This window comes from Siphateles boraxobius, unplaced genomic scaffold, assembly GCF_051911475.1.
Source record: "Siphateles boraxobius isolate OS27281-9 unplaced genomic scaffold, OSU_SipBor_1 207, whole genome shotgun sequence".
Lineage (NCBI taxonomy): Eukaryota > Metazoa > Chordata > Actinopteri > Cypriniformes > Leuciscidae > Siphateles > Siphateles boraxobius.
Window position 1 is genome coordinate 2082070 of NW_027508819.1, and position 144179 is coordinate 2226248.

At 43.9% G+C, this 144179-nt stretch overlaps 3 protein-coding genes and 1 long non-coding RNA gene across 5 annotated transcripts; 1 reads left to right on the forward strand and 3 right to left on the reverse strand.

Moving 5' to 3' along the window:
• Positions 1-6992: 6992 nt before the first annotated feature.
• On the reverse strand, positions 6993-16827 carry rtn4rl2b (reticulon 4 receptor-like 2b). 2 transcript variants are annotated; one of them, XM_077237728.1, is made up of 4 exons: positions 16606-16827; positions 10360-15279; positions 9731-9957; positions 6993-9119 (listed from the first exon to the last, which is right to left on the reverse strand). In XM_077237728.1, the coding sequence occupies exons 2-4, from the start codon at positions 10484-10486 to the stop codon at positions 8040-8042; spliced, it is 1434 nt and encodes a 477-aa protein (XP_077093843.1). In that variant the 5' UTR covers positions 10487-15279; positions 16606-16827; the 3' UTR covers positions 6993-8039. The 2 variants fall into 2 exon arrangements, with proteins under 2 accessions (XP_077093843.1, XP_077093844.1); XM_077237729.1 differs by lacking the exon at positions 10360-15279 and having other exon boundaries at positions 16606-16824.
• Positions 16828-34481: 17654 nt separating this feature from the next.
• LOC143745607 (uncharacterized) lies at positions 34482-37804 on the reverse strand. Its single transcript, XR_013206032.1, has 2 exons — positions 37731-37804; positions 34482-36905 (listed from the first exon to the last, which is right to left on the reverse strand). It is a non-coding gene; the product is annotated as an uncharacterized LOC143745607 (long non-coding RNA).
• A 15414-nt stretch (positions 37805-53218) lies between these two features.
• On the reverse strand, positions 53219-86138 carry slc43a3b (solute carrier family 43 member 3b). The gene is made up of 12 exons (XM_077237730.1): positions 85662-86138; positions 85362-85491; positions 73385-73431; positions 73223-73299; positions 70798-70890; positions 70580-70719; positions 69623-69753; positions 66060-66203; positions 65651-65758; positions 59977-60163; positions 56850-56973; positions 53219-54867 (listed from the first exon to the last, which is right to left on the reverse strand). Exons 1-12 carry the CDS (start codon positions 85831-85833, stop codon positions 54763-54765), a joined length of 1458 nt encoding a protein of 485 aa, XP_077093845.1. The 5' UTR covers positions 85834-86138; the 3' UTR covers positions 53219-54762.
• Positions 86139-119443: 33305 nt separating this feature from the next.
• Positions 119444-127065, forward strand: smtnl1 (smoothelin-like 1). The gene is made up of 5 exons (XM_077237731.1): positions 119444-119724; positions 122555-123075; positions 123822-123936; positions 125571-125722; positions 125898-127065. The coding sequence occupies exons 1-5, from the start codon at positions 119668-119670 to the stop codon at positions 126226-126228; spliced, it is 1176 nt and encodes a 391-aa protein (XP_077093846.1). The 5' UTR covers positions 119444-119667; the 3' UTR covers positions 126229-127065.
• The last annotated feature ends 17114 nt before the right edge of the window (positions 127066-144179 follow it).

Here is a 144179-nt window from a genome sequence, read left to right on the forward strand (position 1 = left end):
ACGCCAAACCCTCCTCACAACACGCACTCCACACGCCAAACCCTCCTCACAACACGCACTCCACACTCCACACACCAGACCCTCCTCACACACACACACTCCAAAAGCCAGACCCCCCTCACAACGCACACTCCACACACCATACCCTCCTCACAACACACATTCCACAAACCAGACCCTCCTCACACACACACTCCACACACCAGACCCTCCTCACAACACACACTCCACACACCAGACCCTCCTCACAACACACACTCCACACACCAGACCCTCCTCACAACACACACTCCACACACCAGACCCTGCTCACAACACAGACTCCGCACACCAGTCCCTCCTCACAACACACAATCCACACACTAGACCCTCCTCACAACACACACTCCACACGCCAGACCCTCCACACAACACACACTCCACACACCAGACCCTCCCACAACACACACTCCACACACCAGACCCTCCTCACAACACATACACCACACCTTCCTCAAAACACAGACTCTCCACACACTCCACACCCTCCTCACAACACACACTCCACACACCAGACCTTCCTCACAACACACAATCCACACACCAGACCCTCCTCACAACAAACACTCCACACGCCAGACCCTCCTCACGACACACACTTCACACACCAGACCCTCCTCACAACACACACTCCACACACCAGACCCTCCTCAAAACACACACTCCACACACCAGATCCTCCTCACAACACACACTCCACACGCCAGACCCTCCTCACAACACACACTCCACACACCAGACCCTCCTCACGACACACACTTCACACACCAGACCCTCCTCACAACACACACTCCACACACCAGACCCTCCTCAAAACACACACTCCACACACCAGATCCTCCTCACAACACACACTCCACACGCCAGACCCTCCTCACAACACACACTCCACACGCCAGACCCTCCTCACGACACACACTTCACACGCCAGACCCTCCTCACAACACACACTCCACACGCCAGACCCTCCACACAACACACACTCCACACACCAGACCCTCCTCACAACACACACTCCACACACCAGACCCTCCTCACATCACATACTCCACACCCTCCTCAAAACACAGACTCCCCACACACTCCACACCCTCCTCACAACACACACTCCACACACCAGACCCTCCTCACAAGAAACACTCCACACACCAGACCCTCCTCACAACACACACTCCACACACCACACCCTCCTCACATCACACACTCCACACACCAGACCCTCCTCACAACACACACTCCACACACCACACCCCCCTCACAACACACACTTCACACACCAGACCCTCCTCACATCACACACTCCACACACCAGACCCTCCTCACAACACACACTCCACACACCAGATCCTCCTCACAACACACACTTCACACACCAGACCCTCCCCACACACACACACTCCACACGCCAGACCCTCCTCAAAACACACACTCCACACACCAGACCGTCCTCACAACACACACTCCACACACCAGACCCTCCTCACAACACACACTCCACACGCCAGACCCTCCTCACAAAACACACTCCACACGCCAGACCCTCCTCACAACACACACTCCACACGCCAGACCCTTCTCACAACACACACTCCACACACCAGACCCTCCTCACAACACACACTCCAGATGGCAGACCCTCCTTACAACACACACTCCACACACCAGACCCTACTCACAACACACAGTCCACACGCCACACCCTCCTCACAACACACACTCCACACAACACACACTACATACACCAGACCCTCCTCACATCACACACTCCACACACCAGACACTCCTTACAAAACACACTCCACACGTCAGACCCTCCTCACAACACACACTCCACACGCCAGACCCTCCTCACAACACACACTCCACACGCCAAACCCTCCTCACAACACGCACTCCAAACGCCAAACCCTCCTCACAACACACACTCCACACACCAGACCCTCCTCACAACACACATTCCACACACCAGACCCTCCTCACAACACACACTCCACACGCCAGACCCTCCTCACAACACACACTCCACACACCAGACCCTCCTCACGACACACACTTCACACGCCAGACCCTCCTCAAAACACACACTCCACACACCAGACCGTCCTCACAACACACACTCCACACACCAGACCCTCCTCACAACACACACTCCACACGCCAGACCCTCCTCACAACACACACTGCACACGCCAGACCCTCCTCACAACACACACTCCACACGCCAGACCCTTCTCACAACACACACTCCACACACCAGACCCTCCTCACAACACACACTCCAGATGGCAGACCCTCCTTACAACACACACTCCACACACCAGACCCTCCTCACAACACACAGTCCACACGCCACACCCTCCTCACAACACACACTCCACACAACACACACTACATACACCAGACCCTCCTCACATCACACACTCCACACACCAGACACTCCTTACAAAACACACTCCACACGTCAGACCCTCCTCACAACACACACTCCACACGCCAGACCCTCCTCACAACACACACTCCACACGCCAAACCCTCCTCACAACACGCACTCCACACGCCAAACCCTCCTCACAACACGCACTCCACACTCCACACACCAGACCCTCCTCACACACACACACTCCAAAAGCCAGACCCCCCTCACAACGCACACTCCACACACCATACCCTCCTCACAACACACATTCCACAAACCAGACCCTCCTCACACACACACTCCACACACCAGACCCTCCTCACAACACACACTCCACACACCAGACCCTCCTCACAACACACACTCCACACACCAGACCCTCCTCACAACACACACTCCACACACCAGACCCTGCTCACAACACAGACTCCGCACACCAGTCCCTCCTCACAACACACACTCCACACACTAGACCCTCCTCACAACACACACTCCACACGCCAGACCCTCCTCACATCACACACTCCACACACCAGACCCTCCTCACAACACACACTCCACACACCAGACCCTCCTCACAACACACACTCCACACACCAGACCCTCCTCACAACACACCCTCCACACGCCAGACCCTCCTCACAACACACACTCCACATGGCAGACCCTCCTCACACACACACTCCACACACCAGACCCTCCTCACAACACACACTCCACACGCCAGACCCTCCTCACAACACACACTCCACACACCAGACCCTCCTCACACACACACTCCACAAGCCAGACCCTCCTCACAACGCACACTCTACACACCATACCCTCCTCACAACACACATTCCACAAACCAGACCCTCCTCACACACACACTCCACACACCAGACCCTCCTCACAACACACACTCCACACACCAGACCCTCCTCACAACACACACTCCACACACCAGACCCTCCTCACAACACACACTCCACACACCAGACCCTCCTCACAACAAACACTCCACACACCAGACCCTCCTCACAACACACACTCCACACGGCAGACCCTCCTCACAACACACATAATTAATTGAATTTAAATTAGTTAATTTGAAATTTCTGCAAATTTATTAAAAATAAAAACTGAAAAAGTCACATATACAAAAGTATTCACAACCTTTGCCATGACTCTCAAAATTGAGCTCAGGTTAATCCAGTTTCCACTGACCCTCCTTGAGATGCATCTACAACCGGACTATAGTCCACCTGTGGTAAATTCAGTTGATTGGACATGATTTGTAAAAGCAGACACTTGTCTATATAAGGTCCCACAGTTAACTGTGCATGTCAGAGCACAAACCAAGCCATGAATTGTGTAGAGCTCTGAGACAGGACTGTATCAAGGCACAGATCTTGGCAAGGGTACATGAACATTTCTGCAGCATTGAAGATCCCAATGAGCACAGTGGCCTACTAGTACTAGTGTACACCCCTGATGATATATAATCACTAGTGTACACTCCTGATTATATATGTGTATATATATATATATATATATATATATATACACACACTAGTGTACACTCCTGATGATATATATATTCACTAGTGTACACTCCTGATGATATATATATATATATATATATATATATATATATATACACTCTGAGTATTTCACAATCTGCTCAGTTACTGGGATTTTCACGCACAACCATTTCTAGGGTTTACAAAGAACGGTGTGAAAAGGGAAAAACATCCAGTATGCGGCAGTCCTGTGGGCGAAAATGCCTTGTTGATGCTAGAGGTCAGAGGAGAATGGGCCGACTGATTCAAGCTGATAGAAGAGCAACTTTGACTGAAATAACCACTCGTTACAACCGAGGTATGCAGCAAAGCATTTGTGAAGCCACAACATGCACAACCTTGAGGCGTATGAGCTACAACAGCAGAAGACCCCACCGGGTACCACTCATCTCCACTACAAATAAGAAAAAGAGGCTACAATTTGCAAGAGCTCACCAAAATTGGACAATTGAAGACTGGAAAAATGTTGCCTGGTCTGATGAGTCTCGATTTCTGTTGAGACTTTCAGATGGTAAAGTCAGAATATTAGCGTAAACAGAATGAGAACATGGATCCATCCTGCCTTGTTACCACTGTGCAGGCTGGTGGTGCTGGTGTAATGGTGTTTGGGATGTTTTCTTGGCACACTTTAGGCCCCTTAGTGCCAATTGGGCATCGTTTAAATGCCACGGCCTACCTGAGCATTGTTTCTGACCATGTCCATCCCTTTATGGCCACCATGTACCCATGCTCTGATGGCTACTTCCAGCAGGATAATGCACCATGTCACAAAGCTCGAATCATTTCAAATTGTTTTCTTGAACATGACAATGAGTTCACTGTACTAAAATGGCCCCCACAGTCACCAGATCTCAACCCAATAGAGCATCTTTGGTGGAACGGGAGCTTCGTGCCCTGGATGTGCATCCCACAAATCTCCATCAACTGCAAGATGCTATCCTATCAATATGGGCCAACATTTCTAAAGAATGCTTTCAGCACCTTGTTGAATCAATGCCACACAGAATTAAGGCAGTTCTGAAGGCGAAAGGGGGTCAAACACAGTATTAGTATGGTGTTCCTAATAATACTTTAGGTGAGTGTATATATATATATACACACTAGTGTACAATCCTGACGATATATATATTCACTAGTGTACACTCCTGATGGTATATATACACTAGTGTACACTCCTGACGATATATATATATATATAAATATATATATAAATATATATATAAATATATATATATATATATATATATATATATATATATATATATATATATATATATATATATATACACTAGTGTATACTCCTGGTGATATATATTCACTAGTGTACACTCTGTCTGAAACATTTACTCATGTACACCTAATGTGATACATATCCACTAGTCATATTGGAGTAACAAACCATGCTACCATATTAGTGAATTTATCAGGAGTGTACACTATATCTGATACACAATCATTAGTTTACACTCCTTCTGATACGTTCACTAATATGGTAGCATGGTTTGTTACTTCAATATGGCCTTGTCTCCAGTAACATAATGTTATTTGTGGTTCGAACTTTATCTTTTTTTAGTCTCTCCCCACATTCTGTTTGCTCCCTAAGTTAATAGTGCTAATGATCTTCCAGATGGAACATTTACACTCATGCACACACTTGTACTCTCTCAGGCATGACACACGACTGATGATGCACGTCACAGCTACGCCAACACACGTCCATGCAAACAGAACCATCTGGAAGGAGCGTATGAGGGTATGATGAGGTTTAGGAAACGAGAGATGAATGAATGGCTGGCTCTTGAATGCCTGAATGCAAGTGATTGACACACAAGACAGCAGAACAATGGTGAACAGAAAGCCTAGAACAAACAGCACATGGTGGAGAATGGAGCAAGTGCGTCTTTGGCGAAGAAACTTCCGGTTGATTTTTTTTGAAAGTTTGTATACACACATTTATGGCCATAGGAGAGATCTCATTACAACCTCCATTGTTACACCTGGACAACAATTATATGAGAATACATGGAGAATTTGCCCAAGCTCAAGTGTCTCCAAAGTGTCTCCTTGTGACGGTCAAACATTTCAATATAATTTATAATCTGCTATCTACATGATCATACAATTATTATTTCATTATATTAATTGTTTAATTCAGTTGAAAGCGGTGTCGTGTTAATGGCAATTTAACGGCAATGTTAAATTAATAACTAATGATTTTTACGATGGAAATGAATCAAAGATAAACTGATACTGGACAATGACTTTATTCTAGATCTGCTGTACAGCAGAAACAACCTTTGTTGCATTGAGTTCCTGTTTTCACTGAAAGCTGCTTTGAAACAATCTGTATTGTAAAAGCGTTATATAAATAAAGGTGACTTGACTTCTAAGGATTTGTTGGAGAAACAAAGCTGTTAGCTAAATTAAACATCAAGTCCATGACATTAAATGAGCGGTGAAAGAGCAAACTCTGAGCAATGCACTTTTTTGTTGAGGGGGGTTATCTAATGACATACAGTATCAGGTAAGAATTTCTAGATAATAGAAAAATGAATGTATCAAGTGATATATCAATGTTACTTTGTGTTTATTATTTAACTAAAGAAATTTCTTGCATGCATTCTGGCAGCTAACTGAATAATCTACTAGGGATTTACATTTAGTGTGTGTGTGTGTGTGTGTGTGTGTGTGTGTGTGTGTGTGTGTGTGTGTGTGTGTGTGTGTGTGTGTGTGTGTGTGTGTGTGTGTGTGTGTGTGTGTGTGGCAATTTTAGAATTTTGCGATTTAAGATTTAGAGATTTAAGATTTAAAATAATCAAGATTGACTACTTCATCATCATTTTGCTTAAACACACACACACACACACACACACACACACACACACACACACACACACACACACACACACAAACACACACACACACACACACACACACATTATCACTCAATAATATGGCAAAGATAATGAATATTTATTCATTGATTTTTATTTACAAGTTTTTTAAGACAAAGCATGATTGTGTTTGACATTTTGTTCTGTAAACAGCTGAACGCGTGCTCACAGAAAGAGATATCTTACACACAGAGAAAACACAGATCTCTCACCTCAAGTGGTTCCTGAGTTCTTCAGGTTGAATTAAACATTGACTTCCTGCTCTAACTTCACCTGATATCCAAAGTACCTGGCACAACTCAGATTAACTAACACAACCTAAAGTACTTGACACAGTTTTAACACGTGAAAAACATCAGTGACGGTCTCTGTCAGTCCATTCTTCTATTAGCTCACCTTTTCATCATATCATTTACAATGGCCCCAAAAATATTCACCTAAACCACTCCAAAAATATCAGTGCATTATGTAATACAATATCAAAACTACTGGCATATGAATTTGTCCAATTAGAATATCTCGATTGTTTTATCATTTGATAATTGTTTTATAACTGTGAAATGTTGTTTTCTTGAAATGTAGTCATTCTAAGTGTAGCTTAAGTAGTTTGAATAGTTTTTGGAGCCACTGAATGTGATGATGTATCTGGTGTGGTCCCCAACAATCACTCAAAAGACTAAGAGATCTACTGACTAGCATGTTCAGACTCCTGTAGGAAAAAGTAGGTCTTTGAGTATGTGCATGTTCCTATTTACACGATGATATGATTTTCATTGATAATTTACAAAGTCTCATTTGCTGGTATGAGAGTTTTCTTCTCTGTCTAGAGACTTCCCTCATTGACCTTTACCTCTAGTTTCGTTTTCCACATGACTCCCTATATTCCTCTTTACTCGTCTCCTTGTCCTGTGTTCTCCTATTCTAGAGAAGAACATCATTTGAGGTTTGCTGCATACATGCAGTAGCCCTGTCTCTGTTCTAGTGTATGTTGTGTTTCATGTGTTGTTATATTCAGTCTTGTCACCCTTTTCTGCATGGCTGCTTCTATGCATTAATCAGCATAAGCCGATCGCAGGAGAAAGGTAGTGGAGCATAACAAAAGAGGAAGAGGAGGAGAAGGAAAGCTCAGCCAAAGAGCAGATGGAAAGAGAGAGTCAGTACTGTGAACGAGAGGAAGGACAGAAGTGAAGCCGAAGAGGAAGATGGGAGAATGGGAGAGTCGTAACCGGGTGGGCATTCAAGCTCGAAACAAGGGACTGAGGCTGCGTCCTCGTTGCCGTAGTTTGCCCAGTACTCTTCGGGCTCCAGCTTGGGTAAAGCAGCCTCCTCCACTGTGAGATCATACTTGGAGGAAAAGGAGGGTGATGAAGATGAGGGATGCTTGCCTGGGAAGGCCTTCAGGGTCTCGCTGCTCTTGTGAAGGTGGCTCTTGGTTGATGAGGCCGGCTTGTTCTTTGAGAACCACCAGCGAGTCTTGGTGCTGAAGGTAGTGGTTGTAGTGCCAGCCATGGATCCTGGGTCAGGCAACGGGCAGAGGGCGAAGTCCAGCTCCCGCAGGAACCTCAGGTCCTGGCCTTTCCTCGGGGCGGGTGAAGAGCAGGTTACGTCTGAGCTGGAGATCCGAGCCTTGCGGAACCACTCCCAGAGCGACCTGGCTTCACATCCGCAGGTCCAGGGGTTGGCATTGAGCCTGAGGAACTGCACTGAGGACGTATCCTTCAACACCTGACCCGGCAGCTCCTGCAGAGTGTTATTGAAGAGATAGAGGATGGTCAATCGGCCCAGGTCACGGAAGGCTCGTCGATGGACCTGCCGGATGCGGTTGTCGTGCAGCAGCAGCCGGTCGAGATTCACCAGGCCACGGAAGGCGTTCTCAGAGAGGACGCGGATGCGATTGCCATGCAGGAACAGGTGTGTGAGGTTGACCAGGTCTGAGAAGAGTCCGTCGGGGAGGTGTGTCAGCTGGTTCTCCTGCAGGTAGAGGAACTGCAGGCTGTAGAGCTTGAGGAACAGGTCCGCGGGCAGCTCGGTCAGGTGGCAGCGGTGCATGTGGAGGCTCTGCAAGCGCTCCAGCCCCCTGAACGCCCCCCCGTCCAGCCTGCGCAGGGAGGGGTTATCACTCAGATCCAGTTCCTCTAGGACACGCAGATTGCTGAAGGCTCCTGCTTCGATCCAAGTGATGTTATTGGAGTACAGCCATAGGACCTGCGGATTCAGAAGGTAAAGATTAATCTCTGCTCATATCTGCACACAAAAAAACTCAATGACGTTTACGTAAGCAATAAGGTACTCGAGGCTAGTGCTGTATGGTGAATAAGTCACGGCTGAAAAAACATAGTCCTTGACTGTGACCAGCAACAGAAGTTACATTATTTCTCCATTAGATGAAGTCTTTATGAGTGTGTCAGTCAGTAGAGAAGACTTTTATATTGAAAGGACTGAAACTTGTTGTGAACACGGAGAAGCAAAATGCAACTGATAAATAACTAGCGTGTCACGGGAAAACCCTTAGCCTAGCTGTTAAAAGCACAAGATATCGATCTCTAATATAAATCTGACCTGAAGGAAAATGCTATATCTACTGTAAATGCAAGAACACCCGCTTACTCGATCTCTCACAATACTCTACTCTATAAGCTTCAATGAACAATATCAGTGAGATCAAACATGTGTTTACGTTGCTAAGAGTGGTTGCTAGGGGTGTTGTGTGTTGTGAAGCGGACATAGCCGTGTTTATCGTGAATAAAACACAGATATTGACCAATCAGAATCAAGGATTGAAACTAACCGTTTCATAAACATAAATACGCCCTCACCTGTGTTTCGAAGCCAAAGGAGTCGGCTCTGAGCTCGGCGATATGGTTGTTCTGCAAGAAGACGCGCTGGGAGTCGTAGGGCACGCCGCTGGGAACAGCGGTGTAGTTCTGAGACTGACAGCTCACAGTCATGGGCGTATGGTAGCACACACACAGCCTGGGACACGCCTGACCCGGTGCACAGCGACATGCCAACAGCCATACCACCAACCACAGAGACAAACCACCTGAGGAGATAGAAGAGCATAGACTTAACATGATGTTATGTTCGCTTGTGAGAAGAAGCTGTTCTACAGCTACTGAAAGTTCTGGAGTGATGAGGACATGAAGAAACACTTTGTCATTTGTCCTGCTGGATTAAACATGACGTGACAGATGCTATTTGAGGTATGAGTGCTCGGTTAACTAGCCAAAATTTGATATCCAGACATGTCCTGCTTGACGAAAGCAGTTCTGTCCAGGCAGAGACTCAAACTGTCCACCCGGAACATGACAGGACTGTCATGGTTGTCAAAAACAGGACGGAAGCAATCGCAGGTCAAACTCAGTTCTTTAATGAACAATGAAAAGCTAGACAGGAACACGGGTGTGGACTGGTGACGCAGGGACCTCGATGGTCGAAGACGAACCCGTGAAGTGCAGTGAAAACCCAAACGACAATCCAACGAAGAGACGACGACGAATCCAACAGGAACACCACACGGAGAGACAAACATCCAACGAATCCAACAGGAACACCACACGGAGAGACAACATCCAAGAGACAACATCCAACGATCTGACAAAGGAGATGAGAGAACTGTGAGAATATATGGTGAGATGAGATCGGCTGCAGCTGGTGATGTGATGACGATCAGCTGGAGCGGATCAAGGAATGACACTCATTCACGCCCACTACACACGTGCTTTCATACAACAACATAAACACGAGACGAGAAGGAAGCAATGAACTTGTATACCGTGACAGTACCCCCTCTCCTAGGAACGCCTCCTGGCGTTCCCAGACTCCCTTACCTGTCGATTGAAATCATCGATCAGAGAGTGATCCAGGATGTCTCTAGCCGGAACCCAACTTCTCTCCTCCGGACCGTAACCTTCCCAGTCCACCAAGTACTGAAATCCACGTCCCCTCCGTCTAGAATCCAGAATGCGATTTACCGAATAGGTGGTCTCCCCATCTACGAGACGCGGCGGGGGGGGAACCGGGACTGGCGGATTAATGCGAGCATGAAACACGGGCTTGATTTTTGAAACATGGAAAACGGGGTGAACCCTCCTGTACGCTGGAGGTAAACTAAGGCGGACTGTCACCGGACTAATGATCTTGGTGACAGTGAACGGGCCAATGAATTTGGGGGCAAGCTTATTAGAGACGGATCGGAGAGGAATGTTCTTAGTTGAAAGCCACACTTTTTGACCAACGACGTATACGGGAGGCTTCGACCGGTGGCGATCGGCCTTAGCCTTGGTGCGCGCCCCCACTTGGAGTAGAGCCTCACGGGCTCTAGTCCAAGTGCGGTGACACCTCTGGATTAAGGCGTGAGCGGAGGGGACCGCGACCTCGGATTCCAGACTAGGAAAAATAGGTGGCTGGTAACCTAAACTACACTCAAACGGAGATAGGCCCGTAGCCGACACTGGTAACGTATTGTGGGCGTACTCCACCATGGAAATCTGTTGACTCCAAGAGGAAGGATTCTTAGAAACCAAACATCGCAACACCCTTTCCAGATCTTGGTTGGCTCTCTCGGTCTGACCATTGCTCTGGGGGTGGAACCCTGAGGACAGACTAACTGTCGCCCCCAGTAACTTACAAAATTCTTGCCAAAATTTGGACACAAACTGGGGTCCTCTGTCAGAGACCACGTCCATCGGGAGGCCATGTAAGCGAAAGACGTGGTCAATGACTGTCAACGCTGTCTCCTTAGCTGAGGGTAATTTGGGTAAGGGAATGAAATGAGCCGCCTTCGAGAACCGGTCCACCACAGTCAAAACGACTGTGTTGCCCTGGGAGGGCGGGAGGGCGGTGACAAAATCTAGAGCGATATGGGACCAGGGTCTCGAAGGGACAGGCAGCGGTTGAAGGAGCCCATCAGGCGGACGATTGGAAGTCTTACCAGTGGCACAGACCGAGCAAGCCAAAACAAAACTGTGGATGTCACGAGCCATAAGTGGCCACCAAAATCGTTGCTTGACTAAAAACTTAGTACGATTAACTCCTGGATGACAAGCCACGTTGGAGCAATGACCCCACTGTATAACGTCGGACCGTAATCCCTCCGGCACAAATAAGCGATTCGGTGGGCAACCGGGCGGAGGCATTACCCCTTCTAAGGCCGTCTTGACCTTCGATTCGATCTCCCATACGAGTGTGGAAACAAATAGGGTTTCCGGTAAAATGCACTCGGGAGTAGACGGGCGTTCGGAACGATCAAAAATGCGAGATAAAGAGTCGGGTTTGATGTTCTTAGAACCCGGGCGGTACGAGAGAGAAAAATCAAAGCGACCGAAAAAAAGTGCCCACCGAGCCTGCCTGGAGTTCAATCTTTTGGCGGTTCTGATGTACTCTAGATTCTTGTGATCGGTCCAGACGATAAAAGGAACCCCCGCACCTTCTAACCAATGACGCCATTCCTCCAACGCTAACTTGACTGCCAACAACTCCCTGTTACCAATGTCGTAATTGCGTTCGGCTGGGGATAATCGATGAGAAAAAAACGCGCAAGGATGCATCTTATCGTCTGCGGGCGAACGCTGGGACAGGACTGCTCCTACCCCCACCTCTGATGCGTCGACCTCCACCACGAACTGACGTGAAGAATCAGGGGCAACGAGGATGGGAGCTGAAACAAAGCGGCTCTTGAGTTTGGCAAACACAGCCTCGGCTGTATCTGACCACCTGAACGGAGTTCTGGGGGAGGTCAAGGCAGTCAGAGGTGCGGCTAGTTGGCTGAAGTTGCGAATGAAACGCCGATAGAAGTTGGCGAACCCCAGAAACCTCTGCAGGGCCTTACGGGAATCTGGACTTGGCCACTCTACCACAGCCTTAACCTTCTCAGGGTCCACACGCATTCCCTCAGACGAAATGATGTATCCTAGAAAAGGAACAGACTGTGCATGAAAATCGCATTTCTCCGCCTTGACAAAAAGCCCATTCTCTAGCAACCTCTGAAGCACTCGTCGAACGTGTTGCACATGTTCCTGGAGAGACGAGGAAAATATCAATATGTCATCCAGGTAAACATATATGAACTGATCTATCATGTCTCGCAACACGTCATTGACCAGTGCCTGGAAGACTGCTGGGGAGTTGGACAGCCCGAAAGGCATGACCAAGTATTCAAAGTGCCCCCTGGGGGTGTTAAAGGCAGTCTTCCATTCATCCCCCTCCCTAATGCGAACCAGATGATAAGCGTTACGCAAGTCCAATTTCGTGAAAACAGACGCTCCCTGCAACCTCTCGAAGGCTGAAGACATTAACGGCAAAGGATAAGTATTCTTTACCGTGATGTTATTCAGCCCCCGGTAGTCAATACAAGGTCGCAGAGACCCGTCCTTCTTTCCCACAAAAAAGAACCCCGCCCCCGCCGGAGAAGAGGAAGGACGGATGAAACTGGTTGCCAGAGAATCAGAAATATATTTCTCCATAGCCTCCCTCTCCGGATTGGAAAGCGAATATAACTTGCCCTTAGGCGGAGACTTACCTGGCAGTAAATCTATGGCACAGTCATAGGGACGATGCGGAGGAAGAGAAGCAGCCCGAGACTTACTGAACACTTCCTTCAGATCGTGGTACTCCTCGGGCACGTTAGACAAGTCCCCTGCCTCCTCCTGTAACACAAAAACAGGCACAGACGGACAAGCAGACATCAGACAAGACTTATGACATTCCTTGCTCCACTCCAGAATAGCTCTTTGCTGCCAGTCCACACGAGGGTTGTGATGAATGAGCCAGGGGTGTCCAAGAACTACAGGTGCCAGGGGGGAATCCAGTATATAAAAAAAAATAGTTTCTGAGTGATTGCCTGAGGTGATGAGTGTGATGTTTTCGGTGATGAGCGAGATGATGGGAAGTTCTTGACCATTTAATGCGTGTACTGCAATCCTCTGTGTGAGTGGTTTAAGGGGAATCTGAAGTCTATGTGCAAAAGTACTGTCCATAAAATTACCCTCAGCCCCGGAGTCCAGAAGTGCTTGACAGTCGTGCTGGTGAATTGACCATCTCAGTCTTACCGGAAGGAGGGTAGATGTGGATGAGGTCTTCTCGGCGGAGATCCCACCCGATAGTAGCCTCATACTTACTATCGGGCTTGGCCTTTTACCGGGCAGTTGTAGGCAAAATGTCCCGAACCTCCACAGTATAGGCAGAGGCCCTGGGACCTCCGCCTTTCCCTCTCCTCCCGGGAAAGCCGAGCTCGACCCACCTGCATGGGTTCGTGATCGAAGACTGGGCTGACCACGTCCCTGCCACTGGACCGTTGACCCTCTGCTCCAGCTGGAGACCAAATGGACGGTGCTCTTCCCCCGACTCTGGTGATGCGAGCGTCCACCCTCAGAGCGAGCTCGACGAGTCCATTCAGCGTCGTGGGGAGGTCCAGGGCGTAGATCTCCCTCTGGACGCGGTCAGCCAACCCATGCAGGAACATGTCCCACTGCGCCGCCTCGTTCCACTGGCTTTCGGCCGCCAGGGTGCGGAACTCGATCGAATAGTCCGAGACCGACCTGTCACCCTGACGGAGGCCGGCCAACACCCTGGCAGCCTCTCTCCCCGCGACGGCCCGATCGAACACCCGTCTCATCTCTGAGGAGAGTGCCTGGAACGAGGCACAGCAAGGGTCTTGATTTTCCCACACCGCTGTCCCCCATAACGCCGCCTTTCCGGTCAACAAAGTAATGACAAATGCCACCTTGGCTGGCTCATTATTGAAAGTTCTCGGTTGCAGTGCAAAATGCATGGCACAACGTGTCAGAAATGCTCTGCAGTAAGCAGACTCACCAGCGTATGATTCTGGAACAGGTAGGCGTGGCTCTGATGTCGTAGCGATCGCTGGTGGTGTGGGGGGAACAGCTGGTGTGGGTGGCGCAGCGGGAGCACGAAGTAATTGGATCTGCTGGGTGAGCTCGGACACCTGCGTCACCAAAGCTTGTACCGCACGACCCGTGTCCCCTAAATTCCTCTCCTGAGAATCCATTCTTCTCGCGCTGTGCTGAAGGAATTCCTCCAACGAGGTCGGCGAACCTGCTGCTTCCATAGCAGGGTCAGATCGTTCTGTCATGGTTGTCAAAAACAGGACGGAAGCAATCGCAGGTCAAACTCAGTTCTTTAATGAACAATGAAAAGCTAGACAGGAACACGGGTGTGGACTGGTGACGCAGGGACCTCGATGGTCGAAGACGAACCCGTGAAGTGCAGTGAAAACCCAAACGACAATCCAACGAAGAGACGACGACGAATCCAACAGGAACACCACACGGAGAGACAAACATCCAACGAATCCAACAGGAACACCACACGGAGAGACAACATCCAAGAGACAACATCCAACGATCTGACAAAGGAGATGAGAGAACTGTGAGAATATATGGTGAGATGAGATCGGCTGCAGCTGGTGATGTGATGACGATCAGCTGGAGCGGATCAAGGAATGACACTCATTCACGCCCACTACACACGTGCTTTCATACAACAACATAAACACGAGACGAGAAGGAAGCAATGAACTTGTATACCGTGACAAGGACAGTTTGCATGAAACAAAAAGCTTGGATTCACTTCAGGTTTGTGAAACTGAACCCAATTCAATTACTGCAGCTCATGAATATTTAAGAGGGGAGCTCACGGTGTCCGGTAACTCTACACAATAACATGGAAAAGACACGCACGGCGTGAATTAATTATACAGCGTGTATTCATGTGACCAGCACAAGATTTTCCTATTAGTTGACCCATGACCTGGTCACTCCACGTCTCTTCTAGAACGAGGTGTACTAATTCACCGCACAGCACTAATGTGGAAACTGTAACTGTGTACCCTTTGTGCATAATTGCTTTTTAACAGTGGCTTTCTAATTTTCCCATTGTAAACAAATGATTGATTATTATTCTAAATGTATCATGATTGCATCAAAAGTGTTCATTAAAATGTGTTTTTACACTACAATGTGTGTGTGTATATATATATATATATATATATATATATATATATATATATATGAATATGTGTGAATTCTGTTATTTATTTTATAAAATATAATTTCAAAATATAAAATATACAAAACGATACAAATTGATTTATTTGTCAATTTTTTGTTAGTTATAGGCTAAATGTATTGGTAACACTTTACAATAAGGTTCATTAGTTAACATTAGTTAATGTATTAACCAACATTAACTAAAAATGAACAATAAATTAGTTACAGTATTTATTAATCTTTTGTTAATGTTAGTTAATAAATATACAGCTGTTCATTGTTTGTTCATGTTAGTTCACAGTGCATTAACTAATGTCAACAAACCTTTGATCTTAATAACGTATTAGTTAATGTTGAAAATAATATTAACTAAGATTAATGAATGCTGAAGAAGCATTGTTCATTCTTAGTTCATGTTAACTAAGGTAGTTAACTAATGAACCTTAATGTAAAGTGTAAAAAAAATTATAACGTAAAATACACAATAGTCTGTAAAGTTAGATATGCAATTGAATGTCTTTAAATATGCAGCAATCAAACATAAACAATAATAATAATTAGCTTGTAAGCTTCAAAATGTAACCAAAAAATTCAACATGAAGGCTATACAATAAATGGCCAACAAAATGATGCATAATCATTAAACATTAACTGATAATTACAGTACAAAAGTCGGCACTTACTCTTGAAGGTAAGAGTGTTGGAGGCGCGAGCGCTTCGTGTAGTCGCACGAGTTTCCATCCCAAAATCCAAACCGAGAGCGAGTTAGTGTGCGCGTGCTGCTATCTGCTCTGCCGGTCAGCTCTGGTGCTCTGGTGCTCGTGCTGCTCGTGCTCGACTGCGACTGAGGAGCGACGCTCACCGGACGCGTTTATAGTCCAGCACGGGCTGCCCACGGACGCGGGAAGACACGGAAACTCTCATGCGTAACGCGCGCGCGCGGGGGCGGGCTCGGGGGTGGGGGGAGGAAACCGGAGCGTGTGTCTGAGTGAGTGGGTTCAGAGGGATGACTAAATAACTTTAACGGGTGTTTTACATAAATGACTGTATACTCTAGAGTCGTATTAGTAAACAGGCTGGAATACTGTACAGCCTCATTTGTGAAATCAGTGTGTAGGCTACAGATAAGGTTAACGGAGGAAAACGTGCAGTAGGCTATACTTTTAAAAAGGCATACACAATTATAGATTGTATTATATTGTATTATAGATTTTAATTAAAGATTATAATATGAATTAATACAGGTATGACAAATACAATTATGATAGGAATATATATATATATATATATATAGTATAGCCTACTACAAAAGAAATACACACTCAGACATGTGTTTTCACAATATGGAAAAGATATGAATAAGATTTTCTTATTGATTCCAACGTAAGTTTAGATGCTTTTTCACATCATATGCACTCAAATAGTCTCAGCTTTTCCTTATGCTGTGGAAGGGGAATAAGTAGTAGTCGTAAAAATAATGTGTTCATCATTCATACACTAGATGGCAGAGTTCATAATGTACAGTGTATTTGTGGCCAGCTAGTTAAAGATGAGCAGGTAAAGCTCACTCTCATTAGTGTCTGAGGCTGGTGTGAGTGAGATCAATCACATACAAAAAAATAATTTTAGACCCAATTTACCAATGTTATGCTAAACAATAAATTGCCATTATGAGTAAAAATATCAATTTGCTGCAGATGCTGATATTCATATGGCCAAAATGTGAGATATAATAATAATAATAATAGTAATAATAATAATTTGTTACATTTATATAGTGCTTTTCTGGGTACTCAAAACGCTTTACATGGAAGCCACCACCAATGTGCAGCTCCGCCTGGATGGTGTGACGGCAGCCATATTGCGCCAGAACACACGCGCGCGCACACAAACAAACACACACACACACACACACACACACACACACACACACACACACACACACACACACACACACACACACACACACACACACACACACACTGTGCTGTTCTCTGCTGCAGTTTGCAATTTAGCGCCCCCTAGAGGTAATGTCACACTATTTAAGTAGAGCATGTGCTGTTCAGCCATTTTGTTGTCGGGCATTTGAGAGAGCACACAGATGATTTCCATCTCCATTCACACTTTACTCTTGAAAAGGCATTGTCTGTAAGTGTTTTTTAAAATCAATGTTATGAAAGTTTTTTGGTGTTTGTCATATATTGTGGTGTTGTATTTGAAGATGTTAGATGGGTGTACAAATTGGACTATTGGAATGTTGTCTATGCTATTATGTATGCTACGCCATCTATATTTAAAAATGTATGTTTTAGAAGATGTTTATGCTCATTGAAGTGTCTTGTAAGTTAATGTATTTCTATTGTTGTTTTTTGCAGTTTTACACCGCTTCCATTAAATGCACTTCAAGTCAACTCTGTCTTGGGTACTTTGTGGAGGAGTGTTAAGCTTGCTGCATAGCTATGTATCGGTACACATAGTGAGGACAATAAACTAAAAAGACACCATACTTCAGGAGTCAATGTGAACTGAAGATACATTGTCTTCCCTCAACAAAAATGTCAAATGCCAACTCCATAAATGTCGATCCAGAAGGCCTAGAGGTTAGGTCAGTATGTGCTGCATCATCTTCGTCATCCTCTTCACGAAGATCAAGCAAGTCTACAAGCAGCATAGCGGCTGCACAAGCCCGTGCTAAAGCAGAAGGAGCACGTAAAAGAGCAGCCTTTGCAAAACGAGAGATCGAGATGCAAGTTGAGAAAGCACGCATTGAAGCTACGTTAAATTCTCTAAAGGAAGAGTGTGAGGCTGAGGCTGCCTCAGCAGAAGCTGAGGTGTTTGAGGCATTTGTTAAATCAGAAAAAAGTTAATCTGAAAAGGGAGAAGGTCATGCTTCATCAATCCACCAGTCCATAGAACGTACAGGAGAATATGTAAGAAATCACTTCTCTTATTCTGTAGACCAGAGTCATCCTCAACCTGCAGGTGTGTATAGCCCCAACCATTACTCACAGCACCATGCAGACGTTGTCAGTCAGTCTCCAGTCACAGCAAAAGTTTATCCTACAGATGTTTTGGACTTGGCTGCTTATTTAACGCGTAGAGATCTTATTACTTCAGGACTTAAAGTGTTTGATGATCAACCTGCCAGTTATCTGTCATGGAAATCCAGCTTCAACAATGCAGTAAAAGGGTTGAATCTCAAACCTAGTGAAGAGTTAGATCTCATAATCAAGTGGATTGGTGGGGAGTCACTACAGCATGTCAAACGTATCCGAGCTGTTTATGTTAATAATCCAGCTGCGGGCCTGGATATGGTCTGACAGAGGCTTGACAGAAGTTATGGTTCTCCTGAAGCTATTGAAGCTTTCTTGTTCTCCAGACTTCACGATTTCCCCAAACTTTCAATAAAAGATCACAAGAAGCTGCAAGAGCTCAGTGACTTACTTTTTGAAATATTAGCAGCAAAGAATGAAGGTTATCTCCCAGGGCTCAACTTCCTTGATACAGCGAGAGGGATAAACCCAATTTTAGAGAAGTTACCTCACGGCGTTCAAGAACAGTGGATGAGTAAGGGGTCTCATTACAAAAGAGAGCATTGTGTTCCATACCCTCCTTTTTCATTTTTTGTCGACTTTATTTCTCAACAGGCAGAAATGCGGAACGACCCCAGTTTTTTCCTCTACACTTCCAGCACTGTCCCTTTCAGAGTTGAGAAGCAACATCTAACTAAGGTATGGAAACCGAAGGCCTCCTTCTCGGTGAACAGGACAGAGGTAGAAAACTTTGGAAAACTCTCTTCAGAGCACTTAAATGAAGATCCAGATAAACAATGCCCTCTTCACAAAAGACCTCATTCCCTAAAAAAGTGTAGAGCTTTCAGAAGTAAAACCCTGGTAGAGCGAAAACATTTTTTGTCACAGCATTTTATGTTACAGATGTTGTTCTTCAACAGCGCATCAAGCAAAGGACTGCAGAGCTGTAGTGCATTGTGAGGAATGTAATAGTGATCGTCACATTTCAGCTCTTCATGCAGGACCAGCACCGTGGATTGTGGCAGATTCTTCTTCACCAGTGGGTGAGCATGGTGGGGAGCAAAGAGAAAATGTATCAGCTGCGACTACCTCCATGTGTACTGAAGTGTGTGGAGGAGGACTCAATGGTAAATCCTGCTCTAAAATCTGCCTAGTAAATGTCTATCCAAAGGGTCATCCCGAGAAGAAAGTAAGAATGTATGTGCTATTGGATGACCAGAGTAACGTGTCGCTGGCTAGATCAGCTTTCTTTGATGTTTTTAAAATCCAAGGTGCTGCTTATCCATACACACTTAAGACGTGCTCTGGAACAGCAGAGGCTGCAGGGAGGAGAGCAAGTGGTTTCATTGTGGAGTCAGCAGATGGAGAAGTTCGTTTATCACTTCCAACCCTCACCGAATGTGACTTAATTCCTAACAACAGGGATGAAATCCCAACTCCAGAAGCTGCACTTAGTCATATCCATCTTCAAGCTGTAGCTGACAAGATTTCGCCTCTTGACCATGATGCCGAGATTCTCTTGTTGCTTGGCAGAGATATCATTCGTGTGCATAAGGTACGAGGCCAGTGCGATGGTCATTCCAATGAACCCTTTGCTCAACGTTTGGACTTAGGATGGGTTATAATTGGTAATGTCTGTCTCAATGGTGTTCATAGACCTACTGTTGGTTCCTATAAAACTAACCTCCTCTGGAACGGGCGTCCCAGTTACCTGACACCATGTGAGAACAGCATCTACATGAAAGTACGGTTGTCAGGTGAGCAAAACAAGTCTCCTGTCAGATCAACACGCACCGATGTGGGCAAATTGATTTTCAGTCAGGCGGAGAATGACTATAAGCTTGCTGCTTCATTTGAGGATGAACTTTTCTTAGAGATCATGAATCAGGAATTCTGTAAAGAGGGTGCAAACAGTTGGGTAGCTCCTCTGCCATTTCGCACACCAAGACAACGCTTACCCAACAACAGACAACATGCTTTGAATCGACTCATGTCACTCAGTCGCACTCTGAAAAAGAACACAGAGATGAAGGATCATTTTATAGATTTCATGGAAAAGATTTTTGAAAACAATCATGCTGAAGTAGCACCTCCCATAGACCGAGATAAGGAATGTTGGTACTTACCAAGCTTTGGAATCTACCACCCTCAAAAACCTGGACAAATTAGAATTGTGTTCGATTCAAGTGCACGGTTCAATGGCGTGTCGTTGAATGATGTTCTCCTTCGAGGTCCAGACCTTAATAATAGCTTGCTTGGAGTACTTATGCGTTTCAGAACTGAGCCAGTTGCGGTGATGACAGACATCAAGCAGATGTTTCATAGTTTTCTTGTGAAAGAGGATCATCGCGACTACCTCCGTTTCTTGTGGTTCTATAACCACCAACTTGATGGTGAGATCATGGAGTATCGCATGAGAGTTCATGTGTTTGGTAACTGCCCATCACCTGCTGTGGCCATTTATGGTCTGAAAAGGACAGCTATGGAGGGGGAAAGAGAGTTTGGAACAGAAGTAAGAAAATTTGTAGAAAGACACTTTTATGTAGACAAATGGCCTCAACTCATTCCCCATAGTAGAGGAAGCTGTCAGTGTGCTGAAAGCAGCTCAAGAGATGTTGGCCCAATCCAATCTTAAGTTGCATAAAATTGCATCCAACAAACTAGAGGTTATGAAAGCCTTTCCTGCAGCTGATCTTGCCAAGGGCTTACAGGACCTTGATGTTGGCCAAGACCTTTACGCTGTGCAAAGAAGCCTAGGCCTAAAATGGGACCTTGTTGCAGATACACTCACATTCCAGGTGGTTGATGTTGAAAAGCCATATACTCGACGTGGTGTGTTATCTACTATAAATAGCCTGTTCGACCCGCTTGGGTTTGCTGCTCCTGTGAGTGTTCAAGGTCGAAAAATTCTAAGAGATCTGACCAGTGACAATTGCGATTGGGATGCACCCCTCCCCGATCACAAATTCGAGGAATGGCAGAAATGGTGTACTTCTCTACAACATCTGAAAGAGGTGAAGATCCCAAGAATATACACATCAATTCCTTATTCACAAGCTCATGAAAAAGAAGTTTGTATATTCTGTGATGCATCAACTAAAGCCATTGCCGCTGTTGGCTACGTAAAGGTTACAGACTCTCATGGATGGACTGAGATTGGGTTCATCTTTGGTAAAACAAAACTGGCGCCGAAACCTGACCTAACCATTCCCAGGCTTGAACAATGCGCTGCTGTTCTCGCAGTAGAAATAGCAGAAGTGATCACTGAAGAGCTAGACCTGGAACTGAAGAACATGAAATTCTATACCGACAGCAAGTTGGTTCTTGGTTATATATTCAATGAATCAAAACGCTTCTTTGTGTATGTTAATAACCGAGTACAACGAATTAGACGTTCAACTCAGAAACATCAGTGGTTCTATGTTCAAACTGATCTTAACCCAGCTGACTGTGGGACAAGAGTCGTTTCAGCAAACCAGCTTACTGTCTCTGCATGGCTTACTGGTCCAAAATTCCTGTCACATACCCAAACCTGCCAACCAGTTGTGGAGGCCTTTGAACTCATCCATCCTGAATCTGATGCAGAATTGCGACCTGAGGTAACGACTTGTGTAACAAACCTTTCTCCACGTCTTGGAAGTGCATGTTTTGAAAGGTTTTCAAGCTGGACTTCAGCCTCTAGAGCTGTAGCACGACTCTCACATATAGCTCATTCCTTCTCAAAAGAAGGCAAACAGGATTCCTGCCATGGCTGGCATATGTGTGAGGAACCTTTGAGTGCAGTCCAATTGGATGAGGCAAAGACTAAAATCATTCTTGCTGTTCAAATTGAGACCTATTCAGAGGAAATGCAGAGCATCAAAAAGGGGAAACCTATTAAGAAACGAAGTCCCCTTGTCAAACTTTGTCCATTTGTTGATGCTCAAGGTATACTTTGAGTTGGAGGAAGATTGTCGAAAGCACAATTGCCATCAAATGAGGCTCATCCAATTATAATTCCAGGTAGACACCATGTTACTTCTCTACTCATTAGACACTACCACGAAAGAGTTTGCCACCAAGGCCGCCATTTCACTGAAGGAGCAGTTGGGCAGCTGGATTCTGGATTGTTGCCGGCAAGAGACGTATCAGCAGTCTAATACACAGATGTGTAACATGTCGTAAGTTACGGGGAAGGTCTGAAGAGCAGAAAATGGCAGACCTACCAGTTGATCGCTTGAGCACCGATCCTCCATTCACCTTTGTAGGTCTAGATGTGTTCGGTCCATGGTCTGTCACTGCAAGAAGAACACGTGGAGGACAAAGTAATAGTAAGCGCTGGGCAGTCATCTTCACGTGTATGAGTACACGAGCTATTCACATTGAAATTATTGAATCACTTGACGCATCTAGTTTGATCAATGCCCTTAGACGATTCTTTGCAATCAGAGGACCTGTGAAACAACTGAGGTCTGATTGTGGGACAAACTTCATAGGGGCCAGCAAAGATCTGCAGGTTGGTTCTACGCATGCCAACAAACCTGTAGAAAGCTACCTCTCAGAGCAAGGTTGTACTTGGTTGTTCAATCCGCCACATTCCTCACACATGGGAGGTAGTTGGGAGAGAATGATTGGAGTATCTCGTCGAATTCTTGATGCCATGCTTCTCAAACTCGGATCTGCCAAACTTACACATGAAGTTTTAACAACTTTTATGGCCGAAGTTACTGCCATAGTAAACTCAAGACCATTAACTTCTGTGTCTTCCGATCCAGAACAACCTCTTATTCTTACTCCTGCTATGCTCCTTACACAAAAGATTGGAGCACATTCTGTACCTCCAGGGCAGTTTGATGATAGCAATCTCTATAAACGGCAGTGGAGACAAGTCCAGCATCTGGCCAACGGATTCTGGAAAAGGTGGAGAAGTGAGTATATCTGTGGTCTCCAGAAAAGACAAAAGTGGACAGATGAGAAAACAGATGTGCAAGAAGGAGATATGGTCTTGCTAAGGGATGTTCTAGCCAAAAGACACGACTGGCCTATTGGCTTAATCACTAAAACTTTTCCAAGTGATGACGGGAAAGTAAGGAAGGTCGAAGTGAAAATTGTCAGAGAAGGTGTCTCTAAGCTGTTTTTGCGACCAATATCTGAAATCATTATTCTCTTGAGTAAGGACAGTAAAGGACTCTGTGGTTAGTTCTATAGAATGGACACTAAAGGTTTATTTGCTTGTAGGGTTTGACATCTTAAAGATGCCAGGTGGGGAGTGTGCTGTTCTCTGCTGCAGTTTGCAATTTAGCGCCCCCTAGAGGTAATGTCACACTATTTAAGTAGAGCATGTGCTGTTCAGCCATTTTGTTGTCGGGCATTTGAGAGAGCACACAGATGATTTCCATCTCCATTCACACTTTACTCTTGAAAAGGCATTGTCTGTAAGTGTTTTTTAAAATCAATGTTATGAAAGTTTTTTGGTGTTTGTCATATATTGTGGTGTTGTATTTGAAGATGTTAGATGGGTGTACAAATTGGACTATTGGAATGTTGTCTATGCTATTATGTATGCTACGCCATCTATATTTAAAAATGTATGTTTTAGAAGATGTTTATGCTCATTGAAGTGTCTTGTAAGTTAATGTATTTCTATTGTTGTTTTTTGCAGTTTTACACCGCTTCCATTAAATGCACTTCAAGTCAACTCTGTCTTGGGTACTTTGTGGAGGAGTGTTAAGCTTGCTGCATAGCTATGTATCGGTACACATAGTGAGGACAATAAACACACACACACACGCACACACACACACACACCAGCTTACTGGTGGAGAGGAGACAGTGATGAAGCTGATCAGTATATGGGGATGACTAGGAGGCCATGATGACAGAGGCCAAGGGGCACATTTAGCCAGGATGCCGGGGTTACACCCCTACTCTTTTTCAAAGGACATCCTGGGATTTTTAATGACCACAGAGAGTCAGAAAAATCAGTAAGATTTTTACTTACATAAAATGATATACTGTAAATATAAATATCTGCAAATAATATGTAAGATGTAAGATGATATTTAAATGCTTAATTTTATGATTTAAGCTCTGTAGTTTTAAAACATATAATGCAATTCAATACAGTGATTATTGAGAGATGAACAAATAAACCTTCCTCAAAAGCCTGATGATTATATTTGATCATATTTTTTTAATAAATTATGTTTGGATAATCAGGTAAACCAAAGTAGCTTCAGTCGAGTAAGTGTTCATCTTGAAATATTTCTAACAATATCAAAGTTACTCTAATGTTTACTTGATAAATATCAGTGCAGATTTCACAGCAGAAAGACACGAACTGAAGAAGAACGTTAGTACAATTATACTAAAAGACTTTTACTTGATAAAACAGTCTGTATGATGGTAGACTATAGAACTACTGGAGTAGATTGTGACATGTTTATCAGATCATTTAGAGGCCTTGGAAATGTCTATATCAAATGTGTAGAGTAGGCATTATAGGGTTAACCTGAACTGAATAAAAATATTTTAGGATAGTATTTTACGAAAAACGTATTTTTTACGTATTATCAACTGGCCAGAATTTTGAGATCGCAATATAGACGTGAATGACTATAATGCGTTAAGAGCTTGCTCAAGTAGGCCTACTGGGGATTTAGTACGATTTTAAAATGTATACATGTTTAATAGGGAGCCAATGCAGTGTTGACAGAACCGGGCTAATATGGTCATACTTCCTGGTTCTGGTAAGAACTGCTGCGTTACCTCATGTAGGCTAAACCTCGCTCCAGACCAAGACGCTATCAGTCCGCTTCAGATGTGTGTGTGTCAGATCAGTAACTAGTTGGCATGTCTGTTCTTCCTATGTGGAGTAGCGTATCAAATTAATAAGTATAAACCCTTTAGTTTAAATGTGATCATGTGAATAGCTTTTATATACAGTAGTTCTGTTTTGTTTGTTTTATGTTTGTTCTAAGATTAGACATGAGTTTTTTTTCCTCAATGGAATTCCTAACTTGTAATATTCTAAACATTCGGATGCAATAAATCCATTATTCTATGCGTTTGTCTTGTATACTAAAGTTTGTCAATCATCATTAGAGCGCCACCCTCAGGCTGAATAACGCAACTTTCTGCCAAAAGTGTGTCTGATGTGTTCAGCGATTAGGATATAAAGCTAACAAAATGTTTATCATTGTCACCGTGTGGGTTTTGTCTTGTCTCTCTCGTGATTCCCTGTTTGTCATGTGATCCTGCCATGTGTCTTGTCATTTGTTAATTGTTTGCTCATTATCCACAGGTGTTCCTTGTCTTGTAATTAGTCAGTGTATTTAAGCCCTCATGTTTGCCTTGTGTCTTTGTCGGTGATTGAATGTTTCTTGTCCAGGTTGCCTATCGTTGTTCTTTTTTCCATTTCTGTTTCATGCCTTGCCATGCTTTTGTTTTGTGTTTGATTAGTGTTTTTATTAAAGTTGCGTTTGGGTTCTCACCAGCTCGCCTCCAGTGAATTGATTCATGACAATCATAATCTAGTGCTAAATTTATCTAAACCTAAATTTATGACCAGGAGCCGCTACTGTTTTCAAGGACTTTAAGTTTGTCTTTATTATTTCCTGTTTCTTTTTTTATGGTTACAAAGTATGTTTCCCTTTCGAGGGAACTCAACGCCGGATCAGCTGACACAATGGGGACGTGTCCCGCAGGACCAGGGGTGCTTCTCAATATCTCTCCTCGTCTCCTCGCTGGAGGAGGAGTCGAGGATCGAGGAGTCGAGGATCGAGGAGTCGAGGATCGAGGAGTCGAGGATCGAGGAGTCGAGGATCGAGGAGTCGAGGATCGAGGAGTCGAGGATCGAGGAGTCGAGGATCGAGGAGTGAGGATCGAGGAGTGAGGATCGAGGAGTGAGGATCGAGGAGTGAGGATCGAGGAGTGAGGATCGAGGAGTGAGGATCGAGGAGTGAGGATCGAGGAGTGAGGATCGAGGAGTGAGGATCGAGGAGTGAGGATCGGAGGAGTGAGGAGGCGAGGATCGATGAGTGAGGAGTGAGGAACGAGGAGTGAGGAGTGAGGATCGAGGAGTGAGGATCGATGAGTGAGGATCAATGAGTGAGGATCGAGGAGTGAGGATCGAGGAGTGAGGATCAATAGGTGAGGATCGAGGAGTGAGGATCGAGGAGTGAGGATCGAGGAGTGAGGATCGAGGAGTGAGGATCAAGGAGTGAGGATCAAGGAGTGAGGATCAAGGAGTGAGGATCAAGGAGTGAGGATCAAGGAGTGAGGAGTGAGGAGCGAGGAGCGAGGAGTGAGGATCAAAGAGTGAGTATCGAGGAGTGAGTATCGAGGAGTGAGTATCGATAGGTGAGGATCGAGGAGTGAGGATCGAGGAGTGAGGATCGAGGAGTGAGGAGTGAGGATCGAGGAGTGAGGATCAATGAGTGAGGAGTGAGGATCGAGGATCGAGGAGTGAGGATCGAGGAGTGAGGATCGAGGATCGAGGAGTGAGGATCGAGGAGTGAGGATCAATGAGTGAGGAGTGAGGATCGAGGATCGAGGAGTGAGGATCGAGGAGTGAGGATCGAGGATCGAGGAGTGAGGATCGAGGAGTGAGGAGCGAGGAGCGAGGATCGAGGAGCGAGGATCGAGGATCAAGGAGTGAGGATCGAGGAGCGAGGATCGAGGAGTGAGGGTCGAGGAGTGAGGATCGAGGAGTGAGGATCGAGGAGTGAAGATCGAGGAGTGAGGAGGTGTGGAGTGAGGAGCTTCTAGAGGAGTCATGAGCGAGGATACATGGGTGTATTCTATGCAGAAGTGTTTTATCAACTTGTGTTTATTCAACGTGACGCAAGTTTAAATTCTCCTCCCCCTTCACATCTGTCACAATAATTTTAATTTATACTTTACCTTTGCAGTTTATATAAACCACACATCCCACATATTTCAACAGGGTATCTTGCTTTATTATTATTTATTACGAATTTTTTAAATAACCAAACTTTAACAACACAAGGGCAGATCCTTTGAGCGCTGCTGATGACGCTGTGAAGTGACGCTCCAGTGATCAAGTATCCCAATGTATAAATAAGCTTTTCTTTGATTCCTCCTTCCTACTTTTCTTCCCTTGCATCAGGGGTGCAGCTGAGACACGAGGGAAGGAAACGAGGGAAGGAAACGAGGATGCACAATTAAGAAATGAGAAGCACCCCTGGTGTCTGAGGCACAAGTAACCAACTAGCCAATCATGGAGGAGACAGTGATGACATCACAGGGTGCTCCCCCGCATATAAGAAGGGCACCTGAAAACATGTCATCAGTTTCAATGTCTTCAGGAAGCCGCTTGTCTTTGTGCTGTGTGCTGTGTGTTTCATAACGCTTGGCGATGGTCACGATATGTGTGTTATCTGTTTAGGAGTGGAACATGCACATTCAGGGCAGCGCAGTTTACAGCCACGGGGATCTCAGACGGAGCTGCTTGAGGAGCAAGTTATCTTTCCCCGGAGACATCCTCATCAATCTAAGCCATGTCAGATGATATAGAGGTTGGTGGGCAAAGCGTATTCGGAGGGCTGGTCAGACTGGTGGAGCTTTGCATACTATGTCAGTATTACAAGCCTACAAGCCAAGGCAGACCTGCTTAAGGACCTGGATCAGGGGGAGGGACTATCCGTTGAGGCGGTCTCCGAACTGCGCATGGTCACGGATTTAGCTCTTTGCGCTACCAAGCAGGCGTCTAGTTACCTTGGACGATTTATGGCTGCTCTGGTGACAGCGGAGAGGCATCTGTGGCTTTATTTGTCAGGCATCAAGGAGGATGATAAAGTGATCCTCTTGGCTGCCCTTGTCTTGCCCTCTGGACTGTTCGGCTCTGCCATTGAGACAGTGGTGAACAGGTTAAGAGAGGCGCGGGCACAGTCGGCCACCTTTGGGAAGTTTATTCCTTGCCAAGTGCAGGCTCCTCCTAGACCGTCTGAGCCCTCCGCAGGGACGAGTTCCTTGAGAGAAGAGCGTAGGGCGAGTGTGGCTCCCTGTGCACCGCCTCTGGAGGGGTGGGCGGTGGCGCCGTCATAGGAGTGAGACGCACTCAGATTAAAAGGTTTTTAATATGTCAGAAAGAGAGGAGTATTTTTTTAGTGGGGCTGCTATTCAAGCTTTGCCCCGTTCTGCGTTCTTTTCTTCTTCTCATTCCTTTCTGGCATCCCTTTTTATTCCCCCTATTTCCTTATTAATCTCCTCCTTCCCCCTCCGAGGAGGGCGTTGGGTATAGTATGTTGTTTTTAGTGGAAGGTAAAACAATGGCTTGTTTAAAGGGGAATAATCTCCTCCCTCCCCCTCTGAGGAGAGAGCTGAGGTGCAGAGAATTGTTATTAGAGGAAAATAATAATAATGATAATAAAAGGAATGGCTGGCATCAGGTCAAGCTGCTGCTGTGTCTTTGGCTCCCTGATCAAATATGCAGAAGTAGAGTGGACAGATGCTTAAGATGATCGGCTCTGATAATTATATTTTCGTCTCTGTCACCTTCCCCAGGTATCTAGGTATTAACTGAGGTTACGATCCTTCCCATTGCCACGATGTGCAGGGTGTTTCCACTTGCTGGCTCACTTTTTAAGCTTCAGTGCCTAAGGTTCTAGATTATTTTTAGTCTCCAGGCCGGCACTGGTCAGCATGGTGTAGTTGGTATTGACATCCCTATTGTGTCAGCTGTCGCGGCGTTGAGTTCCCTCGAAAGGGAACGTCTCAGGTTACACATGTAACTATGGTTCCCTGAGAGAGGAACGAGATGCTGCGGCCCATTCCCTTGCTTCGGGCGTGCCTGTGCGTCTTTCTTCAGACATTTGAAGCTGATGAAGTCTTTCAGGTGCACTTTTATACGCTGTGGAGCACCGAGACATCATCACTGCGTCCACCATGATTGGCTAGTTGGTACATGTCCCTCAGACACCGGACGGGACACATCCTCATTGCGTCAGCTGATGCAGCGTCTCGTTCGTCTCTCAGGGAGCCATGGTTAGATGCATAACCTGAGACGTTTAATTGTTTGTCATGGTGATTTGTTGGTACATGTCCCTCAGACATCGGACGGGACACATCCTCATTGCGTCAGCTGATGCAGCGTCTCGTTCGTCTCTCAGGGAGCCATGGTTAGATGCATAACCTGAGACGTTTAATTGTTTGTCATGGTGATTTATTGGTTCATTGATTATCTCACACTTGTTTTGTGTTCAGTTTATTATCTTGTGTATATATTGATCATAGCTCTTTGACTTCTTTGTCTAGTGTAGTTTGTGCCTTGCACACTATTTCGTTTACTTCCTTGAATGTGGATGACTCGCTTTTGTTCATAAAAGTTTATGCTGCAATTGGTTCCACTACGCTTACCTCATCATTTTCTTTATCATTACATGACAATCCTACTGAATAATCTGAAATTCCTTCATATTTTCACTATAGGGGCTCAATAGCAATGCAGAGTTTTTACTTTCCCAGAGATGCATTTTTAATTGTACACTGCAAAAACAAAAAGCTGCTGCATGTGCAAATGATTGTGTAAAAGAAGTGTGAGAGATTCATGTATGCGTTTGTGTGTGAATGTCACGTGTGTGGGCTGTGCTGAGTCAGAGTTCTGTTCCCTGACCGTGACTGAGGTCAGAGCGCTCCAACTTCAGCATGACGCCGCCCATCTGTACACACACACCTGTGTACCCGTGTCATGACACATGCAAACACAAGCACATGTCTTTGTGGGCACTTTCCATCGACTTCTATTATTTTTGTCTCTCAAACACACACACAATCCGCTTTACCCAAATGCCATGTGCATGTACAGATATGCACATTTGATATGCACAGTTCTTGTGTTCCTCCCACTGATTTTCTCAGTGGACCTTATGAAATATCACATGACAAACACTGAATATCATATACACACACAAGAGCACACACTTTCATCCGTACCCACAAGCTCACTCATCGCTGCATATCAAAGGTTAGGGCAAGGGACCATGGAGGGAGGGACATACAGCCTGCAGAAACATACTGTACACACAGTAGTAGGCCACTCCTCGTCATAAGTGCCCTTTGTTGTTAGTGTGCTTTGCAGAGACAACACTGCCGAGCCTGAGGCTACATACATACACAATTCTCTTAGCCCACCAGTTCAGTCATCACTGAACATTTTCAGCGCTACAGGGGGCCGTGGGGGAAGACACACACACACACACACACAAACACATGAGGCAAAATCAGACAGATGACCGCACTCCCCCTCAACACTTGGGGCAGTGACACACACTTTAAAGAGCAACAGACGGGTTTGGGGAGAGTGTGTACATGTTTATATGTCCATGTCAGTTCATATGTGTGCCCTTTGACAGCTGCCAACCTGTACTGAGCAACTCAGAGTGTTTTGTCCTACTTCCATGAACATGTTTTTCAACTTTGTACATGCGATCCTTCTTACAGAGGTTGACAACCAGAAAACCTTTAATATAAATCTCCCAATGTATGGCATGTACCTTTTAAAAAAAACCCACAATTTTAGGTCTCAAAAACTGAAGTGTGTAATTTCTGTACTAATTTAAAAAATGTTTTCTGCAAAAGAGCACTGCAGGGATGATGCACATTAGTTTTGTAGGCAGGAGGTTAAAGGGATAGTTGCCCCAAAAATGAAAATTCTGTTAAAATTATTCATCCTCATAATTACTCATATTTACTCTCCCTCATGTTGTTCCAACCTCGTAAGACTTTCGTTCATCTTCGGAACAAAAATTAAGATATTTTTGATGAAATCTGAGAGCTGGATCACTCCTCCATAGGCTGGTAATTGATATCTGCCAGCCCAGAAAAGTTATTAAAGACATCTTTAAAATAGTCCAAGTGACTACAGTGGCTCAACCTTAAGTTTATTAAGCGACGAGAATACTTTTTGTGCGCAAAGCTCCCACAAAAATAACGACTTTATTTCAACTATTACTTTTCTTCTGTGTCGGCCTCTGAGTGAGTTCACATAGTGTAACAGCGCAGCGCTTCTTGATTGTACGCCAGAACGTAGGCTCACGATTGGCTGACGCTGGTCATGTGTGTGATGCGTGTGATGCTGGAACAACATGAGGGTGAGTTATTACTGACACAGTTTTCATTTTTGGGTGAACTAACATAAAATTGTTAGTATTATTTGTAACAGTAACTCGGTTCCATGGCTGGTGATCAACATGGCAGCATCCATATGTGAATGACCCACTCCATGTAGAACGTTTTCTAGAAAGATGGTCTGGAGTCTTCATGTCATGTGAGTTTACTTTAATTGTATTTAATTCAGGTGCTTTCAATTTTGTGTAAAGTCCAAAACAGTGATGTCATGTCTTTATATCTATATTAAACCAAGCAAAATTTGTAACTCATATCCGCCTCGCATCAAAATGCTCCCCCGCCTGTTTAGTACTGTCCACTCTGTTTACCTCTATAATTAGCTACCTGACCTGTTTTTGTCTCTACATTGTCAAAATCAGTGGCTTTGCATTACTCCTACGATCCTTTCACTTCCTATAATAGAGATGAGCAGAACCTTATCATTCCTCTGTCATCTTTGTCTCACTGACTAATATTTACCTTCATTCCCTTTTTACTGCCTCCCTCATCTGTCTGTCTATCTGCTGCCAATTCATTCATACATCTCTATTTTTATACAGAGACTGTCCCTGTCATATCTCAAGCCATTATGACGTAGAATGGAGGATGCAGAATAGAGAGAGATGAATAGATTGTGTATAAGAGAGAGAATGAGATGCAATTGATGGTAAATGCTGTTGGCAGAGAAATGCTGTTTTTTTATCCCTGGTTTATCTCCTAGATCTTTGTAAATTGTGATTAGGCATCGAACTTTCGAATGCTACAGATTGAAAGCAAAAGACATCAAATTATTCCTAAGAAACAAAGACGAAGCCAAAAAGTGTTGGTTCTGTGGAATGGCTGAGCTAAAGAATGGGTTAAAGAGGAGCGATAGTGACTGGCTACTGAAGAAACACAATGACTGTGATTAAAGGCCTAGATACTGATAAACCCAGGCTTACAACACAACAACAACAGGGATACAGAGAACTGAAGACTCTAAATTAGTTATTTCCTCTCTTTCAAAGATGTGTACTTACATCTGCGATGTGTTAAGAGAACACCTGCAGATCTGTATATTGAGATGACAAGTCCACTGATTTCTCACAAAAGAAAGTTACCTTCAAAATAGCAGATGTCCAACAGCGGATGAATTGAACAGCTTCAGGCCCTGATATGACTCATACCGTACCTACTGGTTATGCACTAAATTGTTGCCTAGTGGTACAGATGATTGCACTCCAGAAGACTGTAAAAAGGAGTGTAGGGAAGTGAAAAACTACCAATAACTTGTCTGTCCACAACATGGAAACTTCATCATAGCCTTCAAAGTGTAAGGCCCGTCCAATCGACCCCAAACGGTTTCCGATAAGCAGGTTAAGGTTTCCTGTGCATTCAGTCTTTTCAGTGTGGTTAAGTAGTTTAACTCCAATTAAACTTTTATCTGACTCCATTTTATTGTGACCTCAAATTTAAATTCGAATGCAAATTGATTGTTTACCATTTATATGATAATTTATCTACACACTTGATTATTCTATTTAACTTTTTACTCTTATTGTACTTGCTCATTTGGATACCAATGTCCTTAGGGTGATGTGTGATGTCATCGTCCAGCTCAGTTTAGTTCTCATGCAATGGTGTCAATTCAGGCAGATAAATAATATTGTTGAATATTAAGTGTCCCCAACTAAACAAGCCATAGGCAACAGTGGCAAAAAACCTTGGGAGAACCCAGGCTCAGTCGGTGTATGATTCGATGATTCGGTGTATGCTCAAACAAACAGTGCATGATTATGATTCAGGCAGCATTACAGCCAAAAGTCAGATCGGACCGGAACATTCAGAATATTTATCCGTTCCATCTGGTTGAAGATCAAAGTCATCACGCCGGTATGGAGACGAGTTTCTTGAGAATCAGTGCCGATGGCTGTCGTGTCGATGAGGCCTTCACAGGGGAGAGTCTAGTTGACACAATCTCTGCTCACACTTCAGGGATACATTGTGGTCGTGTCTAGGCGCAGGTCCACCATCTGATCTGGATACGGGCTGGATCCGGCTGACTAAATCATGCGTTGTGGTCGTGTCTAGGTGCAGGTCCTCCATCTGATCTGGATACGGCCCGGATCCGGCTGACTACATCATGCATTGTGGTCGTGTCTATGCGCAGGTCCTCCATCTGATCTGGATACGGCCCAGATCCGGCTGATTACATCATGTGTTGTGGTCTTGTCTAGGAGCAGGTCCTCCATCTGATCTGGATACGGCTCAGATCTGTCTGACTACATCATGCATTGTGGTCGTGGAGAGCGGTGACATCAGATGCGAGTTTAAAGCACCGACAGCAAAAAGGTATGTATACAGTACATTTTGTCATATCATTATAAAGTGATTCATTTGTTGACTAGATGCTGCATTAGTAGAGAAAGACAGCACAACAGTATGTTTGCACAACTGTTTTTTTTATTTGTTCAACATCAATTACATTTTTTGTTTGTCCTAATTCGGGGAACAGACAAAGTCTCTATATGATGATTGTCACGGATCAGAGGAGTCCAGAAGTGATTGCAGGTAAATCCTTTAATGAAAAATAAGACAACGCCTCACAGGCTGAATAAACAGAAACAGTCTCTTTCCCTGAGGAAACAGTGCAGCGCACAGCTGCTTGTTCAGACGAGGATCGACGACCTCAGCCGGAGAACCTGAAGGTTCGTGAGTACAGTAGACGGGACAGCGGGCTTGAAGAAGGACCCTCTGCTACACTCCTCGGAGATGGCTGGGTACGGCACAGAAGTGGTAAAACACAGCAGTAGATAACTGACGTTTTTACAATCAGGACTTGACAGGACAGGACAGGACAGGACAAGAGATACAGCTTCTGAGATGTTGCATATACAGCGATCTAGCGTGCATGAAGGTCAAACAATAATCCGACAAAAGAGACAAGAAAGAGAGAGCTAGAAGTAGCGTGGAGATAAGGGGAAGATAGAGAACAGGTGTGTAGGTGAGATGATCATGAGACAGCTGATGGTAATGAGGGGAAGAGATGATGGGTGAGTGCGTGAGAAAGGAGAGAGAGGAGATGTAGTATTACCAGCAGAGGGCGACAAAGGAAAGAAAACAGAAGGAAAGAATCAGGATCATGACAATGATATCTAGGTTAAATATAACAGTATGTTTGTTTGCCTTCGAGGCTGAGAGGACGCTAACATTAGTAGTAGCTCAAGCGGTTAAAACGCTGAGAAAAATAAACGTAAGTCCAACCCAAATGTTTAATGTCACAATTGTTACCATCTATTTGCATGAGTTTATATCCAGCTGGTCACTTTTATGCATTCATTATGCAGCGAAGTTGGATATTTAAAGCTAGAGACGTAAGATAGCAAACTGATATGTTCATACAGCCGACATAATAATCAAGTGTTATAAAATAGAAGCAAAAGTGTGAGACTATACATGTAATATTTATGTAATTTCAATGCTCTGGCGTTGTAGATATTTAAAGTTGGCCATCTTTAAGCATGACTGTTTGTATTTATATGAAATGATAACATTAACTAAGGTTAATAACTGCGGTATAAGTATTGTTCATTGTTTGTTTGTTAATTAACATGTACTAATACATTTTTAAATTAAGTTTTTTATTTTCTAACCATGTATATTGCATAATAGACATTGTTCATGTAAGCTAGCTAATAAATCCTTGTTAACAAATTGGACTTGCAAAGTGTTATAGCTAAAGAAACACACATTTGACAGGTTAATTTTTAAATCATTTTCAGTAGGTATCGCCAGGGAAAGCACAGTGTAATATCTGTGACAAAATAATCAGCATGGGGGCATCAACATCTACAGGTAAAAATACTACGAACATGTGCAGTCATCTGAAGCACATACATCCAGAAGTCCATGAAGAGGCTAGAGGAAAAGGCGGCATGAAAGATCCTTCTCAGCCATCAGTGTCTCAACTGTTTGAAAGGAAGACAGGGTTGAAGGATACAGATCCAAAGTTTATTAAAATTGATGCCGCTAACACTGAAATGATTGCCACTGACAACCAACCATTTTCAGTGGTTTCAGACCTTGGATTTAAGAGGCTCATGTCCCTTATGGAACCCAGGTACCAGATTAAAAATGAGAAGTTCTACAGAACATAGATGCTTGATGAAACGTATTCCAGAGTTTTGACAAAAGTGAAAAGTGTAGTGAAGGAAAAGGCCCCATTCATGGCCTTTACAACTGACTGTTGGTCTGGAACTACAGAGTCCCTGATGAGCCTAACTGGGCATTTCATTTCTGAGGACGGGTCTACAAAGCAAGTGGTGCTGAATGTCAAGCCCATGACTGGATCACACATAGCCAGTTATATTCAAGAAACCTTCCTGAACATGTTAGAAGATTGGGATATTGCAACACACCGTGCTGTTCTTGTCCTAAGAGATGGGGGAGAAAACATGGTAAAAGGAATGAAACTGGCTTAACTTCCTGATTTAAGCTGCACTGCTCACAACCTTCAGCTCATTATCAATGATGGCCTATCTTGTCAGAGAGCTGTCCTCGGCATTATTGCCATATTAAAAAGCTGTGCAACTTCCTTCGGCCACTCTGTATTGGCCAAACAGATGCTAAGAACCTCTGAATGTCGCAGGTCGACCATGGGACTAGCAGAGGCAGCAGACGAGGCAGCAGGTGCTGGGTGCAGGAGTGATTGACGTGCAGCTTGAATCAGATCAGCGGGAACAGCAGGTGGATTGTCAGACGTAGAACGGAGAAAGGAAAGACGAACTGCGTGAACCAGATTTGCAAACGGATCGGTGGGATGATCCAATGCAGTGTCCGTGGGGCTCTGCATGTGGTCTGGTCTTCTGTCACAGAACAGAGGGAAGCAGATAGGTAAGTGATATAAACAAGGTATTTGAGCAGAGGCATGGTTTGGGACAGCAATGGAGACTGGTGACTATGTCGCAGAGAATCAGAGTTGAATGATGAACTTAGCTGAATGTTAATCTTGGTATGTTGATTGTAGATGGTCAGAGAGAATGAGGCAGGCTGAAGGCTGAAGGCCTTGAGGCTGAAGGCAGAAGGCGGAAGGCAGATGACGGAAGATGGAGCTCGGGTAAGGAATCCTTGAAGCAGGTAATCATGGGTAGGTATCAGGGTAGAGTCTGTTAGCGTACGTAAGGACGAGACTAGTAAAGGAAGTGGAGGAGAAGTGCCTCTTTATAGTGTGTGCTGATGATGATGTGCAGGTGCAGTAAATCAGAATTCCGGGGAGAGTGAACGAGTGGGCGGAGCATACTGATCTGGTGACTCCGTGACACATACATCATTGTCCCATATTTTTCAATATATGAAAAGCGGCAATTCCTTATGTATTATTTAATATATTATAATATATGAACACAATATATTATTCTGTATATTTTCAAATATACTATTAACCCATTTAATATATTGATCATTCATATATGGGAAATATATTTTCCGTAAGGGTCAGTACAATGACTGTCACAGAGACAACAACATCAACAGCACCGGACCTCTACACTCCACCCACTCGTTCCCTGTCACCAGAGTACTAATCACTGTTATCTCTCACCAATCTTCATTGATCATCACCCTGCACTATATAACTCTTCACACTGCAGTTCACCATTGTCTGGTCTCGTTGTTCCCTCAGAGAACTCTACCTGACTCCTTTCCTTTGAGATACCGGTTACATTCCTCGGCCTCGTTCATTAATCTTCAGCCTTGATCTCCATATCTGAAAAAAAACACATGTTAATTTGCAGTTTGTTGCTTATACAAAGACATTATATTTCAACATATTTCAGTTTATTTTTACTCATCTCAGTAGGCTATAGCAATATAGTTTGGTAAAAGCTAAACTAGCAGATGTGTTAATGTAAAAATAACATGTTTAATAATGTAGGTGCGAGTGTGAATGAACGGCACAGACACGCGCTGAACAGCTGTATTAAGGATATATGGATATATAAGGATGCATGACCTCCGGAAGCATTTATTTCAGTAGTTTAGTCGGTATAGGGTCTAACATACAGGTGCTGGTCATATAATTAGAATATCATCAAAGAGTTGATTTATTTCGGTAATTCCATTCAAAAAGTGAAATTTGGATATTATATTCATTCATTACACACAGACTGATATATTTCAAGAGTTCATTACTTTTAATTTTGATGATTATAACCGACAACTAATGAAAAACCCCAAATCACTATCTCAGAAAATTTAAATATTGTGAAAAGGTTCAATATTGAAGACACCTGGTGCCACACTCTAATCAGCTAATTAACTCAAAACACCTGCAAATGCCTTTAAATGGTCTCTCAGTCTAGTTCTGTAGGCTACACAATCATGGGGAAGACTGCGGACTTGACAGCTGTCCAAAAGACGACCATTGACATCTTGTACAAGGAGGGCAAGACACAAAAGGTCATTGCTAAAGAGGCTGGCTGTTCACAGAGCTCTGTGTCCAAGCACATTAATTGAGAGGCGAAGGGAATGAAAAGATGTGGTAGAAAAAAGTGTACAAGTAATAGGGATAACCGCACCCTGGAGAGGATTGTCAAACAAAACACATTCAAAAATGTGTGGGAGATTCACAAAGAGTGGACTGCAGCTGGAGTCAGTGCTTCAAGAACCACCACGCACAGACATATGCAAGACATGGGTTTCAGCTGTCGCATTCCTTGTGTCAAGCCACTCCTGAACAAGACACAGCGTCAGAAGCGTCTCGCCTGGGCTAAAGACAAAAAGGACTGGACTGCTGCTGAGTGGTCCAAAGTTAAGTTCTCTGATAAAAGTAAATTTTGCATTTCCTTTGGAAATCAAGGTCCCAGAGTCTGGAGGACGAGATGAAAGAGGCACAGAAGCCACTTTGCTTGAAGTCATGTGTAAAGTTTCCACAGTCAGTGATGGTTTGGGGTGCCATGTCATCTGCTGGTGTTGGTCCACTGTGTTTTCTGAGGTCCAAGGTCAACACAGCCGTCTAGCAGGAAGTTTTAGAGCACTTCATGCTTCCTGCTGCTGACCAACTTTATAGAGATGCAGATTGCATTTTCCAACAGGACTTGGCACCTGCACACAGTGCCAAAGCTACCAGTACCTGGTTTAAGGACCTGGTTTATGGTATCCCTGCTCTTAATTGGCCAGCAAACTCGACTGACCTTAACCCTATAGAAAATCTATGGGGTATTGTGAAGAGGAAGATGCGATATGCCAGACCCAACTATGCAGAAGAGCTGAAGGCCACTATCAGAGCAACCTGGGTTCTCATAACACCTGAGCAGTGCCACAGACTGATCGACTCCATCCCACGCCGCATTGCTGCAGTAATTCAGGCAAAAGGAGCACAACTAAGTATTGAGTGCTGTACATGCTCATACTTTTCATGTTCATACTTTTCAGTTGGCCAACATTTCTAAAAATCCCTTTTTTTTTTATTGGTCTTATGTAATATTCTAATTTTCGGAGATACTGAATTTGGGATTTTCATTAGTTGTCAGTTTTAATCATCACAATAAAATGAAATAAACATTTGAAATATATCAGTCTATGTGTAATGAATGAATATAATATCCAAATTTCACTTTTTTTCACAAAAAAAAAGTTCCTTCGTTCGTTGGCCAGAGGAGGACTGGCCCCCCGACGGAGCCTGGTTTCTCCCTATGTTTTTTTCTCTCCATTCTGTCACTGACGGTTGCCAGTTGCTGCTCTCATTAAATTCAAGGCACTGACGTTTGCCTACAAAACAACCACTGGCTCTGCTCCCTCTTACCTAAACTCATTACTTCAGACTTATGTGCCATCCAGAAACTTGCGCTCTGCTTGCGAATGTCGTCTTGTGTTACCATCTCAAAGAGGCACAAAATCTCTTTCTCAGACCTTTACTATGACTGTTCCCTGTTGGTGGAATGATCTGCCTAACTCAACCAAGGCTTCTGAGTCAGTAGCCACTTTCAAGAAACTGCTCTCTTCTCTTCTATTCTACTATTTAAAAAAAAAAGCGGCACTTAATTAAACTGAGAGGGGTCATAGGACTTACGTATTGTTGTCCTACTGTTAATTTAACTGCTTCTATTGTTCTCACTTCTAAGTCGCTTTGGATAAAAGTGTCTGCTAAATGAGTAAATGTAATGTAATGATGGAGTTTTGGTTCCTTGCCACTGTCGCCTTTTTTCGCCATTGGCTTTTGGCTTGCTTAGTTGGGGACATTTAATTTTATATTTAGCAATATTATTATATCTCTGTAAAGCTGCTTTGAAACAATCTGTATTGTAAAAAGCGCTATATAAATAAAGGTCAGGACTTGAATTGACTAATGACTTTAGAAAATTCTTCCTCTCCTATAGCAATGAATGAATAAAACGTTTCCTCAGGGAGACTACAATGCACTGTCTGATGCGATACTGTAATGGACAGTTGCATGGTTATAAATTAAAGAAGTTCAGAAAGTAATTACTCCTATACTCTTTGGAAACTTCAGAAGTAGAAGCTTTATTTCTTGTTAGCCACTGTATCAAATAAATACCTAGGATTGTGTTTGTTTTCTTCTAATAGGGTTGAAAAATAAGCAGATCTAACAGTTAAGGCCTTTCAATAATGTATGCAATAAAAGTGTACTCTAGTTTTGTTTTCTTCCAGTTGTGCTCCATTTTTCGTTCTGCACTCTTAAGGGCCCAAGTGTGCTTGTTGTGCCACGGCGTTGGATCTTTTTCTTTTTTTGGATTTTTAATGTCTGTTAATGCTAATCCTAATGTGTCGTCTTCATTATCTACATGCATATTGACATCACCAACAATTAAGATTTTATCTGCAGCTAGTACTAACTCTGATAGAAAGTCAGCTAATTCTTTGATAAGTCTGTATGGTGCCCTGGTGGCCTGTATACAGTAGCCAGTACAAATGTCAAGCGAGATTTATCATTTACACCAGATAGTGTTACATAAAGCACTAACACTTCAAAAGAAATATATTTGAAACTAGACTTCTGAGTAATTCTGAAGATATTACTATAAATTACAGCAAAACCTTTACCTTTCAGACGAGGCTCATGTTTATAACAGTAATCTTGGGGGTGGAACATTTAGTAATGTAATCGATTTAAAGTAATGTAATCATCTGGTTTTAGCCAGGTGTCTGTCAAAAACAGCACATCTAGGTTATAATCTGTGATCATATCATTAACAATAAGTGCTTTCAAAGAAAGGGATCGTATATTCAGCAAGCTTTCACCCAAGCTTTATCATTTGTTCATCTGTATTATATCGTTTTTTTATTTGTTGAACATCAATTCAATTTTTTTGTTTGTCCTAATTCGGGGAACAGACACAGTCTCTATATGATGGTATCTAGGTGAAAGAGCCTCTAACTGATGGGATTTATCTGACCTTGGTGACGTGAGACAGCTGGCAGACAGTCGGTTTAGCCAGTCTTTCTGCTTCTTGACCTGAGCCACAATTAGTCAAGGTCTTACTAGGCATACTAGAAACATTCAGGTTTGTTGAGACAAGTTACAGCTAAACTTTGCAGGACAGTGGCCCTCCAGGACTGAGTTTGAACACCCCTGATATCACTAGGTGAACAAATCCACTTGCAAATTGTGAGAAGGAATGAGTTTACATCACATCCCAGCATTTCAGTAATCCCGATGGACCTCGACTACCAAATGTATTGAGCACTATACATCATTGAATATGCAGCATGCCATTACTTAAAAACTAATGCTTCATTTTTCCAGTCTAACATATGTCAACACACTAATTTTGACTGATATATTTGTTGTGCTCCCTTGAATCCTGGAACTTACATTTATAGTAATCATTAGAGCCTTCCCATCTTTCTGTCACATTCATCTCACTGACTAAGTTTCACTCTCAGTCATTTTACACAGCCGCCCTCGTCCATCTATTTCTGCTAGTCTATTTTTTTCATTATTAATTTTAGTGCCACTGTCAGACCATGTCATATCCCTTGTGAGATTTATTTATTTGTTTGCTTAATAATGGTCTTTTGTGGTATAAAATAGCTGCAATAAAGTAATAGCCTTTAGTTAACAATTACTTGTTTACATAGGATTTTTGTGCATAGAATGTATTTAATATTATTTAAGCATCTGGAACTATATCAGTTTGACAGAATTGTCTACTTGAAGGTGCCATGGGAAGTCAAACTAACTACAACAAACTAACATTTTCTTATAGGCCTATTGAAATGGCCTATTTCCTATTCCTTGTCACCAGGGTCTTACTGATTTTCAGCAATGTCATCTAATATCTGAAGGCTTTTCCTACTCATAATTAGAACAGAACAAATGGGAGAAAACAAATTGTTTGGTTAATAATTCAAGAAGGTCCAGACTTTAAAGCTCTTGATTCTGACTTGTACCCGCCCTAATGAAAATGTACCATAGCTCATGAAATAGTTTAACTGTAGCATTTGTTACAATAAGACCATTATGACTCCTCGTGACCGTGCTTAGGCCAATGTTGAATTATTTTTTCATTGATCTATAGCATTTATTTAATGAAAATTAGCAACCTACACATTTAGAAACTATAGCTACAACATGCCACAGTTGTAATATAAATCTATAGTGTAAACATAATTTGCTTAGAAAAAAGAGAGTATTAGAAGAGAGTATTAGAAAAAAGAGAGCATTAGAAAGAAGAGAGCATTAGAAAGAAGAGAGCATTAGAAAGAAGAGTATTTTTGGGGTGATCCTGGTGTTTTGCATCGCATTAGTTTCCACTGCGGCCTGACACCATAGACCATAGTTCCTCTGTTTCGCTGTGGTCGTTTAATCAATCTCTCCTCAGGGAAAAGGAAGATTTCGAATGACGAAGTTTGTCACGCTGTTAATGAAAGCCCAGCCTCAGATGAGTCATCAGAGCATAATAAACAAGAGCTATTTTGGAAATGTTGAGAAGGACATTGCAAATTGTTTAACACTAAATAAATAAAAAAACGATGCCATGCCTCGCCTGATAGCACAGTATTTTTGAGAGTGTTTGCACATCTGCAATACGTCCCTGAGACGTTTCCTGTCAGACGTCATAAAGACATTTAGAAGATGTCTTTAAGATCTTTATTATTTAGAATGTATTTAAAACTGCTTTTTCTGAGACGTTTATCAGATGTTTTCCAGAACTCCAGATGTTTAGCAGACATGTTTCAGACGTACAGCTCGTACCTGTGCTGTCTGGCTCCTGTTTCTTCACCTTAGCCGATAGATGGCAGTGTCCCCTAAAAATTTTCCCATTAAGTTATGAAAAATTAATTTCTGAATGTTTCAAAAATGTTTTTTTCTTAAGTATTGAAGGAACTGTATCATTCTTCAAACAGTATGGGAATGTTACTTTTGAATGGTCTCTGAATATTCTGAAAATACTTCGAATACCACGAATGATTTTTAAAATGTTTTTGTGCTAATGTTTTGAGAACATTATTAAAGAGTATATAACTTTGAGTGAATGCTCTATAGTGCTCTATCTGTGTTCATACATTTGAGTGAATGAATATTGACAGAACATTCTTTGTTAGCTGAGGCCTTCAAACATCATTTTAGACACAATGGGCCCTAAGAGTGAAAAAGGTTGAGAACCACTTGAAATAAGTGGACCTCAAAATTAAAACAGCTCACAATAATTGTAAAGATTATGCATGCATGAATATCAGTGAGCTCAACCACTCGTCTGCTACATGGAGCACCAGCTGCTGCAGACATGCTGACAGAAGCCTGTGTAAATGTGTGCAAGCTTTCCAGAGAAACACTGCATAGTGCGCCATCTGCTGGTGCACACTGGGGAGACATCTAAACCACATCGAGTTCTTGAGCTTCATTCACAAAGCTTTTTATGCCATGTCTGGCCAATTTCATTTTTATTTTTCATCACTATAATTGAAATCAGTTCTCAAATTACTGTTTGGTCATCTGTAACAGGCCCTTTACATAGTGGATGTCAAAGTCCATCTTTGCTCATGTGCACTCAGTCCAGGTGTTTTTTTCTTTGAGCCAATCACCTGATCCATAAATGACATGTGACTAGTCACTCTGGGGTGTGTTTCCCAAAAGCGTCGTTAGCAAGCTAGGGTCGCTACAAGCTAGAACTCTTTGGGGAAGAGGCTCCTCGCTCCATTGAACTATATTGGTAACGACGGAACTTGCGACCATTGTTGGCTTTGGGAAATGATGGCATGAGAACATTGATTGGCTGTTGGCACCACAAGAACACTCCCACAACCAAACAGGGGTGCGTTTCCCAAAGCCAACTATGGTCGCAAGTTCCGTCGTTACCAATAGACTTCAATGGAAATTGCGATCATTGTTGGCTTTGGGAAACGCACCCCAGGACTTCTTGGAGCATTTCTCAAAAGCATCGATAGCCAACTATGGTCGCAAGTTCTGTCATTATCATCAGTTCAACGAGTCTGTGTTTCCATCGTTATAACGAACATTCCCAAACAGCATCGCAGAGTTGTGTGTGTGAGTGACAGATCTCGAGCTGTGATTGTAAGAAGAGTTTCTCATTTGCATGACATGTGGACTCAATAAATCCGGATATTGAGCCAAAGAAGCAAGCTGACATTCAGTACAATCTATATCTTAGAATACATACAAATGTCATTTACTTATTTTTAGTTTGTCAAGATTTAATGCGTTGTTTTTTGAAGAGTGCGCATGTGTGAACGTGCTCTAGTGTGTAAGAACGAGCCTATGATTGAATCTGGAAATAAAGCAAAATAACTGAGACGAATGAGAAATAGTCCTCAGATGACATGTCCGTAATTTATAGTAAACCATCTAGCATTAATTCAGTCTCGAACATATTCATTAACAGTAGTTATTACTCCATAACCTGCATGACATCTTTAACCGACGCGGTCGAACGACCAATTTGGACAATACGGTTTCGGTAAACAGTCGTGACGAGCTAGAGTAGCTAACTTATTTGCTGGAAAACTATGTATAACTCATAACTATAATTTTATTGTAATAAATATTTATGGCTACAATTCAAAGGCAGAAATGATATTCTTTCTTTTCATTAGATGATGTGACTGATAGATGGACTCCAGGTTCTTGTTCTAATACAAATGTAAAGCTAATGTTAATGCAAAGATTTGATCAGATTGACACTTGGAGAGTTAAACATCCTCATAATAACACAACTTCTACCTGGTGTAATAATTTAAGATTTAATCAATTGAGAATAGATTATGGCTAGTTTCACATGCGCTTGAAGACAATCTGATATTTTATCTATCCCATTAACTGATCATAAAGCAATTCAAATCATTATTGATACAGCCAATGTCCTCGGCTACATTTCATAACTCCTTTGAGACCGTTATTCTAGAGGTAAAGAAATGTTTTCATTCCTTGTGAACTAAAGCCAAAGCGGAACGGGTTAATGGTAAACACATGGTAACATATGGTAAACAACTTTATAGAGTTGCTTAAATTTGAACTGGGCAAGTTGTTCAGAAATGATTGTAGTAATATTGCCAAACTCAAAAGAGCCCAAGAAGAGAACCTCATCTCCACTATTGCATACTCATCATGTAGATGCCCTGAAATGGCCTTATCCGTGGAAAGAAATAACACTCTATTTGAGTATCAGCACAATTTGGACAAACTTTATAAATGAAAAGCTGAAGGTGCATTTGTAATATCCAGAAGACACTGGCTCGAAGAAGAACAAAATTCAGCTTACCTTTTTAGACTGGAGAAATCCCTGACAGAAAACAACATGCAAATTGGAAACTTTCTGAAGACCCAAAATAAATAGCGAAATATTGTTCATAATTCTATAAGAACTTTCTAGCAGCCACTGTGATGAGCGCACTATCTCCTCTATGGCCTCGGTCGGGACAGTAACTGTGCTCTGATAAAGGTCTGTGTGATCGCCACATTAGCATCACATTAGCGGAGGTTATCCAGTCTAAATTTTAAAGCTTAGTAACTACGACTTACTTCAGAATTGTATCAAAGATTTGCAAAAGCCCCTTTTTTATTAGAAGTAATTTATGAAAGCATTGGTGTGGGATCTCTTCCTTATACCTTAACACAAAGTTTAATAACTCTTTTCCCCAAGCATAAAAAAATACTTATTACTAATTAATAATCTGGGCCCGGTTAGTCTTTTAAATTGTGATTATAAAATTACTGCTACAATCTTTGCAAAAAACTATTTTAGAGTACATAATAGATGAAACTTTCTAAAAAAACAAAACCAAAAAAAAACAGACACATTCAGACTATCTAGAGTAAGTGAGGGATGATAGTTATATGTTTTTTTCTGGACTTTTAAAAACCTGTTCAATATAGCAGTGAAAACTATTTCGTTAATTCTTCTATTGAAAGAATATATATATATATATATATATATATATATATATATATATATGTGAAATGTAGTTTTTGTGATTCACAACCGGAGAATCTTTTTTGGCGTTGTGGATGTACAAGAAAACTTTTGTTCCCCTTTCGTTGTCACTCCGAGTTACGTCGGATGACGACGAATCGGGTTTCGCTTAGAAAGCCTATCAACTTCGAGTATTACAAAACGAGCCAATGGCAAAGAAATGCCATGGGTCTGCGGAATTTGCATGGCGTAACTCCGCCCCACCTCGTGGGTATAAAAGGAGGAAGCCGGCAACATGCAGATATGTTTTCGCTTCGGAGCCAAGTGTATTCTTCTCTCCACAAGCCATCTCTGAATTGTCAGCTTCACAAACGAGTACCTCGAGTGTTGGTGTGACGGCGATCTACGGCGAGAGCGTGCTTCCTGCTGATCTGTTGCAGTGGTCTGCCAGTCGGTGCGTTTCTCCCCGGGTGCTTCAAAACTTGAGTTTTCTCTCACTGAAAGAGCTTACACGTGGCACGTCTTTTTAAAGATCTCTCGCCCATGTACTTCTGGTTGCGGCAGATTGGTATTGGACTCTGATGGGCACGAGCGTTGCATAGTATGTTTGGGCATTGATCATGCTAGAGCAGCGCTCGTGGATGACTCATGTTCTCTCTGTGGGAACATGACCATCGCGTCATTACGGTCGAGACTCCGTGAACTCGCAATAGTGAGCGTCCCCTCATCCACCCCCCGTCCTGCGGCTGGTGGCCAGGGTGACCTGAAGGTTACGGTCTGGAACAAGCGCCGACTATGTGTCCGCGACCACAGCCCCCCTCTTCAATGACGGTGCCCGCTAGTGAACTGCTGATTCCCGTAGGTCTACCCTCTGGTGGCCCGCGTGTTTCAGTTGCAGCTACAGAGGAAGATGCCATGTCTGTTGCAGCATCACTAGGTGGGTTTGAGTCTTCTGGAAGTGAGGGCTCGTCACAGCTGCCACCTTCCGGTGTGCATACGGCTGTGCTCGAGTCTGATCCGGAGATGAAGGCCATGCTTTCCCGGGCAGCCGCGAGCATCGGACTTGAGTGGAGGCCTCCACCCTGTCCCGAGCGATTGCGGCTGGACGATTGGTTTTTGGGTAAGGCCGCGTCCTCGGCAAACCCCAATACCTTTCTTTCCGGATGTGCATGATGAGATCTTGAAGTCCTGGAAGACCCCCCTGTCTTCTCGGGACCGCTCGCTGGTCTCGTCCGCCTTTCCTCCCCTCGATGAGGCAGCTGCCCGTGGGTACACTAGGCTTCCCCCGCTTGAACGCTCTGTTGCCATGCAACTATGTCCTCAGATTGCTTCTTCTCGGGCGAGCCCTAAGCACCCATCCAAAGCCTGTAGATTTTCGTCGACCCTGGTGGCGAAGTCTTACAGAGCGGCGGGACAGGCAGCTGCTTCATTGCATGCTATGGCCACTCTGCAGGTCTACCAGGCCCAGATGCTCAGAGACATGCACGAGGGTAGGACAAACCCAGGGCTCTTTGATGAGCTGCGCGCCGTGACCGACCTTGCTCTCCGGGCAACGAAGGTTACCGCGCGCTCCCTGGGTTTGGTGATGTCCACAGCTGTGGTCCAGGAGAGACATCTGTGGCAGAACCTGGCTGACATGCGGGCGGACCCGTCTGCTTAACGCCCCCTTGTCCCAGGCCGGCCTCTTCGGCGGTGCAGTTGAAGATTTTGCACAACAGTTTTCAACTGCCCAGAAACAGACCGAGGCCATCAGACACATTCTGCCCCGCCGGCCCGCTGCTGCCTCCACCCAGTCGGCCGGGCAGACGCCTCGACCTGTTTCCCGCCGAGGGCGCCCTCCTGCGGCTCCCGCCCCTCCCGCCCAGACCACGCAGCAGCCTCCACCCAAGGCCGGTCGCGGAGGAAGCCGCAAGAAGGCGCCACAGCCCTCTCCTGCCCCGCCCCCCGCTAAACGCCGGGCCAAGCGGTGCTCCTGAGACGGGCTGCTCAGGGATGATGGTTGTTTCTCAGGAGGTGGTAGCAGGACCACTCCTACCCCCGGTGGAGGGCCGGGGGAGAATCTTTTGTTCTCCGCTGCTCACCCACGGGTGGGCAGCACCCTAATGTGGTTAAAAACAGAAACAATCCACTCTTCCCTGAGCTCACAGAGTTCTCGGGCGACACAGAGCGCCGCCCACAAGCCGTGCTCTCCTCGCCCCCCTCTGTCCCAGAGGCGGTTGACACGGCGTGCCATCCACGGACCGCTTCGCCCCTGTCCCCCTCTGTCCCCCACGGTCTCGTCCCCGGTTCAGGGGAGTCCGCTCCACTTTGGTCGGTGGCAATGCCCCCATCATGAGAGCAGAGATTCCCACCCTGCTGGCGAAGGGTGCAATCGAGACTGTCCCTCCAGCCGAGATGAGGTCCGGCTTCTACAACCCCTACTTCATTGTCCCCAAGAAAACCGTTGGGTTACGGCCAATCCTGGACTTAAGCGCGCTGAACCGCTCCCTTCACAGGATGCCGTTCAAGATGCTCACCGCCAAACGCGTTTTCGAATGCATACGGCCCCAGGATTGGTTTGCAGCGATCGACCTGAAGGAAGCCTACTTTCATGTCTCCATTCTTCCTCGACACAGACCGTTCCTTCGGTTTGCTTTCGAGGGGCAGGCATACCAGTACGCGGTTCTCCCTTTCGGGCTAGCCCTGTCTCCTCGCATCTTCACGAAGGTCGTCGAGGCTGCCCTTGTTCCCCTTCGGCAACACGGGGTTCACATCCTGAGTTATATCGACGACTGGCTGATCCTAGCTCACTCTTGAGATCAGGTTTGCGAACACAGGGACCTAGTGCTTCGGCACCTAGCTCGTCTGGGCCTTCGGGTCAACTGGGAGTAGAGCAAACTTTGCCCCGTGCAGAGGATCTCTTTTCTCGACTCGGTCGCCATGTCCGCGCAGTTTACGAGCGAGCGCGTGCAGTCACTGCTAACTTGCCTGAGACAATTCGAGGGCAGGAGTGCGGTTCCACTGAAACTCTTACAGAGGCTCCTGGGGCATATGGCATCTGCAGCCGCGGTCACGCCGCTCGGATTGCTTCATATGAGACCGCTTCAGCTTTGGCTTCGCAACAGAGTCCCGAGGTGGGCATGGCAACACGGCACGCTCCGAGTACCATTTACTCCAACCTGCCGTCAGTTCTTCACCCCGTGGTCGAACCTCAGTTTTCTCAGGGCGGGTGTCCCCCTGGAACGAGCTTCCCGGCAGTTGTTGTCTCAACAGATGCCTCCACCACGGGCTGGGGCGCAATGTGCAATGGACATGCTGCTGCGGGCTCCTGGACAGGACCACAGCGGCTATGGCATGTCAATTGCCTCGAGTTGTTGGCAGTAAGCTTTGCCCTGCTCCGCTTCCGGGCGTTGCTCAGGGGTCAACACGTACTAGTCCGTTCAGACAATACCGCCACTGTAGCGTACATCAACCATCAATGTGGTCTACGCTCCCCCCGTATGTCACAACTCGCTCGCCACCTCCTCCTATGGAGTCAGAAGCATCTGAGGTCGCTTCGAGCCATTTTCATTTCCGGAGCGCTGAACTGTGCAGCCGACGAGCTCTCTCGGCTTCAGCCACTCCCTGGAGAATGGCGACTCCATCCCCAGTCGGTTCAGCTGATTTGGGACCAGTTCGGGGACGCACAGATAGATCTGTTTGCCTCCCACGACTCGACCCATTGCGCCCAGTTTTATTCCCTGACCGAGGGCACGCTTGGCAAGGATGCTCTGGCGCACAGCTGGCCGCAGGGCCGCAAGTATGTGTTTCCCCCAGTGAGCCTTCTTCCTACCACTCCCTTCCGGGACCAGGTGGTGAACCTTTAAGCGCTGCCCCTGGAGGAGGCAGACCCAGCCTTGGCACTGCTCTGTCCAGTACGCGCTCTCCGCGCCTATGTAGACAGAACGCAGTGTTTCAGGACCTCAGACCAGCTCTTTGTCTGTTATGGTGGGAAGCTGAAGGGAAAGGCTCTCTCCAAGCAAAGGTTGTCTCACTGGTTAAGTGGACGCCATTGCTTTGGCATACCAGCAGCAAGGTAGACCGTGCCCCCTTGGTGTGACTGCCCACTCCACCCGGAGTGTGGCGTCCTCTTGGGCTCTAGCGCATGGCGCCTCGCTAACAGACATCTGCAGAGCTGCAGGCTCGGCGACACCTAACACATTCGCCAGATTCTACAATCTCCGAGTGGAGCCAGTGTCCTCTCATGTACTCGCTTCAACCAGCTAGTACCGGACCCGCTCAGGTGTCTTCGCTTGCTCGCCATTCCACTCCACGGACTGGATACGTGCGATATTCTCCTCAGGTGAGCTTTCCCGAAAGCCCTGAGCTCCTCCAGCACTCCTGACGTCGGCGCCAGTGTCTATTGCCTGCGCGTCGGCTAGGTGCCTCCCGTGTGCATGGTCCCTCCTCTGAGCGACCCCCACATGTGTATTTCCACTGTAAGCCTCTTGAGCATGTGTCTTTCCCTTGGCAAGCCACCTTGCCACCCCTGGGGTTGAAATATTCCACCTGCGGCTGGACACCCCAGTGTTTTCCATATGCTTCCTTCGGGTCATTAGGTATTCTCTAAGTTCCTCCCCTCTGGGTTGGCATTAATTGCATACTTCCCCTAAGCTTGGGATATGCTTCCCAGTGTACCTTGGTATTCCTGTGTTAAATGGAGTCCCTCGTCCAGTCTATGACAGGGATCTCGATTTACGCAGGGCACTGGAAGACAGCTGAGAAGGTGGCGTGATTAGACTGGTAACCCCATTCGTCGTCATCCGACGTAACGTCTCCGTTCCCTACTCAGGAAATGAGGGTTACATACGTAACCAGAGACGTTTCCAGTTCACTGTTAACTATATATATAAAGACTTTGAGCTTTATTTCAGGGATGTTTTGTTGGGGTTTCATTTTTGAGAAGCAATATGAACATGTTTATTTTTGCAACTTAATTATTTTGCTTGCAAAATATTATATCCACGAATGTAAAACTATTCTCACTTTCAAGAAGATGTTAAGATCTATATTAAATCCTGATCTACATGCTGTAATTAAAAGGCTGGTAAAACTTTCAATATATGCTCACGCTTTGGTGTTTTTGCAAAATCTTTATTTAATATTGTTATTATGTTTGTGGTGAGGATTGCTATGTTTATGTACCCGATAACCGATAACTGTGTAACCGATATTTCCTCATTTATTTATGCTGTTTTTTCTCTATTTATACGACACATCCCTAGCGAGGTTCTCTCACAGTTATCAACAAACGTTCTAGTAACGTTAATAAATGGTTCATTCAAAGTTGGTCTTTAATAATGTTGAAAACATTAGAACACAAGTGTTATTTCATGGAACTTTTTTGTGAAATTTTAATTTGATGTTCAACTAACATTTAAAAATAGAATTTCAAAATGTCCAAACAGCATTCAAAAGTAACAATTCTATAATGTTTCTAAATTGAAAAAAAAAATGTATATCCTTAATGCTCTCATAACAAAAACATTTAGAAATAAAAGATTCAAAAAGTTTAAAAAGAACGCTAGCAAAACATTCTTACAAGACAACATATCTTCGTCAGTTCGGCAGCGATCGCAGACAGATGTAGTCGACTCCACTGCATGTATAAAAATTCCCTTTATTTGGAGTAATACTGATGTGTGTGTGTGTGTGTGTGTGTCCAGCAGAGGCGCTCACAACCAGCACCATTCAAATCAGTGTTTCATACAGCGATACATTTACATTTACATTTATTCATTTAGCTGACGCTTTTATCCAAAGCGACTTACAATTGCTATATTTCAGAGGTCGCAGGCTTCTGGAGCAACTGTGTGTGTGTGTCCAGCAGAGGCGCTCACAACCAGCACCATTCAAATCAGTGTTTCATACAGCGATACAAAACACTGTGTGTGTGTGTGTGTGTGTGTCCAGCAGAGGCGCACACAACCAGCACCATTCAAACCAGTATTTCATACAGCGATACAAAACACTGTGTGTGTGTGTGTGTCCAGCAGAGGCGCTCACAACCAGCACCATTCAAACCCGTGTTTCATACAGCGTCACAACACTGTGTGTGTGTGTGTGTGTGTGTGTGTGTGTGTGTGTGTGTGTGTGTGTGTGTGTATGTGTGTGTGTGTGTGTGTGTGTGTGTGTGTGTGTGTGTGTGTGGGTGTGTGCGAGTGTGTGTGTGCGTGAGTGTTACTGTTACAGCAAACTCAATATACAGTACATTCAGTATGCACAGATTCATTTGCAGACATTTCTCAAAATATCCATGTCATATATATAAATATATATATATATATATTTTTTTTTTAATGGTGTTCCCTTTATGACTATCAATAGCTTTTTGATTTTGAAATTTTTGAAATAACAGTTGTACAATCTAAGAAAAATTTATAAAATAGTTCTATCCCAGCTATCAGAGCGTTCTGGCACGGTTCTCTCAAACTTATCACATTCTTCCAGTAACAATGAATAGATTGTCTTTTGTTCTCAAAACATTAACACAAAACAAATTTCAATATTTTTTCTGAAACATTTTAGCTGGACGTTCATCTAACGTGTTTTAAATGTTTCCTCTTGTTTCAGAGCGTTCAGAGAACACTCAAAAGTAACATTCCCATAATGACTGAAGCCCGAAACAATGGGATGTTCCCTTAACGTACACATAACCAAGAAAAAAACGGTTTTAGAACATGCAAAAAAAAGTAATGTGACTTCATGGGAGTGTTAGCTAAATGTTGTTATAATATATTTTCGTTAGCTGGGATGTTATTATAAAGGAATTTTTCTTTTTTTCACATGTTTTACTCCTAATTTTGGATTACAGTACACATTTCATTGTATTGTGTTTTAGGGTTAGATGTCAGTAACTCAACTAATATTGACCTGGCAGAAAATGACCAGTATCTTTTCAGTATTTTTTTCTTACAGTGTATAAGAACGTGCATGATGCACTGCTAGATCTGACAATAACACACATGATGAATGAGTCGGGTAGGGGGAGGTGAAGGGGTTAGGTTTTTGAATTAATGGGTTACACATCACATGGTCAAAGATTAGTCACATATTTCTTTCCACTATACTTTGCTTTCTCAGTAAGCAGTAACACAGGGTAGAGGTCAGAGGTCAGGTGATGTTAAGTATGAGGCGGTTCTCTGGGCCGCCTGACCCCGACAGTACAGGTACACATACACAGGTTTGAGGTCAGAGGTCAGCTGATGTTCAGTGTGAGGCGGTTCTCTGGGCCGCCTGACGCCGACAGTACAGGTACACATACACAGGTTTGAGGTCAGAGGTCAGCTGATGTTCAGTGTGAGGCGGTTCTCTGGGCCGCCTGACCCCGACAGTACAGGTACACATACACAGGTTTGAGGTCAGAGGTCAGGTGATATTAAGTGTGAGGCGGTTCTCTGGGCCGCCTGACGCCGACAGTACAGGTACACATACACAGGGTTGAGGTCAGAGGTCAGGTGATGTTAAGTGTGAGTCGGTTCTCTGGGCCGCCTGACCTCGACAGTACAGGTACACATACACAGGGTAGAGGTCAGAGGTCAGGTGATGTTAAGTGTGAGTCGGTTCTCTGGGCCGCCTGACCTCGACAGTACAGGTACACATACACAGGATTGAGGGCAGAGGTCAGGTGATGTTCAGTGTGAGGCGGTTCTCTGGGTCGCCTGACCTCGACAGTACAGGTACACATACACAGGGTAGAGGTCAGAGGTCAGCTGATGTTCAGTGTGAGGCGGTTCTCTGGGCCGCCTGACCTCGACAGTACAGGTACACATACACAGGGTAGAGGTCAGAGGTCAGGTGATGTTCAGTGGGAGGCGGTTTTCTGGGCCGCCTGACCTCGACAGTACAGGTACACATACACAGGGTAGAGGTCAGAGGTCAGCTGATGTTCAGTGTGAGGCGGTTCTCTGGGCCGCCTGACCTCGACAGTACAGCTACACATACACAGGGTAGAGGTCAGAGGTCAGGTGATGTTCAGTGTGAGGCGGTTCTCTGGGCCGCCTGACCTCGACAGTACAAGTACACATACACAGGGTTGAGGTCAGAGGTCAGCTGATGTTCAGTGTGAGGCGGTTCTCTGGGCCGCCTGACCTCGACAGTACAGGTACACATACACAGGGTAGAGGTCAGAGGTCAGGTGATGTTCAGTGTGAGGCGGTTCTCTGGGCCGCCTGACCTCGACAGTACAGGTACACATACACAGGGTAGAGGTCAGAGGTCAGGTGATGTTCAGTGTGAGGCGGTTCTCCGGGCCGCCTGACCTCGACAGTACAAGTACACATACACAGGGTTGAGGTCAGAGGTCAGCTGATGTTCAGTGTGAGGCGGTTCTCTGGGCCGCCTGACCTCGACAGTACAGGTACACATACACAGGGTTGATGAAGGCCAGGAGACTCAGAACAGTCAGAGCGATGTTCACCTAGAGAAGTCAAAGACAGTTCAGTCAGCGCTGGTGATCTGAAACAAGAGCTTTAAAGAGGACCTCTTCTGCAGTGCTGATGTGTTTCAGGCTCTACTAGAACAGGTTTTCCTGCTTGAATGTTGATTATTTCCTCATATTCTCCATTGTTGCGGCTCCTCTCTGCCCAGTCTGTCAGTAACGCTGGTGTGTTTTCTGTACAGCACTGGAACTCGCGGCTTCACTATCTCAGTATGAGTCATCGCTGAAGAAATCTACTATAGTCACGACTTTTTCCCAAACCGTATTGTCCAAATTGGTCGTTCAACCGCGTTGGTTAATGATGTCACGCAGGTTATGGAGTAATAACTACTGTTAATGAATCCTTTTTAAATCCATTTAATGCTAGATATTTTACTATAAATTACAGACATGGCATCTGATGACTAGTTCTCTATGTTGCTTTATTTCCAGATTTAATCAGAGGCTCGTTCTTACGTACTAGAGCAATTCTGACTTTTTATCTCGCAATGCTGACTTTATATTATTATTAATAAAGTCACAATTGTGTGTTATTAAGTCAGAATTGAGAGATATAAACTGGCAAATCTGACTTCTTTTCTCGCAATTGCGACTTTATATCTTGCAATTCTGAGATGATAAGTCAGAATTGTGATCGCAATTACCTTTTCATTCTGTGGTGGAAACCAGCTTCCATAAGATATGATTGACACGGGTTGTTCTTAATGTCAGCTTGCTTATTTTGCTTAAGATCAGGATTTATTGAGTCACGTCATGCAAACTAGAGACTCTGCTACTAATCACAGCTCGAGATCTGTCGCTCACACACACACCTCTGCGATGCTGTTTGCGAATGTTCGTTATAACGATGGTTTCAGGAAACACAGACTCGTTGAACTGATGATAACGACGGAACTTGCAACAATAGTTGACTAACGATGCTTTTGGAAACAAACCCCAGATTAGTTCCTGTCTCTATGAAGCCCCTCCTCCTGAAAAGCACACTGTGCTCTGATTGGTCGGCTGGAGCAGTGTGTTGTGATTGGTCGAGAGCTTCAAGTGTGTTTGGGAAATGTCCCGCCCCTTCCCATAACCAACAGTTTAACACACTTCTAATTAACTCAACCAGGCCCCGCCCCTTTATTATACGTATTAATTATTATAATGAGGAATATTGTGACGTGTTCGTTCCTGGAATAAACTCAAGACTACAATGGAGGCATTTCAGGAGTTCAGAAACACTGACACTGATATAGAGAAGAACTGGAGCTTTCTCATGATCAAACAGCAACATTACACACTAAACACAGATGAACACTACACACAGATGAACATGGAGAAAAGCAGAATATGAGCCGTTCTTGTGTTTTTCAGCTAGATGGCTGTTTGACTGATGAAACTTGAACAGAACAGTTTCAAAGTCTCAGAAAAATGACAAATATGCTGAATTTACATCTGCCAAACAAATGCTGAGAGATTTTCAAAAGATCATGTTATTTCATCTCAGCACCTTCCTAACAGATACTGGCAGACGTGATGTGGCTAATGTTGGAAAAACAAGTTTCAAGGAAAGCATTATGCCACTGGAATAAAATAAACCCACTGGTAAAACATACGGTGTGTTTTTGTGCAATAATCGCTCGCTATCAAAGCCACACATGACCTCCACTGGGGGTTATAATAGCAGTCGGTAGTTTATGTTAGTTCATGTTTATTGTGGGGAAATTGAATGTTCTCACAGGTGAAATCCAGTCGTTTCAATGGGAATTGATGCGATCTGGAATTTCTGTGAAAGATGTCACCGTGCTGACTTCACAACGGGCTCAAACTGGTCACACAGATTCGCAGAGAGAAAGCTAATGGTTTTAAAGTGAGCTGTGCTTCAAATATCTAAACTATTGACAACAGAGTCCGTTACCCATGGCATGTTGTATAGCGTGCATGATCAGAACACGAGTGTGTATGGATAGTGTTGATCTTACGTAAAGAGGGTCTCCTCCCAGTGGTCCTTTAATGAGAGCGAAGCAGGGATACTGGAGCAGCGAGAACACAGCGGAGGGAGCCATCACAGCTCCATACAGCTTCCCAAAGTGTGCCGACGGGAACCTGGAACACAGTTACACTGAGCAACTCTAACCTGGAACACAGTTACACTGAGTAACTCTAACCTGGACACAGTTACACTGAGTAACTCTAACCTGGAACACAGTTACACTGAGTAACTCTAACCTGGAACACAGTTACACTGAGTAACTCTAACCTGGACACAGTTACACTGAGCAACTCTAACCTGGACACAGTTTACCTGAGTAACTCTAACCTGGACACAGTTACACTGAGTAACTCTAACCTGGAACACAGTTACACTGAGAAACTCTAACCTGGACACAGTTACACTGAGTAACTCTAACCTGGACACAGTTACACTGAGTAACTCTAACCTGGACACAGTTTACCTGAGTAACTCTAACCTGGACACAGTTACACTGAGTAACTCTAACCTGGACACAGTTTACCTGAGTAACTCTAACCTGGACACAGTTACACTGAGTAACTCTAACCTGGAACACAGTTACACTGAGAAACTCTAACCTGGACACAGTTACACTGAGTAACTCTAACCTGGAACACAGTTACACTGAGCAACTCTAACCTGGAACACAGTTACACTGAGTAACTCTAACCTGGACACAGTTACACTGAGCAACTCTAACCTGGAACACAGTTACATTGAGCAACTCTAACCTGGAACACAGTTACACTGAGTAACTCTAACCTGGACACAGTTACACTGAGTAACTCTAACCTGGACACAGTTACACTGAGTACCTCTAACCTGGAACACAGTTACACTGAGTAACTCTAACCTGGACACAGTTACACTGAGCAACTCTAACCTGGACACAGTTACACTGAGTACCTCTAACCTGGAACACAGTTACACTGAGTAACTCTAACCTGGACACAGTTACACTGAGCAACTCTAACCTGGACACAGTTACACTGAGCAACTCTAACCTGGAACACAGTTACACTGAGTAACTCTAACCTGGACACAGTTACACTGAGTAACTCTAACCTGGACACAGTTACACTGAGCAACTCTAACCTGGACACAGTTACACTGAGTACCTCTAACCTGGACACAGTTACACTGAGTAACTCTAACCTGGACACAGTTACACTGAGCAACTCTAACCTGGACACAGTTACACTGAGTAACTCTAACCTGGAACACAGTTACACTGAGTAACTCTAACCTGGACACAGTTACACTGAGTAACTCTAACCTGGACACAGTTACACTGAGTAACTCTAACCTGGACACAGTTACACTGAGTAACTCTAACCTGGACACAGTTACACTGAGCAACTCTAACCTGGACACAGTTAACCTGAGTAACTCTAACCTGGACACAGTTACACTGAGTAACTCTAACCTGGACACAGTTACACTGAGTAACTCTAACCTGGACACAGTTACACTGAGCAACTCTAACCTGGACACAGTTACACTGAGTAACTCTAACCTGGACACAGTTACACTGAGTAACTCTAACCTGGACACAGTTACACTGAGCAACTCTAACCTGGACACAGTTAACCTGAGTAACTCTAACCTGGACACAGTTACACTGAGTAACTCTAACCTGGACACAGTTACACTGAGTAACTCTAACCTGGACACAGTTACACTGAGCAACTCTAACCTGGACACAGTTACACTGAGTAACTCTAACCTGGACACAGTTACACTGAGCAACTCTAACCTGGACACAGTTACACTGAGTAACTCTAACCTGGAACACAGTTACCCTGAGCAACTCTAACCTGGAACACAGTTACACTGAGTACCTCTAACCTGGACACAGTTACACTGAGTAACTCTAACCTGGACACAGTTACACTGAGTAACTCTAACCTGGACACAGTTACACTGAGCAACTCTAACCTGGACACAGTTACACTGAGTAACTCTAACCTGGACACAGTTACACTGAGTAACTCTAACCTGGACACAGTTACACTGAGCAACTCTAACCTGGACACAGTTTACCTGAGTAACTCTAACCTGGACACAGTTACACTGAGTAACTCTAACCTGGACACAGTTACACTGAGTAACTCTAACCTGGACACAGTTACACTGAGCAACTCTAACCTGGACACAGTTACACTGAGTAACTCTAACCTGGAACACAGTTACACTGAGCAACTCTAACCTGGGACACAGTTACACTGAGTAACTCTAACCTGGAACACAGTTACACTGAGTAACTCTAACCTGGACACAGTTACACTGAGCAACTCTAACCTGGATACAGGTACACTGAGCAACTCTAACCTGGACACAGTTACACTGAGCAACTCTAACCTGGACACAGTTAACCTGAGTAACTCTAACCTGGAACACAGTTACACTGAGTAACTCTAACCTGGACACAGTTAACCTGAGTAACTCTAACCTGGACACAGTTACACTGAGTAACTCTAACCTGGACACAGTTACACTGAGCAACTCTAACCTGGACACAGTTAACCTGAGTAACTCTAACCTGGAACACAGTTACACTGAGTAACTCTAACCTGGACACAGTTACACTGAGCAACTCTAACCTGGACACAGTTAACCTGAGTAACTCTAACCTGGAACACAGTTACACTGAGTAACTCTAACCTGGACACAGTTAACCTGAGCAACTCTAACCTGGACACAGTTACACCTGAGCAACTCTTCTTTTACTTAAATTAATTTAAGTTAATACAACATTAAATTATTGATTTAATAAATAGTAACTCAAAATATGATGTTATCTGAACCACATTAATTATCTAAGTTTATTTGACAAAAGATAAAAAGTTGTGATAAATCATGAAAATAATTTTGTGCTTGTATGGAATGTGCACTTCAAATCTTAAAATATAAATCTAAAAATGATCGGCTGATATTTAATCACCCTCAATCTAATTCCAAACCTGTATGATTTCTTGTTCTCAGAACCGCAGTATATTTGTGTTGCAGACACGAAAGAAAGTTTTGGAGCGGGGTGAGCGTGATTAAATGATGATTAAATGAAGATCTGTTCCTCTAGTGTGAAGAAGACTCACGCCATGCTGATGAAGGCAGCGTTTCCCCCGTAGAGGAAGGATCTGTTGAGCACCTGGAGGATGAAGGTGAGGTATTGCAGAGGAAGGATAGGGGTCGCAGCACACACTGAAAACAACACACACTGCAGCGCAGTCAGGGACAGGGACAAGATGGCCGCCCTCAGGTCTGCCTCTCGCTCACTCTGGCCTGTGAACAGTGAAGGAAGTGGAAAGGCTGTGGTTTGAGGCCGTGTTCATTAGATAAGTTAAAGAGAAGCGGGGAGTCATGACAGAAACATAGCCAAACTTTCACTCAGTGTTTGGCATGGGAATGGATATGACAATGTTAATGTGTTTGGTGGAATAGATCTGTTACGCTGCTGTTACTTACAATACAAACACAACATGCCCACGCCATAGAGAGTTCCCGACAGAACTTTATATTCATATTTTCAGGTATCAAAATGTCTCATAAAAAATAATTTATACTGTGTGAGAAATGAAGTGACAAAACATTTTAATTCAGTAACTGGGTGATATATTATTATTGAACAAGCACAGTGTTTCAATATCTAATAAATTTTTTTTATTATTTGTAAACTTTTATAAATGTTAAACAATACTAATTAAATAGTGACTCAAACTGTATAAATTATTTTAGTTTTCTCTTAAATTCTTTATCGAAACCCTTGCACCAGTGCTATTTCAGCATCATATTTTATAAACTCTGTAATGGCTGGACCAATCAGACACTGAAACTATTCCTAATATAGCAGAGCTTTGCTCTAAACTCATTTTTAATCAGGCCATAGTAAAGACGCATAAAGCAGATTCTGCATTCATTTATAGACTAACTGTTCTATAAATGAACATGCATCCCAGGACATTAAGTGTATGATTATTATTATTTTTTTTATCATGTCTTGTATAGAGTCTCTTGCATAGTATTTTGTTTTATGCATGCTTTAGGAGGAAACTACTAGTTAATGTAACCCCACCTATATCGTGTGTCCTATCTAATTAATACTCATTTACCAACTCACACTTTAGTGGACATCACCTCCTCATAGTTGATTTAATTAATAAAATTTGTGTACAATACTTAAAGACTTTTAACATTTCTTAGCTCAAAACTCATTTTCATACAGCAGCAAGTGTTTGAAATAACTACTGATGTGGATTCTGATATAAGGCAGAAATACTTGCAATGCAAACGACTATGCGTGCTAACCATTAACGTAGTAAACATGGTAAATATGACCGCTTGAAGAAATCAGACAAATCATATAGGCTATCATAATCATGATTTTATTTTATCTGTCAGTACGTCTCGTCTCTTTACACCGGACTGTCTGATATCCATATTTAGCTCCGCCTTTGTCATAAAATAAAGCAACTCTGGTTTTACGGGAGCTTCCTATTTCTCTGACTGAAAATATAAGCTCCTCAGGTCGCATTTTTGGTGGTATATTTGTAGAAATGTTTATTCTTTATAGATTTGATGTAAACATACTGTCATGTGACTACAAATAAACAGAAACAGATGCGACTGAAGGCTTAGTGTGTCCTCTTTCTTTTGTGAAGTAATGGTAAACCACTTTATTTCTGTGTGAATAATGTGCAATCTTGACACAAATTAATTCATTATGATCAATGTATCACTTATTGGTTAAAACATCAATGGTTGGGTTTGAAATCTAAAGTAAACAACAAAAATGCTAGCAAACAGTCGCTTTTATCAAGTTAGTTTTGCAATCTGGCTAGTTTCCAGTGATTTCTTTGGCTGCGGAGACAGTTTTGTGCTTGGCGCTCCAGACTTGAGGCTATTAGCACACCCGGCCCGTTTAAAGCCCTGGTCACACTGGCCCGACAGTGGAAACACAGTGTGTTTAGGGTTAGACGCTCTAGACTAGAGCTATTAGCCCGGCCGGCCCGTTTAAAGCCCTGCTCACACTGGCCCGACAGTGGAAACACAGTGTGTTTAGGGCTCAGCGCTCCAGACTCGAGGCTATTAGCCCGGCCGGCCCGTTTAAAGCCCCGCTCACACCGGCCCGACAGTGGAAACACAGTGTATTTAGGGTTCAGCGCTCCAGACTCGAGGCTATTAGCCCGGCCGGCCCGTTTAAAGCCCTGCTCACACTGGCCCGACAGTGGAAACACAGTGTGTTTAGGGTTAGACGCTCCAGACTCGAGGCTATTAGCCCGCCCGGCCCGTTTAAAGCCCTGGTCACACTGGCCCGACAGTGGAAACACAGTGTGTTTAGGGTAGGATGCTCTAGACTCGAAGCTATTAGCCCGGCCGGCCCGTTTAAAGCCCTGCTCACACTGGCATGACAGTGGAAACACAGTGTGTTTAGGGCACGGCGCTCCAGACTCAAGCTATTAGCCCTGGCGGCCCGTTTAAAGCCCTGCTCACACTGGCCCGACAGTGGAAACACAGTGTGTTTAGGGTTAGACGCTCCAGACTCGAGGCTATTAGCCCGGCCCGGCCCGTTTAAAGCCCTGCTCACACTGGCCCGACAGTGGAAACACAGTGTGTTTAGGGTTAGACGCTCCAGACGCGAGGCTATTAGCCCGCCCGGCCCGTTTAAGCCCTGCTCAAACTAGCCCGACAGTGGAAACACAGTGTGTTTAGGGTTAGACGCTCCAGACTCGAGGCTATTAGCCAGCCCGGCCCGTTTAAAGCCCTGCTCACACTGGCCCGACAGTGGAAACACAGTGTGTTTAAGGTTAGACGCTCCAGACTCGAGGCTATTAGCACACCCGGCCCGTTTAAAGCCCTGGTCAAACTGGCCCGACAGTGGAAACACAGTGTGTTTAGGGTTAGACGCTCTAGACTAGAGCTATTAGCCCGGCCGGCCCGTTTAAATCCTTGCTCACACTGGCCCGACAGTGGAAACACAGTGTGTTTAGGGTTAGACGTTCCAGACTCGAGGCTATTAGCCCGGCCCGGCCCTTTTAAAGCCCTGCTCAAACTGGCCCGACAGTGGAAACACAGTATGTTTAGGGCTCGGTGCTCCAGACTCGAGGCTATTAGCCTGGCCGGCCCGTTTAAAGCCTTGCTCACACTGGCCCGACAGTGGAAACACAGTGTGTTTAGGGCTCGGTGCTCCAGACTCGAGCTATTAGCCCGGCCGGCCCGTTTAAAGCCCTTCTCAAACTGGCCCGACAGTGGAAACACAGTGTGTTTAGGGCTCAGCGCTCCAGACTCGAGGCTATTAGCCCGGCCCGGCCCTTTTAAAGACCTGCTAACACTGGCCCGACAGTGGAAACACAGTGTGTTTAGGGTTAGACACTCCAGACTTGAGGCTATTAGCCCGGCCCGGCCCGTTTAAAGCCCTGCTCACACTGGCCCGACAGTGGAAACACAGTGTGAGCAGGGTTAGACAGTCCAGACTCGAGCTATTAGCCCTGCCGGCCCGTTTAAAGCCCTGCTCACACTGGCCCGACAGTGGAAACACAGTGTGTGTTTAGGGTTAGACGCTCCAGACTCGAGGCTATTAACCCGGCCCGGCCCGTTTAAAGCCCTGCTCAAACTGGCCCGACAGTGGAAACACAGTGTGTTTAGGGTTAGACGCTCCAGACTCGAGGCTATTAGCCCGGCCCGGCCCGTTTAAAGCCCCGCTCACACTGGCCCGACAGTGGAAACACAGTGTGTTTAGGGTTAGATGCTCCAGACTGGAGCTATTAGCCCGACCGGCCCGTTTAAAGCCTTGCCCACACTGGCCCGACAGTGGAAACACAGTGTGTTTAGGGTTAGACGCTCCAGATCCGAGGCTTTTAGCCCGGCCCGGCCCGTTTAAAGCCCTGCTCACACTGGCCCGACAGTGGAAACACAGTGTGTTTAGGGTTAGACTCTCCAGACTCGAGGCTATTAGCCCGGCCCGGCCCGTTTAAAGCCCTGCTCACACTGGCCCGACAGTGGAAATACAGTGTGTTTAGGGTTAGACTCTCCAGACTCGAGGCTATTAGCCCGGCCGGCCCGTTTAAAGCCCTGCTCACACTGGCCCGACAGTGGAAATACAGTGTGTTTAGGGTTAGACTCTCCAGACTCGAGGCTATTAGCCCGGCCGGCCCGTTTAAAGCCCTGCTCACACTGGCCCGACAGTGGAAACACAGTGTGTTTAGGGTTAGACGCTCCAGATCCGAGGCTTTTAGCCCGGCCCGGCCCGTTTAAAGCCCTGCTCACACTGGCCCGACAGTGGAAACACAGTGTGTTTAGGGTTAGACTCTCCAGATCCGAGGCTTTTAGCCCGGCCCGGCCCGTTTAAAGCCCTGCTCAGCCTGGCCCGACAGTGGAAATACAGTGTGTTTAGGGTTAGACTCTCCAGACTCGAGCTATTAGCCCACCCGGCCCGTTTAAAGCCCTGCTCACACTGGCCCGACAGTGGAAACACAGTGTGTTTAGGGCTCGGCGCTCCAGACTCGAGCTATTAGTCCGGCCGGCCCGATTAAAGCCCTGCTCACACTGGCCCGACAGTGGAAACACAGTGCGTTTAGGGCTCGGCGCTCCAGACTCGAGCTATTAGTCCGGCCGGCCCGATTAAAGCCCTGCTCACACTGGCCCGACAGTGGAAACACAGTGTGTTTAGGGCTCGGCGCTCCAGACTCGAGCTATTAGTCCGGCCGGCCCGATTAAAGCCCTGCTCACACTGGCCCGACAGTGGAAACACAGTGTGTTTAGGGCTCGGCGCTCCAGACTCGAGCTATTAGTCCGGCCGGCCCGATTAAAGCCCTGCTCACACTGGCCCGACAGTGGAAACACAGTGTGTTTAGGGCTCAGCGCTCCAGACTCGAGCTATTAGTCCGGCCGGCCCGATTAAAGCCCTGCTCACACTGGCCCGACAGTGGAAACACAGTGTGTTTAGGGCTCGGCGCTCCAGACTCGAGCTATTAGTCCGGCCGGCCCGATTAAAGCCCTGCTCACACTGGCCCGACAGTGGAAACACAGTGTGTTTAGGGCTCGGCGCTCCAGACTCGAGGCTATTAGCCCTGTCGGCCCGTTTAAAGCCCCACTCACACTGGCCCGACAGTGTCACACTGGCCCGTCAGTTTTTCTGTGGCCATGAAAAATCACTTTTTTTTTTTTATTCATAAATATTCAATACTTAATGTTTACTGGACGAACTGATTAATTGATTGTAATGTTAATTTAGCTACATCATGTTAATCCGATTAACTGATCCAAATATTCATAATTAATCATGTTATAATTAATTATTAATATTTCCCTCTGAGTTCAAAGTTAAAACTATTATAACTTTTACTAATATTTTGAATGAGCTTTTATTTTAATATTTTCAGATTTAATTTGAATTCAAGTTAAAATATTATAAAATATTGTAATTTTATGTCCATTTGTCCTTTTTATTAGTGTTTTTAATTGTTTTTTAAGTACTATTTCAGTTTGATTTATCATTAGTAGATCAGTTTTAGTTTTTATTTATTTACAAGTTTTGCTATCTAATATTCTCATTATATTTCAGGTTTATTTCAATTAAAAAAAAAATTAATAGTTTAAGTTGAACTTTCCCTTAAATGAGTCTTACTGACATAAATCAGAAAGTTTGTTTTGAAACTTTAATTTAATAAATGGTCTTTTTGCACAAGAAAGTGTGTTTCCTACAATGTTTTCATGTGTACACTGAAAACCTTTAAAAAGAAGACAGAAATGTGTGCATGTTTCTGTGTTGACCTGGTTCTCTCAGCTTTCCCTTGTGTCGGTCCATGATGAGGCCGTTCCAGGGGGCGCACAGGATCCCACACAGCTGAGTGAACGCAAACGCATTCGTATATCTACTGACTGAGCAACAACAAGAACACGGAGTAAAAACACCATTCAATCTCATGATGCACACATGATGTAGCCTGAGCCTGTTTGCATGTCTATATCTATACATACCGCTCGAAGGCAGGGACTCACCTGATTCACAGCAAGAGCTGGGCATAAGGATAATACAGTATGTGTTTGTGTGTGTTTGTTTGTGTGTGTGTGTGTGTGTGTGTGTGTGTGTGTGTGTGTGTGTGTGTGTGTGTGTGTGTGTGTGTGTGTGTGTGTGTGTGTGTGTGTGTGTGTGTGTGTGTGTGTGTGTGTGTGTGTGTACCGAGGCTTGGTTCTCCTGCGGCCAGATGATTCAGCATTGGGTTTAAGGTCCCGATGAACAAGTAGTGTCTCAGCTGCATCGCAGAAAGCCACAGCAAATGCCACAAGAAGAACCAGGAAAGGAAACAGCTCTTGAAACTACGCTCTGACAGAAACATACATTCATAGTGTTAATACACTTTATACTTCACAATCAGACAAACAATAATGTGGCCAGGTGAGTATTGCAGCTTCCAGTCTCTGCTTTAACCGAGGAGTTTAAGTGTGCCAAGGTCAGACTGGAAATGACTTTAGCAGAGTCACGCGACAAATGTGTAAGGGAGGCAGCCCCTGTGGTAAAAACTGTTAGAACGTGGTCAGCAAAGAAATCTATAGTAGAGGCAAAGGCTGACCTTCAAATTGGGGATATCGTGGGACAGGTACAGCATGGAAGAGGGGGTTTTGGGCTCAGTTTAGCTCCTCCTAAATGGCACAAGGCAGGCCCAGCTCAAAGGAGGAAGCTTGTAGTCAACGAGGTGTGGAACAACGCAAAATGGGCTGGCAAGACCTTTGGTCAATGGAAGAGAGTAGGATCAGTTTCCTTATTAGGTCAACATATGATGTTCTCCCATCACCGCAGAACCTAAACCTCTGGGTAGGAGAGGATCCATCTTGTCCTTTGTGTTCATCACCTGCCACATTAAGGCACATTTTGACAGGATGTAAGGTGGCTCTTAGCCAGGGTCGGTTTACTTGGCGCCATGACCAAGTATTGCGATGTTTGGCTTTAGCATTGGAAGGCAAGCGTAGTATGACCAATAAATTGCAGCCTGTTCTAGCAAAACATTACACGCAGAAGACAATATTCCTCCGCCCATGCGAGCAACCACCAAGAAAAGGTGCTAACACCAATTCTCGCCCAGGACAACTGGAAGCTGCTAGGGACTGGAAGATGCTGGTTGATCTTGATCAACGGCTTATTTTTCCACCTGAGATTGCCACCACTAACCTACGACCAGATATTGTTTTGTGGTCTGGATCAGCACGCATTGTTCAACTGATAGAGTTAACAGTGCCATGGGAGGATGCGGTAGATGAGGCATATGAGAGGAAGAAACTGCGGTATGCTCATCTGGCCACTGAAGCAGAACAGCGAGGATGGAGAGTCCAGGTTTATCCAGTGGAAGTGGGTTGTCGAGGTTTTGTGGCACACTCTACAACCCGGTTCCTCAGAGACGTCGGATTCAGTGGCCAAGAGTTGCGTCGTACAGTAAAGAACTTATCTGAAGCAGCAGAAAGGAGCAGCAACTGGCTGTGGTTGAGACGGAAAGATTCTAGCTGGCTGAGTACAGGCCGCCATGCTACGGTTTCGTAGAATTCTTGAAAACTTGAAAGGTCTGTTGGTTTATTTGTATAGGTTGTATAGTATTTACAGTCATTACGTTCCTGTGTATATTGCGTGAATGACGGGTGGTTGGGCAGATATTGTGTTTTGCGGTAGGTGGTATGCCATACGGAACCGTTGCCACTGAAACTGCATATTAACGCACCAGTGGGGCTCGACAGCCTTAGTCAAACGGGTTGGCGCGTATGGTTGGGTTGCGGAGAGATTGTGAGATTGTGGTTAGGTCTCAGCAGCAGGAGGGATGTAGAGGTCAGTAAGCTGGGCTGAGTTGAGTGGGGGACGGAGGGGGTGACTCTGGGACGCCAGAGTCACTGTCGAGCCCTCTTGAGGTGTCGTGGGCTAGTCGAAGAAACACTGAGGACGGAAGGTGCCCACTTGAAGACCCTAGAGATGTTCCCTACTCCACTCAATCCAGGGGGTTGTTATGGGGGGACCGCACTGTGGTTGCAGCCGTTGTGTGTGCTGACGCGCAATATTAACACCAGACAGAAGATTCACGTCACCAGATGGAAAGAAGCGTAAATGGATGGAGAAGCATAGGTTACTGTAAAGCTACGTCTTAGTTGGTGATTATCTTGGCGAAAGCCGAGTACAAATCAGCATGAAGTTTTAACATCTACTCTCGTGTAATGGAAATCAGGGGCCAAGCACTGAAGCCGCTGTAGCCCCTATTGTAATTGTGAGCTTTCTTATTTTTCTTCTATGGCATCCTTATGAACCGTAAGTCGGAAAGTAATTAAATTTGGCACACTTGTACTAATGGTAATGAATAGTAATCTTACCAAATTTAAGGTCTCTAGAACCAACTCTATAGCGCCACCACCCATACAATAGCGGCCATTACAGTAGTGGCCATTTTGAAAAGCACAGTATTCCATTTTGTCGCTACTCAAAAAATTGTCTCTGACGATCACTGGACCGAGCAACACAGAAACGACTGAACAGAATTTTGTTATTCCTTTTTGTTCAAAGGTTATGATTATGCAAAGTTAACAATGTTGACTCAAAATTAGATTAGATGCTGAATCTCAGCTGTAACTTTGATCTATCGAAACGAGACTCTGAACGCTTCATCAGCATCATGACCTGAAGGTACCTGAGATGTTTGAACACAGCGCCACCTAGTGTTCCAGAAATATAAAGATTTTTGCAAAAAATCCTTTGAACTGTTTACTACTGTTGAACTGTTTACTACTGTTGAACTGTTTACCTATCACTTGTTTACTTAATTTGTTTTCTGTGTCATTCCGTCCGTCTATGCCGATATCGCCGATATCTCATTTTTAATTTTCCATTTATCTGCCTATACGCCATATTGAAGATGAAAAACAGTTGTTTCGCAACTCGTCCCACAAATCTTGTCCAGTTTTGTTCTACATTGTCTAGATGACCAAACATATGTTTGATATTTACTCCTGTCCCCAAGAAGTACCTTTCTAAAGTTGTCCGTCCCTGCATTTTTTGTCCTATACTAAATAGCTTAGCATGCTAATTGGTTAGCCTGCTATATTGTGTCCATTCTTTCTAATGTGGCCATACGCTACATTTGTGGCTAAGTTTTGCTTTGCATGCTAACCAGTTAACATGCTCAATGACGCATTTGTGGACTCTGAAACCTCTCTTCAGTAACATGACAACGAGTGTTCTTAGTGGCGTATCGTTATAAGCAACAAGCCCTGACCCTTTCAGGTCGTGGGTTCGAGTCCCGTGTGGCACTTGCCCAGAACACAAGAGGTACTGTGGCCAGAAATGGTGCAAAAGCTGCTTTTGTTCCAGACATTGTGTCTTTCTGAGAATGATCTCATCTGAACATGTGGTGCATTTATAGACAAAATCTTAAGAGTTTTACATTATATTGTACTAATAACCACCATGATAATACAGATGATAAATGAAAAGCACATATTGAATCATCATTGAGTTCATTATAAGTGGCCTGTCCAGAAACAAAATTAATTACATAAATCGTTTTACTATTTTCATCATAAATCATACGGTATTAGCAAGTTTGGACTGTAAAAACGGTTTTCTGTAACAATTACAGACATTTTTACAGTGTAGTTATTGTAGTTTTTATGTTTGTTGAAAATGGGTGTTCTGTCTCTACAGTGATCTGAGCACAGGCGTAGAGCACAAATAGCACATGTAACAAGTGTGTTTAGTGTTGAACTCTTGCCTACCCGTTGTGTCTGTGGTTTGGCCTTGGACAGAAGTCTCTTTAAATGGCATTTCCTCCTCAGACTTAGAAGTCTGGATGTTCTTCTCTTCAATCTTTGCAATGGCATAATCCTGAGTTACTCCACAGTTCATCCTATATGTGTAAATAAGAAACAGACAAAGCATTGTTGGAGGAAAGATATACACTGCAGACAGTGAAGTATAAAGCATAGAGCATAAAGTAATCTGTGCAAAGCTACTAGTATCTGAAGAAGAAAAAAATAAAGTCCAAAGAAACACGTCAATTTCGCAAAAACTCACATATATCGCAAAAAAGTTTTTACGCTCGCATGAGGTGGTTTTTCAGTTAATTAAAAACAAGAATATTAAAACTGCAATGGAAACAGTTTTTGACATGGTATATTTGGACAGTAGACGAGACAGAGTTCTTTATTAAACTCATAAAAGACAGAAGACTTACAGGAATACTGGATTCTAAACAACAAAGTAATGCCAGAATCAAGAGCTTGAAGCAGAAGTGAGTGAGAAACACCCATAAACACTCATACGAGCCGCTCACAGTAGAAGAGTCTTTCCTTGACATTAATGCCGGAATAACACACACACACGTCTCCTTCCATTAATAATAATGTCTAGTGCGCTGGCTGGGATATTAGTAAACCTGTTGCCATGATGTTTGGAAAGACATATTGCGAGAGGAAAAAACAACGTTTTAGTCCGCATAACATCGGTTAATGGAAACGACATCATTTTGCAATCGTTTTTTATCAACATTTAGAAAATATCGCAAAAGTTTTGCGCAAATCTGTAATGGAAACGCGGATACTGAGACAATCTGCTTGAGGCTTCCCTGTCGGTGAAGTCCTGGTGTTATCTACAGCTTATATACAGATGTAAAGATGTCTCAGGTGTTCTCCAGGAGGAGGCGGAGCACCTGAGCCGGTCAGCGGTGGGTTTACCCGTAGCTGTAGTTCTCTGGCAGCGGGTACGGGATGTGTGTTCGAGGCATCAGCACGAAGGTGCGGAACAGATGAAGAACACTACAGCAGGACAAGAAGACAAAAGACCATCGCAGAGACACGCCGTCCTCAAACAGCAACTGAAACACAGAGATCAGACATCACGACTCAAGGCCTTTCTAATCGATTATCATGTGAGGGTTTTATTTGCCTCTTACTTTGACAATGAGGAAAACCGCAGCGGAAGAGTCGAAGGCACCGTTATACAGAGTGATTATTGTGGAGCGGTGAGCGCCGAAGAGATTCGCCACCTACAGACAGATGAGGACATTACTGTAGCACCAATACACTTCATGAAGAGGACATTACATGTGGGTTCATCGTTTATGTTAAAGGGTCATATCATGGAAAACGTGAAAAAGAGTTAATATTCAGTAATATTCTTGATCTGAATGCACTGACTCTACTGGATGAGAACAAAACCTGAATGGTGATGACATCACTGTTTTCTGCAGAGCCACTTCGTAGCTGACCCGACTTAGTTTCACAATTGACACATTTTGTAACATCAACGCTGTCATTGAACAAATCTGAATCTACATTTGAACTGAATTGAGTTGAATAATGACACTAGCTGCTTATAGCTGAACTGAACTCATAATTGATGAACTTTACACAGTTATTTAACTGAACTGAATTGACCTGAATCAATATATTTTTTTTTTTCGATCTTAAAAATATATCTAAATGACGTCATATGCTCTCATTGACAAATGCGGAACAACTAGTTCATGCGTTCATGACATCAAGGCTAGATTATTGTAATGCTCTACTGGGTGGTTGCCCTGCACGCTTAATAAACAAACTACAGCTAGTTCAAAACGCAGCCGCTAGAGTTCTTACCAGAACAAGGAAGTACGACCATATTAGCCTGGTTCTGTCAACACTGCATTGGCTCCCTATTAAACATCGTATAAATTTTAAAATATTGCTGATTACTTACAAAGCACTAAATGGTTTAGCTCCCCAGTACTTGAGCGAGCTCTTAACGCATTATAGTCCTTCACGTCTATTGCGATCTCAAAACTCCGGCCAGTTGATAATACCTAGAATATATAAATCGACTGCTGGCGGTAGATCCTTTTCCTATTTAGCACCAAAACTTTGGAACAATCTTCCTAACATTGTCCGGGAAGCAGACACAGTCTCTCAGTTCAAAGCTAGACTAAAAACACATCTCTTTGACCTAGCATTCACATAACACTCAATAGCCTTCTATAATTCAATATTAGGCTGCTTATATTAGGTCAGCCGGAACTGGGAACACTTCCCTTAAATCCTGATGTACTCGTTACATCATAAGAAGAATGGCATCTACGCTAATTTTAGTGTCTTTGTTTATCCCGAGGTTTTCCCGCAGTCTGCCGGATCCAGGCCGTTTCCAGATCTGACGAAGGACTTTCGCCTGGACCTGATGACAAGTGCTGAAGTGCCAACTAGCCTCTCCCTATGGAGGATCCCTATACCACTCTACAGATAAAGCGTTGTGGAATTTTTCGGTTCGCGTACCTACCCAAAGTGATAAGATAAAATAAAAATTCTGCATCAAAATTTATAGACAAGTAGTTTGTTTAGGCATGGTTTGTAAGGAATTACAAACCTGCGCACATATATTCAAACGCACATAACTATAGAATCAATTCTTAATGCGCATGTGAACGCCATCAGCGTCTATCACAGGTTCACGTTTAAAGTCTGTTTAGAGAGAAGTGGCTCTGTTCAGTGGCTCAATCTGAAGTTTATCAAGCGACGAGAATACTTTTTGTGCGCAAAAAAAACAAAAATAACGACTTTATTTCAACTATTGATTTCCTTCTCTGTGGGCGTCGAGTGAGTTCACTAGTGTAACAGCGCAGCGCTTCTGTGTTGTATGTCGCACGCATCACACACATGACCAGCGTCGGCCAATAGTGAGCCGACGTGTGACGTACAACACAGAAGCGCTGCGCTGTTACACTAGTGAACTCACTCGACGCCCACAGAGAAGGACATGAATACTTGAAATAAAGTCTTTATTTTTGTTTTTTTGCGCACAAAAAGTATTCTCGTCGCTTGATAAACTTAAGATTGAGCCACAGTAGTCACTTGGACTATTTTAACGATGCCTTTAATAACTTTTCGGACCTGGCAAGTTTCAATCCCTTAGAAGCCTATGGAGGAGTGATCCAGCTCTCAGATTTAATCAAAAATATCTCAATTCGTGTTACGAAGATGAACGAAAGTCTTACGGGGTTGGAACAACATGAGGGAGAGTAATTACTGACAGAGTTTACATTTTTGGGTGAACTATCCCTTTAATATTCAGTAACATTTTATTTTGATGGTCCCCCAACCATTCCCGATATTCCCCGATATTCTACTAACTATAAGTAACTTTTTTTTCTTTTTTTATTAGGGACCATGTACAATTTCAAACATAAATGTTACCATTTGATGCATTGTACCAGAGTTAGCCTTAGGCTAATTTGCCACTACATACTTAGAGTTAGTAGAATGTCTAAACTGGACTATCGAAATAAAGTGTTACCTAATATTGTCCATCAGAAAGGTTTGGAGCTTGGGAGTGTGTGGGATCTTCAGTACCTGTATGTTGGTCATCAGGAACAGGATTCCTCCCACAGCGATGAAGGACAGAGCGGGGAAGAGGAGGACAGAGGTCGCTGCAAGAGGGAACAGCACTCATGACAAACACACACTCAACTAGCAATACACTAAAGGTACAATAGAGATAAAAACGCTCTTTACCAGGAGTGGAAAAGGCTATTAACAACATCCCTGCAGTGTAGACCGATCTGTAAAGTAAATCATAACACAGTGAGAATGTGAGAGACGTTAACCGTGATGTTTTCTCTGCCCCGTCTGTGGAACATGTGGATTGTGTTATAACTTATTACAGACTGAGATTTATGAGCTGAGATAGAAAGTGGTCACACAAATATTTGGACACTTAAGCTTCTCATATAAAAGGATTACTGCTGTTTGAAAAGTTGGGGTCAATATTGTTTTTTAAGACACTAATATTTTTATTAGCAAGGATGCATTAAATTGATCAAAAGTGACAATGAAGACTTTTTTATTTTAAATAAATGCTGTTCTATTCATCAAAGAATCCTGAACAAATACAGTTTCCACAACAATCTGAAGCAGCAGAACTGTTTTCAACACTGATAATAATCATAAATGTTTCTTGAGCATCAAATCATCATATTTTACTGATTTCTGAAGGATCATGTGACACTGACGACTGGAGCAATGATGCTGAAAATTCAGCTTTGATCACAGGAATAAATTACACTTTACTATATATTCAAATAGAAAACAGATATTCTAAGCACTTCAAAGATATGCTTAAACTATGCTCAAGTTTTGTTCAAAATTAATCAAACCTATTACTAGAATTATTAACCTTTTGATTCCTCAGGGTAAATAAAGTATCTGGAAGTTGGCTATTTTTGTTCCAGTATTGAACATATTCCCCTTTCGTCCTGTGATTACAGGGCTGTCAGCATATTACCCACTGTATATAAGGTTGTTGAGAAATTAGTAGCTGAGCAAATTATCTGTCACATGAATTATAGTTCGGCTTTAGAGCAAATTATTAAACGGAAAGTGCTAATAGTTTTTTTTACAGAAAATATGAAGTCTCTATTAGACAAAGGTGGTGTAGTTGGAGCTGTGTTTCTTGGTCTTAAGAAAGCTTTTGATACTGTTAATCATCAAATCATTATACCTAAGTTATCTAGTTTTAATTTTTCTTTACATACACATAAGTGGATAGAATAATACTTGTCAGATCGATCTCTGTGTGTTCGAGTACAGAATCACCAGTTAGCTGATTTATGTACATCCACTGGTGTTCCACAGGGATCTATCCTGGGTCCGATGTAAAAGTGGTTGGAGCGCTAGGGAGTGGAGGAAGAGGAGAAGGAAGAAGACGAGGAAGAGAGACAAGCAGTTTCGGGTGAAGTTGGTGCCACTCTCATTGACCATGTGCTTGTCTTTGGTGTGATATGAGCTAGGCTGGGCTGTTGTACGAGTATGAGTGAGACTGGGCTGTGGTACGAGTATGAGTGAGGCTAGGCTGTGGTACGAGTATGAGTGAGGCTGGGCTGTGGTACGAGTATGAGCGAGGCTGGGCTGTGGTACGAGTATGAGCGAGGCTGGGCTGTGGTACGAGTATGAGCGAAGCTGGGCTGTGGTACGAGTATGAGCGAGGCTGGGCTGTGGTCCGAGTATGAGTGAGGCTGAGCTGTGGTACGTGTATGAGTGAGGCTGGGCTGTGGTACGAGTATGAGTGAGGCTTGTCTGTGGTACGAGTATGAGTGAGGCTGGGCTGGGTACGAGTATGAGTGAGGCTGGGCTGTGGTACGAGTATGAGTGAGGCTGGGCTGTGGTATGAGTATGAGCGAGGCTGGGCTGTGGTACGAGTATGAGTGAGGCTGGGCTGTGGTACGAGTATGAGCGAGGCTGGGCTGTGGTACGTGTATGAGTGAGGCTGGGCTGTGGTACGAGTATGAGTGAGGCTTGTCTGTGGTACGAGTATGAGTGAGGCTGGGCTGGGTACGAGTATGAGTGAGGCTGGGCTGTGGTACGAGTATGAGTGAGGCTGGGCTGTGGTACGAGTATGAGCGAGGCTGGGCTGTGGTACGAGTATGAGTGAGGCTGGGCTGTGGTACGAGTATGAGCGAGGCTGGGCTGTGGTACGAGTATGAGTGAGGCTGGGCTGTGGTACGAGTATGAGTGAGGCTGGGCTGTGGAGGATGAGTGAGGCTGGGCTGTGGAGTATGAGTGAGGCTGGGCTGTGGTACGAGTATGAGCGAGGCTGGGCTGTGGTACGAGTATGAGTGAGGCTGGGCTGTGGTACGAGTATGAGCGAGGCTGGGCTGTGGTACGAGTATGAGTGAGGCTGGGCTGTGGAGTATGAGTGAGGCTGGACTGTGGAGTATGAGTGAGGCTGGGCTGTGGTACGAGTATGAGCGAGGCTGGGCTGTGGTACGAGTATGAGCGAGGCTGGGCTGTGGTACGAGTATGAGCGAGGCTGGGCTGTGGTACGAGTATGAGCGAGGCTGGGCTGTGGTACGAGTATGAGCGAGGCTGGGCTGTGGTACGAGTATGAGTGAGGCTGGGCTGTGGTACGAGTATGAGCGAGGCTGGGCTGTGGTACGAGTATGAGCGAGGCTGGGCTGTGGTACGAGTATGAGTGAGGCTGGGCTGTGGTACGAGTATGAGCGAGGCTGGGCTGTGGTACGAGTATGAGTGAGGCACGAGTATGAGCGAGGCTGGGCTGTGGTACGAGTATGAGCGAGGCTAGGCTGTGGTACGAGTATGAGCGAGGCTGGGCTGTGGTACGAGTATGAGCGAGGCTGGGCTGTGGTATGAGTATGAGTGAGGCTGGGCTGTGGTACGAGTATGAGTGAGGCTGGGCTGTGGAGTATGAGTGAGGCTGGGCTGTGGAGTATGAGTGAGGCTGGGCTGTGGTACGAGTATGAGCGAGGCTGGGCTGTGGTACGAGTATGAGTGAGGCTGGGCTGTGGTACGAGTATGAGCGAGGCTGGGCTGTGGTACGAGTATGAGTGAGGCTGGGCTGTGGTACGAGTATGAGTGAGCCTGGGCTGTGGTACGAGTATGAGTGAGGCTGGGCTGTGGTACGAGTATGAGCCAGGCTGGGCTGTGGTACGAGTATGAGTGAGGCTGGGCTGTGGTACGAGTATGAGCGAGGCTGGGCTGTGGTACGAGTATGAGTGAGGCTGGGCTGTGGTACGAGTATGAGCGAGGCTGGGCTGTGGTACGAGTATGAGCCAGGCTGGGCTGTGGTACGAGTATGAGCGAGGCTGGGCTGTGGTACGAGTATGAGTGAGGCTGGGCTGTGGTACAAGTATGAGTGAGGCTGGCAGGTGGTACGAGTATGAGCGAGGCTGGGCTGTGGTACGAGTATGAGTGAGGCTGGGCTGTGGTACGAGTATGAGTGAGGCTGGGCTGTGGTACAAGTATGAGCGAGGCTGGGCTGTGGTACGAGTATGAGTGAGCCTGAGCTGTGGTACGAGTATGAGTGAGGCTGAGCTGTGGTACGAGTATGAGTGAGGCTGCACAACACATACATGTACTGGAGCTGGTGCACTATATTACGATAAAAAAATCAAATTGCCTCGCATACAGATAAGAGTTTCTGAATGCTTCCATTTTGTAAGAGGAATGTGTTACAGTAATCAGTACTTCTATTGTTGTAGGACACCAAGACGATGGAGTGGAAGAACTGGACGCTTGAGATGATGAGAGTCGGGTGATCAGGGATGCTGGAGCATTCCCCCCCGCTGCCCTGCTAGGGCCAGTACAGCTGTGATGGGACCATTCCCTGGCCTGAGCCTGACCAAAGACTGATGCTGGGGCAGAGGCAGTTTCTCTTGTTGTTGTTTGGTGTGTTGTACTGTATACGTACATTAAGAAATATAATTTTGTTGTGTTCATCATGTGAAAAGGTTTTTGAGGGGGAGAACCACAAACAACATAACTTGCGTATTTCCTTTTTTTTTTTTAGTATTGATTTGAATTGATCTCAGCAGTGTGTAAGACTATGTTGTAGTGTGTGTGTGTGTGTGTGTGTTTTTGATGGCTTGTGTGTCATGTGTGTGTGTCTGAGGGCAAAGTTTGGTTTTTCAGCAAGATTGAATGGTTTTGAGTGGAGAGATTCCTTTTGACCTGAAGTTTGGGGAAATGGGTCAGAAGTTAGGGAAGTTACGGAGAGTTTCGAGAAATGGAAGCATCATTTTAAGAAATGTGTTTAAAGGAGTGGTTGATTATGATTTCACTTTTCTAACTTTAGCTAGTGTGAAATGTTGCTGTTTGAGCATAAACAACATCTGCAAAGTTACAACACTCAAAGTACAAAGCAAAGGGAGATATTTACTTTTAAAGAAATGCAAATCCAAGATGGCAGCCTAATACGTATTGTCTGATACTGATACGTATTGTCTTTGTCTTACCTTTTCTTGTTTTAAATGAATTGTGGTATCCTGTGCTTCTTTGAGTCTTACTTTGGTAGCTGGTGAATTTGCAGAGATGTTTAGCACACCTTAGATCTATTTTACTAAATGAATTTTATTTTTCAAAACACTGTATCTACCACTCATTCAAACTCAAAGCTCTCCAACTTTACCTGAGTCTGCCCACGGCCTAACGGAGATACTGTATTTTACAACGGATTCAACGCCTTTGAACTTGCATGTCTGCACAGGTTGGCAATTCTACTCTTGTTCCGAGTGTTATTGCTGTTTTTTGGATGTGACTCCGGACTGGGACTGAGAGTTCGCTGTTCTGGTGGCGTTGTGGTGCTTCGGTGGACTTCGTGGGATCTTCCCGTGGATTGTGTTGTTGATTATCACCAGCCGCTGGGACCCGGCCGGTTGATTTCATCGAGTCGGACGTGCGCGCACTCCGCGGTGGATCACGGCGTGCATCTCTTGGAGACTAACGATCAACTTTGACTTTTTGTGGCTGCATGTGGACTGTAGCTTGACAATGCTGTATATAACTTCTGATCGAGTGGCTCTGATGGCTTTACTCCTTTTGATATCCAACCTGGAAAACTTCAGCTACAGGTATGACTCGCATCATGATACCTCTACAGTTTTAAAAGGGATAAATTGGACAGATGTTGGAGTAACTTTATACACAGATATTCAAGTTTTTAGGGACTGTCGACTGAAGTTGTTATTTTCAAATTTTGTGTATGAGGACTCTATAAAGTCTGTTCATGCAGGAAAGGAAATCAGCGTTGTCAACCACTCTACATGTTTGACTCCATCTGTTAGCAATGAAAGTAAAACAGTTAGACGACGGAGTTTTATAATTCTTATGTTGCTGATATCTGGCAATGTTTCACCAAATCCCGGACCCTGTGACAATAACTCAGTTTTTAATGTTCCTACTGATTTTAAATCTAGATCAGGTTTGGGTTTTATTCATATTAATGTGAGAAGCTTGCTTCCTAAGATGGACATGGTGCGTATCTGGGTAAAAAATACCAATGCTGACGTTATAGTATTATCTGAAACGTGGCTTAATAAAACCGTTCCGGACAGAGCTATTGGTATCGATGGCTATATTGTCCACAGGGCCGATAGGCCAAAAAGAGGAGGGGGAGTAGCAATTTATGTAAAGGATAGATTTTGAAGCTATTGTATTACTTTCCGAATCAGTGGTTAAACAATATGAATTACTAGCTTTAAATCTCACTTTTTCTAAAACTGTGCATCTCACAGTTGTCGGTTGCTATAGACCTCCTTCAGCTAATAATGATTCCATTTCATCTCTGATGCACACAGTGACTTCATTGGATTACAAGGAGCTTCTTCTTCTGGGTGATTTTAATGTGAATTGGTTGCAGTCAGCTTCTGATGGTCTTAAATTAATTTGTAATACTCTTAACCTTTCTCAGCTAGTTGAGGCACCTACTAGACCAAATTTGAAGGATTATAAAAAGTCAACATTAATTGATCTTATTTTTACAAATGTTCCACACAAATATTCATTGGCTTCTGTATATGCAAATGATGTTAGTGATCATTGTGTTGTTGCCACAGCTAGAGATACAAAATTACCTAAACAGAAATCACGTATCATTACAAAAAGGTGTTTGAAATATTTTAATGAGCAATGTTTTCTCCATGACCTTGCTACTTATGATTGGGAAAGGATTTCCCTCATCCCCGATGTTGAATTTGCTTGGCAATATTTTTAAGATGGTCTTACTTCGGTTCTTAATAGGCATGCACCATTTAAGAAACTTAGAGTTAAAGGCAGGGATAACCCTTGGTTTTCCACTGCATTGTCTATTCTTATACGTGAGCGGGATACTGCTTGGGCAAAAGCTAGGCAATCTGATTCAGATTTTGATTGGATTCGTTTTAGACAGCTTCGAAATAAATGTACTATCGCCATCAGGCAGGCCAAAGCTGATTATTTTATCGCAAAAACTACGACTAACTTAAATAATCCTAAACTTTTTTGGCAGAATATAAAGTATATAGCAGGGAACAAAAAATCTTCTGATTTCCCTTCATCTATAACTATGGATTCCACTATCATATCTGATAAAGAGCAAATACTTAACCATTTTAACAAGCATTTTATTGACTCTGGGTCTTTATTTGAGTCACACAATTCTTTGCCCTCAAATAATGACTTTGTTAGTGCAGAAACTATTTTTAAAAAGGAGAGGTTCACTTTTGTACACATCAAGAGTTCTGATGTCCACAAAGCACTTAAAGTGCTTAATATAAATAAATCACCAGGCCCTGATTATGTGGAAACTATCTATTTGAAAATGGCAGCTGATATTATTTCAACCCCTTTAACTTATCTTTTTAATCTTTCAATAGATACTGGTGTTATTCCGGGAAATCTGGAAATCAGCTTTTGTTGTCCCCCTATTAAAAGGGGGAGACCCTACTATACTAGATAATTATAGACCAATCTCAAAGCTTTGTGTTCTATCAAAAATTTTAGAAAGTTTTATTAGTGATCAAGTGACTTGTTATCTAAATGTACACAAAGTTCTATCTAGTAATCAATCTGGGTTTCGCAAAAAACATAGTACCACAACAGCCGTTTTGAAAGTTGTAAATGACATTGTGGGATCAGTTGATAAAGGTGATTGTTGCGCTTCCCTTTTTATTGATTTATCTAAGGCTTTCGACACAGTTGATCATGAGATATTGCTGCATAGATTAAGGAGTGTTGGCTTATCAAATCATGTTATTCTCTGGTTTAAAAATTATTTAAGTAATAGAACTCAATGTGTCCAGGCTGAGGGTAAAAATTCAAGACTATTGGAGATTGTTAAAGGTGTTCCTCAAGGATCCGTGTTGGGGCCTCTTTTATTCACTATCTACATTAACAGTATTGATCATGACAAACAAGATGTTAATTTTCACTTTTACGCAGATGATACTGTTATGTATTGTGGTGCATCTTCGAAACAGCAAGCCTTGCTTAAACTTCAAGCGGCTTTTGATGTTATTCAGTCTCGGCTTCATACACTAAAACTTGTCCTGAATGTAGATAAAACTAAAATCATGTTATTCTCTAGCTCGAAAAAGGCGGTAGACAATTTTACTCCTCTCCAGACATCGCAAGGTAATGTGATTGAGTTAGTGAAAGAATATAAATATCTTGGCATCACTATCGATGATAAATTATCTTTTGGGTCTCACATAACTAATTTAAAGAAAAAAATTAAAATAAAGCTTGGGTTTTATTTTAGAAACAAGCACTGTTTTTCATTTAATGTGAGAAAGAGGTTAGTTTCTGCTACTTTCTTGCCCGTACTCCACTATGGTGATGTGGTGTATCAATTTGCTTCCTCTCAACTTCTTTCTTCTTTGGATGCTGTTTATCACAGCGCTTTAAGATTTATTACAGATTGTAAACCTTTAACTCATCATTGTATATTGTATAATAGAGTATCCTGGTCATCTTTGTCTATTAGAAGGAAAATTCAGTTTTATCTAATTATTTATAAAACTATTCTGGGGTTGTTGCCTTTGTATCTAGGTTGCCTAATTCAAAAGAAAAGTGTTGGGAAATATTCCCTTCGGTCTGATAATCGTTTTACTTTCTCTGTTCCATTTGTGAGAACTGAACTGGGAAAAATGGCTTTTATGTACGCAGCTCCATTTGAATGGAATCTACTCCAAACAAAATTGAAATTACAAACTCTGGTGCCTTTGGAACATTTTAAATCTGTTATTCAGTCACTCGAAGAAGACTCATTGATTTGCAATTGTTTTTAAGTGTTTTAATTGTATATTTGCTGTTTCAATTTGTAAGTTGTGACTGTAACTGCTGTCCATTCTTGGCCAGGACTCTCCTGTGAAAGAGATTTTTAATCTCAGAGAGATTTTCCTGGTTAAATAAAGGTCAAATAAAAAAATATTTAAAAAAATGGATTTTTAAGGACTACAACAAACGGCTGGTAGAAACTACAATGAGATTCTTCACGGGTTAGTGACATCACTAACCCTAAAATGTAGATAAACCTCGCCCCCAGGAACGTGATTCATAGATTATCATGACAGATTATGCTAATCAATCACTTGAAGATAGTTAACTCCACATCAGCAACATCAGTCCATAACTAACCATTCAGAAAAGCTCTTGAAGCTCTACCTCTGAGCCGGGAGTATCAGCTCATTTGCATTTAAAGGGACACAAACATCTGTGTGGTATTTTGAGCTAAAACTACTTTACATCTTGTGAAAAGGGCATTATACACCCCTTTAAGCAATCGAGAGAAACTGTAATTTAAACTATTGTGTATATTTAATCATATATTCTGTTTTAGGGTGACTTGTGGCATTCTGTCCAGGGATTACAGATGAAAAATAGCCCTCGGCTAACTCTAGTGCATTTACCGAAAACTGTCCCTGTTAAAAATAAACCCCAAAAAACCCTAATAAACCTATGTTTTGATTCAAAATGTGCTTGAGCTATCTTTCTACATTCCACTTTGTTTTTATATTCTGTTTTCTAACGCAATGGCTTGGGCTTGTGTCCACATTCATTCATCAGTTCTATCATCTCAATGCACCAGATCCCAGTGTCCTGCCATATCCCTCTCCTCCCTTCATCCCTCTATCACTCCTCTCCTATCTTCATCCCTCTATCTCTCCTCTCCTCTCTTCATCCCTCTCCTCTCATCTCTTCATTCTTCTATCACTCCTCTCCTCTCTTCATCCCTCTATCTCTCCTCTCCTCTCTTCATCCCTCTATATCTCCTCTCCTCTCTTCATCCCTCTATCTCTCCTCTCCTCTCTTCATCCCTCTCCTCTCCTCTCTTCATCCTTCTATCACTCCTCTCCTCTCTTCATCCCTCTATCTCTCTCCTCTCCTCTCTTCATCCCTCTCCTCTCATCTCTTCATTCTTCTATCACTCCTCTCCTCTCTTCATCCTTCTATCACTCCTCTCCTCTCTTCATCCCTCTATCTCTCCTCTCCTCTCTTCATCCCTCTATCTCTCCTCTCCTCTCTTCATCCCTCTCCTCTCCTCTCTTCATCCTTCTATCACTCCTCTCCTCTCTTCATCCCTCTATCACTCCTCTCCACTCTTCATCCCTCTATCACTCCTCTCCTCCCTTCATCCCTCTATCACTCCTCTCCTCTCTTCATCCCTCTATCACTCCTCTCCACTCTTCATCCCTCTATCACTCCTCTCTCCTCTATCTCTCCTCTCCTCCCTTCATCCCTCTATCACTCCTCTCTCCTCTATCTCTCCTCTCCTCCCTTCATCCCTCTATCACTCATCTCTTCTATCACTTCTCTCTCCTCTATCACTCCTCTCTCCTCTATCACTCCTCTCCTCCCTTCATCCCTCTATCACTCCTCTCTCCTGTATCACTCCTCTCCTCCCTTCATCCCTCTATCACTCCTCTCTTCTATCACTTCTCTCTCCTCTATCACTCCTCTCTCCTCTATCACTCCTCTCCTCCCTTCATCCCTCTATCACTCCTCTCTCCTCTATCTATCCTCTCCTCCCTTCATCCCTCTATCACTCCTCTCTTCTATCACTTCTCTCTCCTCTATCACTCCTCTCTCCTCTATCACTCCTCTCCTCCCTTCATCCCTCTATCACTCCTCTCTCCTCTATCTCTCCTCTCCTCCCTTCATCCCTCTATCACTCTTCATCCCTCTACCACTCCTCTCCTCCCTTCATCCCTCTTTCCCTCCTCTCCTCCCTTCATCCCTCTATCACTCCTCTCTCCTCTATCTATCCTCTCCTCCCTTCATCCCTCTATCACTCCTCTCTTCTATCACTTCTCTCTCCTCTATCACTCCTCTCTCCTCTATCACTCCTCTCCTCCCTTCATCCCTCTATCACTCCTCTCTCCTCTATCTCTCCTCTCCTCCCTTCATCCCTCTATCACTCTTCATCCCTCTACCACTCCTCTCCTCCCTTCATCCCTCTTTCCCTCCTCTCCTCCCTTCATCCCTCTATCACTCCTCTCTCTTCTATCACTTCTCTCTCCTCTATCACTCCTCTCCTCCCTTCATCCCTCTATCACCCCTCTTTTTCTCACAGATTTGTCTATGCACTTCTCTCCTAATTGGTTATGAGGCCTAAACAAGCAGTTATGATCCTTCAAACATTACTACAATCAAAATATAGCAATTGTGTAATAGTGCTTATATATAAACACTAAAAAGTCTTGAAAATAAGAGGATAGAGTAGGGTGAGCACCCCTCCCGCTTTGCGTTACCGCACAGCATTTTCACCCCTTGTTCCGCACGTCGCATATTGAGAAAATGTCCTGCATTTTCATCAGTCTGTTGGTTTTTAATTACCATATTAAGAAAACGTGCATACGTTCTTTTGCCTTTTTAAGAAAGCATTTTATTTATTCTTTTTGCGGCGTAGTTTATCACCTATATTTAACAGCACTTCGTCAGAAGTACAGATTTAACAGCCGTTTTTTAAATCCTATCCAATGGTTGAAAAGAAAGGAGTAAACACGGTCACTAGTGGGTTGTGACGACTGTCAATCAAAATGTGGAGCGGTGATTCGTTCCGTGTTTCTGTCAGAAAAAAAATGGATAATTCGGTAAATTTAAATTTAACAGAATTTATCAACTTGTTGCCTGCTGTGGTTGTTTTAATTCACATCCTTTCTAAAAATATGAAGGATTTTGGTTTAATATATTAATATATAAGACTGTCAATTATCTAATTTCATGTTGTTTTATATTTTATTTGTTCATTATTTATTTTGTTGGATTTTAGTTATAGTATATGGATTATGACTTATAGTCAGAACTGTTTCAGAAATAGTGATCTGCATGTTGCCTCTGCCTTTGGGCTCAGTGATGTTGAATTTAAACGTCATGTAAAATAAAGACATGTTACGTTACATTGTGATGTAGGCTAATCGTGTTTTCTGGAAGGGATTAAAGAACAAAGAATTTTTATCAGCTGAAAGGAAGAATACAAATGTTTTTATTAAGTTAGATAAACATTATATAACAGTTTCAGGTTATGTTTTAGTGTTGGTAACATGTCCCACATTGTCCCACACACACTTATACTGTAATTGTCCCACATTTGGTTGGTTTGATGGTGGTCACCATAGGATAGAGCAACGTGTCCCTTACAAAAAAATGATATGGTGATATGATGGCATTCCATAGTATTAAAAGTACCATGGTGTGTACAAAATACCGCTAGGATATTTCACAGAATACCACGTTATTACCCCAGCAAGCAATAGCCGTCATTTCACTCTCTCTGTTAACTACAGACCCGATATAGTCCAGCTGTGAGTAACACACTTCTAGACAAAATAACCTTGGATTTGGTTACATGTCGTTTTTGCTAAAATAATTTGTGATATGTTTGATATTCCATCATGTAAGCAAAGTCAACAGTGATTACAAGGTGTTTGGTTTCATTTCTTCACTCAGTTCATTTCTTTGTTATCTAATTGATGACTATCTATTCTTAGGCTGTGGTTTAGCCTTCTATTAAAGTTTCACTGACAGCCCAAATTCAGCTTGTTTTAGCCTAGACGTCTGGCTGTGTTTGGACGGGTATTTGTTGTGATTTGTTGTGCAGGAACGCCACACACACACACACACACACACACACACACACACACACACACACACACACACACACACACACACACACACACACACACACTCACACACACACACACACGTAAACCAGACTCACATTCCCAGGAGCCTGGCGACAGTGGTCCCGAAGTGGTCGAACAGGAATCCGTTCGGGAGCGTGAGGAAGTTATTCATGAAGGATGAGATGGTGAAGACGAGGGAGAACTGCTCATCTTGACTTCTGCAATCTAACATACACAGATCCAGTGTTAACCACACTACACATCAATCAGGCACACACACGTGTGTGTGTTCAACACATCTAACACACACAGATCCAGTGTTAACCACACTACACATCAGTCAGGCACACACACGTGTGTGTGTTCAACACATTCATCAGTGTGTGTTTACTGACCTTCAGCTGTGGTCCCGTTGAGAGTGGCGTTCACACACAGACTGCTGAAGTACCCTTCGCTCTTGAGCACGAACACCAGCGTGGCCCATCCGAACACGGCCCCTGCGAAGCCCAGGCACTCCAGTAACCCTGAGCCCAGCGTGAGCCAGGAGCGAAGCCCACTGCCCAACATCTCCCTGAGCTCAAACTGCAGGATACACAGCGCCCTTCCGGAGACACGCTTCCAGTCACTGAGCTCAAACTGTCCTTGAGCTCAAACTGCAGGATACACAGCGCCCTTCCGGAGACACACAACCAGTCAGTGCAGGAAACCACAGAGATGTTTCCTGAGCAACAACAAGAGACGGGAATGCACTTTGTTTAATGAGTCTTCAACTCACCATACACACACTTCTCTCTCTCTCTCTCTCTCTCACTGGAGCTTTATATGGTCCTCTGGGATCTTTCCTTCCCATTTCTAATCCCTCCTTCTTTCCTTCGAGGAGCCTCTTAGCGGAGTTAGTGAGCATTCAATGTGGACTTCTCCATCTAGCATTTCTGATGTCAAGTCACCATTATTTATACAGAGCTTTTTACAATAAAGAGTGTTTTAAAGCAGTTTAACAGAGATAACAGGGAAATAATGCAGCAAAGTTTGTTCTAGAAGAAAATAATGTCGCAGTCCAGCTTCAGTAAGTTCAGTGCTGGTTCATTGCTGTTGAAAAAAAGTTATTAATTTAGTTCATTGAGACGAGGCCCCTAATACATGTTCAACCAGTATTGATACATGTGGAATCTGTGTATGACCTGTTACAGCCGAACTGAAGGATCTACTGATACTGAAATATCTGTATTTCTCTCACTGACTCCTCAAAGCAACATTCCTCACTAAAGGGTGAGATAAACATGCCACAAAACCAGACTGTCAAACTTTAGGGTGTAGTAGTCGACTGAGAAATGCACTGATCCACAGCAGAATACGAGCTGTCTCTGCTCAGTAACACAATAGATTGAGACTGCAATACCTTATGACTTATTTTACAGCCTAAAATAAATCAAAGCAGAAGTTAAACGTGTGATTGGCACAAGACGCAGTATTTCTGTTCTTCCTGTACATCTGTAGCATTCAGTGATGCAACAGCGTTCAGAATAAAACAACTCTTAATTGCACTTTCACAGTTCCGATCACAAGACCAGCCAAGATTTCCTCTTGTGTGTGTGACCGTCTACATGATCCAACACCAGTCACGACAACACACAGGTCTACGCATTACTTCTGATCACAAGTTTAGTCTTTGTGTTGATGCTTTCAAATGGTTCGAAAAATGTTGATACCGTTTGCAATAAAAGTTTAGATTTAATCACTGAAAAATATCATGTGGTGTAACCATCAAATAGAAACTATATATATATATATATATATATATATATATATACACATATACATATATATATATATATATACATATACACACATATACATATATACGTGTATACACATATGTTCCCTTTCGTTGTCACTCCGAGTTACGTCGAATGACGACGAATTGGGTTTCGCTTACATATATACACCGTTCAAAAGTTTGGGATAGGTAAGATTTTTAATTTTTTTAAAAGAAGTCTATTCTGCTCACCAAGGCTGCAATTATTTGATAAAAAATGTAATATTGTTAAATATTATTACAATTTAAAATACCTGTTTTATAATTTAATATATTTTGAAATATAATTTATTCCTGTGATCAAAGCTGAATTTTCAGCATCATTACTCCAGTCTTCAGTGTCACATGATCCTTCAGAAATCATTTTATTATGATGATTTGATGCTCAAGAAACATTTATGATTATTATAAGTTGAAAACAGTTATATCATTTTTATATTTCAAGATTCTTTAATAAATAGAAAGAAGAGCATTTATCTGAAATAGAAAGCATTTGTAACATTAAACAATACCGTTCAAAAGTTTGGAGTCAGTAAGAATGTTTTTTTTCTTAAAGAAATTAATACTTTTATTTAGCAAGGATGCATTAAATTGGTAAAAAGTGACAGTAAAGACTTATAATGTGACAATAGTCTTTCAGAGGTATGCAGCACTGTTTAGATTGCTAAGATATTGGAGCGTGATCACAGAACCATCAAACGTTCTGTTGCAAATAGTCAACAGGGTAGCAAGAAATGTGTTGAGAAAAAAAAAAGCGCAAATGAACTGCCAAAGATTTGATAAGAATCATACGTGAAGCTCCCAGAGACACATTATCCTCCAGTGCTGATTCTCCAGAAGCTGTTCAAAGACAGAGAGGAAGACTGAAACACAACCACCACTGAACAATACACACAAGACGAAGCAAAGAATCTCACAAACCTCCTGCCAGTTTCAGAAGACACTTTCCTTCCTCTCCTGATAGAAGACTAGTGTAGCGGGAGATATGCGGTGGAGGACTGGAGGACTAGAACTGCCAGTCCGCAGTAAACAAAGCTGATTTCAGTGCATCTTTTTCAAGTCATTCAGGTCTCAGTCTATTGGCCCTGACTGAGACCTGGATCAGACCAGAGGACACTGTCACACCTGCTGCCCTCTCCACTAACTTCACTTTCTCACACACCCCCCGTCTGACCGGAAGGGGTGGTGGTACTGGTCTGCTCATCTCAAATTACTGGAAATTTGATCCTTTACCACCTCTGTGTGACAACAGCTCATTTGAATCACATTCAATTACCATCACTAGTCCTATTAAAATCCATTTTGTAGTTGTATATCGTCCCTCAGGGTCCACTTGGCAGTTTCTTGGAGGAGCTTGATGTGCTACTCTCATCCTTCCCTGAAGATGGTACTCCTCTCGTAAATCTTGGAGACTTCAACATCCACCTAGAAAAACCTTAGGCTGCCGATTTCCACACCCTGCTTGCCTCATTCGACCTCAAACGAGTATCTACTATGGCTACTCACAAAAATGAGGTAACCAATTGGACCTTATCTACACACGCTACTGCTCCACAGACAATACACGGGTCACTCCACTGCACACCTCAGATCACTTCCTCCTCACTCTCAACCTCAACCTGCCTCAGAACACAACACACACTCCTCCATAGGTCACCTTTCGACGGAACCTACGCTCACTTTCACCCTCTCACCAATCCTCTTTGGTCTCATCCACACTTCCTCCACCTGATCAGCTCTCAACACTAGATACTAACAGTGCAACTGATACTCTTTTCTCCACTTTAACATCCTGCTTGGACAACTTCTGCCCCCTTTCCTCCAGGCCAGCCCGCGCCACACCCTCTGCCCCCTGGTTATCTGATATTCTCCGCAAACATCGTACTAAACTCAGGGGTGCAGAGAGGAAGTGGCGCAAATCGAAAGATCCTACAGACCTGGGTCTTTATCAATCCCTCCTCTCTTCCTTCTTGGCTAATATCTACTCTACTGCTAAAATGGCTTACTATCACAACAAAATTATCAATTCTTCTGACTCTCGCATGCTTTTCAAAATCTTCTCCTCTCTTCTCAACCCTCCTCCTCCGCCTCCTTCATCAACCCTAACAGCTGACGATTTTGCCACTTTCTTTATAGATAAAACAACCACCATCAGCGGCCAATTTACCAATCCACAAACTGACACACACATTTTACCAGCAAACGCACACATTCTACCCTCCTTCTCTATACTTTCAGAGGCTCCTCCTTTCCAATCGCCCTACCACCTGTCCGCTTGATCCTATCCCCACTAATCTACTTCAAGCCATTTCTTCCTCAGTTGTACCCACTCTCACGCACATCATAAACACCTCTCTTCACACTGGTACCTTTCCCACAGCTTTTAAGCAGGCTCGGGTAACCCCACTGCTTAAGAAACCCAATCTAAATCCAGCACATCTAGCAAGTTACAGACCAGTATCTCTTCTTCCATTCGTCGTGAAAACACTTGAACGAGTTGTTTTCAACCAGATCTCCTCCTTTCTTACACAGAACAACCTCTTGGACAACAATCAGTCTGGTTTCAAAAGCGGACACTCAACTGAGACTGCCCTGCTCTCAGTAATTGAAGCTCTGAGACTCAAGAGCAGCTTCCAAATCCTCAGTCCTCATCCTGCTGGATCTGTCTGCTGCTTTTGACACAGTTAACCACCAGATCCTCCTGTCAATCCTAAAGATGAAGGGCATCTCGGGAACTGCACTCCAATGGTTCGAGTCTTACCTCTCAGGTAGGTCCTTTAGGGTGTCGTGGAGAGGTGTGGCATCTAAGACCCAACATCTAGCTACTGGGGTGCCTCAGGGCTCAGTGCTTGGACCACTCCTCTTCTCCATCTACATGACATCACTAGGATCTGTGATTCAGAAACATGGCTTTTCCTATCATTGTTACGCTGATGACACGCAACTCTACCTCTCATTCCAGCCTGACGATCCAACGGTAGCTGCTCGTATCTCAGCCTGCCTGACAGACATTTCTGGCTGGATGAAGGACCACCACCTTCAACTAAACCTTGCGAAGACAAGGTTGTGTGTGGTCCCGGCCAACCCAACACTTCATCACAACTTCTCCATTCAGCTAGGCTCATCATCCATAACTCCATCAAGGTCAGCTAGGAAACTTGGGGTTGTAATTGATGATCAACTGAACTTCACAGACCAGATTGCTAGAACTGCCCGGTCCTGCAGATTTGCCTTGCACAACATTAGGAGGATCAGGCCCTTCCTTACAGTGCATGCTACACAACTCCTTGTCCAAGCACTTGTTTTATCCAAACTGGACTATTGTAATGCTCTCCTGGCTGGTCTTCCAGCTTGCTCTGTCAAACCTCTACAATTGATCCAGAATGCTGCAGCCAGAGTAGTCTTTAATGAGCCAAAGAGAGCACACGTCACTCCTCTCCCCACAAAATTGCACTGGTTGCCAGTTGCCGCTAGGGCTGAAACGATTAGTCGACATTGACGACAATGTCGACAATAAAAAATTGTCGTCAAATATCTTTGTTGTCGAGTAGTCGTTCGATCCCACGTGACCTAACGTAAGGGCGTGCAATATCGCGATTTGACCGCTACGACGCTGTAGCGCTAGAGTGTAATGCAGCCTTTACAAATGCTATTGGTAAAAGAAAAAACAGCAGCCAGATTAATCGACAATTAGTCGATTAATCGTTCTAATAATCGTTAGATTAATCGATTATCAAAATAATCGTTTGTTGCAGCCCTAGTTGCCACTTGCATTAAATTCAAGTCACTGACATGTGCCTACAGAACAACCACTGGCTCTGCTCCCTCTTACCTAAACTCATTACTTCAGACTTATGTGCCATCCAGAAGCTTGCGCTCTGCTAGCGAATGTCGTCTTGTGGTAACATCTCAAAGAGGCACAAAATCTCTTTCTTGGACCTTTACCATGACTGTTCCCTGTTGGTGGAATGATCTGCCTAACTCAACCAGAGCTACTGAGTCAGTAGCCACTTTCAAGAAACTGCTGAAGACGTATCTTCTACTGATCCAGTAATACTAACACTTTCTCTTCTATTCTACTATTTCAAAAAAATAAAAATCTGCATTAAATCAAACTGAGAGTGGTCATAGCACTTACGTATTGTTGTCCTACTGTTAGTTTAACTGCTTCTATTGTTCTCATTTGTAAGTCGCTTTGGATAAAAGCGTCTGCTAAATGAATAAATGTAGATGTAATGTAATGGAGGACTACTGTAGCGGGAGTTATGCGGCGGAGGACTAGTGTAGCGGGAGTTATGCGGTGGAGGACTAGTGTTATGCGGTGGAGGACTAGTGTAGCGGGAGTTATGCGGCGGAGGACTAGTGTAGCGGGAGTTATGCGGTGGAGGACTAGTGTTATGCGGTGGAGGACTAGTGTAGCGGGAGTTATGCGGTGGAGGACTAGTGTAGTGGGAGTTATGCGGTGGAGGACTAGTGTAGCGGGAGTTATGCGGTGGAGGACTAGTGTAGCGGGAGTTATGCGGTGGAGCACTAGTGTAGCGGGAGTTATGCGGTGGAGGACTAGTGTAGCGGGAGTTATGCGGTGGAGGACTAGTGTAGCGGGAGATATGCGGTGGAGGACTAGTGTAGTGGGAGTTATGCGGTGGAGGACTAGTGTAGCGGGAGTTATGCGGTGGAGGACTAGTGTAGCGGGAGTTATGCGGTGGAGGACTAGTGCAGCGGGAGTTATGCGGTGGAGGACTAGTGTAGTGGGAGTTATGCGGTGGAGGACTAGTGTAGCGGGAGTTATGCGGTGGAGGACTAGTGTAGCGGGAGTTATGCGGTGGAGGACTAGTGTAGCGGGAGATATGCGGTGGAGGACTAGTGTAGTGGGAGTTATGCGGTGGAGGACTAGTGTAGCGGGAGTTATGCGGTGGAGGACTAGTGTAGCGGGAGTTATGCGGTGGAGGACTAGTTTAGCGGGAGTTATGCGTAGAGCACTAGTGTAGCGGGAGTTATGCGGTGGAGGACTAGTGTAGTGGGAGTTATGCGGTGGAGGACTAGTGTAGCGGGAGTTATGCGGTGGAGGACTAGTGTAGCGGGAGTTATGCGGTGGAGGACTAGTGTAGCGGGAGTTATGCGGTGGAGGACTAGTGTAGCGGGAGATATGCGGTGGAGCACTAGTGTAGTGGGAGTTATGCGGTGGAGGACTAGTGTAGCGGGAGTTATGCGGTGGAGGACTAGTGTAGCGGGAGTTATGCGGAGGAGGACTAGTGTAGCGGGAGTTATGCGGTGGAGGACTAGTGTAGCGGGAGTTATGCGTAGAGCACTAGTGTAGCGGGAGTTATGCGTTGGAGGACTAGTGTAGTGGGAGTTATGCGGTGGAAGACTAGTGTACCGGGAGTTATGCGGTGGAGGACTAGTGTAGCGGGAGTTATGTGGTGGAGGACTAGTGTAGCGGGAGTTATGTGGTGGAGGACTAGTGTAGTGGGAGATATGCGGTGGAGGACTAGTGTAGTGGGAGTTATGCGGTGGAGGACTAGTGTAGTGGGAGTTATGCGGTGGAGGACTAGTGTAGCGGGAGTTATGCGGTGGAGGACTAGTGTAGCGGGAGTTATGCGGTGGAGGACTAGTGTAGTGGGAGTTATGCGGTGGAGGACTAGTGTAGCGGGAGTTATGCGGTGGAGGACTAGTGTAGCGGGAGTTATGCGGTGGAGGACTAGTGTAGCGGGAGTTATGCGTAGAGCACTAGTGTAGCGGGAGTTATGCGTAGAGCACTAGTGTAGCGGGAGTTATGCGGTGGAGGACTAGTGTAGTGGGAGTTATGCGGTGGAGGACTAGTGTAGTGGGAGTTATGCGGTGGAGGACTAGTGTAGCGGGAGTTATGCGGTGGAGGACTAGTGTAGCGGGAGTTATGCGGTGGAGGACTAGTGTAGCGGGAGTTATGCGTAGAGCACTAGTGTAGCGGGAGTTATGCGTTGGAGGACTAGTGTACCGGGAGTTATGCGGTGGAGGACTAGTGTAGCGGGAGTTATGTGGTGGAGGACTAGTGTAGCGGGAGTTATGTGGTGGAGGACTAGTGTAGTGGGAGATATGCCACTTGAGTCTTGATCAGACTCAGTTCTGAGTCTGATCAAGAACTGACGACTCATGAAGGCCTATGACTCTTATTGAAAAGAAGGCTGGATATTTGTCACTGGTTTTTTGTAATATTAAAAATATATATTTGTTTATTTATTTGTTTGTTTACTGAGTTGTTTGTTCATTATTATCACTTTACCAGATGAAAATAAACATTCGTTTTTCATGTTGTTGCATAATAATTCTGCACACTAACAGTTGCCCAATAATTGTGCACATATATTCTCCTAAGAAAGCCAAAACTTCACTTTTACTTCCTTAAATTCAGGTTTCAGTTCAATTTAAATTCAGTTCAGGTTTGAGGTTTATTAACATTTTTTTGGATTGACACAGAGCACTGTAGTTGTTCAATAATCAAATTAATTCTCAAAAATACAACTTGACGAATAATTTTGCACACATTGTATATTCCAGACACCTTAATCAGAATATTTTTTAAATATCATAAATTTGTATTTAATAAATGTCATTACATTTTGAGGAATCACAGGAGATGACACTATTTTCAGTGTCTTGAACTTGTATTATTGTAAGATCAGATTTGCTGCATGTAGTCGCAACACATGAGTTTGATTAGGTGAGATAGTATATATAATCAGTGATGCAGTTTTGTGTACATTTTTTGTAAGGAAGCATAATAAAATGAAAAGGTTCTGCCAAACTAAATAATTTTTCTTTTCAAGAATTTCAAAACCAGAAATTAAAAACAAGCTCATTACACATTATAGCCTACACCTTCAAGTCATTGTATAGTGTATTTCGAATTTTTCAGTTAAAGCTGCCGTCGGCAAAATTTTTTTCATCATATTCAGTGAAATCAACACTATAATCCGACAGAACAACATAAATAAAGTGATTTTAGAAAAAAAAAAACGAGCCTCTAACTCCACCTGGAGCGTGTTATTTGTTTTGCAAAAATCCACCGCTCCCGGATCATCGGGTCCAATCAGCGCAGGGGGGTGTGAGATCTGACTGTCAATCACAGGTCGTGCACACGCCCCCCTCGCGCACGTTACAATCACATGCACACGCCTGAAGTTCACGCAGTAAGGAAGAGTGATGGCGGAAAAGATTCCAATTCCTTGGTTAACCTCAAGAGCTAGGAGGTCAAAAACAACACAGGAAAAGAGAACACCTGCTGAAAAGAAAGAAAGCGACCGTGCCCGTAAATAAATCAGGATCAACATCGGATCGGCATTTGAAAGGTGGAGAGATTTGCGTGATATAATAGGGTTCAAGCTGGATGCAGAGCTTGCAACATTTCTTCTGGACAGGTAATTGTGCTTTATCAACCATTTACTTTATTTCTTAGTGTTATGTTAGTAATCTAAGTATGTTTGCCCAAATGTGTTGGTATAGATAGCTAACATTAGCACTTGTTGGGCAGGTTCGTTAGCTTTGTTTGCACTGAAATCCGTGTGAACGTAACGTTAGATGGATAAACATGTCCAGATGAAGGGATAAAGTTCGGCTTTTTGGAAGAATCAATGCTACTCTATCTTTCTTACGAGAGTAAGAACAGTAGTAAAGCTACTGTTATTGAATGTGCTATCTGACTAGCTCCAAATACTCCATGGTGTTGATGGATGCGGATGAGACGGGCGCGTTCACAGAAACTCTGTTGCAAACGCACTGACGAGCACGAACTCGGTGGGAGGGTATTCGTTGATAGTGGGGGAGGGACATGAAAGTTGTAAACATTCAAAATTTTGCCTAAGTCCACTCAATCTGCCAGACTTGCCGACTGCAGCTTTAATAGAGATAATAAAAAAAAAAAACGTATTAATTTAGTTTCCAGTTAAGATTACAGATTTAAAGCATGGACGTGTGTGCAAATGTAAATAAATATATATTTTCTATGCATAACATTAAATTAATTTTTGCTATGTTCATCAACACTGTAACCAGGGCTCTCAAGTCTCACGCATTGGGCGTGAGACACACGCATTTCAACCCGTTCACACGCTCACACACCACACCTTGTATTTCTCACGCTGAGGAGTAAAGGAACTTGTCCCGCTATAAGGTCCTTCTCAAAAAATTAGCATATTGTGATAAAGTTCATTATTTTCCATAATGTAATGATACAAATTAAACTTTCATATATTTTAGATTCATTGCACACCAACTGAAATATTTCAGGTCTTTTATTGTTTTAATAATGATGATTTTGGCATACAGCTCATGAAAACCCAAAATTCCTATCTCAAAAAATTAGCATATCATGAAAAGGGTCTCTAAACGAGCTATTAACCTAATCATCTGAATCAACTAATTAACTCTAAACACCTGCAAAAGATTCCTGAGGCTTTTAAAAACTCCCAGCCTGTTTCATTACTCAAAACCGCAATCTTGGGTAAGACTGCCGACCTGACTGCTGTCCAGAAGGCCATCATTGACACCCTCAAGCAAGAGGGTAAGACAGAAAGAAATTTCTGAACAAATAGGCTGTTCCCAGAGTGCTGTATCAAGGCACCTCAGTGGGAAGTCTGTGGGAAGGAAAAAGTGTGGCAAAAAACGCTGCACAACGAGAAGAGGTGACCGGACCCTGAGGAAGATTGTGGAGAAGGACCGATTCCAGACCTTGGGGGACCTGCGGAAGCAGTGGACTGAGTCTGGAGTAGAAACATCCAGAGCCACCGTGCACAGGTGTGTGTAGGAAATGGGCTACAGGTGCCGCATTCCCCAGGTCAAGCCACTTTTGAACCAGAAACAGCGGCAGAAGCACCTGACCTGGGCTACAGAGAAGATCACTGGACTATTGCTCAGTGGTCCAAAGTACTTTTTTCGGATGAAAGCAAATTTTGCATGTCATTCGGAAATCAAGGTGCCAGAGTCTGGAGGAAGACTGGGGAGAAGGAAATGCCAAAATGCCTGAAGTCCAGTGCTGCTTCTCTGTAGCCCAGAAGAGTTACAAGAGTTGTTTAATAAAGCACAGGGAAAAGAGCAACAGCGGTAGCAACACAACTCACATAGACGTACATCTGACCTGACGGTGAACACACACTTATAGAGGACTTATAGAGGAGAATGACACACACACTCCTGAACTGAGTAAAGAAACACATTAACATCAATGACGAAAAACTAACTGAGGCCGGATGGTGAAACACACACAATCATGCGGTTACAGATGTGCTAAATGATCTCGTCAGCAGTTTAATATGTCAAGCATCATAAGATTTCGGACTAAACTTCCTCAAAAAGCCAGTGAAACACACACTTTCCCTAAATCAGCTTAAAGAGCTGACTATCTCAGACTGAAGATACTCAGAGCACACAACGCTTGATTGACTCTGCTGTGTGTGCGTGTGTGTGTGTGTGTGTGTGTGTGTGTGTGTGTGTGTGTGTGTGTGTGTGTGTGTGTGTGTGTGTGTGTGTGTGTGTGTGTGTGTGTGTGTGTGTGTGTGTGTAATGATCAGTCTGAGCTCAGTTAAAGCTCATAGTCCTGTGTGATATCAGACCATGATCATCTCAGTCTCTAACACCACAGAGGTTTCAAACTAAAGTTAGTTTCATCACACCACGTGTCAAACACACACTTTTGTTTAACTGTGAAGGAAATATCAGTCATGAGTGTGACAGACAACAGATCTACGGCTTAAATCCAGCATCACTGTAGTGTATACTATAGTCATTATTTTGGCAACACTTTACAGTAAGGTTCATTAGTTAATGTATTTACTAACATGAACTAACAATGATCAATACATTAGTTACAGTATTTATTAATCTTTGTTAATGTTAGTTAATAAAAATGCACCAGTTTATTGTTTGTTCACGTTAGTTCACAGTGCATTAACTAATGTTAACAAATACAACCTTTGATTTTAATAATATATTAGTAAATGTTGAAATTAATATTAACTAAGATTAATAATTGCTGAAGAAATATTGTTAATTCTTAGTTCATGTTAACTAATATAGTTAACTAATGTAGTTAACTGTTAACTAATGAACCTTATTTGTAAAGTGTTACCATTATTTTTGTTTATTTTTTCTGATAACTTAATTTATTTCTTTGCTGCTTTATTTCATGTACTGTCTGTTTCAATTCATTATGTTGTGAAAACACAATTTTCAATAGGCTATAGTGTAATCATGTTCACAACTTGTAATGTTTCTGCCTAAAATGTAGCCTATACATGACTAACTGCGTGATTTGTGTACATTTCTGAAACTTGGACAGTGATCTCTGATAACATATCACTCTGTAGACTCGTGATTCTCTGTAAAGCTGGTTTAAACCGAATATTGTGAAAAGCGCTACACAAATAAATGTGGATTGAGATGAATTTTGTATTCATGTTGGCGGTCATGACTTATAAACCTTCATTGATTCCAACTTACAAGCAGATGAATATCACGACAGTAGAAACAGAATAATATAATATAGCTGCATAAATATTTCAAAGCTGTTTTGTTCGCTGTTGGTTATATTACACGCAGCAGGCAATAACTTGAGATCCTGACAGATAGAAATGCATCACAAATCAATCTTTATTGCTAAACTGCTATCGGTCCAATTCTCAGTCCCAACCATAGACTGTAGAAAACTAGGTCTCAACCCAACACACACTCCGATCTTTCCTCTTTCTCGTGCAGTGTGTGTGTGTGTGTGTGTGTGTGTGTGTGTGTGTGTGTGTGTGTGTGTGTGTGTGTGTGTGATGTGGTGTGGTGTCAAAGCGAAGGAAGGAAGGACTCACCGGTCATGAGTGAGGAGAACACTGAGAGAATGAGGAAACACCGCAGTCACACACACACACACACACACACGCGCACCCGTACACACACACTCTCTCTGGCAGAGAACAGTTAGCAGATAGGCTAGGCTACTGTATTGTGCTTTACTCGTGTAATTCACATTATAATAACACTAACTCCTTTATTGTGCAATCGATCTCCAAAGAAAGCTTTGAATATTATACTGAATTATATTATCATTTTAAAACAAATATGTGATTGAATCACAGTTATCGTCCTTAAGTGTCAGTTATTTTTGGATAGTTTATGTTTACAAACCGATATGATAAATACTTACAGCTTCCAGTCTTGAGATTAGAATATCTAAAATGATTGGTTCATAACATTAGTGTTATTATTAATTATTATAAATTGTGACGTAATTGCAGTAAATATGTATTTTGGCGCCCTCTCTTGTCCTTTAGTGAACGTGCATCCAGTTATTTCACAACCAACTGTCGAACTAATTCTGTTCAGCTGTTAATAATCAAATCACGTGAGTTTTCTCTCTCGTATTCATTTTTCCCATTGTCAATTATTCATCCACTATTCATTTGATGAGTGTGTTTTACTGACACACAGTCAAACTCCAAACATGACAGAAAAAAACTAGCAAACACTGTATCCACCATGCCTTGATATACCTCAGGTCTTGATCAAATAAAAACATTCAAATAATAATAATACAAATAAGCTGTGCTATTGCTAACAAAAATATGTTCTAAAATTTCCATTAAGTTATAAAAACTTTTTTTTTCTTAGTTATGTGAACGTCAAGGGAACATTACATTGTATCATTCTTCAAACATTATGGGAATGTTACTTCTGAATGTTCTCTGAAGGTTCTGAAACAAGTACATTATAAAAATTGTTAGACAAACCTCGATATGAATCATTTCAGAAAATGAAACGCTCCAGCAACGATGAATAAATAATGTTTTGAGAATATTAATAAAGAACAGATATAACTATGAACGAATGTTTGAGAAAATCTTGGCAGAAGCTTCTGAGAACACAATCCTCAGGACAAAGATATATTAATTTTGTCACATTATATGTGTACTTCTCCGAGGCACGAAGGTAAATCCACACTCGAAGTCCACTAACAGGCGAAGGTCATACACAAGCTAACATTTACACAGGACAGGGCTGAGGCCAACGGAGACATCCAGAAGAACAAACCCTAACCAGGAGACAGTACAGTATTCTGCTGTGAACTTCGATACAGTCATTCCTGTATACAATCATTTTCTGTTTTTGTTTTTCTCAATAATTGGTTAAAAATGAACTGCAGTAAGAACTGATGATGATATGGCCAATCAGCGGAAAGCGGCGTTTTATTCCCGCTGTTACGGAAACTAATAGAAAATAACCAAAACAATCCAAGACAGATAAACAGACATCACCTGAACAAATTATTCCATTACAGTTTAGTAACGACTTTATACATTTCTTCAATGAGAAAATCGAATGCATCAGAAACACAATTATAAATGTACTACTTTAACAGCGCCTCATGATTCATCCTCGATTATCGCTCCTCAAGATCAACTACACCGCTTTACAACAATAAGACAGAAGGAGCTAAATAAACTTATCATTGCATCTAAACCAACAACATGTTTATTAGATCCAATACCCACTAAACTACTGAAGGAGTTGTTATCTGTAGTAGAAGAGCATCTTCTCAATATTATTAACTCGTCTTTATTCTCTAGGTCATGTTCCAAGATAGTTTAAGCTTTAAGCAGTTTTAAGCCTTTCATCAAGAAAACAACAATTGACCAATGACAGGTGTCCCTCGAGGAGTGGTCGTTCAGGTGTCCCCTCGAGGAGTGGTCGTTCAGGTGTCCCCTCGAGGAGTGGTCGTTCAGGTGTCCCCTCGAGGAGTGGTCGTTCAGGTGTCCCCTCGAGGAGTGGTCGTTCAGGTGTCCCCTCGAGGAGTGGTCGTTCAGGTGTCCCTCGAGGAGTGGTCGTTCAGGTGTCCCCTCGAGGAGTGGTCGTTCAGGTGTCCCCTCGAGGAGTGGTCGTTCAGGTGTCCCCTCGAGGAGTGGTCGTTCAGGTGTCCCCTCGAGGAGTGGTCGTTCAGGTGTCCCTCGAGGAGTGGTCGTTCAGGTGTCCCCTCGAGGAGTGGTCGTTCAGGTGTCCCCTCGAGGAGTGGTCGTTCAGGTGTCCCTCGAGGAGTGGTCGTTCAGGTGTCCCCTCGAGGAGTGGTCGTTCAGGTGTCCCCTCGAGGAGCGGTCGTTCAGGTATTCCCCTCGAGGAGTGGTCGTTCAGGTGTCCCCTCGAGGAGTGGTCGTCCAGGTGTTCCCTCGAGGAGTGGTCGTTCAGGTGTCCCCTCGAGGAGTGGTCGTTCAGGTGTCCCTCGAGGAGTGGTCGTTCAGGTGTCCCTTTGAGGAGTGGTCGTTCAGGTGTCCCCTCGAGCAGTGGTCGTTCAGGTGTCCCCTCCAGCAGTGGTCGTTCAGGTGTCCCTCGAGGAGTGGTCGTTCAGGTGTCCCCTCGAAGAGTGGTCGTTCAGGTGTCCCCTCGAAAAGTGGTCGTTCAGGTGTCCCCTTGAGGAGTGGTCGTTCAGGTGTCCCCTCGAGCAGTGGTCGTTCAGGTGTCCCTCGAGGAGTGGTCGTTCAGGTGTCCCCTCCAGCAGTTGTCGTTCAGGTGTCCCTCGAGGAGTGGTCGTTCAGGTGTCCCCTCGAAGAGTGGTCGTTCAGGTGTCCCCTCGAGGAGTGGTCGTTCAGGTGTCCCTCGAGGAGTGGTCGTTCAGGTGTCCCCTCGAGGAGTGGTCGTTCAGTTGTCCCTTGAGGAGTGGTCGTTCAGGTGTCCCCTCGAGGAGTGGTCGTTCAGGTGTCCCTCGAGGAGTGGTCGTTCAGGTGTCCCTTGAGGAGTGGTCGTTCAGGTGTCCCCTCGAGGAGTGGTCGTTCAGGTGTCCCCTCGAGGAGTGGTCGTTCAGTTGTCCCCTCGAGGAGTGGGAGTGGGACACGGACTCCCTCGAGGAGTGGTCGTTCAGGTGTCCCTCGAGGAGTGGTCGTTCAGGTGTCCCCTCGAGGAGTGGTCGTTCAGGTGTCCCTCGAGGAGTGGTCGTTCAGGTGTCCCCTCGAGGAGTGGTCGTTCAGGCGTCCCCTCGAGCAGTGGTCGTTCAGGTGTCCCCTCGAGCAGTGGTCGTTCAGGTGTCCCCTCGAGGAGTGGTCGTTTAGGTGTCCCTCGAGGAGTGGTCGTTCAGGTGTCCCTCGAGGAGTGGTCGTTAAGGTGTCCCCTCGAGGAGTGGTCGTTCAGGTGTCCCTCGAGGAGTGGTCGTTCAGGTGTCCCTCGAGGAGTGGTCGTTCAGGTGTCCCCTCGAGGAGTGGTCGTTTAGGTGTCCCTCGAGGAGTGGTCGTTTAGGTGTCCCTCGAGGAGTGGTCGTTCAGGTGTCCCTCGAGGAGTGGTCGTTCAGGTGTCCCCTCGAGGAGTGGTCGTTTAGGTGTCCCTCGAGGAGTGGTCGTTTAGGTGTCCCTCGAGGAGTGGTCGTTCAGGTGTCCCTCGAGGAGTGGTCGTTAAGGTGTCCCCTCGAGGAGTGGTCGTTCAGGTGTCCCTTGAGGAGTGGTCGTTCAGGTGTCCCTCGAGGAGTGGTCGTTCAGGTGTCCCTCGAGGAGTGGTCGTTCAGGTGTCCCTCGAGGAGTGGTCGTTCAGGTGTCCCTCGAGGAGTGGTCGTTCAGGTGTCCCTCGAGGAGTGGTCGTTCAGGTGTCCCCTCGAGGAGTGGTCTTTCAGGTGTCCCTCGAGGAGTGGTCGTTCAGGTGTCCCTCGAGGAGTGGTCGTTCAGGTGTCCCCTCGAGGAGTGGTCGTTCAGGTGTCCCCTCGAGGAGTGGTCGTTCAGGTGTCCCTCGAGGAGTGGTCGTTCAGGTGTCCCTCGAGGAGTGGTCGTTCAGGTGTCCCTCGAGGAGTGGTCGTTCAGGTGTCCCTCGAGGAGTGGTCGTTCAGGTGTCCCTCGAGGAGTGGTCGTTCCTCAACTAGTTTTTCCAGTCTTACAGACTCATGCACTTTCTATAAAGCTGCTTTGAAATGATGTGTATTGTGAAAAGCGCTATACAAATAAATGTGAATGGAATTAAATTGTTAAATGTCTGTGTGTGTTTGGACTTCCTGTGTTAATTTGTTATTTTCCCGCCACTCCTTAGTTGCCATGGACACCGTAATCAGTCAGTGTCTGGTTAGTCAGCGGTGTCTTGTGTCTTTGATCAGGTCCCTGTGTCTTTAAGCCCTGTGTTTAATCCTGTTCAGTTGTCTGTCATCGCTGGTGTTGTTCTGTCCCGTGTGAGAGATGTCTTGAGTATTTCTGTAAGTTTGAGTTTATGATTAATAAAGACTGCTGCATTTAGATCCGGTTTCCTCGTTGCTGCAACGGGACCCGTGACACCTGCCCATTTTATTGTTTTTCCAACAATAAAATGGCGAATTAGAACAAAGTTTTATGATTTTTTATGTTCATATGAAGCGTTGACTATGCCTGGTTTCTTAATGTTCCCGTTTTGAAGACAAAAACGAGAAAACAAATAATCTGAATGTACACGGACCCTTCAGTATTTCATCGGCACATTAGACCAAGAAGAAGGATTTCCATGTTCCTGAACTGAGACCGAGAGCTGACGCACGTTAACCTCTGCCGTCCGAGGGCTTTGAGTTTTGACATTTGTGCTTTTTTCAGTTGCTTACTCTATAACACTCTCAAGGCTTCATCACATTACACTGTATTTAGCATACAATCTCCTACAATAGTATGTAAGAAGCATGCAGCTATGTTTAAGTTTGTCTTTTGGAGAAAATTTCATTTATGTGTGGTTATTGAATAGAACCCCCACTAAGATAAGCCATAAAACACATACATTTTTTTTAATAAAATCTAGGAAGACAAAGACCCTCCCCTAATAAAGCCCAAAGAAAGTGTGAGGACGGGGCCTAAACTAAACATCTTGATTTGTAAAAATCTAAACCAAAACTGTTCAGTGAAACCTTTTACAAATCACAATAATGAAATTATGATGTCCTGATGTAAAGCAGCAAAGGGGTTTTGAAATTTGAAAACATGCTGTTTTGTCTAAATTATTTTATATACTAGTAAAAGGATTGCATGCAAACAGCCTTTTACACACACAGCAATTCAATCTATAACACCCGACCAAGACAAAGTTCACATGTATTACATATTCTCAGGTTTATTAAGATCTTTACTGTCCGGAAGAGACATCGACACATTAATACAGCGGTGTATATTCTCAGGTTTATTAAGATCTTTACTGTCCGGAAGAGACACGGACACATTAATACAGCGGTGTATATTCTCAGGTTTATTAAGATCTTTACTGTCCGGAAGAGACACGGACACATTAATACAGCGGTGTATATTCTCAGGTTTATTAAGATCTTTACCGTCCGGAAGAGACATCGACACATTAATACAGCGGTGTATATTCTCAGGTTTATTAAGATCTTTACCGTCCGGAAGAGACATCGACACAGTAATACAGCGGTGTATATTCTCAGGTTTATTAAGATCTTTACCGTCCGGAAGAGACATCGACACAGTAATACAGCGGTGTATATTCTCAGGTTTATTAAGATCTTTACCGTCCGGAAGAGACATCGACACATTAATACAGCGGTGTATATTCTCAGGTTTATTAAGATCTTTACCGTCCGGAAGAGACATCGACACATTAATACAGCGGTGTATATTCTCAGGTTTATTAAGATCTTTACTGTCCGGAAGAGACATCGACACATTAATACAGCGGTGTATATTCACAGGTTTATTAAGATCTTTACTGTCCGGAAGAGACATCGACACATTAATACAGCGGTGTATATTCTCAGGTTTATTAAGATCTTTACTGTCCGGAAGAGACACGGACACATTAATACAGCGGTGTATATTCACAGGTTTATTAAGATCTTTACCGTCCGGAAGAGACATCGACACATTAATACAGCGGTGTATATTCTCAGGTTTATTAAGATCTTTACCGTCCGGAAGAGACATCGACACATTAATACAGCGGTGTATATTCACAGGTTTATTAAGATCTTTACCGTCCGGAAGAGACATCGACACAGTAATACAGCGGTGTATATTCTCAGGTTTATTAAGATCTTTACTGTCCGGAAGAGACATCGACACAGTAATACAGCGGTGTATATTCTCAGGTTTATTAAGATCTTTACTGTCCGGAAGAGACACGGACACATTAATACAGCGGTGTATATTCTCAGGTTTATTAAGATCTTTACTGTCCGGAAGAGACACCGACACATTAATACAGCGGTGTATATTCTCAGGTTTATTAAGATCTTTACTGTCCGGAAGAGACATCGACACATTAATACAGCGGTGTATATTCTCAGGTTTATTAAGATCTTTACCGTCCGGAAGAGACATCGACACATTAATACAGCGGTGTATATTCTCAGGTTTATTAAGATCTTTACTGTCCGGAAGAGACACGGACACATTAATACAGCGGTGTATATTCTCAGGTTTATTAAGATCTTTACCGTCCGGAAGAGACATCGACACATTAATACAGCGGTGTATATTCTCAGGTTTATTAAGATCTTTACTGTCCGGAAGAGACATCGACACATTAATACAGCGGTGTATATTCTCAGGTTTATTAAGATCTTTACCGTCCGGAAGAAACACGGACACATTAATACAGCGGTGTATATTCACAGGTTTATTAAGATCTTTACCGTCCGGAAGAGACACGGACACATTAATACAGCGATGTATATTCACAGGTTTATTAAGATCTTTACCGTCCGGAAGAGACACGGACACATTAATACAGCGGTGTATATTCTCAGGTTTATTAAGATCTTTACTGTCCGGAAGAGACATCGACACATTAATACAGCGGTGTATATTCTCAGGTTTATTAAGATCTTTACTGTCCGGAAGAGACATCGACACATTAATACAGCGGTGTATATTCTCAGGTTTATTAAGATCTTTACCGTCCGGAAGAGACACGGACACATTAACACAGCGGTGTATATTCTCAGGTTTATTAAGATCTTTACTGTCCGGAAGAGACATCGACACATTAATACAGCGGTGTATATTCTCAGGTTTATTAAGATCTTTACCGTCCGGAAGAGACACGGACACATTAACACAGCGGTGTATATTCTCAGGTTTATTAAGATCTTCACCGTCCAGAAGAGACATCGACACATTAATACAGCGGTGTATATTCACAGGTTTATTAAGATCTTTACCGTCCGGAAGAGACACGGACACATTAACACAGCGGTGTATATTCTCAGGTTTATTAAGATCTTTACCGTCCGGAAGAGACACGGACACATTAATACAGCGGTGTATATTCACAGGTTTATTAAGATCTTTACTGTCCGGAAGAGACATCGACACATTAATACAGCGGTGTATATTCTCAGGTTTATTAAGATCTTTACCGTCCGGAAGAGACATCGACACATTAATACAGCTGTCAGGGTTACATCATCCAGATCACCATCTCCGCCCACTCGTTCCCTTTCACCCAACCAGACTTTTCCCAGTTCATTATCCCCTGAATACTAATCACCGTCACCTGTGTCCCATCAACCATATGGACTATAAAACACTCACCTTCACTGCAGTCACTTGTCTGGTCTCGTCATTCCATGGCTCACAGACTTCCCGATCACTTACCTTCTACTTACCGTCGCTTCACTCATCTTGGATCAACCCATCCGTACCAGCCATCGCCACGCCACCTGCAAGAGAGGGAAAGAAAGAGAGAGACTTAAAACCACAGCTAAGCTTCATTGAACTTTCTATGTTACTTCTTCTCACCTGTTATCTCCGACCGCAATCCTTCTGCAAAATAAACACTGATAACTTACCATCTTGTCTAATTCCTCTGTGATCCGTGACAGAAGACCAGACCACAGAAAGGAGTAATTATGCAGAATCAGTCGGATTTAGAAGAGGATTCCTCAGCGGCTAATCCTCCGGTCGCCGCGGCACTCTTTCCACCACCTCCACTTCCGCAACCTCCCGCTGCTTCGTTCACTGCCTCTGCGAGTCCCATGGCCCGGCCAGCGCCCTACTCTGGTGAGGCGGAGAACTGCAGTGGGTTTCTTCTCCAGGTATCCTTGTATATCTCCATGAATGAGCATCAGTTCCGTAGTGATACCGCCCGGGTGGCTTTCATTATCTCACTGTTATCTGGTCAAGCACTTCGATGGGCACAGTCATTGTGGGATTCAGATGCCCCGGTGGTCAAATCCTTCTCAAGTTTTAAACAGCACTTTAAAGAGGTTTTTGGGCAAACAATATCAGAACTGTCCATTCACGACCAACTCTATAACCTCCGTCAAGGAAATTCTTCAGTGAGTTCGTATACGCTTCAGTTCCGCACACTAGCCGCAGCTAGCGGCTGGAATGAAACCGCCCTGATCACCGCCTTTCGTCATGGTTTGAATTCCAACGTCCGCCAGCTGTTGGTGGTGTATGAGGACAGCATGGGGTTAGAGAATCTGATCCAGCAGACAATCCGTACAGCCCAGCGTCTCACCGCTTGTGATAGGTTTGTACCCACTGTAAGTTCTCCGCCTCCGGCGCCTTCAGTCACTCCTCCAGCACCAGTTCCAATGGAAGTAGACTCCACCCACCTTTCTACAGCTGAACGCCAGCGCAGATTTCAACATTCCCTCTGTCTATACTGTGCTTCCGACAAGCATCTCCTCAGTTCTTGCCCTGTACGACCTCCGCGACAGGCGGTAAGTGCCATTCAACTCTCCCCGAAGATTGAGCCTCTCACACGTACCAGAGTACATGTATTAACCTCCTGTGTTTGTCTCCCAGCGCAAGCCCTCATTGACTCCGGGTCTGCGGGGAACTTCATATCCACCCAGTTTCTCCAAAAGTTGAATATTCGGCGACGCCGTCTGTGCCGAGATCTTCCCGTCCAAACCATACAAGGCAAGCCATTAGGTCGTGGTCGAATTCGCCATTATACACCCACTCTAACTCTTCGTATCGGCTGTTTACACTCTGAGGAAATTTCTCTTATGGTGCTGGAGGAGTCCACCGCGGATATCATCCTGGGACGTCCCTGGTTAGTACAACATCAGCCGGTACTCCACTGGGGAACTGGAGAGGTACTCCGTTGGGGTGAAGATTGCCATAGATCCTGCCTCAGTTCCATCCAGAAGGTTCATTCTTCGTCCCGTTCCAAGTCACCCGCGGGGGAAACTAGAGTTCCTGTCTGTTCTACTTCGGTGGAAAGCCCTGAAGTCCAAGTTCAAGGCGAAATCCCAGTGGAGTACCAGGCGTTCCAGGACGTATTCAGTAAGGAACTGGCAACCAAACTACCTCCACACCGGCCATGGGACTGCGCCATCGACTTGCTACCCGGAGCCACCCTTCGCAAAGGTCGTATATATCCTCTGTCCATCCCGGAACAGAAGGCCATGGAAGAGTATGTGAAGGAAGCTTTACATCAGCAGTTTATTCGACCATCTACCTCCCCTGCCGCTTCGAGCTTCTTCTTTGTGGCCAAAAAGGACGGAGGCTTGCGGCCCTGTATCGATTACCGTCATCTTAACTCTCAGACTGTCAAATTCAGCTATCCCCTTCCTCTGGTACTTGCCGCCCTGGAACAGCTGCGTGGTGCACGCATTTTCTCCAAACTGGACCTTAGAAGTGCGTATAATCTGATCCGAATCCGGCGTGGAGATGAGTGGAAACTGCCTTTGTGACCCCCTCGGGCCACTACGAGTATCAGGTCATGCCTTTCGGACTGTCCAACGCTCCTGCCGTCTTCCAAGGTCATATGAATGAAGTCCTTCGAGAGTTCCTCAACCGTTTTGTAATCGTCTACATTGATGATATACTCATATACTCTTCTTCTATGTCTGAGCACCATCAACATGTCATCCAGGTCCTCGAGAAGCTGAGAGCACACAGGTTATATCTGAAGCTGGAGAAGTGCGAATTTCACACCTCTACCGTTCACTTCCTGGGTTATGTCATCAACCAACAGGGCATCCAAATGGACCAGAGGAAGGTGGAAACTATCCAGAACTGGCCACAACCCTCCTCCGTAAAGGAACTGCAACGATTCCTGGGGTTCGCGAACTTCTATAGATGATTCATCCGGAACTACAGTCATATCAGTGCTCCCCTCACTTCTTCCCTCAAGGGACGGCCCAAGTCTCTGTCCCTATCTCCCTCCGCAGTACAGGCCTTCCAGCGTTTAAAGGAAACTTTCATCACTGCTCCCATCCTCATTCATCCAAACCCGGACCTTCCGTTTGTGGTAGAGGTAGATGCCTCATCTACTGGAGTAGGAGCAGTTCTCTCTCAGCGGCAGGGTGAGCCACCCAAACTCCTTCCATGCGCCTTCTTCTCCAAGAAATTAGCCCCGGCGGAGCGGAACTATGACGTCGGTAACCGAGAGCTGCTGGCCATCAAACTGGCCCTTGAGGAGTGGAGGCACTGGCTGGAGGGAGCTAACCATCAATTCACAGTAATCACCGATCATCGCAACTTGGAGTACTTAAGGGAGGCTAAAAGACTGAACCCTAGACAAGCCCGCTGGGCTCTATTCTTCACACGCTTCAACTTTGTGGTGTCATATCGTCCCGGGAGTAAGAATTGCAAGGCTGATGCACTTTCACGACTCCATCACACCTCTGTTGAAGATCTTCATCCCGAACCTATCCTCCCTCCAGCCGTAATCCTCAGTCCAATCGTCTGGGAGGTTGACCAACAGATCGCCCAGGAACTGACACGTCAACCCGCTCCGCCGGGAGGTCCAGAAGGGCGTATTTTCGTACCTCCACATCTACGTACTCCCCTTCTGGACTCCGCTCACTCCCTTCCGGGCTCTGGACATCCGGGTAGCAAGCGTACCCTCTCGCTCCTCAGTCAACGGTACTGGTGGCCGTCCATCTCCAGAGATGTCTCCAGGTTCATCCGCGGTTGTTCAGTCTGTGCCATCACCAACACCCCGAGGAGAGTCCCAGAAGGCAAGCTCGTGCCGTTACCTCTTCCCAGGCGACCATGGTCACACATTGGTGTCGATTTCATGACTGATCTACCCAATTCAGAAGGCTTTACCTGCGTATTCGTTGTTGTGGACAGGTTCTCTAAAGGTTGTAAGCTGATTTCCTTACCTGGTCTTCCCACTGCGTTACAAGCAGCTGAAGCTCTATTCCACAACGTCTTTAGGAACTTCGGCCTCCCAGAGGATATCGTCTCGGATCGGGGACCTCAGTTCATCTCAAGAGTATGGCAAGCCTTCTTCAAACTCCTCGGGGTCACCATCAGCCTTTCCTCAGGCTACCATCCGCAGACTAACGGCCAGACTGAGCGGAAGATTCAGGAGATTGGAGGTTACCTGCGGATGTACTGCCATCAGTACCAGGACAGCTGGAACCGTTACCTCCCATGGGCTGAGTATGCCCAAAACTCTCTGCGGCAGAACACCACCGGGCTCACCCCCTTCCAGTGTATCCTTGGTTACCAGCCTCCACTCTTTCCTTGGTCGGGTGAGCCCTCGGAGGTTCCAGCTGTCGACTTCTGGTTCCATCAGAGCGAGGGGGTATGGGACTCAGCTCATGTGCATCTACAGCAGGCAGTACGGAGACACAAGGAACAAGCGGACCGTCACCGACTCGACACCCCTCAGTATCAGCGAGGTCAAAAGGTGTGGTTGTCGACTCGAGACATCCGTCTCCGTCTACCTTGCCGTAAGCTGAGTCCTCGATTCATCGGACCATTCACCATCCAGAGGCAGTTGAACGAAGTGACCTACAGGCTCAATCTTCCCCCTCATTTCAGGATTGCTCCTTCATTCCATTTTTCCTTACTTAAACCCTTCACTGACCCTGTCACCCCTGTTCCCTCAGATAACCTTCCCACTGACGTACCTCCTCCCGTTCCCGTTGAAGAGGAGCCCATTTATCGAGTCCGCTCTATCATGGATTCTCGGCGGCGAGGTCCTCGGCTGGAGTACCTGGTGGACTGGGAGGACTACGGACCAGAGGAACGTTCCTGGGTCCTGCGAGATGACATCTTGGATCCAACGCTACTCACCCAGTTCCACAGTGATCATCCGGATCGTCCGGCTCCCAGGGGTCGTGGTCGACCTCGCCGCCGGCAGCGCCCGTCTCAGGCGTCAAGAGCCGCCTCGGGAGGGGGGGGGTACTGTCAGGGTTACATCATCCAGATCACCATCTCCGCCCACTCGTTCCCTTTCACCCAACCAGACTTTTCCCCGTTCATTATCCCCTGAGTACTAATCACCGTCACCTGTGTCCCATCAACCATATGGACTATAAAACACTCACCTTCACTGCAGTCACTTGTCTGGTCTCGTCATTCCATGGCTCACAGACTTCCCGATCACTTACCTTCTACTTACCGTCGCTTCACTCATCTTGGATCAACCCATCCGTACCAGCCATCGCCACGCCACCTGCAAGAGAGGGAAAGAAAGAGAGAGACTTAAAACCACAGCTAAGCTTCATTGAACTTTCTATGTTACTTCTTCTCACCTGTTATCTCCGACCGCAATCCTTCTGCAAAATAAACACTGATAACTTACCATCTTGTCTGATTCCTCTGTGATCCGTGACAACAGCGGTGTATATTCACAGGTTTATTAAGATCTTTACCGTCCGGAAGAGACACGGACACATTAATACAGCGGTGTATATTCTCAGGTTTATTAAGATCTTTACCGTCCGGAAGAGACATCGACACATTAATACAGCGGTGTATATTCACAGGTTTATTAAGATCTTTACCGTCCGGAAGAGACACCGACACATTAATACAGCGGTGTATATTCTCAGGTTTATTAAGATCTTTACCGTCCGGAAGAGACATCGACACATTAATACAGCGGTGTATATTCTCAGGTTTATTAAGATCTTTACCGTCCGGAAGAGACATCGACACATTAATACAGCGGTGTATATTCACAGGTTTATTAAGATCTTTACCGTCCGGAAGAGACATCGACACATTAATACAGCGGTGTATATTCTCAGGTTTATTAAGATCTTTACCGTCCGGAAGAGACATCGACACATTAATACAGCGGTGTATATTCTCAGGTTTATTAAGATCTTTACCGTCCGGAAGAGACATCGACACATTAATACAGCGGTGTATATTCTTAGGTTTATTAAGATCTTTACCGTCCGGAAGAGACATCGACACATTAATACAGCGGTGTATATTCTCAGGTTTATTAAGATCTTTACCGTCCGGAAGAGACATCGACACATTAATACAGCGGTGTATATTCTCAGGTTTATTAAGATCTTTACCGTCCGGAAGAGACACTGACACATTAATACAGCGGTGTATATTCTCAGGTTTATTAAGATCTTTACCGTCCGGAAGAGACATCGACACATTAATACAGCGGTGTATATTCTCAGGTTTATTAAGATCTTTACCGTCCGGAAGAGACACGGACACATTAATACAGCGGTGTATATTCACAGGTTTATTAAGATCTTTACCGTCCGGAAGAGACATCGACACATTAATACAGCGGTGTATATTCTCAGGTTTATTAAGATCTTTACCGTCCGGAAGAGGACATCAACATGTATATTCTCAGGCTATTTCTGCCGCCTCACGCCGGGATTTGCGAATATTGACGAATGGGCATATTGCTGCTGCCAATGTACCTTTCGGAGAACAAAATTAGATATAGTATTATTACAACAGTATTTTTCACAATGTAAAATGTTATAATGGTTTTGGCATTATTTGATATGAAATGTGTATTTTCAGCACACACCTGTTTGCACATTGCATTGGCTTCTCCATAACGAACAGAAGTGGCAATATGTTCACAAGTGTTTGCCCAGCTCCATTCTCCACAGCCTTGACTCATCTTTATAAGGGCAGCTTTAATGTGTGCCTTTCTTGGTCTTACTGTGTCATCTAAGTAATTGTTTACAGTAACAGCTCTATCTATCTGAAAGCACATCCAGATGTACCAGGCTTTCTGGATGAGATGGATGTACTGGATCCATCGTCAGTTTCTGTGGAAGAATTATGCAAGAGCGTTCTGACCAGAGTATAACTATCTTAATATTCTTATTATCTTTGAAATATATTGTGTCATACTTGTCATGTCAAAGATGTTTTCCCCCTGTTTATTTCCAGGTAATATGTCCTCGTCACCAACAAGTATAGCAAAGTGACTGGCAATTTTTATTCCACATGGACCTCTGCTAGTAAATTTAAGTATATCTCCAAACTCAGGTTGTGAAGTTTAAAAAAACTCAGTGGTAAGTAATGGGCATTCATTAATAATACTGATCAAATGAAATGTGTGAATGTAAAAATATTCTCATGGGGTGAAAAAATAATTGACTTTGTTTGTTTTTTAATGGCGGCACATCAGAGAGTCACAGCTGGAGAAGAGTGATGATCACAATAAACTTCATGTTCTGACTCCTCGTCTTTTACAATCCTTGAGCCGCAGGGATCACAGCCGCAGCTTAAGGGAGAAACTCGGTTAGATCAATTATTTAAAGTAATTAGTTAGTAGAACATTCGCTAACACTTTATTTTACAGTGTCATTGTTACACATGCTACATGTAGTTACTATAGTAATAACTATAAATTAGGCATAATTACATGCAACTAACCCTAAACCAAACCATAAGCCTATAGTAAGTACATGTAGTTAATTATTATTACTCAGTACTTAAACGTATAATTACACTAACACATACACCTTAACATAAAGTGTAACCGAACATTCCTTTAAATGGAATCTAGTTGCACACAGCGTTACAAATCTTTGACCAAAGATAAGTCAAGATCACAGGCTACTATGTATCATTTTTTAAATAAATTATTATAAAACATGCCCAGCTCTGGTAAGGCACTTTGCAAGCTCTGAACTACACTGATGATCAGCTAGTGGGGGCTTTGAGAGAGGAGCATTATATACAGTGTGCTTTACGTGCAATTTTAATAGATTAACAGTTATTGTGCTATAATTTGGTTATTCGGAGTGTAATATGTAAATGTTAAGGCATGAAACAACCTTGATAAAGCAAACCTTGTTAAAGTGTCGAAGGAAAGTAGTGTGTCAGATGATCCTGCCGGGTTGATAGACTTGTATATAGTCATTGAGTCACTGCTGATATGCAACTGTTCTCTCTAATCTAGTTTTTGCCGTTGGCCTTTTGCCATCCAGGCGTCCTAACGGGAGTATTCCTGATGCTTGGCCAGTCTTGAAATGTATATACAAATGAAACAATGTAACTCAAAATGGAGGATTTATTCCTTTCCAAACTTGTTAGAGAAATTCATGTAAAACGAAGATATTTTGATGAATGTGTGTAACCAAACAATTGATAAACCCCATTGATTTCCATTGTTTTTTGTTTTCCTACATGGAAGTCAATGGGGACCTGCAACTGTTTGGTTACACACATTCTTCAAAATATCATATTTTGTGTTCAGCAGAAGAAAGAAACTGATACATGGAGAGAGTAAATAATATCATGTTTGGGTGAACTATTCCTTTAACTCTCCATGTATACTTTAGGCTGCTGTCCCGCTTTTAACAAACTGACAGAAGCAACTAATTACTTTCACTTTAGACATAACCAACTGTGTTTATGTAAACACTGAGTGTATTTGACAGTATTTGCACAATCGGAGGCAATTCAGATAAAGTCCAGTAATCGGGCGCTGTTTGGCAGGTGTTTAGTGTGCGCATGTCAGAACAGCACTCGAATGAAATGTTTAACCGGCAACGTTTAAAAGCAAATGCAAATAATAAACTTTTGTGATTGCGAATAAGTGCAGTATAGGGAGGGCCGGCTCTGCTAACATGAACTAATGAGCAATACATTTGTTAAAGTATTTATTAATCTTTGTTAATGTTAGTTAACAAAAATCTAGCTGTTTTTTCGGTAACACTTTACAATAAGGTTGATTAGTTAACATTAGTTAACTACCTTAGTTAACATGAACTAAGAATGAACATTACTTCTTCAGCATTTATTAATCTTAGTTAATATTAATTCCAACATTTACTAATATATTATTAAAATCAAAGGTTGTATTTGTTAACATTAGTTAATGCCCGGTGACTAACATGAAGAAACAATGAACAGCTGTATTTGTATTAACTAACATTAACAAAGATGAACTAATACATTAACAAATGTATTGATTATTGTTAGTTCATATTAGTTAATGCATTAACTAATGTTAACTAATGAACCTTATTGTAAAGTGTTACCGTTCTTTCTTATTGTATTGTTTGTTCATATTAGTTCACAGTAACTAATACAACAAACAAGTACAAACTTTGATTTTAATAATGTATTGGTAAATGTTGAAATTAATATTAACTCAGATTAATAAATGCTGTAGAAGTATTGTTCATTCTTGCTGTAGTTCATGTTAACTAAGGTAGTTAACTAATGTTAACTAATGAACCTTATTGTAAAGTGTTACTCATTTTTCTAATGTTACAGTAATGTCATACGACATGCAGATTGTATTTATTTGCACATTGATGCTTTATCAGTGTGTATATTTATACTTATTTATTGTTGTTTCTCTTTCTAGAAGCTTACTTAATTAAACACTGTTCAAGTTTGAAATTAGCTTAATAATTATTTTCCGTTAATGAATTATTATACATGCATAATGCCTTACAAACAACCTTAAAATATGTTTTACCCTCTGATAAATAATCATAATAGTTACAACTCATTATAATACTTATATGTGGTTATAACTTTTAAGAGTACAATGCATTATAACACTAGATGACGCCTTCGTTTATAATGCATCACAAAGGTATTTTTAATGCTTGATAAACAACCTTATACATAACATAAACAACACAACATTTTGAGCGTGCACGTAAGACGTACACAATGGATATATGGTGCCACTGTGGCAACAGGACAAGTCAAATTTCGAAAGCGAACCTCAAGGTCAGTATTGAACAGGAATACTGGCTTTCCAGGAGCCAGCCCGTACACATTCTTGTGTGAAAATCTTGGAGCTGACCTCCTCTTAGAGTCCAGAAGTTCAGGCACCTTGTATGCTGGTGAATCATCAACGTCAAGTGGTGTGAGCGTGGTTCTTGGTTCTCCGCATTGGGGTCCGCAGACGGGTGGGCCGGTTTGAGGAGAGAGACATGGAAGGTAGGAGAAATGCAGTAGTTGGCAGGAAGCTCGGGCTGGAAAGGGACATCATTAATCTGTCGTAAGATATTGGATGGGCGTTCATATCGAGGGCTGAGCTTCTTGCTCGGCAGCCGTAGCTTGAGATCCCTTGTGGAGCGCCAGACCCGCTGTCCTGGTCAGTAGTACTGATTTCACACGGCTCTTTGGAACCGTTGTAGCGTCTGGACCAATCACACACACACAAATTATTCATTATATTTAATGAATAGTCCGGCAAACTCACTCTCCCAACAAAGATCTGTATAACTTCGCCCGAAACTAACATCACAATGAAGCTAACACCACTGGCAGAACTCAGTGTCCTGTTACATTCACATTTACATTTATTCATTTAGCTGACGCTTTTATCCAAAGCGACTTACAATTGCTATATATGTCAGAGGTCGCACGCCTCTGGAGCAACTAGGGGTTAAGTGTCTTGCTCAGGGACACATTGGTTTCTCACAGTGGATTCAAACCCGGGTCTCTCACACCAAAGGCATGTGTCTCATCAACTGCGCCATCACCACCCCATTTACACTGATAAGAATTTTTACTGAAACCAATCAATTATGATCAAGATTGTGGTGCAGTCATTGGAGAGGGGCAGGCCAGTGACAAAATCCACTGAGAGTGGTGACCAAGGACGTTGTGGAATGGGTAAGGGTTGTAAAAGACCAGAGGGCAGTTCTTTAGGTGTCTTAGACTGGGCACAGACTTGATGTAAGTAGCCACATCTTTAATCATGGAGGGCCATGACACTACATGTTGTTGAGCCTGTTGGAGTTCCTCCATCAGGTCACTGGTAATCAGGGCGATGATGAAAGATGGGGACAAGATGGATTCAGGAGTGGATTCATCATACAGGGAGTCGTGACGTCTTGACAAGGTATCAACCTTGCTATTTTTACTACCTGGTTAGTACGTGACAGTGAATTGAAATGACCAACGAACTTGCCGTGGATTTAATCTCTTGGCGTTCTTGATATATTCAAAGTTCTTGTGATCAGTTATGATTTGGAAAGGATGAAGAGCCCCCTCTATTCTTCTCCATTCTTCAATTGCTGAATGACTCCATTCTTAAAATTCGTAACAGCGCTGATTTGTATAGCTGGATAATGTATAGCTGGAGAGGAATGTTGGATTTGTTGATGAGATCTCGATGGATGAGATTCAGGGTGACACCTGAGTCGATCAGTGCTGTGGAATTGAAAAAAAAAAGCGATTCTGGGAGGAAGCACAAAAGACTTTGAGGGGGAGAGAGTTCGAAGTTCAAGCTTTTCTGAAACACCACTTTTAGTGAGACATCATTCAGCCACTCTCTGCGTTCGAATATGAATGGCATAATGGCAGGGAAAAGGTTAGGCAATACTGAACTGAAAGACATCTCCCGATGTGAAAATACAAAATAAAACGTTAAAATGTAAAATGTTGGAGCCATGTATAACATTTTGTGATTAACTTGTAAGGTCATTATGCACCTCTAAAAAGCTAAGATTTATTCTATTTTCAGGTTTTTCTTCAAAAAGATCAGTTTGTCCACATTATCAGTAGTGAGTGGAGTAACTATATGGCCTGCCGTCAGGAAAACCCTCTCGCTGGGGACAGAGCAAGAGCGAGAGCGAGTTAATGAATTGCCAGCTTGGCTAGTTTAGGATAAACAGATTCTTGAGCCTTCCACCAGGCAAGCGGGTTTGATCCAATTGAAGTGCACTCCTTTGCTATATAGGTGTACACTTCATCCTTTAACTGCTGCTGCAAATCATCCTGGCTCTTTTTAACCGTTTTAAAGAGTAGGCCAAAACGTTCTGCCAAAGCTGACCTTGGCAGAGGAGAAGATGCTGACTCTGCTGTCACAGATGATGGACTAGCCTCTGCAGTCTCTCTGGTCTCACACTGCAGTAAAATGACTCTTTAGCTAATTACTAAGTGAGTTAAGTGAACATTGTAACAATGTTAATATGTTCAGTTTACATGAGAGTAAATATCAATCTTAGGATAAAATTATTATATAAACCCGTTCTGCGGTGATCAGGACTTCTGTGATGAGGATATATTCATGGATTCTCACATGACAGGCCGGATCCAGATGAGGAAGCGTCTTTAACCGCGGTTCGAGTGCAGTGCAGATTTTCTCTGGCTTGCAGATTTTCTTTGATGGCTTGCTTGATTTCCCTGCCAGTGGAAGTGTCGTCGTCATTTTGTTTAATTGATTTCTAGATCATTTTTTAAAATGGTAAAATCATGAAAACTGATAGTGTTATTTCAGTGCACAGTATTGTAGTGACCATCTTAAGAGGCTTCATAATCTCAATCACACTCTCTGCGACGCTCACCTCGTGGTCAGTCAGATTGACGATATCCTTGTCACTGCCGGCCCCCGTGGCAGAAGCGTCCACTTCTACGACAAACAGGATTTCCTGAAGTGAAGGCTAATTTGAGTGATTCGAAAGCTTGGCTGGCCTCTTCTGTCCAATTCAAACTTTTTGGCTTACCCTTGAGGAGATTGGTTAGGGGATTGGCAATGGCACTGAAATTCTGAATGAATATACAATAAAAATTGGCATACCCTAGGAACCTCTAAAGTTCCTTAATGATTTGTGGAAGAGGCTCTGATCGTACTGCAACCACCTTTCCCGGGTCCATCTGCACACCCTGAAGGCCAATGAGGTAACCCAGAAAATGCATCAGGGAGTGGTGGAAGGAGCATGTTTTGGCCTTGAGGAACAACCAGTGTTCATGCGGTAAATCAGCACAAATTTAGACAAATAGACACTTTTCATTCATTAAACCCTGGAACATGTGAGTTCACCAGGCCATACGGCATCACCCGATATTCGTAGTGCCCTGGCGTTATGATCGAGGATTTCCCTTCGTCCCCCTTGCGGATGCGAATAGGATTGTAGGCACTACGAAGATCAAGTTTGGTGAACCAGGCTGTTCCCCGCAACATCTCAAGGGCAGCAGGAGCCAGAGGAAGGGGATAGCGGTGCTTTACCGTGATTTTGTTAAGCGTTCGGTAATCAATGCATGGACATAACCCCCCCCCCTCTTTTTGGCCAGAAATAAAAATACTTGAGGCTGCTGGAGATGTGGACGGGTGAATGAAAACTGAAGCGGAGGCGTGACAGTATCATTAGAAAAGCAGAAGTTTTACAAACCCTTAAGATTGAGCGCAGCTGTTTGTAAGTGGTTCAAACAGAATCAGATTGTATGAACCATGTGTGTGCCATACGGTGTCAAAACTGGGTTTTGTTAAATTATTGTAAAGTTTTTAATGATGTGTCTAGTTTTGGATCTGAGGTGATCTGCTACTGTGTGAATTGTGTAGTGTTTTGACTAAATGAGGGGTGGAAAAATATAAAATGGGAGGAAAACATTATGTCAATGCGTTTGCGTTTGCCTGAGCATCCCCTGAGGAAAGCTGGATTCGCTCTCTATACCTTCTGCATTCTTTCTGAGGGAACGTAAAACGCATTGACAAATAATTTTTTTCTCCTATCTGGTATTTTTTTTCCAGCACCATGTCTTTTGAGATATAAACACCAAATGTTTGCCTTTAAATTCTAGGTTGCCATGTTTCTATATATTTGTGCACATGAAGTGTCCTGAGCCGAGGCAGAGAGGAATGGAGAGAACAGATAATCGTGAGCGGCGAGTGAAAGATAGAAGGCTATATTTAAAAGCATCTGCTGTGTGTTGAGGGAAGAGATGCTCCTCTGCTGGATAAGGAGAGCTGGACGCCGGGCCACTGACATAATGCAGGCGGCTTTGATAAAGAAGTGGACAAAGTGAACGAGGAGATAAAGTACAAAACACTCGTTTCCACACTCCTATTTGGCTCACATTCACTTAAAATCAGTACATTTTGTTGTGTCCAAAGAGTGGTGTGTATGCATGCATGAGTGAATGAGTGTACACTCATACACTGTTAGCTTCACTGCTTCTTTTCTCATTTCTCGCTTTGGATAAAAGTGTCTGTTAAATGATTAAATGTAAATGTAATGTAAATGTGTGTGTTTGCTTGTGTGAGAGAGAATATGTGTGTGCGTGAGTGTTTGTGAGTGTGTGTGTGAGTTAGTGTGTTGTGTGTGTGTGTTGTGTGTGTGTGTGTGTGTGTGTGTGTGTGTGTGTGTGTGTGTGTGTGTGTGTGTGTGTGTGTGTGTGTGTGTGTGTGTGTGTGTGTGAGAGAGTGTGTGTGTGTGAGAGAGAGAGTGTGTGTGTGTGAGAATGTGTGTGTGTGTGTGTAATGTTGTGTATTCCTCACCAGCACTAACAGCTGCTCAGTGGTTCTGTTTGAGCCAGTGTTTCCAGTGTTACACTATTTCTGGAGCGCAAGTTGTTTAAAAGGTCAGATAGAGACAGAAGGAGAGAGGGGGGGAGAGAGAAAAGGAAGAAGGGAGGGAGACCGAAGAAATCAGAAGAAAGACGGAGAGGTGAAGAGGGAGACACCGTGTTGTGTGTCAGTTCAGCGATTACTGTCGTGTGCTGTAGACTGAAGACTCTGGGTGAATGGAGGACTCTGAGAACAGCGCAGTGATCAGTGAGACGGAGGACATGAGTGAGCAGGTAATGTGTGTTTCTCTCTCTGTGTCTCACACTCTGTCCTGACTGACACCGCAGCACTATTAACATCTCAACAACACTCTTAATGCTGAATCAGGTTCACACGACATGATGACATGACGACACGAAATAATGCGGTACGTTCATTTAGTTTGGGTTGTCAGAGACCCCAGACATAAAACTTTGATAATGCAATGGATTTTCACAGGCAAAGATCTGACTGTTACCCAGAACATTCTCGAAACTCTAGCAAGGTTTTCTCAAAGTTATGAACAAACATTCTTCCAGTAATGTGAATATAACATTCATTCAAAGTTATGTTCAGTCTTTAATAATGTTCTCAAATCATTAGCACAAAAAAAATATCTGTACATCATTCATGTTTTTACAAGAAATGTTTTAGTTTGAGGTTTGTCAAATGTTTTTGTAAATGTTCCTACTTGTTTCAGTAACGTCCAAAAGTAACGTTCCCATAATGTTTTAAGGTTAATTGTAAAAATTGAATGTTCCCTCAATGTTTCAAAACAAAGAAAAAAAGCATTTAATAAACTGTATGTTTTTGAACATTCTGAGAACATTCAGAAATAACATTTTCATAACTTAATGGGAATGTTAACAAAACGTTATTAGAACATAGTTTTGTCAGCTTGGTACAGACACATTCCAGGTGTTAATTTGGTTTATTTTTATTTCTTATACTATATTTGTTTAATGCGTTACAAACAGAAACAAGAGAGCAGGATTATCAGACACATCAGATTTCTGGAATCTATATCAAAGGGTTAAAACTTGTATAATATCTGTCCAATGAATTTGGAATAATTCAGCGGAACATATTAAACAAATTTGAGAGGTAATAACAGGTTATTTTGGATGTACTACAATAGATTTTTCTCTGGGACCCCAAACATTAAAACCGATAAAGTCAGTCAGCACAGAACAAAGTTACAATAAACTTTCTCCAAAGTTATAATAAAATGCATACAAACTCACAATACAGTGTGTCCCACACGCGCACGCACACACACACGCACACACACGCGCACGCACACACACACACACACACACACACACACGCGCGCGCGCGCACACGCACACACACACACATACACACACACGCACACACACACACACACACACACACGCGCACGCACGCACACACGCGCACACACACACGCGCGCGCACACACACACACACACACGCGCACGCACGCACGCACACACGCACACACACGCGCGCACACGCACACACACACACGCACGCACACACACACACACACACATACACACTCTCTCTCTCACACACACACACACACACACTCTCTCTCACACACACTCACATGCTCTCTCTCTCTTAGTCTGAGGGTGTATGTTCAGTGTTTCCACAAATGATTATTAATGGCAATATTATGTAATTATTATCATGTTGTAATACGATATGAACACATTTACTCATGCTCTCACACACACACACACGCACGCACGCACTCACGCACACACACACACACACACCTGCTCATTCAGTGGAATGCTCTTTATACAGCTGGTGAGTCATGACCTCATGTGGCACCTGGGACAGCTAAGCTAAACACACACACACATATAGACACACACACACACTCACTCACACGCATGCACGTATACACACATGCACACACTCACTCAGACTTACGCACACACACACACACACACACACACACACACTCACTTACACGCACGCACGAACACACACATACACACACTCACTCAGACTTACGCACACACACACACACACACACACACACACACACACACACACACACTCACATGCACACACACACACACACACACACACCTGCTCATTCAGTGGAATGCTCTTTATACAGCTGGTGAGTCACGACCTCATGTGGCACCTGGGACAGCTAAGCTAAACACACACACACATATAGACACACACACACACACACACACACACACACTCACTCACACGCATGCACGTATACACACATGCACACACTCACTCAGACTTACGCACACACACACACACACACACACACACACACACTCACTTACACGCACGCACGAACACACACATACACACACTCACTCAGACTTACGCACACACACACACACACACACACACACACACACACACACACACACACACACACACACACACACACACACACACACACTCACATGCACACACACACACACACACACACACACACTCACATGCACACACACACACACACACACACACACACACACACACACTCACATACATGCAGGCACACACACACACACACACACACACTACATGCACACACTCACTCAGATGAAATAAATAAACTTACACTACTTATACTACAAAACAGCATAGAATAGTGCATAAGTACGCAAATTATGCTGTAATATATGCTATATATGTTGCTAATAGGGTAACAATTTACAAACCACGCATAAATTATGTAGGATTTCTAATCAGCATCCATTTTATAAATGATGTTTTATTAACAAGGTTCGGGAGGAGCACGTTCTAATGGTCAGCAATCAGTAATCAACAGGTCCACTCCATCAGCATGAGTAAAGCCTATAAATATAGCAGTCGACTCTCCCGTATTCCTCCGCAGTTTTCAGCATCCCTCCACCACCCCGCCTCCACACACTCGCCAGGGTATCTTCCTAACCAGAGATATTCTCACATTCACCTTGATAAGTGTCGCATTACTTGTGTTTGGGGTATCCAGATATAAAACATAGATGCAATCATTTTTCACATGATAGAATTGGTATGTGTACACACAGTAGAGATACACTGTGAGTGGTAATTGTGTGCTTTGGTGTCGTTCAGTGTGTTGAAGCTGACTCAGAGCCAGGAGGCGGGGCTGAGACAACAGGGGGCGGAGCTAATGAGGACAACACAGAAAACCAGGAGAAAACAGAAGCCAATGAGAGCGAGGCGTGTGAGCGCGAGGGCGGAGCCACAGAGCATGTCAACACAGTGGAGGAGAAAGAGAATAAAGAGACGGACATCACACAACATAAAGCTGGAGAACAAGAAAAAGAGACAGACGTAAATCAAAATAAAGAAAGTGAGGTAGAAGAAGAAGGAAAAGAGAGAAATAATGTCCCTCATGAGGAAGATTCCTGCGACAAAGAAGGACTAAAGCACAAAGAAGAGGAGAAGAGGACGAAAGAAACTGAAGGCGAAACTAAAACGAAGGAAGAAGAACTAGATACAAAAGAGACTAAAGATGATGTCAAAATCAAACCAGAAAATCTAGGGAAAAAAAGCACAAAATCCTCCATCTGTCCGCGATCTGCCCGACCCTCGACCAGAAGAGACGCCATGGCCAAGTTTCAGAAGGAGCAGTGAGTCATCGAGTTATCATCCTCCTTATGATCATATCTTTCTCCATCATGCTGAGAAACCTCATAGAGTCCCGTCACAAATACCATGTGCCTGAAAGTTTTGATCACCCACACAATAGTTATATTTAGTGTATGTAAACGTCTCGGGGTTATGTATATAACCCGGTTCCATGAGAATGTAATTGAGACTAGAGATGCGCGGATGGGCTATTATTTCATCCGCAACCGCATCACAAAACTCCTCATCCGTCCGCCATCATCCGCACCAACGTTTTTGACCAATTTTCCCGCCCGCCATCCGCTGATACAAGGCACTGCTGATGACAGCCGCGAGACTAGAAACCGCCCGCCCGAATTTAATTCAAATATTTTTTTTCGTCACGTCATCCGCCCGATCCGCGGTTTATCCGCGGCTATAACCGCCGCCCGTGCATCTCTAATTGAGACGCCTCACGGCAAAACCGCGCTGGCGTAATCGAAGTATGGCAACGCGACGCAGGGCCTCGTTCCCATTCTCAGGGAACCAGGTTATAAACACACACCTGAGACGTTCCTTTACGAGGGAACATCAACACCGCGTCATGGATCACTGAATGCAGCTTTACAGGATTAACAGTAAAATAACCCAATCAATGATGCAAACAGAGTTCAGTTCGACTGAAAGCAGCTCTATGAGAAGTGTCAGCTCAGTGTTGAGCAGTATATCTCTCTGTCGTTAACCTGATGTATATGTTGGCTGGTTGTAGGACTCCGGGTGTCCGAAACTTTAAAGTTCAACGGACATCTATAGGCATGGCAGGTGGAGCGTCAATCAAGCAGAAAATTCTCAATTGGTGCAGGAACAAAACACAGAAATATGAGGTAAGCTAAAGCTCAAACGTCCTCAGAAACAAGAAACCTTGTAAACATTCACTCTTAAAAACAGCCAATCAGGACCACAGCTTTTACAGTCCGTCATATAAAGAAACCATAGGACAATAGCTATGTTTCCATCCAAAGTTGTGAAATTAACTTATGCGCAAAATGCATTATATGACAACGGAATAAGCCATAAAACATTTGTGAATAAAGCAGCGTTTCCATCCCACGTGTTCAAGAGAACATCATCATCCCTTCCTGGTGCCAAATATCAGTAGTAAACTGTAAGTTTCTGCAATCGACTGTTTTTCCCTCCATCATAAACGAGTGTGTGTCTCAGAGCGTCAGACGAAACACAGTAAACGCTGTCATGTTCTCTAGCGTTCGGATGCTGGTGTTCGGGAACACACTCGTGTGTGTGAGACGCTTCTGAAGGGAATTAAACCTCATCATTCTGATCACACACTTCGACTCCGGCGTTTCAGAAACACCAAACCAACATTAGAGATGCTGCGACGCCATTGGTCCACTGGTGACTCCAGTTATCCAATCACAGCAGACGCTGAGGGTCAACTGAGGGTTTTGAGGGATTCATTCAGTAAATGTGTTTCCTTCATAGTTTATGTGCATGACCTCTTTTCGGATTAAAAAAATGATCCACCTCAAATGATTTCATGCACATTTTTAGAATTGGTGCGTATCTTGAAGTTTCCATCCATCTTTTTTTATGCAATATGCCAAAATGCAAAAAAAAAAATAGGTTGATGGAAACATGGCTAACATAGCAACTCCAGGACACTATAGAACTTATAGTCAGGGTAGACGTTATATTGAATTTTACATGAATGAAAATGAGACTTACAGTCTATTACAATCTAAAACTTTCAGTTTTTGGAAAGATGTTTCATCAACTGAACAATTGCTATGTTGCTAAACAACAGTACAATCCAACACTGTACTTCTGTCCCTCACAGCCTTGTTCAATCCGGTCCGAAGTTTAATATGGCGCTAACCTGACGAAGGGATACAGTTCTTGACAAGATGATGGTTCTTCGTTGAATCTAAAGTGCTCCTAAGAACCTTTATTTTTGACCTTAGTCGTCATAACTCGCTCAAATTACTTGGTGTGTTCAGACAGTTGTCTGGGAACCACCATCATTTCAACACAATCTAATGGAAATTCCTAACTATTTTACATTTACAACTATTTGTCGTACAGTCTGCTTAGTCCCCAGTGATGGTTATTTTTAGAGATGGACCGTCATGCTTATTTTATTTCTAAAAAAATCACACGTTTTTGTATGATTCACATCGTAGAATTTCATACGAAAAAGATAAAATAGCTAAATTATCCAGTAAGATCGGGTTATTTTCATATTCTTGAAAACAATATGACATAGTGTATTTCTCTTGTGCTGTTCAATTTCAGTTCATGTTTATTTGTACAGCGTTTTTTACCATACAGGGGGGTGCGTTTCCCAAAAGCATCGTTGGCCAACTATGATCGCAATTTCCATTGAACTCTATTGGTAACGACCATAGTTGGCTTTGGGAAACGCACCCCTGATCGTTTCAAAGCAGCTTTCCTCAAAATGCACGTTTCAATAATACAATTTCTCCTATATCATATCTCAAAGGGTGTCTGCATAGAAAACTTCTCTTCCTCTTGGAGTGACGGCCTGGCTTTCTGTGCACTCGTTCATCGCTTCTTTCCGTCTGCTTTCGACTTCTCCTCCCTCAAAGCCAGTGAACGAGAGAAGAACTTCAGTCTGGCCTTCAGTACAGCAGAGTAAGGAGACTGTGTTCACTGTGTAGGACAGACATATGCGAGCGGTATTGAACAAAGACGCATGGGTGTGTGAGGAAGAAAGAGGGACTTTATGTGCATTTTTGCTTTCATATGTGGATGTCAAACATCTGCCCGTCTGTAAATGTAACACTCGTTCTCTGTCTCATATCTGCAGATCTCTTGCTGACTGCTGCCCCCTTCTGGAAGTGTCTGATATGTTACTAATGGGCAACAAGCCAGACCCGCTGTGTGTTTTCACCTATGTGCAGGCTCTCTGCCATCACCTCTCAAAGATAGAGAAGGAGAGGAGGGAGAAAGAGAGCACAAACACAGAAGAAGATCGAGGGGTTTCTGAAGCCAAAGAAAAAGGAGACGGAGAGAGGGATGAGAGTCGACAAAACGAGGAAAACACATCAGATTCTGGCATGAAGACAGAACAAGAGACAGATCCCAATGAAAATTGTATAAATGTTGTGGATGAGAAACCCAATGAATTAATGAATTAATGAAAAAAGAAAGGAGAGCATTATAATAATTTATTCTTGTCATAATCTGCTTTTTTGAACGAATAGTGTCTAATGTGGATGATCAGTGTGTTATTCTTTGTTTAAATGTTTTGGGTTTGTATGGGTTTAATTTTGAACCCTTGACTTTTACTTGTTTGGGCTGTTTTAAAAATGTACATTTTGTTTGGTTTGACTTCCGTCTTTAAATTCTTACTCATTATGTCTGCAATTCTGTATTCAGAAATATGACATGCTTTATGTTTTTATGGCAAACACTGTAAAATCTAACAAGTTCGGTTTACTTAAAATTGCCTTATTTTTAAAGTAAACTTAAAGGGAAAATTGAAGTCAAATAAGCAATCAGCGAAGAGTAAAGTAAGCTAACTCCTCCTGAGTAAATCAACTTACTTCAATTTCACTTACTTTACTTCCTAAATACTATTATTCTCAACATGGATTTAATCTTTCATTTTAAACTATAGGCTTAAAAAACTACATGCAATCGGTTTCCAACATTTCTTAAAGTGAAGTAAACTAGTTTTAAGAGGCTAGGCAACACAAGTTTGAAGTTCTCCACACTTGATTTTTATAATAAACTATTTCACAATAATAAAACTATGCTTCTAAAGCATATTTCCATGTTCTTGTATAAGACACTTATACATTTATAGATCTGACTAAACAGCGTTCGGCTACAATTACAGCATCAATAACTGGACCTGCTGGAACTGAACAGACATCATCCACGATAATTCTTCCTTAAAATAATAACACTGCTCTGTTAAATTCACTGTCGTTATTAACAAAATAAACATATTTATTTTGCATTTAATCAAATTGTGTGTATAGGGGTGATTTTTATTGGCAAACGTTTAAGTGAAATGTTAAAGATTTCATGCTAGTTTTAAAGGGTGGATCTTAATTTATTTGATATTAATTGTTTGAGTGCATTAATGCTAAATTTGCAAGGATTTGTCTATAGGCTGGTCCCTCAGTCAGATTTTTCCTTCCTCTCTGCTCAAATGAACAAAAATATAAATATATTAGATTTACATTTAATTATTTAGTAGACTCTTTAATCTAAAGCGACTTACAAATGAGAAACATAGAAGCAATCAGACTAGCAAGAGGACAACAGTATACAGGTGCTGTAACAAGTCTCATTTAGTCTAGCACAGTACACATAGCAAGGTTTTTTTTAAATCAAAACAAATAGAATAGTATAGATTAGATTAGAAAAGATAAGTGCTAGTATTAATTGTTCAGGTGCTGACGAAAAATATATCTTAAGCAGGGCCGTCTCAGTTGAATGTCCGCTTTTGAAGCCAGACTGGTTTGTGTCCAGGACGGTGGTTCTGTGTGAGAAACATGGAGAAACATTATAAATGAACAAATATATTTTTTGTATCTGTGTTAATGAACAAGGAAAATTCTGTCATAATTTACTGTATCTCTAAACCTCTATATGACTTTTCTAATCTTTAGCAGCATTTCCAGGCTGCTCTTTTTCATAATTAAACATGAGTTGATGAGTCATTGACATTAATTCGTTCAGAGGAGGTTATGTTTGATCATTATAGCAGTAGAGAACATGTCTGTTTACAAAAACAATAGACTGAAAGTATACTTTCTCATTTTTAGTTTAAAAGAAGTATAGTAATGGCACACTTTAATAAACATCTTATGGTAAGGGTTGTAAACCGAGCATTTCACAATCCACATACTGCGTACTTCAGAAATAGTTTGAGCGGTATCATTCTGAACACAGTTGTTTACGCTTTTTACAACAGTGTTTCATATCTCAACTTATGACAAGTTATAAGATAGCCCTATCACATGATATAAAGTCCATTTACAAACAGGCTGTACAATTATTTAGTAATACAGACATAAAGTTGGAATGAAAACAGTAAATAATATGTGGCATGTGTGAACTGATTCGGAAAGGTTGAAAGAGTCTTATACCAGTGTTACTCATTGCGCGGCTCGCCAAGCTTTCATTTGTGGCTCGCATGGCGGTAAATAATACAGTGATATGATCAAGCAGTCACTACAGATATTTTATAAAAACATTTAAAAAGACGTAGGACTATAACATAACCTCAAAGTGTCAGCTCTATTTTCAAATAACTTTGATCGGATTGAAAGGGGTGGTTAATCGAGAGAACATGTTCACTTGATCGATTGAAAACCGAAACTGAACGGACGCCGTCCGTCGGGCTGAACGCGCTGTTGTTCTGATGAATAAAGTGTCGTATAAACGAGTGTCACGTCGTTCTATAATTCTCCTTTCACTCAGTATCTGTGAAGTGAAGCAGGACAACGGCTCACCAGTCCTTGTTTCAGATTCTCATCCACAGACGACTGATTTTGGGCATTTTTACTGCGTGATCAATACAAACAGCACGGCATAACGGTTCATCACAGTCTCCAAATTATGACCAGAATTTGATATTTGTCATGAACAACCAGACAAGGTTAGATCCAAACGCAGCGTGAGTTTATTCACAGGGTAGTCAAACAGGCAATGGGTCAAATACACAGACAGGAACAGACTAGACTAGGAAAACTAGGCAACGCTCGGAGATGTACACAACAGTGAAACAAGACTTCGCAAAGGACAGAGGAGAAACACAGGTTTAAATCAGGAACTCAATAACCAATAATGAAACACAGCTGAACATAATAACATAATGAGTCCATGGGGAAAAACATAACACAATGAGAGAGTGCCCTCCAGTGGCTCTCGAGGGCACTACAGCTGCCGATCGTCACATAACCCCCCCTCTAATGAGCGGCTTCCAGACGCTCCTAAGAGCTCCGGGGGGAGGTCAACGGGGGCTGGGATGGAGGGCCAGGCCCATGCAGGGGAACGGACCCTGGACATAGACAAGGCGGGCCTGGGCCGTGGAGCGTGGGTGGACCTGACTGAACAGGCAGCCAGGGCGGAGCAAGACGAGGCGGAGGCCAGGGCGGAGCAAGACGAGGCGAAGGCCAGGGCAGAGCAGGACGAGGCGAAGGCCAGGGCGGAGCAGGACGTGATGGCGGCCATGGAGGTGAAGCCCCTGCAGACGACCATGGCGGCGCAGCCCTCATGGTCTCCTCACCGGACCCTTGGCCCCCCCCCCAAAAAATACTTGGGGAAATCCACGGGTTCAGGAAAGCCCTCCCGGAGCTTGAAGGGCGCAGCCAGGGCGAGGCGCAGAGGCGGGGCCGGCAGGGCGAGGCGCAGAGGCGGGGCCGGCAGGGCGAGGCGCAGAGGCGGGGCCGGCAGGGCGAGGCGCAGAGGCGGGGCCGGCAGGGCGAGGCGCAGAGGCGGGGCCGGCAGGGCGAGGCATCTGGGAACGCCCTCCGGAGCCTGGCGAGCAAAACGAGTCCTCCTCCTCCTGCGACGGCGCTTCACTGGGCTTGAAACTTTCACTTGGCTGGATTCACTTGACTTGGAACTTGACTTGGACCTTGACTCACTTGACTTGGAACTTGACTTGGAACTCGACTCACTTGACTTGGAACTCGACTCACTTGACTCGGCGGCACTTGACTCACTTGACTCGGCGGCACTTGACTCACTTGACTCGGCGGCACTTGACTCACTTGACTCGGCGGCACTTGACTCACTTGACTCGGCGGCACTTGACTCACTTGACTCGGCGGCACTTGACTCACTTGACTCGGCGGCACTTGACTCACTTGACTCGGCGGCACTTGACTCACTTGAATCGGCGGCACTTGACTCGGCAGTTGACTCACTTGACTCGGCGGCACTTGACTCACTTGACTCGGCGGCACTTGACTCACTTGAATCGGCGGCACTTGACTCGGCAGTTGACTCACTTGACTCGGGACTTGATTCACTTGACTCGGGACTTGATTCACTTGACTCGGGACTTGATTCACTTGACTCGGGACTTGATTCACTTGACTCGGGACTTGATTCACTTGACTCGGGACTTGATTCACTTGACTCGGGACTTGATTCACTTGACTCACTTGATTCGGCGGTACTTGACTCGGCAGTTGACTCACTTGACACGGGACTTGACTCACTTGACACGGGACTTGACTCACTTGACTCGGGACTTGACTCACTTGACTCGGGACGGCTCACGTGAAGCTCAGGTTCGTTAGGGCTGACGTGGAGTGCGGGCTCGGAAGAGAAGTCGAGAAGCGCGGCCGCGGGTTCGGCGGGGCTGACGTGACGTGCTGGTTCGGCTGGACTGGACGGGACCAGCGGGGCAAGCTCACCCACAGTGAGAGCCGAACCACTCAGTAGAAGAGCCGTGTTAATATACCGCCTTAAAGTGCTGTGAGGCTCTGGGTTGGGCATCAATGAGCGAAGCGGTTCAGACAACCCTCCGCGGAACAGGTTCGTTAGAAAAACGTTGTTCATACACGTATGATGAGAAAGTTCATAAAACTCCGCCACATACCATTCGAGAGAACGATCCTCCTGATGAAGTTGCATTATCTCAGCACCCGTATCTGTGCTCGGAATCGCTGTGTGAGCTCGTCGAAATACCTCGCTGTTGGATTTTACCGGGAGAGCTTGGCATGACATCGGGATCGGTCCTGGGCCAACAACTGTGGAGACGGGTTGATTCTGCGATGGTCCCGGTGGGGAAACACGAAGACCGCGAACCATCTTGGCCAACCTCTCCAACGACGCGGTGAGTTGATCCAGTTCATCCTGGTGTACGGCGGCTGACTGGGAGGCATACAAGGCTGACATGCTGCTGGATCTGGTGTGGCGAAGTCTTCTGTCATGAACAACCAGACAAGGTTAGATCCAAACGCAGCGTGAGTTTATTCACAGGGTAGTCAAACAGGCAATGGGTCAAATACACAGACAGGAACAGACTAGACTAGGAAAACTAGGCAACGCTCGGAGATGTACACAACAGTGAAACAAGACTTCGCAAAGGACAGAGGAGAAACACAGGTTTAAATCAGGAACTCAATAACCAATAATGAAACACAGCTGAACATAATAACATAATGAGTCCATGGGGAAAAACATAACACAATGAGAGAGTGCCCTCCAGTGGCTCTCGAGGGCACTACAGCTGCCGATCGTCACAATATTAAGTCTGCTGTTTAAAACAAATAAAGAACCAATGTAGGAAAATGGTTATTACGCGACAACAGCGGGAAACTTTGTATATTTGTGCAGTGTGCGAATGTCAAAAAACCTATTCCCAATTTGAATCTTTTGACTTATAAACGTGCACATCACCCCGATCATGCATCATATCACGATGTTAAGCATTCATGTAAACTACAATACATTCAGATTAATCAATCACAATGAATTCAGACCGATTGAAACAAAAGTTGTGCATGTAAACATATCCAGTCCCTGCGGAGTTGCCAGTTATGGCGGTATTTCCAGCTCTTAACGCCGCATGTGCTCTTGGATGATTAGATACATGATGGGCTAATGTAGAAAAAAATAACTTAATGTCATTCTGGGATGAATCTATTCTGTAAATCCTGCGTTTTTGTCATTAAGGGAAATCATCTTGTCTCAGTTACAAATTTGACTGGTAAATCATTAAAAAAATATATTTATTGCATTGCATATTGAATGTTCAGGGGTGACATATTAATAAACAGACATGGTATTTATGACTGTATGTAACTTTTTATATTTTCCTGTAAAAATGGCTCTCCTACTGACTTTGTCCTATCAGTGCGGCTCTCATGAAAAAAATAGTGAAGACCACTGCTCTAATTGATCCAATCGTCCACAATAACCCTAAAGAACAGACAGACTGTTTAATCTCTCAGGTCACAAAGTGACTTCCTCAACCGAAGTCCCGCCAAACTCTGTCAGCAGTTTCTGTTTTGATGGCTTTAGATCATGAAACCCATCCGGGGCGTTTTCTCCATGCCGAAGCAGTAAAGCTACTCGATGTGCGCTTAGGCTGGAGTGAGCGAGAGGAAGGTAATGAATGAAGAGAGGATAATGATTACACATGGTGCACGTGCTGCTAAACCCTGATGAATTTAAGGCTGTTGACACAGTAAAGTAAATGACTCGGTGTCTCTGTTTCGTCCACATGTTCCAGTCATTTGGTGCTATATATATCGTTAGCACTCCGAGTATCTCTCTCAGAGTATCGTATTTCTCTGACATGAAAGTGCTGGTGATCTGATGAGGTCCCAGCAGACGCCGGCTCTATCAGAGCACGCAAACACACACAGAGAGAGTCACCAGCGCATGAGGAAGTTTTGAGGTAAAAGTTCTGGAGTGTTTTGTGTTCATCTGTCAATATCGATTGATCACCTCAAGACTCAAAGGATCATGAAGTCAGGATATGCTGGCAAGCTGAAAATCTGCCTTTGTTGGATGCTTTAATCAACAATCATTTGGATTTCCTAGGAGGACTGGGAACACTCAACTATCAATATAATTTTGTCATGGATTCCATCGATCCAGAATCCTCCAATTACACGGATTCAGACAACTACGCTTCGTCCATGCCAGCGTCATCGACGTCCCGTAAGACCACGCACTACCGTGACCATGGAGGGCTTAGTTATGGAGTGGGAGTTGTGTGGACGCATCTCCGTCCCTTCATTCCCTTCTTCCTGATCTCCAGCCTGGTGGTGGTCCTGGTTTACCTGCTGCAAAGTATCGTGTACGGAGGGCCCTTCACCGACCCGCTGTTCTTCAGCAAGTTTGAGAAGCGCTGGCCCCCGCCCGACCAGGAGCCAGAACTCGGGTCATCCGGGATCCTTTAAGGCTGAGAGCTTTTAAACCGGCTACGGCCTACCAAAATACCCCTGAGAATGACAGTGATGAGACTGAGGATATAGACAAAGATTCATGAGACTGACCTCAATGAGTAAATTAGGGTTTTGCCGTCCTGTATTTTGTTATGAAGGGGGAAAAGGATCAAGAGGCTCCATTGAAATAAATAGCTGAGAACTGATGATGTAATTTGGCTAAGACTGGAATCAGCTTCACAGCCTGTATACAGCTGGTTAAAGTCTCTCCAGTCAATCTACGTAAATAACCATCTGTGTTACTGTGATACTCCAAAACGGCTATTTAAAAACAAATAGTGTTGCAAACTGTTAAAAAGCACTGGTATTATTTAATATATGCCTATGTGTACATAATAATAATTAGTGCATAATACAAGTTTGGCAGGTTTTGATTTTGATGTATAGTTATTTATGCAGTTAACACGAGATGATGTGTTGATGTGTTCACATTTATCCTACAACGACAGATAAACGTCCTCTTTTAAATGGAAGGTCAATTCGGGACACATATAGTACATTTTATGACACAGTAAACTTATTTAAATTCAAAATGAATAAAAAAATCTATATTTGTGTACCACTGGTAACTGGTATAATGTATAAGCTAATACCTGTGCTTTGTTCTACTTGAATGTTGTTCCTATCTGAGATTTTAAGAGCGGCTGCTCACTACAGAACAAATGGGTGGAGCTCACGTCCAACAAGGAGGAGCTTGAATATCCAACCACACCCACGACCCTATCCCTCCACCCCATTAGACGTCCAGAGAGGCGGAGCTGGACATCACAGGCTTGATGACGTCATGCTGCGCAGACTGATCGGTGTCCGACTCGAGACAGCGCCGACTGTGACGAATGTACATCACAGTCCCGCGAGAGACGAGGCTGATTCATGATTCATTCTGCGCAGCTTCTCCCTCTCTCTTCATATTAACCAGAGACATTTAGTTGTATACAGTATAGTATACAGACAGAGATTGACATATTAATACAAAACAACATGCCAGAATGTAAAAACAATTGATTCATTAATAAAAAAAACTGTGTAATAATTTAAACTATGACAAGTCTACCTTGCTTTTTTATTGACAGTGTTCTCCAGACTGGTGCATTAGTCCTTAGTCTCCTGAAGGAAATGAATAATATTTAGCTTGCATCCTGACCATTTCTTCTTGTGTATTTGAAAATGTTCCAAAATAATAAAAAGTTGCACAATAAAAGCTAAATTATTATTATTACTTTAATTCCAATAATACAAACATACGTCAACATTATTTAATTTGAATATAACATTTGTTTCCTTCTAATAAATTTTTTTCACAATCCACCCAAAGAATCTAGAACAGAAATCACATGAATAATCAATATCTAAATGAAACCTCTCTAACACACTTTTAGCTGGATATATATATAATGTCAAACTTTAAATGTAACCTCTTTTACTTTATTATTTAAACAGTATGCTGAAATACGCCAAGCTTTATTCCAGATTATATATCTAAATACAATAAGCTTTTATGAGAAGCTGTTTCACCTGTTATAATATTCCTAATATGTTTATTAGTACAACTGTGTTTCAGAATATCAATGTTTCATAGAAACAAGCTGTCTTTAACATGTATTGCCTCAGAAGAATCACTTCCACTTTACTACTTTTTTCATACGTCCCAGAGAACTACTAACAACTACAGAGTAATGAATACTGTATAACTAATTCTAAAGTTATGGTCATGGTAACCCACTAGTAATGACTCAAGTGTTACTACATCCTTCTAAAGGAATTACTAATTATTTGGATAAGTAATCTAAAAAACAACAACATGATAAACATGTTGAAAAACATGATAACTCAATAGTAATTCTAAGTCATTGTAAGTCCCTTTAGAATGAATTATACATTATGCATTATTGACATTAATTATGAACCTGTATATAGTATATATCTTAGTAGTTTTCTGGGAGGTATGAAAAACGTTTCTGATTAGCTAATAATGAACAAATGAACCTCATACAGCTGAGCGCTATTATTTACTCATTTGTTAATCAGGATTTCTTGTTAGTTAATAGTAGTTGATTGTTCCTGTGTAGTTACTCATTAATGAAGAAACAGTATTGTAAAGTGTTCCCCAAAACGACATAGAATAGTGCATTAGTACGCAAATTGAGACTCACATTAACACTTGTAGTTGTGTTTCTGTGTCTTTTTTCTGTTCTTGTTGTTGCTCTTTCCTTCAGTGATTCTTCTTGTTAACTCCAAGACTGTTAAATGATAGAGGGGTAAAACACATGAGGCAAAACTGAATGAAGAGAATTGAGCGATGTAAAAAAAAATAATAATAAAAAAGTTACACATTATTTTGTTTTACTTTGTGTTTACCAATAAACAATATTGCAAACATATTAAACATATTCAAAATGGTGGACCATGACAGGGCTAACCATGACAAGTTTGTTATTGTTGGACCACTAGAGAAATGTAAGGAGACAAGTTGCAGTCAATCAAAGAACAAATATTTTTATATATTTACATATGTTCCACTAGGTGGAGCCAGCCACAAACTTCTCAGGCACCCTAATGGCACTGTCCAGATGACACATAAAAAACAAAGTATTGGTCAAATATAGCATTTTACATAAAAAAAGCCCAATTCCCAAAATGACTGTGGTGAAAATTTGGTATTACTCAATTCATATGCCACACAGAATCTTATTAGTCAAATTTGTAATATTTGTTAAGACTGTTTATGGTATGGTATGCATGCGACTCTGCATGGGCTCTGGAATTCTAATGTAAACATCAGTGCATTACTGACACATTGCTGGGGCTAGAGGGTCTAAAAAAGAGACTCCAAATTTGCTATTGTTCAGACTCTCCTCTATCAATGTGCCAATTTTCATAACTTTTGATCAAATGGTTCTATGGGCTGCCACAGATTCAAGAAAAATAATCATAAGAAGAATATATCTGCAAACAGCAGTTTTGGGCCAAAGTATAGCAAATACAGCAACACAACAAAAACACAGGGGACATTCATGAAATCTGACGTACATTATGAGAGAGAACATAATTACATCCGAAATTATAATTAGCCAAACTATGATGGAATTAATCTAAACTACAAACCCGGATTCTGTCAGATTTACTGACTAGAAAAAAATTTAATTGTGTCTGTCACTGCATGTTTACATGTCACCGGCTGACTACGTCCTGTGTTGTGGTCGTGTCTAGACCCAGGTCCTCCATCTGATCTGGATAGGCGCCTTTCTGGACACTCAAGGTCACCTCACACATGATTAAACATTACAGAAATAATTATGAAAAGCTACAACTATAGTTACTTCATATAAAATCAGAGTACAAAAACAAACTAGAAAAAAATGAGAAGGAAAGATCACAAGGAATAAGCCAGTTTAAAAATATGTGTCTTAAGCTGAGATTTAAAGATGGAAAGCGATTCATTATCACGGATGCCAGATGGAAGAGAGTTCCAGAGTCTGGGAGCTGAACGACTAAAGGCTCTGAAACCCATGCTGGTCAAACGAGGTACAGTAAGGAGAACAGAAGAAGAAGACCTAAGAGTACGGGTCGGTTTATAAATCTGAAGAAGGTCAGCAAGGTACTGTGGAGCAAAGTTATGAATGACCTTAAAGGTCAAAAACAGAATCTTAAAATCAATTCGATATTTTACCGGGAGCCAATGAAGCTGATGAAGGACCGGAGTAATATGATTAATATAAGGGTATTAATATAAGATCTGGTGATGATACGAGCAGCAGCATTCTGAACCAATTGAAGTTTATGTATAGATTTAAGAGGAAGACCAAGAGAAGAGAATTACAATAATCAATACGGGATGTAACCAGTGTATGAACGAGAATGGCCGCACTAGTAGGTGAGAGAGACGGTCGAATACGGTTAATGCTACGTAAATGAATATTTGCAGATCGAGTTAAATTATTAATAGGAGTTTGAAAAGAGAGAGTGCTATCGAGAATCACACCCAAACTCCTGACCTGAGGAGAAAGGAAAACCGTGGAATTATCTATCATATTTATTCAAAATGGATTTTGTGCCAATTAAGAGTACCTCAGTTCCCTTTAAGGAACGTCGAGCTGCGTGAAACGCTGCAGGAACGCCTCTTGCGTTGTGCGTCATGAAGCACGTATGGAATCAGCCCAATGGCGAGACGGAACGTCACGAGTGACGTCATCGACCAGGAAACTATAAAGCACACCCCTGAACACAATGGCGACAGCTTCTGTTGTCTTCAGCAAGCGCTCTGTGTGTGAATCTGTCCCTGTGTTTTTGTCTGTTCTTAGTGATTGCTAGGCAGGAGTTTTTCACTTAAAAAAACTATATATATATTCACATATATCAGTATGACGAGCGAGCAGCAATACAGAAAGTGTGTTCCCCCCTGTACTCGTTTTCTCACGGCTGGGGATACACACGATCTGTGTGTTGTTTGTTTGGGAGTGCAGCATGCCCAGTCAGCTCTCGAGGGGGCTGATTGTGAGCATTGCGAGCGTTTTCCATTAAGAACGCTCCGCTCCCGCCGATCACTCTTCGAGGAGAGTGGTTCGGTTCGCGCTCCCCACGGCTCGGGTCCCGCTTCTGTCGAGGCACAGCGGCGACGCCTGTCGTGGGGATCGCAAATGGATCTGTCAGCGGGGTTTGAGACGGGCTCTGCCTTATCTCAGCCTTTACCTGCCAGTTCCAGTGCCTCAGTTCCGGGTGTGGAAGCACGCATTGCGGTTTCTTCCCCCCAGGCTGAGGCACCAATACTGCAGCTATCCAGTTCTGAGGAGCTGGATGTTGTCAGTATTGAGACAGGGGATGTTGAGGACTCGTCACCTCATTCCCCTGAACACGAGGAGCTTATGGAGGTGCTCACTCGTGCTGTGTCAAAACTAAGCATTGAGTGGCCAGCTGTTAGGCAGGAATATGTTTCTAAAAGCAAGCTTGACGAACAATTTTTGCCTTCCCGCGTTCAGCCTCCACGGCGGTGCCTTCCGTTTCTTCCCGATCTCCACACCGAGGTGTCGAGGTCGTGGAAGAGACCCGCCTCTTATCATGTGTTTAGCCCCCAGACTTCCACATATTCTAATATATCGGGGGCTAAGTTATATGGTTATGGGGCGATGCCCAAGGCGGAGGAGACTCTAGCTAGCCATCTTTCTGCTGAGTCTTCCTCGTCTCTTAAGGCACCACCTTTACCCACCAAGCCTCTCAGAAATACTTCGGCTCTGGTGGGTAAGGCTTATTCGGCGGCTGGTCAGGCTTCGGCGTGCCTGCACACGATGTCAATATTGCAGGCATACCAAGCCGATCTTTTAAAAGATATGAGTGAGAGTGAGGAGGTCAGCACTGACATGGTTCGAGAACTGCGTCAGGCTGCAGATTTATCTCTGCGTGCCACCAGGGAATCGGCTTAACTAATGGGCCGTTCTATGGCAGCCCTGGTGGCCGCAGAGAGACACTTGTGGCTTAATCTGTCTGATATGAAGGATAAAGAGAAAGCTTTTCTTTTGGATGCTCCACTTTCTCCATCTGGTTTATTCGGTGACGCGGTAAACACGGTCATAGATAAATTTCAGGAAGAAAAGAAACAAGCTGCAGCTTAAAAAATTCCTCCCACTTAAAGTTCATGTCCCAGGGTCTGCTGGGCGAGGGCTTACCAAGCCGTCGACTAGCTCCTCACATAGGGCGCAACAAAGGCAGAGTGTCGCTTCTCGTGGCCCCCCTTCTAAACAGTGGGAACAGACGCGACAGTCTCAGGCGAAGCCTTCTAGTGGTAAGACTGATCTGAGGACAGTCATTATGGCTAGGAAGGCTTCGTCTAAGAAGTCCTGACGCCACTGGTGTCAGGATGCTGACGGTGGTCCCCACCGTGAGAGGGAGGTGTTCACCGCTTCAGACGGTGCCCGTTCTCTCACGGTGCCCTCAGGGGTCCCTTCTGCCAACCCCGCCTTCGTGTCGGGGCGCGGACGGGCCCAGCGAGCGCTTTCCCGAGGGACGCTCGTCCCCTCTGAGGAGGGGTTTAGAGCAGTCAGACCAGTTGTTCCCTGCCGGTGTGCCGTTACAGGGCGCTGTGTCTGCTGCTCAAAATATTCCAGAGGCCAGCCTCGAGAGGCTGGTACCCTTAGTAGATTTTCTGGCAGAGTGGAAAAGTCTTCCAAAAATATCTCAGTGGGTTCTGCATTCGATAGAAAGGGGATATGCCATTCAGTCCAGATCTCCTCCTCCTCGATTCAACGGGGTCCTGCCCACCGTGGTGGGCCCCGAGCAGGCTCTGGTAATGGAACAAGAGGTGAAAACGCTCCTTCAAAAGGAGGCTATAGAACGGGTTCCTCCTCCCAGCGAGGAGTCAGGTTATTACAGCCGATATTTCATCGTTCCAAAGAAGGATGGGGGGTTGCGTCCAATTTTAGATCTGCGCCTATTAAATCGTGCTGTAGCCAAGCTCAAATTCAAGATGCTTACGCTAAAGCAAATCGTGTCACAAATCAGGTCCGAGGACTGGTTTGTCACGATAGATCTGAAGGACGCATACTTCCACATCTCCATCCTTCCGCAACACAGGAAGTTCCTGAAGTTCGCTTTCGGGGGCGAAGCGTACTAATATCGTGTTCTTCCGTTTGGCCTAGCTTTATCTCCCCGCACGTTCACGAAGTGCATGGACGCAGCGCTAGTCCCGCTGCGGCTCCAGGGCGTTTTTATACTGAACTACATAGACGATTGGTTGATTCTCGCTCAATCGCAGCAGCAAGCGGCTCGGCATCGAGATGTCGTCCTCGCACACATCAAAAAATTGGGGTTGAGGCTGAATGCCAAAAAGAGTGTTCTATCTCCATCACAGATAACAACTTTTCTGGGGGTACTATGGGATTCTGTGGCAATGCGGGCTCGCCTGTCGCCTGCCCGCATCGCTTCGATTCTCTCAGCTGTAAAAAGAGTAAAGCTAGGCCAGTTGCTCACTGTAAAGCAGTTCCAGAGACTGTTGGGTCTGATGGCAGCAGCGTCCAGTGTTATACCCTGCGGCCTGCTGTACATGAGACCATTACAGTGGTGGCTCAGGACCAAGGGGTTCTCCCCGAGGGGAACCCCCTCCGCGTGATCAAAGTTACACGGAGTTGTCTCCGTGCTCTGGTCATGTGGAGGGATCCTTGGTTTCTGTCCCAGGGACTGTGGCAGGGTCTGTGGCAGGACCATCATCGATTTTGGCATATAAATTGTCTAGAGATGTTGGCAGTGTTTCAGGCTCTGAAGCACTTCCTGCAAGACCTGAGAGGTCATCATGTTCTTGTCCGGTCCGACAACACATCGGTGCTCTCTTACATAAACCATCAGGGGGGTCTGCGCTCTCGCCCGTTATACAATCTGGCTCGCCGGATCCTTCTATGGTCCCAGGGGAAGCTTCTCTCATTGAGGGCGATTTATCTCCTGGGGTATTTAAATCGGGGAGCAGACATCCTGTCGAGGCAGGGGCCGAGGCCCGGGGAATGGAGACTCCACCCCGAGGTGGTGGAGCTCCTTTGGATGCAGTATGGTCGTGCTGAGGTAGACCTATTTGCGTCCAGGGAGACATCACACTGTCCACTGTGGTTTTCTCTCAGTCATCCAGCCCCGCTGGGGTTGGACGCTATGGTGCAGGCGTGGCCGAGGTCACGCCTGTACGCCTTTTCCCCGATTGCTCTGCTCCCAGGAGTTCTGGAGAGGGTTCGCCGGGACGGGGTCAGTCTATTATTGGTAGCCCCGTTTTGGCCGGCCCGAGTATGGTTCACGGACCTATAGTCTCTTCTAGACGGCTCTTCTCTGGAGATTCCGATCAGGAGGGACCTTCTCTCTCAGGCGAGCGGGTTGATACTTCACCCCCGCCCAGAGTTGTGGAAGCTATGGGCTTGGCCTCTGAGGGGGCCCAGCTCGTAGGGGCTGGTCTCTCAACCGAGGTTGTTGAGACCATCCTTCATTCCAGAGCTCCTTCCACGAGGAGGTTATATGCCTTGAAGTGGAGGCTCTTCACTTCTTGGTGTGGAGAACACCTGTTGGACCCAGTTAACTGCCCAGTGGGTGCAGTGCTGGAGTTCCTGCAGGAGCGTTTCTCCTCAGGGCTATCCCCCTCCACACTAAAGGTGTATGTGGCGGCACTTGCTGCTTACCATGTCCCTTTCAGTGGAGTCTCTCTGGGAAGACACCCATTTATAACTCGCTTTCTTCGTGGTACTTTGAGGCTGAGGCCTGTAGTCCGCACGAGGGTGCCAGCATGGGACTTAGCCCTAGAAGGTCTTTCCCTAGCTCCCATTGAGCCTATTGAAGAAGTTGCTGATAAGTTTATTACTTTGAAGACTATTTTTCTCCCTGCCATTTCTTCTCTTAAGAGAATCGGAGATATTCAGGCTCTCTCGGTTGCTCCTTCGTGTTTGGAGTTTTCACCTGGGATGGTGAAGGCTTTTCTCCACCCCAGGCCAGGTTATGTCCCTAAGGTTCCTACCAATGTGGCCAATGTGCTGATTCCATACGTGCTTCATGACGCACAACGCAAGAGGCGTTCCTAATCTAACTAACCAAGCAATTGATATCGGTCACACAGGTACGTGTGTGCCAGGAAGGTCAGAGACACGAGTACACAAAAATATATAAATGGTCTTTATTGACGTACAAAAATATCCTTTAAAAATAGTAAATTGTTAAAAGAGCGCACAGCGCTAGATGTACAGTTTAATAACAATTAAATAAGAGAAGTAATCACAGCGGGCAATATATAATGGCCACATCAGCAGTCCTCTACCGACGAGGGTAGGAGGAGCACCAAAAATCTTGTGATCTACTAGATCACACACACAGGCACTTAAAAAAGTGTCACCCACTGCAACACCACTATCACCATGCACGAGAAGGTCCTTCCGCCTGGCCACCTCAGTTCCTGAGAAAACAAATACACTGAGTTTAGTACAACCCCCCCAAAAATAAAAACACAGAAAATATCACAAACAAGAGAAAATAAAAATATACAATCATCAAGGTCGATTACGCCACACACCCTTGGATAACAGCAAAATCTAAACCATATCTACACGATAGACTTAAAGAAAAGATGTACAGAAAAATCGAGCTAATGCAGCACACACACCCACTTACTGGCTCTCATCCAAATAACAGTCAGGTTATAACTTTGTGATTACTCTAGAAGGAAAGGAAGTAGACGAAATAAATCCTGCTGCTGGCCCACGGCGCGATTGCAGCGTAAACACGTGGTTCTCAAATGCACTCAGGTAATACTAAGCGCAATTCACTGCAAAAAAACAGGAGGAAGCTCGTGCTGAAGACGAGAGCGAAGAACGGTCCGGAGGATGAGAGAGGAGACCCACGCCTTAAAGGAAGCGAGATGTTACTAATGCTCTTTTACGACAATTTCCATCCATCTTACATAACACTTACCACAAGAGAATATTCCTCACCTATAATTCCCTCTGGCTACTGTTTACAGCAATCATCAAGACCGCCGATTAACTGGGGTACAGGAAGCAACACATTAATAGTAACATAGCGCCCACTATTACCGCATCCCAGTACTCAATACAGAGACAGAACATACCCGAAGGGTGAACTGACACTCACTCCGAACTGATAACGTGCACCGTCGGAAAAGTGCTGATGAACAGCTACAATTTGAAGGGATGACAACACATCAGTAGTGTTCTAAACACCTGATTTAAACCAGTAGCTATCAACACATACCTAAGACTCGAGTGAATGACGCACGTGGGGCGGAGCAAAGACGTGACGTATCTCCGGATACAGCCAACCCGCATTAAATAGATCATACTCTGATAGGACCTGATAGGACCGTTGTATTTGTTACGTGTATTCGTCGTGTTGAGTTCTGTTCCTGCCCTGCCTTGTTTGTTCTGGATTAAGTTTGTACGTTGTAGTTTTCTTTTGTTTATTTTATGTTTTTGTCTTCATTAAATACTTCTTACCGTGGACTTGAATCCACGGATTTATTCCACACCACGCACCGTGACAATATTGCTCCAATCCAAAACTGTCAAGACACAATGAAAATTCCCTTGTAGATGCATTAGTGGCATTGTCCATATGTGTATTAAAATCACCCAACAGTATAACATTAGGAGAAAGTGAACAAATAAATGTAAGAAAGTTCGTTTATAGAGCGGGTATTGAAAAGTCCGAAGCTGACGTTGTTGTGATCATGCTGGATATTAGCATTAGCCGACCTGGCTAAGTTAGCCATGACGCTATGGTCAACTTTTCGTGTGGAGTTCTTTGTTGGATGACGAGTAGTAAACCAGATGGATTGTATTGGTTTAGAGTCATCAATGCAGAAACTCCGTCGGGATCCACGATGGATATACCTCCGACGGGCATTACAGCAATGTATTATCCAAACAGCAATGTAGCGCCGACGGAGGGTCAGACAGGTGGTAGCGCAGCTGCAGAAGCTCATCCACAGCTGATCTGGATACGGCCTGGATCCGGCTGACTACATCATGCGCTTTGGTCGTGTCTAGGAGCAGGTCCTCCATCTGATCTGGATACGGCCCGGATCCGGCTGACTACATCATGCGTTGTGGTCGTGTCTAGGAGCAGGTCCTCCATCTGATCTGGATACGGCCCGGATCCGGCTGACTACATCATGCGCTGTGGTCGCGTCTAGGAGAAGGTCCTCCATCTGATCTGTATACGGCCCGGTCCGGCTGACTACATCATGCGCTGTGGTCGCGTCTAGGAGCAGGTCCTCCATCTGATCTGGATACGGCCCGGATCCGGCTGACTACATCATGCGCTGTGGTCGCGTCTAGGAGCAGGTCCTCCATCTGATCTGGATACGGCCCAGACTCGGCTGACTACATCATGCGTTGTGGTCGTGTCTAGGAGCAGGTCCTCCATGTGATCTGGATACGGCCCTGATCCGGGTGACTACATCATGCATTGTGGTCGTGTCTAGGAGCAGGTCCTCCATCTGATCTGGATACGGCCCAGACTCGGCTGACTACATCATGCGCTGTGGTCGCGTCTAGGAGCAGGTCCTCCATCTGATCTGGATACGGCCCAGACTCGGCTGACTACATCATGCGTTGTGGTCGTGTCTAGGAGCAGGTCCTCCATGTGATCTGGATACGGCCCGGATCCGGCTGACTACATCATGCGTTGTGGTC

What these genes read in the sequence shown, in the direction of transcription:
- rtn4rl2b (XM_077237728.1), bottom strand. Translation starts at nt 10,486, where the DNA reads ATGTTGTCTCTCCGTGTGGTGTTCCTGTTGGATTCGTTGGATGTTTGT. An exon ending in GTTTTCACTGCACTTCACGG is followed by an intron (nt 9,958 to 10,359) that starts GTTCGTCTTCGA and finishes CTATCTCCTCAG; the next exon opens with GTGGTTTGTCTCTGTGGTTG. An exon ending in CCTTTGGCTTCGAAACACAG is followed by an intron (nt 9,120 to 9,730) that starts GTGAGGGCGTAT and finishes CTGAATCCGCAG; the next exon opens with GTCCTATGGCTGTACTCCAA.
- slc43a3b (XM_077237730.1), bottom strand. Translation starts at nt 85,833, where the DNA reads ATGTTGGGCAGTGGGCTTCGCTCCTGGCTCACGCTGGGCTCAGGGTTA. An exon ending in GTCGCCAGGCTCCTGGGAAT is followed by an intron (nt 73,432 to 85,361) that starts GTGAGTCTGGTT and finishes TTTACTTTACAG; the next exon opens with ATCGGTCTACACTGCAGGGA. An exon ending in CGGTTTTCCTCATTGTCAAA is followed by an intron (nt 70,720 to 70,797) that starts GTAAGAGGCAAA and finishes TCTGTGTTTCAG; the next exon opens with TTGCTGTTTGAGGACGGCGT.
- smtnl1 (XM_077237731.1), top strand. Translation starts at nt 119,668, where the DNA reads ATGGAGGACTCTGAGAACAGCGCAGTGATCAGTGAGACGGAGGACATG. An exon ending in CGGAGGACATGAGTGAGCAG is followed by an intron (nt 119,725 to 122,554) that starts GTAATGTGTGTT and finishes GGTGTCGTTCAG; the next exon opens with TGTGTTGAAGCTGACTCAGA. An exon ending in GCCAAGTTTCAGAAGGAGCA is followed by an intron (nt 123,076 to 123,821) that starts GTGAGTCATCGA and finishes GGCTGGTTGTAG; the next exon opens with GACTCCGGGTGTCCGAAACT.